Source organism: Epinephelus fuscoguttatus, linkage group LG13 (genome assembly GCF_011397635.1).
Source record: "Epinephelus fuscoguttatus linkage group LG13, E.fuscoguttatus.final_Chr_v1".
Lineage (NCBI taxonomy): Eukaryota > Metazoa > Chordata > Actinopteri > Perciformes > Serranidae > Epinephelus > Epinephelus fuscoguttatus.
The window spans coordinates 18,836,869-18,960,691 of NC_064764.1; the positions used below are offsets into that span (position 1 = coordinate 18,836,869).

Genomic DNA, 123,823 nt, shown 5'->3' on the forward strand with positions numbered 1-123,823 from the left:
GGATTTGGCATTAGAATCTTACGGACGCAAATACTGCACTCTTGGGTGAAAGTCGGTGTTTGTTGGACCCATTCACCAACAACCAACAACTTTCGTCCTTGTCCCGTAGCGTTTCTCCCTGACGCCACTGGGTGCCCTTAAACTATAATGGCAACAGGCCGCGTATCATGCCGACGTTAAAGGATGCCTTTTTTAGTTGGTTTCTGATGCTGTCAGTCACTGCCCAACGCCAGATTTTGACGACTTTGGAGTGAGACCGAACTCAGTATACTAACTTCTTTTTCTAGCTATTTACAGTATACCCTATCAGCCAAAAAGCCATTGGGATACAGTATACCCACTAACTCCTTGGTAACCCATCTATCAACTGGGACACCCTCATCACCCTATCATCTACCACTACACCACTGGTTATTGCTCCAGGCCAACAAACAGTCAAGCACATGATGCCCCCTCTTTTTACAATTAGACAAACTTGACTGGCATGTTAATTAGTGAACTTTAGAGGCATTTGGTAGGCGGATTTTCTTATCTTCACACAGAGCCAGGCTCTTTATTTCCCCCTTTCCAGTCTTTATGCTAAGCTAAGCTAACAAGGTGTTGGTGGTAGCTTGATACTGACAGACATGTGAATGGCTTGATCTAATCTGATCTAAATCAGCAAGAAAGAGACCGAGCTTATCTTTTTATTTTGAATATCAGACTATTCTGTTAAGAGTTGGTGGTTCGACCTCTGGCTTCTCCTGCCTGTTTATATTAAATTTTTGTGAACACGACACTGAACCAAACTGCCTCCTGTAAGCAGACTATCGTCACGCACAGCATCGGCTACAGTCAGCGAGTACTTTGTGTAATAGGGTCAATGATACAGCAGTAATATGTGTAACAAAGTCAAATGTACACTTGTAATGTTAAGTATTATACTTACACAACATTTGTTTCAGTTGTTATTACCTAACACACATAGGCCTCCATAGTTAATATGTGGAACGTTTAATACCCCTATGTTCACCTTTGGGGGTACCTCACCTATAAAGGGGTGTCTACCCTTTTGCTGTTGTTCTCCATGGGAGAGGTAAGCAACATTGCTCTCATAGTAATTTCCGTGTTTTAGCACTGTTTATAAGTCCATTTTTCAGCCTAAACTTACTGTATAATATGCTAACATATTCCTGTGTCACTGAATTATCTAGGGCCTCAAGTTATATGCTCGTAATTGATGGAGGATTTTGTTTTTATCTTTTGCTGTCAGGTGTGTTTTCTGTGTTTTATTGTACTGAAATGAATGTAACATATTTCCCGCCCTCTTGCTGTTGTACTCAATGGGAGAGGGGCTCGAGTTATGTGGTCGAAATTGATGGAGGATTTAGATTTTACCTCTTGCTGTCAGAGTTGTCAGGAATAAACGGAGATCATCACCAAAGATATCCACAGTCTGGGTGTCTGCATATCAACACAACGTAGACAACACTAGAGTCCACGCACCGCTTTCAGGTTAACAGAGCTGCGTAAGTGCATTTACCATTTTAACAGCTATACAGATGGCATTTCAGTTTAATGACACAACTGCAGAGCTGCTGTGTCCCTTCACATGTAGTACATGACTGCTGATAGTTTCACATGTGTGCAAAAGTTTGTCTGTGTGCAGCGTGAGGAGAAATCTATATGCAAATCTGTGTGTACCCACGTTTGCGCAAGCATATGTTTTCCTGTAACTATCAACATTTTGTGGCTGTGCGTGAGTGCGTGTGTGTCATCCTTCCTTTGAAGATCATAAATACGGGCGTGGCTCCAGGCAGGCCCGCTGCCTATTCAGCGTGGCTGTCGACAATGCTTCAGAAGTGGTCACATTCTCCCATCCATCCCTCCCTTCATCCATCCGTCTTTCAGTTCCTCTTTGCCTCAAGAAAGGACATCATGGCCTTTCAAACAGTCAACAGTCTGATCAGACCAAACCAGAGTGGAGCCTGACACCCCACATCCCACCAAAAATCTTCTTCCTCTGTTAGTATTCATCAACCTGTCAAGATCTGTCTTGCACTATTTCTCTTAGCCTATTTCACCACTGCTGCAATGTTTCACATACTGGTCCTGGTAAGGTATGAGCTCAAACACGCATGCACATACATGTGCAAGCCCACGAACACACGAGCAAAAACACACATATCCCAGCAGTGCACACTCACATGCTAACAGATACACACACATACACCAGGCCAGCCGACAAGCCAACCGAGCATCAGGCCCTCTCTCATTGATGTTTGTTACAGTTATTAATTTTCTCTGTGAAATAAGAGGCCACTGGTGGCAGGACAGAAGGAGATGGGTGCCAGCCCCGGAATCTCTCTCTGCTTTCATCTCCTGGCACTGGGGCTCTATGAGTCCACAGCTAAGGGCCTTTACATGGGCACCAGGGTTACCCACGCATACCCGGGGCCCTAACCAACAAAGGCTCTGAGTGGGGCAAAAGGAGGAAGACACAGATGAAAGGAAATGCTAAGAAGTAGATGAAGAGAAAGAGATGGGGAGCATGAGAAAAAGGATGATACAGACAGACAGAGAGATAATGAGAGAGGGTGGGAGATTTGTACAAAGGGGTTGAAGAGAACATATGGGGAAATGAGGGCGCAAGATGTGATTTAGGGAGTTGATAAAAGAAATATGGGAAAGGGGGTTGAATGAGTAAGAGAGAGTGAATACATAGCACATTAGCTGGTAAACAAGTGAGTTTTGGTTGTTTTGCAGTCAGTGGAAGCTAGCGTGTTTGTGGCTTGCGGTGATTCGCTGTAATGGGGGTTAAAGGACGTTATGCTCAAGGTAACAACAGCTGGTGGCTAAAACCACCATCCCTCTTCCTCCTTCTCCTCCTCCTTCTGTCCCTCCACACACTCCAGCATCCAACCCCAGACCACAATAAACACCTAACACTCCATTTTTTTTTTATACACCAGCCTTCTAAGCATCAGAGTGGTTGTGTCTCAAACCTTGTAAGCCTTAATCTTCCAAGACAAGGAGATAAAACTTCCTGGATGTGCTTCACTTAACTGTAGCCTTCACACATTTCGACATACATTTTTGGCAGGGAGTGCCACTTGGCCAGTGTGAGCAGTTTAGCAGCTAACACGGCAGCAAGCGAAAACCACAATGACCAAAACTGTCTATCAATGGTTGAGAGTGGCACCGGTACTAGTCTTGCTAAAGGCCAGCTCAGTGCAGCGTGTTTGGTCAGAGAGCAGACAGAAGGAAAATAAAAGCAGGGTGATATAAAAGTGGAGCACAGGCTAAATGTGTCTTGGAGTTAGCGGGCTAGGCTAGCCACCGCATGGCTAAAGCAAACAAAGAGCTGCCCAGGGGACTCAAGTACACTGTGCTCTGACACTAAACACATATGCACTGAGACGGAAGCACACACGCACGCACATACACGTAAAAATGCACAAGCACGCAGGTAGCCGCAGCCACAGGTTCTCAAACACAAACAGAAATGCAGCGTACAGTAACGCTTGCAGTATTTCATTGTAAAAATGCTTTACTATAACCACGCACACTTAAATGTGCACGGACATACACTGCTTCTCAGAATATTTTTGTTCATCATTGAATAGAAAAGAACAGAATACAACAGCTATAGCTTTAAATAATGTAGTTGTTTTCCTAACATGGCCATTTTGAAACAATTTGGGCATTCAGCAGTGACAAAAAAACTGAGAAGAGGAAGTCGTTTTTCTAACCATAATTGAGTAGTGACACCAATGTAAGAGACTAAATGCATTTGCGACTGAGAAATCAAATTTCTATTCCAGAGAGTCATTGAATTTCCTCATAATTGCACTTCTTGGCATATTTATTAATTACATGTGGATCGTTTTTCCTTTCAAAGATGAGTCTTAAAATACAACTTGAGGGCTGAGTGAGACTCAGAAGATTGGAGACTTGCTTGAAGATTGTTGACGAAGACTTGAGTCAAATTTGTACGGAGTATCCTAATAACAAGTCCAGTAGCTGGGTAATGCCAACAATAATGCAGTCAGTGCTCCTGCTGTACTCTCTCCATGTCAAATGAGGGATTTTTTTCTCCTCCCTCTCTCCATCCCTCTCCTTCTCTCTCTCTCTCTCTCTCTCTCTCTCCTGAGTGTGTGCCACATCTGTGGGCTCTGTGGTGATGTTTCTCTGCTCAGAATGGATTCACCAGCTCAAAAACGTCCTTATTATATTTATATTTTACTACACCACTAGAAAACCATGCCAGCTGGGCTGCAGAACTTTGGGCAGAAAGAGGGAGAGAAAGCGAAAGGGGAGGAGGGCAAGTGAGAAAGAGAGAGGGAGGAATGAGAGATGGAGAGAAATGGAGAGAGGCAAACAACAAGCAGAGAGGAAAAGAGGATAGAAAAAGACAGGCAGGTAAATTCAGAAAGGGGAGAAGAAAGTAAAGTGGAGTCGTGAGTAAAAGAGCGGGGTGGAAAAGCACAAGTGAGGCAGAGAAGTGGAACCACAGAGGTTGAGTGGACACCCTGAAATAGGCTGTGACAATATGATTACCCAGGGTGCTCAAAGGTAAACAAGGAAATGGGCTAACGAAGAGGTGGAAGGATATGAAAACAATGTTGAGTCAATTTACTTTTACACACTGACATGCACACGCACACACACTCACATACACACAGGGATTACATACAGACATGCTAACCGGAATCAGAGGAAAACAACAGTGACCTCTGATGAGTGGAGCTGGAGGAAGGACAGAGGGACGTGGCTTTGAAAGAACACAGGGAGGGACGTAGAGAGGGAGAGTTGACGAGAGGGAGAGAGTCCACGGATGAGGGGAGAGGAGGTCAGGGGAGGGTAAGTGGGATGACAGGAAGAGTCGGTTGAGTGGAGCGGGAGGATGTAAACACAGCGGGAAGGTGTGAGGAAAGTGAGGGAGAACAGAAAGTTAGGAGGGAAAATGAGAGAGGAGCAGAAAGTCACATTTTACAGTACATGAAGATGTGTAAATAATCAGAAAACTCCTTTACCGTCTCCTCCCTAATTGCCCCCCTTTATTTATAATGTAGTCAAAGCAAAATCTCTATGCGCCACTATTATGTTTCCATTACATTTCATTCATTAATTTGACAGGAGCTTTTGTCCAAAGCAACTTACAAGAATTGGACTCAGCCTCAACCAAGACTGTGCTTAGAGTTTTACTTTATTTTGTAAGAAACAAGGCAATAAGTGTCCTGACTACAGTGGGTCACTCTGGGGCCTGTACAAAGAAGAACCTTGATTAAGATGAACACTTTAGGATCCTCCGTGGACATCTTAGATCCTGGAGACCTGGCCCCAGGGACCATGTCAGCCCAAACCTTGAGTATTTTTCAAGCCATTTGAGATAATAGAATGCCTAAAAATCTGTAAAGAGTACATACTATTTTGTATCTAATATTCCTCGAACTGTCTTCATTATTCTGAAACCATTACACAACAAATGCTGAGAATGACTAATGTTCAGTTTTCCTGTTGCTATGTTTAAGTTGCATAACATATGAAGGGCACAAATTTGGCGCAAACAGCATTATTCATCTTGAAACCTACTTTTGTTATGCTAGGCTGGATTAGAGTTCACTATCTGACAAAATGTCTCCATTTAAATCCATGGTATAATAATTTGGGCTGCTTTGATTGCAAATCAAGGATCCCCAACAAGTAAATTTGATCTTAAATACTCTGGATTGAATATATAGGGGCCAACAGAAGGACATTTATAGTAGAATAAACAGTATGGGCATTAGCTAAGTGACACAAAGTTGATGACTTGGTGCTTTTGAGAAAACACTTGTGGTCGGAGCCCCAGAAGCTTCCCCCATCTATGCTTGGCCCTCATAATGTGACTGTCATGGACAGGTCTTGATGTTCCATTCCCTTGAACATATACTCAGTCTAAAAAGGGTTGCAAGGCAAGCGTTAATGCATGGCTCCACCAGGTTATCAGATGGTAGAATGATAGGAATAGCTGGGTGTCATCAGCATAGCAGTGGTTAGAGAAACCATGTAAGTGCATGGCAGAACTAATTGTTCTAGTGTACAGGGAGAAGATTGGGGGCCCAGGCTGCATGTTTCAGACACTATTGCTCTTTGTGTCACCTGGCAGGAGCAGCTTATCAGAGGCTGAGACACCTCACCTTTCGAGAGTGGAGGATCATAATCATAATCAGGTTATTAACCATATCACTAACACAGCAGACAGACCCAGGAGTATGAGGACAGAGGAGAATGAGTTTGCTCTGGTAGTGTGCAGCACCACTGACACCACAGAGAAGGTTATCTCAGGTAGGTGACCCGCTTTAAATCCAGACTGTCCAGGGTGTAGAAGATACCACACCTCTCATCTACATTAGCACCAGAAATAAACAGCAAACCAACAGACAGTTTAACCCCTTTTAAACTGCCTCTTTCAGGGGGGAATTTCATGCTGTTATTTTGTCTCGCTGTTCTGTATTAAGGGTAAGGTCAAGGAAGAAGGGACAGAGTTGTCTCACCTTTAAGCTGGCAGCAGAGGTAGTAACAGCACTGAAATGTTGTCTGTATAAACGGGACAGCGGGCAGGATGGGATCATGGGCCACAGGGGTGTAATGCTTGGATGCTGTTTTATGCCTGCAACCCACTGCCTAGAGATTTTAAAAGGAGCGGTTAGCAGCTAACTCAAGGGAGGAGGACAGTGGCAAAAAATGTCCCTAAATTAGGAAAACAATGTGATCCAGGGGCTCCTTACCCTCTGAGCAGAGGACAAGATCAGCTGCCAAATAACAGAGACGATAAAGACTATTATTGTCATGTTAATGCCATTGTTATTGCTTATAAAGCACTGCTGAAGTGTATGGTATATGTCACACTAGAGGCAGATGCTGTATTGTTACGTCATGCCCGTTCCGCCTCTTATGCTTCCGTGATGCCAGCATGCTGTCTAAAATCATACCATGGAGTTAAATGACGCCGCCAATGTTTAGTTCTATGTAAAAATGCAAAGGCTACATAAAGAGGGCACATGGTAGCGACTCTATAGTGCAATCTCTGTTGCAAAAGGGCTTATGGGGCTGATGTCATGCCTTGTTAAATATTTTGGTGAGGGGTGCCATCTCTTGAGGTATGCGCCATATTAATTGTGCCTGCTACAGTGGTCAAGCAAAGGTATTTGGAAATACTAAACATAATGAACAACATAGATCCATATGACCTGACAACCCAGGGCCGGTTTACCTACGCTAATGCACTACCTCCACTCACGCACATTAAATTATCTCAGGTTTTGGATTGAGTGCATTCACTCTGGTAACAGAAGCAACAGATTATGAACCTCATAAAATGTCGGCCCCGTCCCACACAGCATGGCACACCTTCACAATCTTTATTAACTCCTGACAATGGGCACTTAGGCACAGAAATGCAAGGGGCCCACTACCTCTCCTAAATAGGAGCAAGACACACAAATTTGTTGGTGGTTTGCGTCTCTTTGTAGTCGTTATTCATCTTTTTGTGGTTGTTTTGTTTCTTTTGTAGCTGCCTGGGTCTCTTTGAGGTAATTTTGTGCCTCTTTGAAGTAATTTCGTGCTTGTGAGGTAATACTGTGTCTATTTGTAGTTGTTTAGGTCTATTTGAAGTAATTCTGTGTCTCACTGAAGGAATTTTGTGTCTTTTTTGGTCGTTTTATGTCGCTTTTTAAACCATTTTTTGTGTCCCCCTGTGGTTGTTTTGTATTTCTGTGTGGTTGTTTTGTGTCTCTTTGTTCTGGATTTGTCTGTTTTATAGTTATTATGTTTCTCTTTGCAGTTCCCTTTGCATATCTTTCTGGTTGTTTGTGTCTCTTTGTGGTCATTTCCTGGTTGGTACCTGTTAATTTGAACGACATTTAACAGGTGCAGGCCAATTTCTGGGATCCTAAGCTTATGCCCTTTAGGCCCATTCATTATTTCATTCATGTCTGTGGCACACAGCCTTCAGCTGCTGATGCTAATGCCAAAACCACCTGCATCAAGAACCCTAAATCACAGTGATAATGGTCAGGAGAACCATGTGGTGTACACTTACATCCAACCTATATACACTTGAAAATTCAACAGAAGCTCTTTTTATCTGCGAGTGCATCTTTGCAGATTCAAATGTCATGGCCAGTGCCATTCAATGGATAACAATCCCACAAAGTCTCTGGATAGAATATTTCAACATCTGTTGCCATCAACATGTTATTCTGGGGAGAAAACACATCTGCCGTGGTTTCCTTTGAAGCAACATTAAAGTTTTGTTCTGTTTGCAACTCTTAATGCCCTGTCTGCAACTAAAAAAGATATTGCAAAAACTCATCTACTTATGTGTAATTGTAGGATAGATTAGTCTAATACAAATGTAATCGATCCTGTTTAATCGTTTTCTATTCAAACTATGGCTCTTTTGCTAATTTTGAACTAAAACAAAATCTTTTCACAGCACTTGTTACACAGAAAGGTATTTATAGAATTCACTTTCCCATGAGGCAAATGGTTACCAGAGTGGAACAGCTACTACTGAGGAAGGAAATTGGGACATTGGAACAATTTTATTGAACAAACAACAGCGTTAATCGAGATCCTTATCCAAAGGAAGTGATACTGGCTACTCCCAATAAAACCAAGACCACAATAGCCACAGTGTCTAGTGTGAGAGCAGGTTTTGTTCAGGAGCACATTGTTACACATTCAAAGAAGTGCATCCACATCTGTACAACACAAAAAACATGCTCATCAGTTTTAATTTAGAGATTAGTTTTAATGACTAAACAGTTTGCAGTAGTGTCAGTACATCAGCATAATGAGCCTTCTCAGCAACCGTTCAATAATAACTCCACTCTTAAATCTGTGATGTGAGTTTATCTGGTTGGTAGATTCATTTGAACTGCATGCTATCACTGTCAAGTAAGATTGATATTTCTCATGCAATTATGAAGAAGGTTTTCAGAATCAGTTAGCTGATGTCCACACGTCTTGAATCACTTGTTGCTTGCTTAGCAGAAATCCTGTTTATTACAAGTCTGGGTGGAGCTGTGGGGAAAATATGCTCAAGAGATGATTTCCTCTCATTTTGCACATATTTTCACATCCCCATTCATAAATCACACACAGGCTTGTGTGCAACTATCAATTATAGAATTTCAGCTTGAGGAAGTGTGAAGGACAAAGACTGATTTAGGGGTAAAGACAGAGAGAGGCCATCACTGAGAGAAAAATTAAGTGAGATAGACGGAAGTAGAAAATGAGTGTATGGCTGAATGAAAGGAATTGAAAGTAAAAAGGATGGAGAAAGAGGGAGGAAAAAAGACACATGAAGAATCAGAATTGATAGCAGTGGGAAAGAAACAAGAAAGAAAGAAGAGAGATAAAGAAAGAAAGTAAGAAAGCGAAAAACGAGAAAGGGCGAGAAAGAGCAAAACAGGGAGATGGATGGCTATGAAGACTGGTACTGATCAGTAGCTCTTTCTGTGATGCGGCTTCCAGCTTCCAGCCCACCGATTGGTCAGCTGCCTAACTCGGAACATGCGTTCCCACAATCCCTCAGCACCACTTCAATCCCACCACACTGGTTCACCACTCTGCGGCTCAAAACAGTGCCTGCTGGCATGGGCAACATATCAATAAATTCATTACACATTTATACTTAAATATTTATACTGCAGCAGTGTGTTTTGCACAGAGATGGTATTTATAGTGTGTGTGTGTGCATGTGTGTGTATGTGTTTGTGTGTCTATGTGTGCTCATATTTATAGCACGGTGTCACATCGTAGCTCTGTGCTGCGGTGAGACAGCTGTCTGGGGTGGGGGTGGGGGGCGTTGGCCTTTGGGCAGGGTGGGGGGGGGGGGGGGGGTTTATGCAGAGAAACAGAGAACAAGTGGAAAGATTGAGGGACAGGCGTTTAACAGAGACGTATAGTGGATGAAGGAAGAGGAAATCCAGTTGATGCACTGAGAGAAAGATGAGAAACAAATGGTCGGGAGCAGAAAGGGGTGGCACACTCTACATAAATGGGAATGTAAGAATTAGTAAAAGATTTCAATGAAAATGGAACAAAAAAAATAATTATATAGCCGATAATAATCCATGCAGCTACAAAACAGTACAAAGAAAAGCTTAAAATGAATAAAGACAAATGAAAAAATTAAATATTCTTTTATTGGCACTCCCACCCATTGGCTAACTTGTGCAAAGACAGAGAAATATTTATTCTGTGGAAAACAGAAACTAGGGAAATTACATGGTGTTTTATTGTTCAGCTGTTTATTGAATGAAGACATTCCCATTCAGAGGCCCTTTTAGATACTTTGCTATTGTTTTCACGGTTACAATGGTTTTCATAAAGTCCATTCAAAACAGTTGCAAGAGACTACGTGCCACTTAGAACATGGCAGTGAGGGTGAAAAGGCCACAGCGGCATTAGCAAGACCTCCTAACATGGAACTGAAAAAAATAGCTAATGAAGAGCTGGTGTTGGAGGCATTTGTCAAAGAGGAGCTCTATGTAATGTATAAAAATCCTCCATTTGCTGCTCAAAACTACCTTGAATGCATCTACTCTGAATTTGGTTGCTCCCTAAACCATGAAATATATTGTATATATTCCATAACCACAGTGCCCTGACAGTCATTGCTATGCATGCGAGCGACAAGTGGTGACGATATGATAATGATGGTCAACCAGTGTTAATGTTGACAGCTATTTTAGATTTAATTGGAGTTGAGACGAAAATGCTTATTAGTTTTAGACAGATTTTAGTCATTTTTATCCTTCATAGTTTAAGTCTAGTTGTAGTCGACAAAAATTTAAAACATTTTAGTCAACTTTTAGTCATTATGTTTTCTGTATGTTTTTTTTTTAATCTTTAAACTAATCCAGTTAGGCTAATTCATGTATCAGAAATTAGAATCGAGGTGACAGGTTGTAGAAAAGATATCATTTAGACATTTTTTTTACAACTACAAATAATTTCTGCACACTTACAAACTCGCCAGCAGTGTTTGACAGGTTTAAGGGGTGATTTATAAGAACACACTTACTGATTTGATCATCATTTGAAAAGCTTAATATGTCTCTATTTACGCTCTCAAAACTTTGACACCACAAATAACAAAATCTGACAGGACTAGGATTTGGTTTATTGTAAACTCTGACTTAGTGATCTCATTGTTAAGAAGCAGAAAAATAACTTAATTAAAGTCTAAATTCTTTCGTAATCTGCAATGTTTGTCTGGAGGTTTAAACTCATGTCCTCTCACAGAGTTGGTGATTAAAACAAAACTTTCAGCTCTAGGAAAACTCAGCTGACATGAGACTGTTTACTCAAAGCACAGCTACACTAACAGATAACCATGCCTCCTACCTGTCCTACCTACCTGTCAGACAACATCAACCCATAAACCTTCTCGAGTCCGGACTGAGTGGAGTCTATGGGGATCAGCCGTGAAGTCTGGCAGCCAGCTGCCGCTTGCTTCGCTACCATCCAGCAGCTAACGAGCTGAGCTAACTGCTAACAGCCACTGCAGTTTACCAGCCTGACCATCGTGCAGCATTTGAAGATAATTGCAAGCACAGCTGTTCTCGGCTTTCAATGTCTAATAGTCCACCGCCAACATTTTCATCACGTCTCGTCTTGTCTCGTCTCTTCTTGTATCGTCAACGAAAATGAATCATAGATTTTGCATTAGTTTTTGTCATCAAGATCATTTTTTAGCTTGTCATCGTCTCATTTTTGTCATGGGATGAAGGCGGATGACAAAAAAGTTTCGTCATAATTTTTGTCAACAAAATGAACACTGTGTTCATTGTATTAATCTGTTTTTCATTTCTTTTTTTTCTTTTTTTGTAAGAAATTTAAAAGCACAACTGAAAGAAGTATCATGACACAAAGATCCCGGAGGAAAGCACTTAAAAGCATCACTAAAACCATTTATTTCCAAAGAAGTCCTCGATGGACGCAACAAGCACAATACATGGAAACATACAAATGGATGGAAACAAACAAATTACAGTATAACCCACTGGTCCCACTTGCAACTCCACATCGATGGTTTAATCTCCCTCCCTTAAAAGAAAACCATCAACACAGGTCAGGTATTGGAACGCACTGATTATTTGCCTCCTCCCTGGTGGCATGATTATATGATATGAAGCCCACTGTATGAAGTTTAGTGAATGTTCTGTTACATTAATTTTTTGGTATGTCTTTGTCCATGTATACATGCTGTACCTAAATCTTCTCAGTCAATGGATTTGTTTTATAATAAAAACATATATTCAAGTAAGGACTCAGGCTCGTAAAGTTTGTTTTATTATTAATGAAAAGTGAAGTTTTCCACATCACTACTATATAAAAAAATGTTCTTTTGAGCTTTATCTTTGATCAAACTGCATGCATTTTGATAAAAGGAGGTAAATGAAGCAAGAAGGATACAACTTGAATGAGAAGTTTCCTTGATCCAAGGAAAACTTACTATGTAGAATTAATATGGAAGCTGTAACATACCATTTTTCACCATGACTTGTTACTACATTAAACCAGGGCCCTTTCTTAAAGGTGCCACTTTAACCAAACTCTTTATTCGTGTTACATTGGAAGCTGTAGCTGAACTATGAATGAATTTACTGATGGGAGATTGTTGGGGTTAGCTGGATGTGTTGACTTGTTAACTGTGTGTATGCTGCATGTTTACTCAGTGAGCCAGCCGTAAAGGAGAGGAACATACATGACCTGCCTGTGTGTGTATTTGCAAGTGTGTGTGTAGAGGTGCTGAAAACATCTGATGGATTTCCCTCGTATATGAATGTTTATGTGTGGAATACAGAAACCAGTGTTATCCTCCGTTTTCCCATAGGTTTAAAGGGAAACTTGTGTATTTTTCAACCTGGATCCTATTTTCCCATGTTTTTGTGTCTAAGTTCAGCCGGCAGCCACGAAACACGCTGCTATGTATTCTTCAAGGCATTAGCATTTTTGCCACTGACAGGCTCAGATTATTATTCTAAGTGTCTGAAAATGTCTTATTTTATAGTCTTGTGAGTTGAGTTGTTGCAGGAAGACAACAACAAACAGACCTGGTCAAGCAAACGGTAAAGAAAAAACATTTTATTTAAAGGTCCAGTGTGTATGTTATGAGGGGATGTATTGGCGAAAACTGAATATATTACAATGAGTATGCTCTCCCTAGTGTATAATTGCCTGTAAATGAGAATTGTCATGTTTTCATTATCTTAGAATGAGTCTTTTATATCTACATAGAGAGCGGGTCCTCGTCTGTGGAGATTGTCATGTTGCACTGCTATGTTTCTACAGTAGCCCAGAGTGGACAAACCAAATACTTGCCCCAGTAATGGCCATTAACATGTTCAGCCACCATATTTAGCCACCCCCTGCAAGGAGAGTGTTGGGGTATTATTCAGTGTTTTTACAGGCTTAAATAACCAGGTCCATTTGTTTTGGAGAGGAGGAATCCACTGAGGCTTTCTATTTTCACTCTGGTTAAAAAACACAGTTTCACAGAGAGATCATTTAGAACACATGATGATAGTTTTATCTGCATTTTAATTGTGCATCATTTATGTTATCCCCAAAGTGAAAGCTGACACTGTGACTGGTTTTACACTCTTACAATAACATGCAACACCTGTATGATGAAGTGGAAATTGTGTTTTATTAGAAAAATAATCCACACATTTTTAAATGGCTCCTGTGAAAATAAATGCAACATTTCAGTCAGAGAGACCGTATCTGTGATTAATGTGTTGCATTAGTTTAGAGTATTTCTATGTGACATATTCAGAGTAGTTTCTTCATCATCCAACCAATTACCGAAACATACTCACTCTATACTTCACACATATTCAGTGATACCTAAACTTATATTAAGCCTGGCTTACTTTAAATATTTGGAAATTATTTTTAATCTTCTCTGTTGTGAGAATAAAGGCTATTGTTTACATTTCACTTCGATGAATATGAATTTTTGTTGTCTCTAATAGAGGACATTCCCGCAGATAATTATTATCACCGTTTTATCTCATATAATATGAAGTAGGCTACTTAGGCCTAATTAATGTGCTCTGATGATGTTGCTCGTAATTAGCAACTCCACCTCTTTCACATGAACGCACTCATGAAATGAAAATTAAGCTAATGAAAAGATTTCCTGGGTAGGTGCAACCAGCTTCATAGTAAAGGCCTCTGGTCTGTTTGTTCTGGAGAGGAAGAAACCTCTGTTCAGCTCCCAGTAAAAAAAAACAAAAACCTGAATAATGAATATTGAAGGAATTCTAACCAGAAGACATGTCAGCTGATTGCAATCCACAATCTTATGATCTTACACACAGGACCTTTAAGATGTTGTTTACCGGGGTGTTATTTTCAATGAGGCCTCTGTATGTGTGTGACACACAGGCATGTTACTTAACAGAAGCAGGGGGAGTGGTACATGTATGAACTCTACACCGACACACACATCTCACACATTGATTTATATGAATGCACATGCATACTGATACAGATGATGATGAGTGTCAAGTGTAAAATGTTTCAAATTCAGAACTCATGAGGTGTCCTTGTTTAAAGGGAAACTTCAGTATTTTTCCACCTGGACCCTGTTTTCCCTTGTTTTTGTGTCTAATGGGTACAACTATTTTTGAAAGTGGTGCGGTATTGAGTGAGACCACTGTGGCGAGCAGCCACAAACTGGGCTTCAATGTAATTTTTAATGGCAATATCACCTTGCGTCTACTAAAAGTGATTGTTTTTACCACTGACAGGCTCAGATTGTTAAAAGTGTGTTTTCCCTCAAGCAAAGACACCTCATGAACTTAAAATATATCACCCAGGTCATTCATCTTCTGTCTTAGTGTGCATGTGCCTCATACAAATGCTTACATGCATATATAATATGTGTGTGTGTCAGTGTAGAGTTCCATGTATCACTCCCCCTGCTTCTGTTTAAAAACATGCCTGTTGCACACACACAGAGGCCTCACTGAAAATAACACCCCAGTCAACAACATCTTCATTTGACTTCATTCACCATCAACAGCCTCATTTTACCTTACCATAATTATACCTCAACCAGCCTCCGTTCCCCAGCAACAACATCTGCACTTCATTTTCATCAAGCAGGTCTGCGTTATGATTACATTGTCAATGAAAAAAATATCCATCCTCCAACTGATTAACACATCTCCATCATGTTAGATTTTTACCACGCTGACACCTGGGAATGATAGATTCCCTTGTGTTTTAGTGTTCCTTTAAATAGCAAACAAAATGGAGTTTATTGCTGCATAAATATAGCATAGCTCTTGGAAACCTTGGGAACTCTACTTTTGGTCCAATTTTTGTCTGATCAGACAAAGTACAGTCACAGCAGTATAATGTGCACAGCCAAACACGCCAAAGAAATTAGCATAGCTGCTGCAGTGAACCGAAAAGCCTCATGGTTCATGGTCAGCAACATAAAGTTGTAACATTTCAATTCAAAGACGGATGTCTTCATGATGGAGGCTGCAGAAATAATAATTTGGATTAACTTAGTCATGTTTTGAATCAAGATTGTGTCATTACAACTGCTTCAAAAATGTCAGGAAACAAGAGAGTGTTTACTTTCCAAGGCTGTAAATCAATCATGAATACACACTGACTGAGGAGAAGAGCTAATAATTACAGTCTTCATCTTCAAACTTAGGAGAGTTGAAAGAAAAAGGAAAACAGAACAGAAAGCCGCCCCTTTTAAGGATGGAAATTGAGTTTGTAGTACACACAAATCATGCAATAATTTAGTGCATAGTTACACGTAATACACATTTCAGATTTGTGAATGCCTCATTTTTGGCTCAGGTCAGCACACTGACCTGGATGAGAGGGCAGCAGTTTTTAGATGTGTGAGAGAGTGAGCAGAGTGAGATGATGTGAGAGTAAAAGAGGTTAAAAGAGAGACAGAAACAGGGAGACAGCGACGGACAGACCGAGAAATTAGGGGCTCTACTGACCAGAAACTGCTCTGACTCAGACAAAGTCAACATCTTTGCTGACATCACTGACCATCAGCTCCATCATTTCAACTTTAAATGCTTTGATGGCCCAAACAACCTTCATTTGTCTAAACCCACAAGGTTTTTACTACTGCCAGTGAGACAGGGGTAGCCGTGTAGCCCGGTACAGAAAAAAAATGCCACAGCAGGTTTATGCTTGATTCAAACACATTAAAGGTTTGTAAGTTGAATGAATTGACTGCACTGCAAAATTCTAGTTTTGGTATGTAAACACTAACTCAAATGAGGAGTTTAGTATCTCTAAAAGATAAAAAAAAAAAATTGCCAAGTGTGTGATTTCTTTTTGCAGTGACTGCCGAGTGGGAAAGTGGTGTTCTGAATAAGAGGACTGTAGTGTGAGATGAGAGAGGTAGACAACTGACCACAGGCGTCCTGCAGGCACCAGTCAAATATAAACTGACTTAATTAACACTTGTGGAAACCCTTAACAAGGCTAACAATGTAATCAATGATAGGTTTCCCATATAAGATAGCACCACATGGACGCAAGGACGCCTGAGTCTGTGGATGCAGATACGACGAGTAAAACAGGCAACTAAATCGGATTGTGATGATGAGCCACAAAAAGTGAATATAGAGTAGACTATTACATTAAAATTAAAGGAAAAATAAGTTAACAAGAAACAGTTTAAATCATGGAGGCTGATCTCTCAGTACAGTGCAACTATTTGTACCTATAGGACTAAAATTCAGCTCTATAACTCCAACACATGTGATACAGTGACAAGGGGTATGAAGGAGTTGAGGAATTAAGGTTGTGGTTGTCTGTTTTTTGGGGGGGACAGGCAGGCTAGGGGAAAAGTGGGGAGGTAGGGGGGGTCGGGGTTTCAAACCGGCAGCTTCTAATCCTGACACGCTGCCTCTGCCAATTATAAGGGCTTTAAACACGGCCGGTGGGAGGAAAAAACATGACCAGGGAGACCAGACTAGCGCCGGGGCGTATTTAGCAACATACAGGCAGACTGTAATTACATATATGGCCAACAGAGAGATTTAATGACTTTTTCCTCCTTCAACTGATTGACAAGGCAGAAGGGTGGAGGAAGGTGGGGGGGGTGGGGCAATAACAGAGAGAGCGCACGAGCGTCACTGTTTCATTTCAGCTGAAAACCTCTGGATTTTTGTTAAATGGGGTTCATTAACTTTGACATAAATGCATTTACTGTAATATGTGATCGATCAGTCTGCCAGAGAGGATTAAATTATTATTTTTTCAAGTTTCACACAGCCACATATTAAAGTGCAATGCACAGGAACTGGGAGCGGAATGGTTGTGCTGTTTTTGTTGTGCCTCTGTATTCTAATACACTGGAATTGAAATGAAACAATCATAAATTATTGAATGGCTCAAGCATTACGGTTTATCCTTGACCTTAACAGCATGTGTGATCTTAACAAAAAAGGTCAACTAACTAGCTTTGTTCTGAGCTTTGAACCATTTCTCCCAGTCTTCATCATCTAAGCATGCTCCATCAAGAAATTGAGCTGGGTCAGGTGTTATCATCATGTGACCTATGGTACATGCAGATCACTGATGGTGTGATAGCAAGTGGTGATGGCTAGATATTAAGAGGAAATTATACCAATTTTGAAAACTTACACATGTTATTCCTATGGCTCAAGACAGTCCAAAAAACATGAGTAAACATGAACAACTCTCTCCATAATAAAGAAAAAAGTATTAAAACTCAGAGTTGTGATGTCATCAAGTATAAAGTCTGGAGCTGCTCTATAGATTGTGAATGAACACAGACATAGATACTTCCTGCTGCTATTGTAAACATGATATAGCAACTATTTTTCATCTTTGTGTGAATGTGAAATATCCAGAAGATTTTGGACCGATTTGGAATCCACTGTTTGAAACCTCTAATTCAGTTCACTTTCTTAACCTGAGAGATATTTTACCTTATTATGATTATCCAGATGAGAGGCTCTTGAATATTTAATGTGTTGTTGAATGTGTTTTTCTAAATATCTACGTTTTTTTGATTCACAAACAAAACTTCTCTATTTTCTCCTAGAAGTTAAGACTTGTTGTTGTTGTTGTTGTTGTTGTTGTTGTTGTTGTTGTTGTTGTTGCTGTTGTTTGTTTGTTTCATTTTGTATGTTTATTGTTATGTAATTGTCTTGAAATACTGTTACTTCAGAAATACTCATTTGGTTTCATATTTTTTACATGGAATTAACTAATTTCATGTTCATTAATTACTTACCTGATGTTGTGTACATGTTCTTTTTCTCAAAATAAAATAAAATAAAATAATCAAATTAAATTAAATTAAATTAAATTAAATTAAATTAAAAATCCATAGACAATGAATTAAAGATGTTATGCATGACACTGAGAGCACCCAGGGGAATGTTCTGGGTGTCTCGGTACATTTTCTGTTTCAGAACTGAGAACACTACAACAGAGTAAAACTCATTTGGGTTTAAAAAAGAAAACAAACATTATGTAGGTCCACAAAATCAGTCTCCCGTTCATTCTCTATGGAGCAGCTCCAGACTTTATACTTGATGACATCACAAGTTTGAGATTTACTTCTCTGGTTTCTGGCTTTTTATGAGAGAGTGGCTCATGTTCATAAATATTAACTGAACTTTCATAGGCCATGGAAATAATATATTGGACTTCTTGGTTTTGGTGGTTTTCCCCTTTAATCCTTGCCTTGATTCAAAGATGATAGTATTGCAGTATTGCAGTGTGTGGGGGAACAACCTCTAAATACTACTATTTACTCAGATGTGATGCATGTTCCACACACAGGTCACCTGATGACAACATGAATCTCATAAAAAAATCAACCAATCAGCTTTTGACATCATTTGGCAGTTGGCATTGTAAATTACTATCTTCAGACATCAGCACAAACGTGGTGATGCTCTGTCAGGTCTAGACAGTGGCAAACAGATTGTCAGGTACAATAATATAACCCATTTAAACAGGAATTAGAATGTACAACCATTCTAGCAGCTTTGTGAAGAATGTTTGTGAGCCATAGATGTTTGTAGAACCTTTGTCCATCTAGTATTAAAATAGTTCACAGGATAAGCGAAAACTTTGACCTGCTAATGGCAATCAGTGAAAAGACAGAGGATCATTGAAGAAAGTCAGGAGACTTCATCCTCTGGAGACTACGAATGTTTATAAAAAAGTGCCACGGCAATACATAGTTGAAGAGATTTTTCAGTCTGGACCAAAGTGGTGGACCAACCAGCATTGCATACCGTAGTGCCACACCACTAGCATGACTAAAACAAGAACAGCTTTACACCGGAACATTACTAGTGTTCTAAACATTAGTTGGTGAAGTGATGTGCCATAAAAGAGCAATGTTTCACCCAAAGTGGAGAAGAAGAATGCAGATTTCAAGATATTTTATAATTTTTTAGGATATAAAATGCATTCAATATATTTAGGGCCTACAGATTCACACTGAAAATTGAAATAAAACTCAGGATAAAAACTATTTTGTCTTTAAATTATAAATACCCTGAAGATGAGACACTGAATGTGTCTGGATGTATAAAGAGAACTGGATACAGCGTTGAAGGTGGGCCCTGTTCATTTCTATGAAAGTTGCTTGGTGAAGCCAAAAAAGTTAAACTTCTCAGGTGCAAAATTACCTGGATCTTCGACATCATTGGGCTCTTAGAGCAAGTGCACTACAGTCTTTTGCCGGCCGAGCTACTAACTTCTGACTTGAATGGGGATAAAATGATTTAACTGTTTAAGATTTGAGCTCTTCTAGTCTTTCGAAATGTATTGGACCAAATGGATATAATCTCAATCATTTTGTGGGGGTTGTTACGCTCAAAAGAATGTATCCACTGATTTACAGCTGTTTCTTTCACAATGTCAGATGCCATGTTTGGATCCAATGGCATCATGTGGCAGATCCAGAAGTTGTACTTCCACAGTTTGGCCACTGTGTCATAGTGTCTTCAAAGTCCGACACACTGCCTGGGGGCCTGGTCTATATGAATTAGGCTTGAAAGACAATACCCGGTTTGTGCCTTTCATGTTTTACCTGAAAGGTTGTAGTCATAACCATCCCTCTTTAAAGACAGATAATTACCTGTCAGTCTTTTAAAAAGCTGAATGGTTGTTTAAAAACAGTTACAGCTGTTCTGAAGGTATTTCTAGAATCCCCAAAGACTTTTCTGACCATCTGGATGAAAAAAGGGCACAATAAAGATAATTCTTAACTCAGTTTCCTGTCCAGGTATCCAATTGGCTGCCATGTTTTTTTGGATTAGGAAACAGTTGAAACTTTGGAAACAAGTCTAGAACAAATGGTTACTTAAGTCTTCAGTAAAATTCCTACAGCATATCAACTATATGTGTTTCTCACAATTATCTGGCCAAAAAAACTTGGAATTAATTAAGTCCCCCAAATACCTAAAATCCCGAAGTAAATAGAATATATCATTATTCTTTGTGGATCAAAGGGGATCTGAAATCTACATTTTGTCATCATCTGAGACCCACAGAAACATGATGTTTTCATATGTTGTTTGTAGATAGCGTGCTGCTCTTGTTTACTCCCTTGCGAGCATCTTACATCATTACAACCGCAGCAACATAATAATAGCGTGCACTGCAGACACACACACAAACAGACATATACACACACATACACACACCTCATCCCATCCTTTCATCGCAAACCACATTCACACTTCCCGTAAAACCCTGGCTTCTTAAACGATGGATCGGAACCCAAGATGGGTCGCAGCCCTACTTCCGGTGGGTTGCCACATGATAAAGAGCCCTCATATTGTTTAATGAGGCTGCATCCCAGGCTATATTTCTCCTTTTGGTTTTAAAGGCAGAGGATGTGAAAGAAACTGCCATAAACATCCCCTTTTCTTGGTGATAGATTTCCTTTGCTCTATCCATCAAAAAGTTCTAGTCTCCAGCTTTAATTTCTTCCTTTGAATCTCTTTAATCTGTCTCTCCCAACATGTGACCACAGCCCGTTACCATGGAGATGACTGCATTATTGTTCATTACACCTGGTAGGGTGTTACTGTACCAAACACAGTATAATTACCATACAGGGCACTCCACAGTTTCTCCGTTTTTCTGGGTTTAGTTCGTCATCAGACATTTATAATATCTCAGCTGGTAACGTTTTCAATCAAAGAAGCACGGTTTCTGAATCACTGGTGGAGGTTGACTCAGGCCATGACAGACACCACTTGATAAGTGGATGAAAGAGATCTCGAGACAGCAGCAAACCAACAATACAATCAAACAGAACAAAAAGTGAATAGAATATGTGTGACCATTCAAGCTTTTTATGTTTATATTTGTAAATATTTAAACTAGTTTGGGAATATAGGGAAAAAAATTATAGTTTAAGGTAAGTTTTAAGGAAGCAAATGCATATGTGATAAGAAAAGGGCTTGAAAATGGTTTGATCTTTTATAAAGGTGCAGAGTTACTGAACAAGATAAACCTCAAAACTAATCATTTAAACTTGTGACCATAGAAATTACTGTAATACTATTTCTATGTGTCTGACAATGACCTTTTCACAGGTAGACACTTGAAGGTAATGAATAGGAAGAGGGGAACTAAAGCTTTTCCACACAGAAATACATTTCACTGTAAAGAATTCTTTACTACACCTGTCAACATGTCCTTTTCTTTCCAAATAGATGTTTTTGTCCATACAAACCTGTCAAAATTACTCAACCGGAATTTTACCCAGGCCAGAAAAAAGGTCTTTGTTCCTGGTTTGAAGCAGATCAGTAATTTCATCATGATAAGGTCACAGATTAAAGTGTCTTAAAAGGCAAGTGAAATGGAATATCATGTGTTAGTGATGGATTAGATTAAAATCACATCCTTGTTTCAATGTATAATATCCAATCACACTTTACCAAATACTCAACAAAGTGCTCCTGCCAATAACAGTCAAACCAGTCATATTCTACTGGCTCCGCGCACATGTCACTCTGAGGTTCCAAAGCTCTCTAAACAGATAAAGCTGTCCCATCTCTTTTTATCTGTAAGTCTCCTTTTTTCCCAGCCCCCCTCAAATACCCACCATATGTTCTGTGCTAATTCAAAACATGGATGCAACATTTAAAGGTCCAGTGTGTAGGATTTAGTGGCATCTAAGGGTGAGGTTGCAGAACTAAAACTTCTCCCATGTGCTAAGCATGTAGGACTGACGTGTCCAAACTTTTTTGAATGGGAGGCCAGTTTAGATAATGCAAAAATACCTGGGGGCCAGCTGCTTCTTGCATTATATGGGTTATTTAATTTTTTTAAAAAAAAAAAGCCACACAAATGAGACAAACTCATCCGTTTCATGTTTTTCGTGAAAAAGTATTCAACTTTCCACCACTCCTAAAGCATCGGCCCCTGCTGTCGACTTTACTCTTCTTTGCTGTGGCCATGTTGACTACCTACTGTAGTAGGTAACGCCTGCTCTTAGGTAGCCATTCCTTTTCTTGTTTACGAAAACACATTGGTCCAACCTGTGGATTTCCTACTTGCTGCATGTCTACAATTGAAAGATAGTCCTACTATTGTGAGGTAAACAGAAAAAGTGCAAAGTGATCTTGCTTGATTAACCAATAATGTTTGGTGGGCCAAATATTGTATATTTTGAAAAACAAACCAAAGGCTGTTAAAAATCACTCTGTGGGCCACAACTGGCCCCTGGGCCAGACTTTGGACATGCTGCCCACGGCTACCAAGAAAACTTGAAAATCTGAATGGTTCTATCCAGAGTAAGTCTTTTGTTTGTTCATTCTGGGCTACTGTAGAACAACATGGCAGACTCCATTGGCGAGTACTAGGTGCCCAGAAAAGAAGCTCAGCCTTGCTTTCAATTTCCCCCAGTGGCCACTTGCAATATTGCAGCAAAAAAAATCCCTGGTGCCGAAGAAGGGTTTTCCCCATAGGTCACAACTGTGAGAGATGTCTGTAAAACCTTGAACTGCAAACAAGGTCCAGGATGATTCTTTCTATTATGATTTTTTTCATCTATGGGGGTTTTAAAACTTTCATAGAGCTGAGAAAAGCAATTTAACAATCTATAACGTCATCACAATGTAAAGTCAATGAGTTGAGCAAGAACTCTCAGGTGAGGTCAGCGGGAGAAAACTGCTGTGCATATTCAGTGGGCTGCATACCACAGAAGTAAACCTGTAAGCTAGAGACTATTGTTGGTGTTTGCACCAGGCACTCAGTGCCATTGGACTGAGTAGGCTCCATCTATGGGTCTGATATCTAGTTATTATCATACATGAAGATGACAGATGATGAAGATGACACAGAAATAAATGGCTCAATGTAAGGTAATGAAAACACACACTTGTTTTCAGGTGATAACAAACTAATGAAAACACATTTATGAATGCAATATACAATTTCTGCCAAAAGATGCCCCCTCAGTCGTACACACTGGACCATTAAGAGATAAAGGAGGCTTTGTTTTCTGGGCAGGTATGCTTAATGTAGCTAATGTTAGGCACATAAGCTAGTTATCTAGTGTTTGTTAATTACACATCACCAAAGTCAGCTTGCCACGTGAGCAAATTCTTAACATTTAATATGACAGGACACACATTGCATTATATCTTGTCAGCTGTATATCTACTGCAGGAATAACTAAGCTAATTGCAGCTTTTACTGTTCGCTCAAACAGTAGGGTTACCTCACCTTATCAGAATGCTAATCACTGAAGATGTGAACACTTATCATCCATTTTTGTTATGTGAGATAGGAACAGCATATCAGCCTGAAAACTCAACTTTTAACTCGCTTGAAAGATATTCTGGAAAGTGCAAACTTTACATTGTATCTTTAAAATTGTCTTTCACAACTACAACACAATGCTTGAACATTTTTCTCACCATCTCCTATTTTGCTATCACTCAAACAGATCAGTAAACTTAAACAAGATGCCAGGATAGTGTCCCTGCATGCACATACTCAAACACACACACACACACACTTACATACATCTTGCTCCCAGCAGATGTTTCGTCCACCGCTGCCTTCCCAGAAACCCACAAGTGAGCGTATTTTCCCGCCGCAGGGTCGGGGAGCAAAACCACTGAAGAAGACCGCTGCACCCCAACATAAAACAAAACACCAGAGGGAAAAAAATGTACAGAAAACCTTTCAAAAAGGAAAGGAAGGGAAAAAAGCAAAGGATTTTCTAATCCATCCTTTATTGAGGTGGCTGGTTTTCGGCAGCGCAACCTTTTTTATGTGTGAGAAGCCTGGCCTGTAATTTGGGTAGCCACGGCGACCAGAGGGACTTGTAATAAAACGAGACTCTATTCTGGGATGCTCTGTAATAATGGACGCCACCATCCACTCCTCTTGTTAGAGATGGAAGGATGGATGGAGGGATGGAGATGGATGGATGGACAGATGGATGGCAGCATCACATAAGGACAGACCGAAAGACAGATGGACAGTCGATGGACGTGAGCGCTTTGTGAGGAATGAAGTTGGACTGACACAGGGATAGGTCAAACAAAAGGCAAAAACCTGAATTAACAGACAGATAGATTCTTGATAGACACATGATTAGATTGAATGGATGGACACATGAATGGACATCTGGATACCCAGCTCAGTGGGTGAACATATTAACGCACACACTCAAATTCCCACTAATGAACTCGTTGACTCTCAGGCGCCCTCTCAAACATGTTAAGTTACCTGTTGTGATCGATACTTGGCAGGACTTTTGAGTGACCATTCCACACTGTAACAAGTCCCTGTGGTTGCATTTCTGCATTCAGACACCTCTCTATAATCTCCACGCCATGTTAACAGTCACCCATTATGCCAAGGCCATAATTAGGAAATCACATTGGCATATACATCCTGTCATTAGAAGTGTCTATTGCTATTGCATTGTAATTACATTTTAGTAGGTTGTTATTACACCATTTAGAAGCTGTCCGTCTTACCTCAATCTCCTCCTTAATTGGTCATGTTGGTCTGTCCCGCCCCCTCGGTTCCACCCACCTCTTTGACGGAACATTCCAGTGGTCTAAGCATTTTAAGCTGGAGAGTATTACAACTGAGTCTAATACGCCACAGAATGAAAGAAATGAAGAAGGAAGAAAAAAAAAGTGGGCAGAGAAAGAGAGAGAGAATTTGGTGAAAGACAGAACTTGGGAAGAGGGGTGAAGAAAAAAGGGATTGAGGAGAAATGAAAGAGGGAAAAAAGGGTGAAAAACACAGTTTTCTTGTTGCATGACAGATTCCCTCCCAGCCAACCAAGGCTTGTCCTTTAATACCCAGAAGCCTTCATGTGGCTTCTCAACGATTGCACATGGGGCAAAGCTGACCACATCGCTGCCACGCTGCTTATTATACTGCATTGCTCACACTCTGCATGTGTGTTTGCGTGTGTGTGTGTGTGTGTGTGTGTGTGTGTGTGTGTATGTGTGTGTGTGTGTGTGTGCGAGACTAAGTGCCCATATACAGTAAATGAGTACACATGCAAGTGTGCATGTGTGAGCTTGTTGGAGAGCAGCATCAGTCATGCAGAGAAGCGTTCAATGAGACTTGCACGTCTTAATTTGTCAACACTCTGGTGATGGATGGGAGAGGGAAACCAGAGGAAATTTTTAAAATGTGTGGAAGAAATGGGAAAGAAGAAAATAATTTTCACAGCAATGTTGATTTGGTGCAAGTATTATAAGTATTTAAACAGGGGTAAATCTGATCTGCCTTTGAGTTTGTTATGGGTATCTATGAGCATTGTGTTGACTTAGTCTTCAGATTTTCATATCACAAATGTGCAATACTGCTATCAGATATTAATGTTACATATCATTTGTTAATTGATCTGAATGTTGGTCAAGGTTTGATGAGGCAAGTTTGTGTACAACTAAATTAAAATTGTGAAGCTTGATAAGGGTCACTTATATGATTAAAACATTAAGAACTGTTAAAATAGACATTATTTGAACATCATTGAGAAAACAACATAAAAATACATTAAAAAATCCCATGTGCAGGAGGTCTACAGAAAGCCTGGGAAAAGGTAAAAATAAGCAACATAATACAGCACCGACGAGGCTTCACTTCATTATGACATTTCATACACTCTGTATACTATACAGGCTCACCCACACAAATACAGCCCCACTGGACACGCTACAGTTTTCCACCACGGTCAAAGGCAAGAATAGATGGATGAAGGAGAGGAAAATGAAGGACGCAGACTATGACATGAAGCAAAACATGTGTTCCTTTCTACTGACCGCAAGGACTTCCTCTTTATGACCTTCGTGACCAGCCTTGTGTACAGCACGCACACACGCACGTAAAGTGCAACTTTCTAGAAAAGTTCCTATGATTAAAAAAAAAAAAAAAAAATATTTGAATGGATCTGCAGCAATGATGAAATTACTTAAAATGATACAAAACATTTAGATGTAAAGACGTAAAAAACAACACAAATAACTTCACATTGCAGGAGGGGGAGAAGGCATGAATAAAGTTGTCTAGTTTTGATAATGGCTCCTGAAAACTGACATCTGAAACATGCAGTGACAAAAAGGTACCAATCAACAGTAATGAGACCCCAACTCAGTAAAGATAAACGTGTTATGTAGTTTTCTTTGTTAAAAATTTAATGTTAAATGACTTGGAGTAAACAAATACACACCCCAAATATAGTATACTTGGTTGTATAATGGTTGTTATACTCACTAATACTCACTAATTGCTGTCCTTGTACATATCCACTAAGAATTGGATAAGAGAGGTGAAACCAGCCATAGTATATGTGGAGTATATGTATACACTATATTCATATTGACACACAGTAATGTAATTTTATGCATGAATTCCTCTGATGAACAGGAATGTTAATAGTGTGATACTTTGACAACCTATTCAATATTACAATGGCTCATATTTCTCAATTGTGCCAAACACGTAACAATATATAGGCCTAACAAATCACAGAAGACATTTTGACATGTCACAGTATGAAAAACACAACTGTAAATCACAAAATTAATGATGGCTGAATTCCATGTGTCAGGGTCTTGGTATTGTAAATGCTGGCTTTGTGTAGCACTGTTCTGGCTTCCCGGGACACTTGGATAGACAGGAGCCATTGTTCATGTTATTAGTAACACCTGTGTGTTTCAAAATGTCTGCTGTGAAAGAGACCTATTATGGTCATTCATTCTCATATCACACAGTATGCCAAAACTTATCATGTAGTGCGGTGCATGCTGATTCTGAATTTCATGCTGGTGTGCCACAGGTTGCTGTTCAGCAATATTGGATTTTTGCTGCCCTCTTCTGTTCAGCAGTCAAAATTCAACAGACTGATTAATCATTTTCTGAACGTACAAAGGAAAGAGGGGATATAGTTCAGTGACAGATGATAGTCAAATAAACCACAAAGATTTTTCAAGCTGCAAAAACATACATTAAAAAGCACCATTATATGTTTTAAAATCATTTGTAATAGTAATATATCAGCTGTTTTTAAATTTGCCTTTTGGTATATAGGCTCAAATATTCAGACTATAAGTATTTATTATTCTTATTTGTCTCCAGGCAGTATGACATAAATGTCATGAATCAGTGTATAATGCACACCTACCCATCTAAATTATAGTCAGCAGCTTTAGGCCAGAGCTGCCAAATATAGACAAGACAGGAAGAAACACACACACACACACACCATTCATAGCTTAGTGTTCAAGAACGTTAGTCAGAGGTTTCAAAAAGTTGTCATAACGGCCGATTATAGTCAGCCAAATAGGGCCAGAGGTGTGTGTCTATATGTGTGTGCGTGCGTGCCCGTGTGTGCGGACAGGAAGTGGTGGTGGCTGGTTTGAGGTCAGTGGCAGGAAAGAATGGTAACTATGCTGTTGCTGTGACTACGGCTGGTCACATCGCAGAGCTTTGGGTTTCCTGACACGCTGCAGCCTGAAACCGCATCCCACCATCACTCCATCCATCCACCCATACCTGCTGCTTCTGTGTCATTGATCATTTCACAATTAGATTATTATGTTAATTAATTTCACCTTTATTTTCTCTTTATTTTTTTCTATTACTTTCTCGTATGTATTTCTTTGCCTCTCTCTCTCTCTTTGTATCTGTTTTTCGTCCTCCCACTACTCCAGCACCCCACTGCATGCCCAGTGGCATCTATATAAAATGCTTCCTTACTAAATGCTGCTCCACCCTTCTCTTTAAACATTAAACGCTGCACAACAGCGTGGCCACAGGAACTAAAAGGCCGTGTTTCTGTGCTGTTTACTAGCCTGAGGCATACCGCATCTCTCTCATTCACATCTGGGCCCACAACCATCTACAACCAATGAGAGAAGGGCCAAATGATATCACCGCAGTGAGGAAATCACTTATGGCACCTTTTTCAGAACTCTGTTTTCAAACATCATGAAAGGAATGATTAAATGTCAGAGAAAATAGAGTTTGTGTGACACCTATCATTTTTTGATATGACAAAATCACCATCTTGATTTGAAGGGTATCTGACAGCATAGTAAAACATCAATCTAGGATCACTGCTTAGGTTGGGTAGCTGTCAACACGCAAGTATCACACATTTACCTTTGAGATTCTGAAAACTGAATCATTTGGTAATGGGCATTTCTCAAATATTTAAGGGTCATTAATTTTTCCAAAGTTGCCAAAAATAAGAAACCAAACAAAATAAGGGTTCTGGGTTCCTAATGGAAATAAACAAATCCAAAACCAAAATCCCACCAGTAGATGTCAGTCTTGGCAAAGGAAGGCGTCAAAGGAAGCTGCAAATGATGCCAAAGAAGGGTATTGGGTTCAGCAATTCAACACAGCTGCATGGAAACTTTCAGAAATCATCAGCTGATCTGCTTCAAATGTGCACCAGTTTCAACCATAATCGTGTTGGCTAACCCAACTCATTTTGTAATGCTTGCACATAAGCACATGGATGTTACCGTTTAGTTGTGCTGAAGTGAAAAGTTACAGGCTCACTTGCAATGATGGAGCAATTTCAGAACATATTCAAGGTCTGATTACTTGCACTTAGTTGATCTCATCTCTCTGCATTGTTGCATTTTACATTATATCATGGTATTTTATAAAATTAGACTATAATTGCTAGAAATGATGCTGATATTACCTTTTTTTTACACTTGTGGATAGCATATATTAATTATCTATTATTCTAATTCATTTTATTATATTAATATTATTAAAATGTTTTCGCTTGTTTAAGCTGTTTATAATGGAATGGACACTGATATTTTAATACCATTAATTTAGTTGTATCAAAAATTATAGTAAGATCACTGATCACTGTCCTCAGTCTGCAACGCGCATGCGCACAGCAGAGTAACCACTCTGCCAGCTCAGCTGACAACAGCAGCACCTCGGCAGCCAGACGATGATGGCAGACTCTGGAAGTACCGAAGAAGTGGCTGTGATCGGTAACACCGACATCACTTCGGCAGAATCCGAGAACAACATCATAAACACGGTGGTACTTTTTCCAACCTTCTTCTTTAACATTTTGGGAGTTTTAAAGCCAGGTTTTACCGGTGAAAACTTTTCCAAACAGGCCTAGCTTCATGCTAGCTAGGTGGAGTTAGTGACATCAGACAACACAGACTTTTCCATTCACCTCCTCAAAAAGCCTTTGCAGTGTTTAGAAGTACCTTCAAAGCTAAATTAGCTACAAGCTCTAGAAGCTAACGTTAGAGAGAGAAAGTAAGCTAAAGTTGCTTATGCTAACAGTGTCCGAAGCTACTTTGTAAACTTTTGCTACTGCTGTTAGCTTGCTAGCTAGCAAGTCTGAAAGCTAAACCTAAAGTTTAGTTTAATGTTAGTTTAAGTTAGCCAGGGTCGTATTTGTGTCCTGCAACTCGAGTCCTTCTAACCGTGTTTGCTGGTGAGGAAGGAGAGTTTCTTGCTATATAAGCAACTTTTGTAGTGTTTCGTGGTGGTAGTGTTGTCATACCTTGTCTTGTGACCTGCACACGCCTGTCATAACCCTCTGCAGAGCAGTGTCAACGTTGCAGTAAGTTGTCTTCAATTGCACAGCAGCGGCCCACTCCTCTGTGTCCACCTGGTTTCATGCTTGTCAGTTTGTTTAGAAAATACTAGAATACAACTTTATTAAATTGTCTTTTTTTGTTGTTCTTATTCCCCTGAAAACCAATATTCATACCTTGCACATACCTGTCTGTTTACCTGCTGTTATGTTTCTGTTTCTACCTTATATGTTTGTCTTTTATCATTTATGTTTTACTTTCTCATTCTCTTTTACTCATGCTCACACATTATTTTGTCTTGTCTCTGTAGATGGTTGAAAAAGGGACAGCTCTGTTGAGAAAAATGGAGATAAACGTGGCAGAGTCAGAGAAGAGAACGGGGAAGAACACGGTTAATATGCAGGAAACCTACACAGTCTACCTCATAGAGACACGGTAGGTCATCAACTGAAGCATCCGGGTTTCGTTGTGTTACCTACACCTACTTTGTGCAATACATAACAACTTTTGAGTTTCATCACCCCAGTTGTGGCATAGGTGTTGCAGCATATGCAAACAGATTAATACAGTGGTGCAGAAACACAAACAGCAGTGACAAGTAGAGTGGAGTGGGACCACTTACTCCTACACTTCAGCAATATTAAAACCACACAGGGCATGTTTTCTTTTAACAGCACAATTCTTAATGTCCTTAGAGTAATTAAGTCAAATGCTTCCCTGAAGGGATGTAGTTTGGCTGCCTCTAACAGGTCTGGTATTCTCTGGGTATCTTATTATTTGATTATATTTTAATGCTGCTGTTGCTGTGATTTGATTATTTACAGCTTATACAAGCTGGCTAAATGAAACAAGATCAAGGCACAGAGTAGCTTGCACTGATTACTTCACTACCTTGTCAGACCCCCTACTCTTTGAATATAATATGTATTCATTTCTTGACTATTCAGCTGGCACTTAGCTCTCTGAATTCCAAAGGTGCTGAATACTCACAATGCCTCTGACAAGGTTATTTCTCCCCTTCTCTACACACAAAAGGCCACTGTCAAGTTGATGTTAGATGTGATATGTTGTTAATTCTGTGTCTCAGTTTGCTTTCAATAAGAACAATGGCTCAAATGTCTTACCATTTTTGTGATGACATGTTAACAATACTGTTTGTTCCCATTCCTCCCTCTGCAGACCAGCCGAAACTGTTCTAGAGGGGGGTACGCCTGCCACGCCTGACACTTTGTGGAGACGCTACAGTGAGTTTGAGTTGCTCAGAACATACCTCTTGGTCACCTACCCCTACATTATCATCCCTCCACTACCGGAGAAAAGGGTGAGTGACACATACGTATAATAGTTCTTTAAAGTATTATGAAATGTATTAAATGTAATGAATTTACTGGTTATAACTAAGGACTTTTTGTTATACAGCCACTTTCTCAGTGGTTGGTTAGAGACATTTATTTAGTCTTTCTTTCATATGTCCCTTTTACACCAAATTTATTACAGGCATGCAGGTTTTTTGAACATGGGTAAACCTCCTAAAAATAGACTTTAGACTCCAATCCCATTGTCAGCAGATGAGAGGGGCTCTGGAGCATACCAGCATGCCTTTCTGTGTGTGTGTGTGTGTGTGTGTGTGTGTGTGTGTGTGTTTTTTTTGTTTTTTTTTTCGATGTGTCACATTGGACATTACAGACAGGCCAGGGAACAGGTAAACACTAGAGAAGAGCATAGAGGCCTATGTTAACTCTATGAATGTTACCTCTTTTTATATATCTCTTAGTATCCAGTCTCTCTTTCAAACATGGTGCAGACTAATTTGATTGATGTTTGAGTGTTGCTTGGGCGGAGACGGACTGTATTTTGTGACAGCCTGTTATTACATCTCGCCAATTAAGGAGGTGAAATCAGCGCATTCACCTGGGTGTTGTGTTCCCATCTAGGGATGCACCGAATATTCGCTAACCAAATATATTCGGCCGAATATTGCAAAAAAAATACACATTCGGTGTTTGGTGGAATAAGTTAAAAGCAAGGCCGAATAATAGCGGCGTGTTTTGATAACGCAATCAAACAGTGTGCTGTGACGGGCGGAGTAAAATGTCGGCAGTGTGGAGATCTGTCCGTCACAGCACTCGCATTTGCGACTAAAAATGGTTTTGAGCGAGCAAAATAGGCTTAAATCATTCAGCACGCTGTGCGAGCAGCCTACAGATTTCAACCAGCAGCAGAAACGAAAGGCCCACCAATCCCACCAATTGTGGGTTGAACGGGGGTCACAGACACAGACAGTAATGTATTCCTGCCAAATACGGCGGCCATCGGTTTACTGCGACGGAGAAGTCAGCTCCAATAATATTCGCTTCTTGGCGTCATGACTGCCCAGACGTACCTGAACAGCCAAGCCAGCCGAACACAGGTATGTGACGTGTCAGAGGAGAAACGAGCCGTTCACATTTCTCCCTCTGTGGCAGGTAACGGCCGACAAACCTCACCGCACTTTAGGGACTGTTCTCTACTTATGAAGGGACTGTCAGGGGAGGAGGGTGGTTGGTTGATTCTTATTTTATTTATTTATTTTATTTTGATCCCCCCTATGTTAATCACTTATTGATGCTGTTTTTGAAGTATGAATAAGTCAATAAGTAATTTATTCCATTATTATAGAAAAGTGATTTATCTTTTTACAAATGACAAAAGGCAAATCTGCCTCATTTTCGCTGTGGTATCGTGATACTACTCAGAACCATGATATTTTCATTGGTATCGTACAGTGGGTCCCAATTTTGGTACCATGACAACACTAATCTGGAGGGGGTTCATCTGCAAAAACTAATGAAAAACTAAACAACGGTATTCGGTATTCGGTACTCGTAATTTGGCCAAGCGTTTAATATTATTCAGCTTCAGCTTTGGCCACAAATTTTCATTTCAGTGCATCCCTATTCCCATCAAATGCTGACCGGAGCCGGAGGCGATGAATACCTGTGTCTACTGCAGAGTAATTTCACCAGGTGTGAATGCTGATTAAAACCTTTCCTGCAGTGTTAAAAAGCCAGTTATTAGCGGGTGTTAATGGGATTTTTGTGCAGTGGAAAAGAAGCTATTGTTTGCTCTCAGTTTCTTCATGGTTGTAGCTTGAATACACTCTTGTCTTTTGAGATGGTATTAATTTTTTTACCCATTGGATTGTGACTCTTGCAGGCAGAGTTTGTGTGGCATAAGCTGTCAGCAGACAACCTCGACCCAGACTTTGTCGAGCGACGGAGAGTCGGCCTGGAAAACTTCCTGCTGCGTGTTGCATCACATCCTGTCCTCTCCAATGACAAAATCTTCTTCCTCTTTCTGACAGAGGTTAGCAAATTAACTATTACTCATTATGTTGAAAATACTGTCCCAATGCATTATTCCACCATACATATGCAGACATGCACTCTCTCACACACTCACAGTCTTACAGGGATTTCAAACTGACAATAGCATTGTGGCAATATGATGCACGAGGCTGCACTGGTGGAACTTTACAGACAGAAGAAGTATAAAAGGGCAGTTCCAGTCAGAAGGGATATCATGCTGCAGTGGAAAAAAATGGAGGCTGAACCCAAACAGTGATCTCATTGGCATAAATGAGAAAGCCTTTAATTTCTGCCACAGAGTTATTGCTTCCATACCAGGAAGATACCTCCTAGCACATCATTTTAATCTGCTGCCCTGGTTAACTTTCCCAAGTTATAAAAGCCTGCTGTGCAGAGCGTTACTGTTTGATCCACCTTTGATTTGTACTTAATCTTCTCCCTGTAACCGTTGGCAGCGTGCTCAGACCAGTGCAGCCTCTTGTGGTGTTTTGTTGTAGTGCAGTTGTAGGCTGAAAAGCCCCGCTCTTCCACAGTTTGGTTGATAATCCTGTCTGTCATGTGTCTGTTATCTGTCCTCAGGAGAAAGGATGGAGGGAGGCAGTTTTGGAGACAGGCTTCCAAGACAAGGTATACAGTTGGTTTTACTTTACCTCCTTCGTGTTTTAGTTGGATAGTAGTTCATTGTCTAACTGGTTTACAAACATCCACCAAGTTCCTCTTTTCCTGAACTGCTGACTGAGAGTTTGTTGTTAACTGACACTGTCAGTGTTTCAGTCACTTGGCTTGTTTTATGATAGGCAAATTAGATTTTATCAGCAGCATCCTGTCATCTTGCCAAATGCAAATTAAAACCCTGGAGATGAGTGTGTAATTCTGTTCCCTACCAGGTTGACTCCAGACTGAAGTCTCTGAGTGCCATGTTCAGAGTCAAGAACCCTGACAAGTAGGTGTAAAGCAGCTTTTTCCAGGTGTATTTGTTTGTCAATAATACATTTTACCATGATTTACACAAAGCAGGAGATTGTCAGATCACTGAATTATCACAAAATTGTTTCTGAAGAGATGTAAGTAAGTAGACTTGATTAAAAATAAATATATATATATATATATTGATTCCAGTGGCTAAACAAGTAGTAAGAAGCATAATAATTAGAGTTTCTTTTTATACAACCATCACACATCAAAGCAATACAAACTGAAACACAAAGAAATGCTCAGATTCAGTGAAACGCTTATGAGGTTATGATCCATTTCTTCTACAGGCGATTCACAGCACTGAAACACTACAGTGATGAACTGAACACTGTCATCTCTCAGTTACTGAGGGTGCGGGCGGTAAGTTTTGGCACATGCAAACACTCACAGACACACACACCCAAACGTATTTTCAACTGTCTGCTTAGGTTTGGCCAGTGGTTTGTATCTTTTGCATACTGTGTTGTGCAACATGTTCATCCAGATTTCCCTGACATTTAATCTGCCAACTCCTGAGAGAAATTGCTGGGTATTAGCTCGCTAGATGTTTGGCTGTCTTCATCAATAACTTCAACTCTATCTCTATAATGTAATAACAATTGATTTGATTGTCTTTCCTCTAGAAAGTAGCAGACAGGCTGTATGGAGTTTACAAGGTCCATGGTAACTACGGCAGAGTCTTTAGGTGAGCAACACCTTTTCTGTTGTTTCTGCATTTCTACATTAATAAAATCATAGTTTTAGCGCTAAAGAGAGCACCACATTTAAACAAAATAAAGCATATTTCGCTGTGTCTTTATGGACTTTCCATTTTTTTGGCATAAGGAAACTTCTACATGTACAATACTTACTGATGAATTAGCATTAAAGGAGGCAGCAGGGCCATTCCTTTAGGCCCTGATCACACAGAAAACACCACACTGCCTTTAAAAAAAAAAAAAAATTAAATGCCACTTGTGAAAATAACCGCTCGCTGCTCCTTTTAATCGTTACCAGGCAACCACAGACTCACCTTATTCTAACCTTCCTGTGTAATCAATCTGCTGTTAATTTATTTATTTCACAGTAATTCCTGGCTAGTTCCTAAAATGTTCAGGCAGAGGGTACTTGCTCTAGCCCTGGTTAAGGGTGAGAGGCTGTCAGCAAATTGTTTTTTGGGCACAGGGAAACGGAGATCTGTGTGGGTACATGAGACCCTAAAAAAGAGGGTGGGTCACAGGGAGTACCACCACTTGGTCCAGGAGCTTCTCCTCAGTGATGGCTGTTTCCAGGCATATTTTAGGATGACTCGAGGACAGTTTGACAACCTGCTGTCCTCATCGGGCCATAAAGCTCTGGGTATCCAGCAACCGGTACCAACAGCCTCTCCTCCGTTGCTTACCAACTGTAAACTCTTCTCAGATCATCTGATTGGACAGTGGGGAAAAAAGATGACGAAAAAAGAGATGATGAGCATTTTTCTGCTCTGAGTTGAAGTGTTTTCAACTCGAGGAGTTCAGAGCACTCGGAAATGCAAGGCGCGTAGCAACGCAAAAACTGCGGGCAAAAAGCTTCATTCTCATTAAAAACAATTACAATAAGGAGCCTCCAGCTGCTAAAATGCGTTCTGTGTGATCAGGGCCTTAGTCATGGAGATGTTTCTTCTTCACCATTTTGTTTTGTTTAAGTATTGTTTTCACCAGAAATTGTATGTTTGAGATGCTTTGCTAAAAACCTTGGAAGCTTCATGAAGACACAATATACATGTATGAGCAAATAGTAGCACACAAAGCGCCGTTTTGTCTTGTTACTACTCATAAAAGGCTTTATGGACTGAACAGAGAGAGTTGTAGTATTCAAGATAAGTACACCTGAATTGTTGTGTCTCCAGTGAGTGGAGTGCCATTGAGAAAGAGATGGGAGACGGACTACAGAGTGCTGGCCACCACATGGACACGTAAGTAGACTAAAGACACTCTTCAACTGGTGTAACCCTCTCACACACTCAAATTGTAGCCTACACCTAAATGTGCTTACTAAAGCAGTTTTAGACCAGTCGTTAAACTGCTAACTTCAACATGTTCTCACACATAATGTTTTGTTTGCATTTGTTGCAATTTGTGCACAGGTATGCTGCATCAATAGATGACATTCTGGAGGAAGAAGAGCACTATGCAGACCAGCTGAAAGAATACCTTTTCTACACTGATGCTGTTAGGTAAGTGTTTGTGTATTATTAAAAGAGAGGGAGGCATATCCAAGGCCAAACAGTTTAGTTGATGCCCTTATTGCTGTTGACAAGCTGTCAGAATAGATTGCAAGTCAGCACACTTTATTACCATTTGTAATATCATCATACTGTATGAGCTGAAGTGACATTGACATTAAAGCATCATACAGAAGTATATTAATCCTGCTTGAGTTTTCTTGACTGTTTGTTATGTAGCTCACTCTGACCTTTGAGGCTTGACTCAAATTACATCAGGCTCAGGAGGAGGTGATCCTTAAAGGGATAGTTAAGTTTTTTTGGGTTGAATAAGGTGCTTATCCATAGTTAGTGTATTACCTGCAGTAGATGTTAGCCGGCACGTCCTCAGTGTGGAGAAGCAGACAGGAGCACTAGTGAATCGAAGGAATCCATCTATACAAAAAATACAAACATTTGATGGTTTCAGTAAACATTTTTCACCGTTTTTGGTGTTTTATACTGGAAACAATCAATTGATATTCACAAAAATGATCTGCAGAATAATTGACAAAAAAAAAAATCATTATTAGAGCCCTAGTTTCATGGACAAATGAAGGACGTGTCTCCTCCTGGTTAAGGGTATTGATCGTTGTTGATGTCTGGCAGAGCATTACTCACTGTGCCACGCTCCATTTTGCTCATATTTTTATGTTTAGTTAAAGCTTTTCTTCGTCAGGTTTAGAGCTGTCTGTAGTAAAGGCACAATAGACTTGTGTACTTCCGCCTCACGCTGCCATTTTCCTCTATCGTTATATTCAGAACAAAGCAACATGCTGCTGTGCTAATGCAAATGCTTTAAGGCATATGTAAACCATCTGTTAGCAGGGCATGTAACGCAGACATGTTGTCAAGAGCACTAATGTTAAGGCTCCGTGATTGGATGGAGACTAGCTATGTCTCAATTTATTACTAGTGGCAGTGGAAGCGTCATTTCTGTTTGACTGCTTATTGTAATATTAGAAACAGAATGCAACAATGGAAAAAGGACCTTACATTTTGAGGTTTAAAATTTAATAAACTTTTTAATCATGTGTCCATTTCTGTGTGTGTGTGTGTGTGTGTTTAAGATCAGTATGCAGGAAACACGAGTTGATCCAGTATGAACTGGAGATGGCAGCTCAGGACCTCGTCCATAAGAAACAACAGAAAGAAGAGCTGGTCACTGGGGTAATACTCACACACTCATTTATCTCTCACTTTCTCACAAAGTACACAAGTGGTATACACACACAATCAGTCTGTCAACTCCGTTGTGATAATTGCATTTGATTACGCACAAGTGATATAGATTACCGGAATTGGGCATGTATTTAATAACATATTTGTCATTTCATTTGATGAAAACATCAGTGAATCAATTAATTTATTTGTGTGTGTGTGTGTGTGTGTGTGTGTGTGTGTGTGTGTGTGTGTAGACAGTACGTGTCTTCTCTCTGAAGGGAATGACCAGTAAATTGTTTGGCCAAGAGAGCCAGGAGCAGAGGGAGAGCAGGTTGGCAGCTCTGGAGCAGAGTATCCAGGAGGGAGAGGAAATGGTCAAGGAGAAGAACACAGAGTGCCAGTAAGCTCAACACCAATTATTCAGTCCTCTGCCTTTTCTAAATGATTCCACTCTTTGTCTTGGATGTCTCTTCCTCTATCTCTTTTTCTCTGTTGGAAATATAGTATATGGTTTAATTTTTAGGCACACAATTTGCCCTTAATTTGTATATTTAATCGTTTTACCCCTTAAAGAGAAGGAACATGGCTGGTTGCAAATGTTGAGATGGGATTATCAACAACAGGAGAACAGATATCTGATTGCTTTTTCCAAGCACAAGTGGTGGTGAGGTTACTCCCATGAAACTCTGAATCTTAGGTCAGGTGGCCCAGAGTCAAATTCAGGTATTGTATATGATTTAAAAGACATCAGTAATACTACTGAACTATTTTGAAAACAAAAACCACCTGTATTAACCGCCTTCGCCCATCCCTCACACCACACAGTACTGCTGTTCTTGTTCTTCCAGAACTCTGCTGCCCACATCATCACCAGAAACCCCTCCATCAATGACAACACTCATGTCCTTCAGCAGCTTCACTTGCTCCCTGTTAAATACCACATTGACTTCAACACCATACTCCTCACCTTTAAGGCCATCCACAACCAAGCCCCCCTGTACCTCTCCCAACTCTTGCACACCCACACCCCTACTGGCACTCTCAGGTCTTCCTCTTCCATCTTCCATCTCACTGTCCCGCCACCCCTCCCGACCACTATTGGGTCTAGAGCCTGCAGCCGCTCTGCCACTTGCCTCTGGATCTCACTTCCACCAGACATTTGTAGCATCAACTCTCTCAACTTTCAAATCCTGCCTCAAAACCCACCTCTTTCAACCAGCCTATTCAGTTTGACTTCATCCGTCTAGCCACACACATCCTTACCTTATTGCTTACCTTGTTGACTTTTTAATCTGCTGTCATTTTCTCTATCTTTGCATATAAGGTGACCTTGAGTGACGTGAAAGGCGCTTATAAATAAAATGTGTTATTGTTATTATTATTATGAAAGGAATAACAAGCCAGTTACCACAGATTGTCCTTTTTCCTCTACTTTGTCTTCTGTGTACCTTCCCCCATACCTACTGTTCCACACAACATGACTGACAATAGCGTGTGTCTTTGTTTGTGATTGTGTCTTCAGAGAGTTTGTGCGAACCGCCTGGGAAGACATTGAACATTTTAAGGAGCAGAAGGACAAAGATTTGCGTGAAGCACTAATCAGCTATGCCATTATGCAGATCAGCATGTGTAAGAAGGTATGGGGCTCTTACCCACAGTGTGTGTTGTCGTATAATTGCCTACTTAAAAATGCCAGGCGTTTTGTGATGGTGATATTTTCAGCAGTTCAGCTCCCCGTCTGTTTCTCTAAACTAATGTTTTGTTTTCACTTTCTCTCTGTTTCAAAACTGCTCCTGCTCTCTGTCACTCACTCTGTTCCAGGGAATCCAGGTGTGGTCCAACGCCAAGGACTGTTTCAACAAAATGTGAGCCACTTTCCCTCCGATCACTCTCCTGCACCAAAACCATAGTGAATCAGATCGTCCACAGTGGGACCATCAGCTAATTGCCACACTGCAGTCTTATGGAGCTGGACCACGGGAGCCCAAATACTGCCCTCACTTTGTTTGCCATGCTGAATGATTCTCTTTTCTCTCTTGCACACACACACATTTATTTAGAAAGAGTTTCCAAGTCAGAGTCATTTGGTGGATCCATGCCTTTTAAATCCAGATGTCTTAACAGTACTATTCTCTTTGCTCTCTGCAGATGATCCAAAGTTTCTGTACTTTTTTTTCCTGTGTTGCACAACTGACAGCATGTCCAAGAGAAAAATCCTGCACTAATAATGCGTAATAGTTGCACAGTGGAAACGGCTGTACAGTGTATTTCGGTACTTGTTGACACGTCTCTTGACTTATCTCTCACCCTGACAGTAATCAGGAGCTGCGCATTTCAGACAGTGGTTCATTTGACTCTTTGTAGAGTTACCTGCCTACTTGTGCCTTTTCATATTTTACTTTTAGACATGATGCTCTCTCTGAAGACAATATTTTGAAAGGAAGCAAAGACTGAAAAAATCCAACAACATTCATCCTTGATTTTGACACTTTCAAACACATTCAATTTCACACTAAAGGATTTAACTGTTACTTTGATTAGCCTGTCACCTATGCTGATGTCTGCAAAAATTCCAATGGTCTTTCTGCAAGAGCATCTATAAACTGTGCCCCCAGGCCTCCCAAATGTAGCATATCTGTGCACTGAAATAAAATGGCAGACGTTGGGGAATCAGTCTGGGATTAGTTGCCAGGAATCATTTCCACAAGAATACTTTTACCACTTCTTCCCAGCCTTAAATAAGAAGTGTAATCTTTTGAAATTCTACTCAATAAGAATGTCAGCTAAGGGAACATGAACCACACTTGAGGAAGTCACGACACGTTCACTTCCTTTTCCTCTTTCTCCCGAAATATGTTTCCTATACTTCATGCTGAAGTCAGTCATGCTGTTATTAACCGATAGCCGACCAAAGTGCTTATGACCAAGTACTAGTCTGTATAGTATGGATCAGGGGTGGGAAGCTTGGGGTAGGTTTGGTTATTGATACTATTTTATGTTTTTTGCTTTGTGCCAAAAACAAAGAGCGATGAGTCAGATGCAGTCATGAAGGCATCAGCAGCAGTTTGGTTGCCTTCTTGAACCACTTAATTGAGGCTTTTTGTGAGACTGAAACATGATGGCGCCCCTACAAACTACCTGATCTACCAAGTGCAACTGTAATTTTAGTTAAAAGCAGCACACAGAACATACAGATGAGGAGTTTGGCCTTTTCTTTGCTGTCAAGCTTTGTAGCTTTTATACCAGCATTGGTTTTTGTACACCAGGGGAGGGACAAAAAAGTAGCTCTGCCCGATGTCAATGTCTTTTTCTGATGTTAAGTTACTGCACTAAATAATAGACCTGAGTTCCAAGCATGCCTCAGGTCAGTGTTTATAAAAAAAAAAATGCTGACCAAATAGTGGAAACTTGTAACTACATACATGTCTGATCGTCTGAATCTGGCTCAATGCATAAGATATCCACACACAGTGAATTTTGACTTTGCTTCCTTAATGATATCCAGCTGAGGAGGAAAGATTGGTGCAAAACGGACATTTAAAAAGATGTGCAGGGATTATTTTCTTTCAGCTAACCCCACCCTTTCAGAATAAACAATCAATTTACTGAAATAATCCCAAATTGAGACTTTATGTATGTTTTTATAATAAATGTGTTTAATGGGAGATTGTTTTTATGTTTATGTAATCAATGAGCTAAGACACTAATAAACATTTCTTTTTTTAAAAAACATTTTCATTACATTTCTTATGATATGATGAGTCAAAGACGATACTGACAGTTATGAGGATAAGTGGCACCGCTGGTTTCACACCGTGTTTACAGATTACAGAGCCAGGATGCTTGATGACTTTCCATGTACGAAACTCGATCACATGACATTTTGTTTGTCTTTGTGGCTAAAAGATGAAAGAAACAGGCGTTTAATGAGCTCGTCCTAAAGGTCGGACTGTTGATTCACCTGTGTGAAAGTCAAAGTAACACACTGCCTTACCCGTATGCAACGGTTGTCCTGTTTTTTTTTTCCATGACACCTGAGTTGATGGTGAATGAATCAGAGGGGTGTGTCTCTGTATGTTTACAGTCATGTGACAGTGTTTCATTGATCCCTGTCAAGTCCCAGCATGCATGAAATATCAAATCCCACAGGAATGGGTATTTATTTTGTGTAGTTTCTTTTAAAGGTAATATTATTAAGCTACTTTTTCTTAAGTGGACGTGTGCATCAGCTGTTAAATATGATTTTTTTTTTAACTTTTTTTTTTTTTTTTTTAAACTTTTTTTCTCACTACTAAGGTAGTGAGAAAAAAAATATTTATTTTTTCCCAAAACAATTTAAGTTAAGTGTTGTTTTGGGAGAAAAGGGTCCTTTGATGTACAACCTTTGTTGACATGTTTTTTGTTTTATTTTTTTCAGCAATGTGAGACAAAAAAATCATTGTTTTTAAAGGAATTCTTGAAGGAAGTATTTCATGCAACCTAGCTAACCGTGCTTTTGTAAAATTATTTTACAAATATACCTCTCCCTTCACCACTTCGACTGTACAATATCTTCCTGAGAGTCTCACATTTGTGTTTACTGCACCTTACACGTCATTCTGCCTAACGTAGACCCGTTGTCCTCGTTCGTGGACACTTATTTGTGCCATCTAGTGGTAGTTAGAGCACATTACACTAATCCATTGTTAAGAACAAGATGGTAGCCATCTGCAACGTCAGTCTACAGCCGTTCCCGACACAAAAGAGGACAAAACTGATCACATTTTAACATCGAAACTTGTTTATTTATGATTAATAATGTTTGTAGTTTAACATGGCAAGAAAAAAAAAACATTTTAGCAATAGTAGCAAGCTAAGACGGTTCAATAGGAAGTTCTAGTATGAAGATGTTGGGGCTGTATTATCGTCTCGTTTGAGGACACTATGACTTTATTATTGTTGACAGTGTGTAGATTTTTTATACTCATCAGGTCCTACTGATCCCAAATAGCTAGGAGAAATTGGAAATGCAAACCAAGCAAAAGTTCAGGTCTCAGGAGTATATGAACAGCTGAGATACCAAGATACCTAAGGAAATTTGCCCTGTGATGGTTTATTATTGACTTGTTAAACGTGACTTTTAAATATGTGTACACTGCAGCTGGGAAGGGTCAGACAAATCCTTGAACCTATTGGGATTTTAACCTCTCATATAGAAAAGACTGGTCAAAGGTGTGAATTATGAAATGATGCATGATTGGCGCCACCTGCCGATGATAACCAGCAACAACACTTCAATTTGGCAGGGGAGCAGCTTAACAAAGTGGTAATGAAAAGGAGAGGAGTCCGAGGAAAGGAAAGCAACATGCTCTCTTTTCAGATCCACCTACTGGTTGGTTTGCATGAGGTCATGTGTGGTTTCTTTCTCAAATAGAAACCTAGCATTAATTTAACATTAAAAACAGACCAAAGCCCTAAATTTCCAAATCCAGTAATTCAGTGTTCCCTTCAGAAACCTGATATTTTAATAAATCCAAGTAAATCATAGACTCATGAGGCTGTGAGACAGTAACACGGACGCCCTAAATCATAGCAAACTTTATATGAGAATGTTTTATAAGGACAGAAATGCTGATTGGGGAGAATATTTTTTAAAAGTGCCATTAAACCTATTCCAGTGTATTAACATTTAGGAAGGATGGATCATATCAGCACTGGACTGCTTATTAAAATAAAAGGGACACAGTTATTAATACTAGAGTTTATTCATGCAAAAGATGGACACATTATTATTATTGCTTTATCTCACTGTAAGGGAACAACCACTGTTGCTCGACGACTTGAATGAAAGAATATGCTTCATAAGGAGTTTCTGGATAATTAGGCTTTTGCTCGCACCAATCGGAGTTTAAAAAGACAGCTATACACCCAAATTGTTGGTCGCAGTCATTGCACAGGAATGGTAAAGCGCTACTGATTGCTGTGGAAGCAATGCCTTCACAGCCCTTCTGTCCGCCTTGCCTGTATTCGGGAGAAGAGACCCGCCCACCTTAATAAAGACTGGACCTTCTCTCTTCCAATCCAGACAAAAGGAGAAGACGACAGATCCGCGGCGACGCGCACTGAGCCGAGCATCCGAGCACCTTGGAGACGCCACGGGTTTGATTCGACGCGCAAGAACGCACACCGGCACACACGCCCTCCAGGTCCACCTGAGCCCCCCAGGCCGGTTAATTGTCCAGTTTGAAGGCCGTGGAAAGGGAATCTGAGCCCCGGTTCAATCGCAGCCAGAACACCGTGTTCCCATGATGTCATACCTGTGGATTCTGCTATTAGGAAGCCTGCTGGCTGCAGGCGCCAAGGCACAAGGTAATGATTTATTTTCCAATTAATTCAACCCAGCCTTCAGCTGTATGTGTGCAGATGTTTTGCTCGCACGCTCATAGGACATCTGTCTATCTATCTATCTATCTATCTATCTATCTATCTATCTATCTATGTCTATATAATATGCATTTACATAAATGTCTGGATTTCTGTCTGTGTGTTGGTCGCCTTCATCTCACTGTCTCATTTTGCCCCTCATTCATCTCCTGGCTCTCACCTATCTTTCTCTCCCTCTGCCTTTTCTCTCCTCTTCCTCTGCCAGTCTGCCTCATTACTCATCCATACGTGTCTGTGTCTGTGAGTGCAATTGCCAGTGTCTTCTGCCAGCCTGTCTGCCTCCCTGTCGGCATGTCAATTCATTTCACCTTTTGCTGTAATCTGCTTGTTTTAATCTGTTGTAGCTGAATGAATAAAAGCAGCTCTGCTCCTCTTCCTCGGCACTGTGATTGTTCATGGCTCTGCCACCCCAGACGTTGTCAATGACATAGGTGTGTCATGTAATGTGGCCATATCTTTTTTGGACATGAGTTTTGGCCCACAGGGGTGTGGTGGGCCCATTGTCCTTACATAAGTATTTCCCTCCCTTTTTCCCTCTCTTTCATCCCTCTTTCCCTCTTTTTTTTATTTGTCTATTTGATCCCCCTATGTCTACCATCTTCGTTTTTCTTCTCTGTATCTTCATTATTCATTTTTTTTTTGCTCTCTTTTCCCTCTTCCTTCTTCCTCAGCTGGCCCATGGGCCCCTGCCCTTCCCCGCGGCGCATGCAATGATTTCAGATTGTTCAAACGAGCAATAAAACTCAGAGGGAGAGAAAGGGAGCATTGAGAAAAACAGACGCTGGGAAAGATGGGTGGAAAGTAGGGATGTTGGAGGAAGATAAAAGAAAAATGTTACGGCCAATGTGGAGGGAAAACAAAGAGATATACAAGGAAGGAAAGAGTGAGAAAGATCAACAGCGAGTGTGATCATCGTTATGCAAACAAAATTTCAGTTGAACGTTGGTACGTTTGGATGTGATCTGTGGTAATCTCACTCTACCGGTTCACTTCTTATTGGGAGACAAACCACCAGAGAGGAACCACCCTTACCCACACACACACTTTATCTTTCCCACACACACTTTTTCTCATATTGCTGAACTGTAACCTCACTGTAAACCCAATGGATGCTGGTGTACTGTAAAGCAGGAAATCTCCACGGGTGTGTGTGTGTTTGCTGGCTTGCATGCGAGTGGTTCATAGTTCTGCCAAAAAAAGACGGGTCGATCGGTCAGTCGCATGTGTGCACATCATGCACGGTGTGTCCAAGCTATAGAAGTGAAGGATATAGGGAGTGTCTCCGTAACTAGATCCAGTTCCAGCTGTAGACAACACCCAACAACACAACTAGTTTCAGCGCCTTCTTCTCCCCCAGGGCCTTCAAGCATCTGTGTGTGTGTGTGTGTGTGTGTGTGTGTGTGGGTGGGTGTGACTTTAATGTATAGAACATGTGGGATATAGGAGTGCTTCATCAGTGTGTGCGTATGTATGAGGCAGTTGAAGAGCATGTGTGCGTCTTAGAGGCAGATGAAAGCAAAAGGAGCCGTGTGAAGTGTGGCAGGTGTGTATGTACAGTGTGTGTGCGCAGACTTGTCTGTGTTTACACCTTCAACCAACAACACATAAATCACTCTTTTGGTGGATAAGTGAAAGACATACACACACACACACACACACACACACACACACACACGTGCACACACACTCTCTTCATCTTCCTGCTCCCATGGGGGCAGTTTCAAGGTGTGCATGATTGGGGTAAACACAGCACTTTCTGTCCTACAAACACACAATGGAACCATACCTGGCAGAACAATGCTCTGTGGAGGTGCCGTTGTATCACCTGACACACACGCACACACAGTTTCTGGTGTGCTGTTACGGGGCAAGGCTTGGTTATTGGTGTACGTAATGTTAGTCATTCAACCACACACAGGCGATCTCACACAATCTCACGGCAGGAACCAAAAGATTCAGAAAATGAAGTTCCAGCTTCCTCTCTCATGGGTACAAATAACGTATCTCAGACTCTAATTTATGTAATGTGGAATGTACCATGCTGTGTGTTGCATAAGGCTAGATAACAGTACTTTTATGGTATCGACCGAAATAACCTAGTGCTAAATAGTATTGAAACTTCTCCAGTCAAACCTGCATTTGCAAAGACTATTTGTTTGGCTTTGTACTCAGCCAATACCCACAAGCGTTCTTCGATCTATGCATTTAACCTGTGATTGGCCCACTACGATCCCTACAGTCTGTAGTATGCTTAAGTAGGGCGCGGAGTATTTGAAGGAGCTTGCAGTTGAGCGTGTCAAGATGCCATCAGAATGTTTGAAAGTATGACGCACATGTAGCGTCCGGTGGCATTTTATGGAAATTACAATTTACATGAATGGTCAAAAATGAAGTAGAAAAAAAGGTACCAAATGAAGTGCTCTGTTGATATCGGTATTGCTTTAAGGGTATGAGCATTGGCACTGGTATTGTACTTTTTAAAAGACACCCAGCCCTATTGTTATATAACTAAACATGTAGTGTTCTAGAGGAAGAGGATTTACTTCTTTGTTCTTTTTGATATCCCACACAAAAGATGAACATGACGGCCATGAAAAGACTTCCAGTTTTTTATTACCAAGCTTACTAAGAGTCATGAGGTGCCAGGGTAAACAGTTTCATCACCCCTTTGGATAACAAAACAGCAGCACCTGCATCGAGCTTCGTTACAGCTCTAAAACTTCCATGAAGTGTGTGAAACATGATATGAGTAACACGCTAAGTGCAGTCTTCATGCTGTAGTGGCTGTTGTCATAGTAGCTCACCGACATGATGTAACTTGCTGAAAGTGCTCGCTGTTTTCACTACGAACATGTCTTTCCTTTCAATCACGATTGGTGCCACATTGTCTATGAACCCTGTTGTTTGTTTACGTGTTGCCAGGAACAACTTTTACAAAAGCCGATGCACACATCAGTTGAGTATTGCAAGTGAGATCAAAAAGTCCTGCTTCCTGAAACACGAAGAACAAGGAAATGGAAGTTGATGTTCATTTTGATGTTACCTTATACTGTAACGGGTGTGTGGCGACTACCATTAATAAAAAACACTAAGAGGCTGAGCAGGCTCGTGACTGTGAGTCGTTCAAAGAAATCCATGATGAAGTCCAGAGATGCGTTTTATGGTATTTATTTAACTGAGATAACTAAGGCAAAACGAGATGAAATGATGCATTACGTTACATGATATTACGGACAACAGAAAATATCAGAGACAACAACTCACCCTCTTTGCCTACCTGCCGCCACGCCGGTGAATGAACAGGTAAAATGATATGAAACCAAGCCACTATGCCATTACAACCACAGGACATGACCAAAAGAACGCATGCAGCCAAAACAAATAATAAACAACAGAGGTTAAATACACATTCTGGCTCCTACAGGATGTTTTCAGTGTTTTAGCAAAGACATTTTTTTCTCAATTACAGAAACATTTTTCTGTTAAAGATTAAAGCTCCATAGGGCCCATGTGAGCAGTAAATGGGCAAAAAAATGGGCCTTACATTGGATAGTACACAGGTTCCATATTGGCCCCATGGGCAGGTTTACCCAGATGGACCCCAGAAAAGAGGCCCATTTTGGACCCATACCCACGTGGTACCCAGGTAGCCCTAGCATAACCAATATGGGGCCCATTTGGGTAAACCCACTCATGGCCTATTGGCATGGGTCAAATGTGGAACCTGTGGACAGTCCTATAGGGCCCATTTTTCAGCCCATTTTCTACCCACAGGGGCCCCACATACAAATGTTAACTGGGTTGATAGCTGCAGCATATTCGATGGGGGGAGAACAACATTCTTTACACTTTGAACCTTGCTTTTTGTCATACACATGTATCGACTGTTAAGATACTTCCTGTTAGAATTCACCATGTTTTATCAAGCTCAGTAAGTCAAATTTTGGGTTTTAGAATATGCTTGTCTTACTATATCCACTGTTTTCTGCCTACACATACATACAACAAGTAGACTGGTAAAGTTCAGCTATAAATATATAGTTTGGCATTTTTTGAAATATACTTATTGTCTTATTTTCTGAGAGTTAGATGAGAAGATGGACACCACTCTAATGTATTCACTGTAAATATGAAGCTGTCACCAACAACCGGCTAACCTAGCTTAGCGCAAAGACTGAAAACAGAGGGAAACTGCTAGCCCGGCTCTGTCTAAGGGAAACAAAATCCACCCAATGGCACCTCTAAAGCTCATGAGTTATATCTCAGTTGTTTAAATTGCACAAAAAAACATGTAAAAGTGACAACTTGTGGTTTTACGGAGAGTAATGTGCTGGACTATTTCTTGGCAGGAACCAGTAACTTCCAGTAATAAACAGTGACGACAAGCCTACAGGAAGTTACCGTGCCAGGCCAAGAAAGAGTCTGGCACATAACCCCTCAAGCTCAACATTTTAAGTAGTATGCTTTGGAGGTGCTGGCAGGCAGATTTTGTTACCTTTGGAAAGAGGTACGCTATCTGTTTCCCATTGTTTTCAGTCTGTATGCTAAGCTAAGCTAACCAGCTGCTGGCTTTCACTCCATATTTCCTGTGGCGTAAATCCTCTCGCATGTTTGATACATAGTCGATGTTCAATGTGGTAAATGTCAACGTCCAGTTCCTATTAAAGACAAAAACACATCTTCACTCAGTGGCCACTTTATTAAGAACATCTGTAAAATCTAATGTGGTCCAAAATAACAGCTCAGCCGAAAGTTTAACTTTTATTCAACTGTCAGAGAGGTGTACATTTAACTATATGTTTGATATAGAGTATGTGTTGGAGCTGTTGTACTGGATTGCTTTGATTGTACGAATATAAGTGTAATGAAGTGGCCATGGAGTGTATTTATCAATCTATCAAGCCACTTGTTTTCTAAAAGAACACAGCAGAACTGTCAGTATGATGTTTTCCCACATGCGTAACCTGGTTTAACTTAAGAGTCTTCCTCTGGGGACCTTTTTGCCGTTTAACACTGCACATGCTGTACGGTCTCATACAATAGCGTGCGGCCATGTCAGAGACACACAGATGACTCATCAGCCTCAAGGGAACGCAGTGGCAGAGAAACAAAGGGAGTTAAGAGTTTGGGAGAGAGAAAGAGAAAGGAAAGGGGGTAGACAGTCCTAAAGACAAAAAGGAAAACAAAGAGAAGGAGGGAGAGAGGTTTGGATGTGCAACAATTTGTTTAACTGCTGCACTAACACAAAACAGGACACAGCTCAGTGTGAGAGTGAAGTGAACTTGCCTTTATATGTGTGTGAACATGTGGTTGTTTGTATGTTTGGACTAAGAGGGGTGGTGGAGGTGTTTTATGGGTTTGTATGCACGCACGTATGTTTGCGCAGGCGTGTGTGGGTGTGTGTGTTAGTGGGGGGCGTGTATGGGAGTGTTTGCAGCGGAGGTAGTTAGAGGAGGAAGTGGCAAACTGATAGATGGGAACAGAATGTTCTATGGAGTGGCAAGAGAAAGAGAGAGACAGTTTGTATGGGGGGGCAGTCACACACACGCACACACACATTACATGTTACATGAGAACCACATACCTTACACACACATGCATGTACAGTAAGCACAATGCCATGAAAAAAGTGTGCTCGCTCATTTCTAAATTTACTGTCAGTTAAAACAGAAATGCAAACACGCACACACACACACACACACACACGTGAACAGAAACTCAACAAAGATCTGACAAATTAATAATAAAATGAAAGCCAAAAGTTAGCGTGCGCTGTTGCAGAAGTTCTTTGTGTCTTATCGTGAACCTCCTGTTCACTGGTAAGACACATCGAGCGGCATCTAATCTTCATCAAGTTGAATGAAGTTCCACAGTACACCTGATGAAGACAGTGATTTCTACTGAAACTGTAAATAAGTGAATCAGAAACACACACCACACTTGCACATGCTTCCATACGCAGCCCTGTTGATTTAGTTCTGAATGCTGTTTGACTCTTAATAAACCATCGAGGGTGATGATTGTTGTTTATCTTGGATGCTAAGCTTATATGGCGACATGTGCCGGAGAAACACAGATTGAGAGGAAACAAAGAGAGCCTGTATTTTATTGCTCAGTAACCATGCATCTGTGCATGTCTCACATTCATGTTTCTACGCATGTGGTGTATGTTTAGCCATGCCTGTGTGCAGTTCTCTGCGTGTCTGTGTGTGGATTTGTGTTTCTCGAGGAGAGCCAGGGTGTCACCAGCACTGCGCGCCTCATGAGAATTTACAGTTGATGGAATACTTTAGATCTGTTCGTGCCGTTCTCCCTCAAGGCTTCACTGACTGATACGATCTCACTTGGCAAGCACAGTGATCCTTATTGGAAACTCACTTGGCAATGAGCAACTGTTAAAAAAGATTAGATTATTTTCTGTGAGCATATTAAAAAAGAGGGAATTAAAATCCGGATGACTGTTATTACTCTATGCTTTGTCTTCATTTTTCAATGGCTAGTTTTCTAGGAGTGTTTTGGCACCTGTTCTGCCATCCTGTACATTTCTTTTCACTTTTTCAATCCAATCTAAATACAGCTCTGCCAGCAGTAAGCACAGCATCACTCACACCGTCATCTCGAAATGGTTATATATTTTACTTAATAGTTGGTGCTTGTGTTTGGAAAAACCTGCTGCCTCAATGAACCAGCATCAGGGTCCTGCTAGATCAGCAGAGCAAAGAATGCTCAAGTCAGAGCGCCGTTTTGCTGTTTCAGCTTCTCACATGCAACAGGGGAATCTCACAGCGCTGGTTAAAACACACGCAAACACCATGCGCAGCTCACACACAGAATGACAAAGACATGCGCTTTGCATTTTCTCATTAGTACCAAGCTGCAATGCCAGTGCTGAGGTTGAAGCTTCATATGATGTCGAGGCAGGTGAGATGTGATCGATGCGTCTGTCATCCAGTTGTGGCTGGAGCGTTCACATCAGGGATCAGTCAGACCAGGGTGTGGCTCTGTGCATGTGTGTGTGTGTGTGTGTGTGTTAGAGAATGTGTTGAATCCACAACATCTTAACGACCATTCAGACAGATGATTTTTAATGCTTTTAAATGATAACAGATGGATTGAAGCATGCAGTTTTTAATTACCGATGGTTACACTAATCACTACCAGTTTTATGCTCTATCTATTCTATCTTAGATTAGACTTACAACATTTCCGCTCATGTATGTGTGAACAGTAAAGGGCACAACATGTTGGTAAATACAGTAAATTTTATAGATGTTATGTTGACAAGTTACAAGCCTTCAAAGGCAGATGAGACTCCCTTTGAGACACTGAGACAGAGTTTGGGCTGCCACTTCTGCCTCCTTTCTTCTTTTCAAAAAGAAGTCAGTTGTGTGATGTTCATTGAAGCACCAGGGTTTCGGCACAGGCTTTTGTGTGTTTTTTTCCCTCAACTTTTTGAAATTGATATGTCCAAGTCGTCTGTACTTCAGTGGCTGTGTGCTCTTTATTCATTATTTTATCACTTTCTTTCCTCACACATCTCTGAATAGATGATGCAACCCCAAAAGAGGAGACAGAAGCTCCTGCAACCCCGACTCCTGAAGTAGAAGCAGTGCCAGAGGACAAGGAAGAACCTGCAGCTGACGAGGAAGCTGAGCATAATCATGAGGTACAGGATAAAAGTAGTCAGTCTTTTATATTATTAGAGAATCACAGACCTTTCCCCCATCATTTGGAGTTCATCATGGACCCTAGATGTACTAACTAATGTGCAGGTTCTGATAATGTGTGAATAATGTAAAGGCAGATATAGTTTAAAAAGGTTATTTTCAAAGTTTGGGTTACCGTGACATTACAAACCTTTTTGTCTTTAGACTCCGTCCTCATTCCAAACTCTGACAAAATCTTTGTTTGCATCGCCAGAAGCACAACTCGAACGGTTATGCCCTCTGAAAACAGCAGTGCTGGCACAATAAATACATATGAATAAGCCTGGCAGCTTCCAGAGCCCCTGTCCAGCTCTGCAGCTGAATTATTCACTGTTTCTGGGTGACAATCTGTGCAGCTATACTCAAGCTCACTGAGGTCTAGAGAAAATCTATTTCCAAATCCTCAGGCCGTTATTTGATAAGCGAAGACATATCACATGTCTGAAAAATGCGGCGTGTTAGTTCTTGGTTGGGTATTAAATAGGAAGTCATATGCGACATACTTTTATTGCCATGAAATGTAATGGTGCCTCTGTGTCTCTGCGCTTTGCAGACTGACTTCTGTGTGTTGTGTTTCAGTAAAGCTCCACTTTGCAAATCAGTTTTGCTTAGATGGTTAACCACAAACAAATAAGCTGAAGTGATCTTAAAGCCTGCAACCACCTTAGGGCCCTCTTAACTATAAATGTTTAGAGATTCATTACGCGAACATAATTTAAAGAGATGCGTATCTTGTGCTGAATACAGGAAATAACACCAACGGCAAGTGAGCCGGAGCCTGCTGCTGACAATAAGGCCGATGAAGCAGTCACTCCTGCTGTTGAACAGGCAGAACCATTGACTCCCACACAGGAGGATGCAAAACCAGACGAGGATGCAAAACCGGATGAGGATGCAAACCCGACGACTCCTGCGCAGGAGGACATACAGCCGACGACTCCTGCACACGAGGATGCGGACCCAGCAGCTCCTGCTGATGAAGATGCACAAACAGTGACACCTGTTGCAGCAGACACAGAGGAGGAGGCACCTGCAGCAACACCAGGTGGTTAACAGGAGTTCAAATATGCGCAGTGAAAATGAAATACATAAACATTTTGTGTGCTTATTTCAGATAATAACTCTAACACAAGTTAAATACCACACAGTTCCTATTTTACATTGTAGAATCCACATGCTGTTCTTTGTTTCCAAAATAATTTTTCATTCACTGCTGCTGCTGTGTGCGGGTATCTACTGCTTTCCCTTCACTTTAATGCTACTCTCCGATACCATCAGTGGTAATACTGAGTAATAAGAACAAGGATATTAAGAACAAATGTAGTGTGTTGAATCCATTTGTGTTAAAACACAGGAAAGACCCTCTAAGTTCTGCATTTGTTGCTTGAAATTCCCCCTTCCACGTATTACCTACTCCTCCCATTCTCCTTGTCAGTGTGCAAATGTGTGTGGCAAAATACTGACTGGTTTTGCTTTCAAAATACATCAAACATTGCAGTTAAACACAGCCACACAGCCAATGCCATAACTCTTTGGGTAAATTGGTAGTAATAGCATCAGTAATCTAATACTTGACCTTCCCTCTGTTTCACTTTCCTGTCCAGAGCCTGCAGCTGATGTAGAAGATAAGGACGCAAAGGCTGAGGAACCGACAGCTGATGGAGAAGAGGAAGCTACCTCAAGCGCTGGTGCAACACCAGCCAAGGAGGAGGAGGTCAGTAGCAGAGATAGAAGGTCAAACCTACTAAACCGACTAATATACCGTCATCTAACAAACATCCACATTGCTTTTATGTATAATTGCTCATGTGCTGTGCATGACAGTTATTATCCAGGAGCTGCTGTGCTAATGAGCAGTTAATGTGCCCTTCCTACATGTTTATGTGCCATATAATTGGTTTGTTATAGAGTGGACCAGAGGCTACACCGGCAGCAGATCCAGCTGTATCACATGATGAGGAAAAACCAACTGAAGCACCTGCTGCTGCAGACCCAACAGTACCACCTGTCAGTATAGATGTGGAGCACATTGTCCCAGGTAAGAATATGGATGTTGTGGTGCATATTGTGCACGTATGGAAAAGACGGCAAATTAGATCACGTTGGTGGCAAGAATTCCCTTGTTTCCAAGCATTTTCCTGAATTATGTTGGTATAGAATAACGACCTGAGAGAGTGGGTAAGAACTTGCTACATGCTGAAGCATTTCGGACAGTCTGTAAGGTAAAGGTGTGCATAAATATATATAGATGAGCTGCAGAGAAAGCTGAACGCATGTATTCTGTAGATGAGCTCACCTCTTTAGTGTGTGTGTCCATTGCTTGGGGATACTGTACAAACTTGTCTGTTAACTGTTATGTTCTGAAGCTTTGTTCTGGTGCATTCTTTCTAATTAACATGTCATATGTCATGGTGGCAACAGAAGTCTTTGAAGTCATGATAAATCACCTATATTCAAAGCTTAATGTATGTATATGATGCAGTGTAAAGTAGAGGAATTATCCATAATGCCGTTTCTGCCTTTGTCATTTTATCAGATATCAAAGTAACAGATCAGGATAATGGTGTCACTTGTCTTTCTGTGTGGATCTTAGATGTGCGCAAGAAACCATGATTCTATCCTTTGTGTTTCCCAACAGATAAAGAGGCTCCTGAAGTGGATACAGGTAAAGGATTTTTTTTCTTTCTTTCTCATTTCACTCTTCTCTTCTCTCATTTGAACAATTTCCAAAGCCACATTATATAAACCTCAACCTTTCTGGAGCCAAGTCTCACAGCTAAACAAATCACTAAGGCACACCATAAATAATTGCTTATGAGTATGACTCAGACGCCCTTTTCATCATACAAGAGCACTCCGGGAGAGCATAATTAAAACCAGTTTATTTCAGTAACTACAGTAACAGTGGGTCCAAATAGAAGCCGACCTGTTTAATTGACACAATTGACATGTGGAAACGTTGAAATCCTACAAAGCAGGATTACATGAAATTACTCTGAGTGGGAATTAATTAAGAATTACTGAACAATATTAGGAGATGTGTTTGGAGCTCCACTCTGTGTGGCTTGAGTACTTGTGTTGTGTTTTCCTTGAACTCTGAACCCACTACGATTTGTCAAACATATTAGTTTCCTCTGTGTCATCATATGACCGCAGGGATACCCATGATATTATCCAGTTATAATAATTTTGTGTCATCAGTCATTTAAAAAAACATTTAAAAAACGTACATGTCCTGCTTTCATGAGATATCGTGTATCATTTTGCCTCAGCTCCCCATTTTGTGAACAAATAAATGGAAAACAGATGTGCTCTTCCACCAAAAAGCACAAATCACTTCGGAAGGTTACGAGGTGGGATTTTGGCCCGCACAGTTTTACCTCCTAAATTAAGGGTGGTATGGTTTGAGTGAGGAAACCTCGAGGTGTGACCATCTATTATGTAACCTTGCCTTATATAGCAATCGCTTTTCAATTCTCTCTCCCCATTTCAGCATTTCCTGTCCCAGGCAGTCTTGTTGTTTGTCCTTACCTGCTCTGTAGCATCCTCCTTTCCCTCACTCAAGGATAGTCATTTTATGTTCAGGCTGGTCATTAGCTCCTCTCATGCTGACAACTAAGGAAGGGTTGTGCCACCGAGTGTTAAGGAGATTGTTGCTATGGAAGGTTTGTTCCATGTGATATCTGGCAGGGGAGCGTTCTTGCACGGTGGTGAGGGAAGGAAAAGAGTTGAGAAATGGACAGGAGGATAAGGAAAGGAGAACAGGGAGACAGGGAAGTGGCAAAGGCAAAGAGAGGTGTAAAAACAAAAGGAAAGAGATAAAGAGGGGAGAGGAGAAGGTGGTTAGGTTAATGGAAAGGCCAGAGAATATAAAAGAAGAAAGGAGGCTCAGCAGATAGACATGAACACAGGAGAGAGAGCGTATCGGAGTGAAACTTGGCTCAAAATGACCTTAACATTCACGTGTGCTTTACAATGTGAGCACAGTTCTTACTCACTATGATTTAATGTCCAGAATCTGTGGAGGTGAAAGAATAGATCACCGGATAATTACGCCCCTGAGGTTTTATCTGAAATAATTCACCAATCCTACCTCGCCCTGCCCAGACTTTTGTACACTGAGTCACACATGTTGTTGTTTAAGTTGCTCGGGTTTTCCCCCAATGAATTTAGAGTCAGGGTAAGGTATTGTTCCTGACAGATAATATCCTTTAATCTAAGTCAACACTAGTTCACAGGATCACCGTCACACCCTTGGAGCAGGTAGTGTTACAGAGTCCCTATCGAGGACACCTCTACAGGGCATTCACTATAGGGGCCACGAGGGAGTGAAGTGAGGAGTTCTTCCATGATGGCTGATATTATCATTAAATAATTCATCATGCTGCAGTGTCGTATGGAGTGTTAAAGAGATTACATGTTTTTGGTGAACATCTGGAAGATATCCCTTTTGGGCGGGACGATGAAAAGTGAATTTCCCTACAGGAACTGATATTACATTTCTGTCACCAATGATATCTTTGTTGTTGTTTTTTTTTTTTAAATTTAGGATTAAACATGGAAGACTCTTCGAAAGGTGGGATTGAGAACAATCTAGTGCAGATTCACAATGAAGCTGATGGTGAGTATCTACTTATAACAATTACTGTTGATATTATCGCCAAAAAATATGCAAGGACGCACACAAGAATCTTTGGCGTTAGAGTTAGAAATACAAAGAGGCACTGATGAAGAGATAGTTTAGTTTTGGCCGAACTGTGCTTTTATTCCCAGTTATCACAATCTCGTGGATGCCTTTTTTATCACTCTGCATGCTGTTTGAAATTATGTGGAACAGTAAGATTAACCTCACAGTAACTGGATGTCTATGGGATCAGCCCGATCTACTTTCTAAGGAACATTAAACCTTCTCTAACACGGACGGTTTGTGCTCTTAGCCTAAACTTTCTACACATGTAAACAGGAAGTGGATGGGACGTTTCTTTGTAAATGCTGAAACTCCAAAATCAAAAATGCATATTTTTCCTCTTACCTGTAGTGCTATTTATTCTAGTCTAAATTGTTTTGGTGTGAGGTGCAGAGATGTCTGCTTTCTCTCAGAAATAATAGAACTAAATGGCACTCAGCTTGTGGAGCTCAAAGCAGCAAAAAAAAAAAAAACACATTTGAAAAACAAAAATCAACAGCAATGTCTCTTTCCAGAAATCATGACCCAAGATACTCAAGATAATCCACAGACCTTGTCGTGAGCAGTTTCACGTAGGAACTATTTTCTTTCTCCCAAACTACACTCACCAGCTGCATCACCATACAGAAGGAAACGTGCATCACTCATCGACAAGAGAGTAATAGTTAGATACTGATAGCTCACCTGAGCTCGCTTATGTTACTGTTCAGTTGATTGGGCTATTAATGTTTACAGTAATTAGCTAGAGCCTCTCATCCATGAGTAGATACATGAGTTTTTCAAATGTATTTTTCGCTGCTTCGAGCAGCACGACCCGAGTGCCATCTAGTTGCATTATAGTGGAGAGAAGGCAGACATCTCTACAGCCGTTATCTCCAACACTCAGTAACTCACACCAAAACAACCTAGACTGATAAATACCACTACAGGTAAGAGGAAAAATATGTATTTTATATATTTTGGGGTGAACTGTCCCTTTAAATCTGTACTTCCTGTGCTACTTTAATGGATAATAGGCTAATCTCTCCATTCAGCATTTTGTCATTGCCCTCTCTGACGTAACTGGCATCAAGTCTTATGGCACTGCATTATGAACAATATCATTAAATCATGAGGTGTTCTGGCTGTAGTCTGGCATCAAAAATACAAAGTTACACCTCGACCAAATGGTCCTTAGCACAAGACCAAGTCACGACAGAGCCTCATAAACAGTCCTCTTAGACATTCTACTTGGGGCTCTACATGCTGCAAGAATGTCGTTCTAATTTTATGAGCTTTGTACCTATGACAAGACATTGAATCGACTCGTTTTACCTCCTGGGTTGAGAAAGTTTAATCACCAGCAGCCTCAGAGCAATTTAACAGCAACACTTAAACGCTGATTTTCACCCTTTATTCTCCATCTGAAAGCTGATTCATCTTGGTCGTTATAATCATTATAATCTGGTGAGTAGCGCTCTCCTTTAGTGCTCTGTTATTACCGGCTTTGTCAAGTTGAAGCAGGTAGAGGGCAGCCATGATGTCACAGGCGTATACAGACAGGCAGCGCAGAAGGAAATAACTGGGTTGTTTTGCATATGGAACTAATCAAAGATCAGAGAGAGAGAGAGACATAGAGTGTCTGTGTTTCCTTCAGATATTTTATCTCTTTGATATTATAACTGCATCTCTATGAGTGTACAGAAGGGACATTTCATGCAGAGTTGTGTGTGTGTTTGTGTGTGTGTGTTCCCAGACCGGTTAGGACAGAAACTCTAGACCTTTTAATGCCTCTGAGGTGTAAACTACCACAAAGAGAACAGCCATGCTCCTCCCTTCTTCTTCTAATGCCATCTGTGCTTTACATGCATCATTAACACATTTAAACTTGAAATCATAATGCCTTTCTCTCCTTTAATCACTTGTTTGTCTTTCTTCTCTCTTTAGCACGTGCTTCTGGTGCCAAAGCAGATGGTAAGGCCTTTTTGAGTTCATGGTCAAACTATACATGATAACGAAAATAAACACATCACGCCATCTTCAGTCCAAATCGCACAAATCCCCAGTCAGATACGTAGCTATGCAGCCACACGGCAGTCGTAGGGGTTTGTGACTACATCTGGAAACTGGTGAAACACACAGGATATTGCTGGCATGCCTCTGACAATACAAACAGGATACAAGATTCAGCAGAAAATGCCTCTCCCCTATTGTTGTAGTTCAAACGATGTTTGAACCTGCCCTTCTCTAAGAGTATTTTACCTTGAATTCTCTTAGTCACGCTACATCTGTTAGAAGTGCTGCCTCTGAAAAAAACTCAGTTCCTTACTCTCAAACGGATACAGTAGAATGACAGGTGCGTGTTTGTGCCTGTTTAAATAAACCGTCCGTGATGTTACATTATGTATGCGATTCCCATAGTGTTAAACCAGTTTGTAAATTGTGCCATTTCATGTCACTGACTTTATTTGCATTCTCTCTTTCTAAATTGCAGACAAACCTGAAGCCCAAGGTGAGTTATCCTTCTTCTCTTCCTCTCTTTTCTTTTTTATTGTTTTGAACACATTTACCCACCCACCCATCACTGCCGCAAACATATCTGCACCGTAAGCATTCCCTTATTGTGTCTTGTGTCATGCAAAGAGCCCCGAGGAGGTGTGTTGTTGCTGCAGCTGCTGCATGACATTTTCCCCTTTTTTGTACTTGAACTTTACTTTGAACATCAGTCACTATCTTTGTATATTTAACGAAAGACAAGTCCAGGCAAAGGAAGCAAATGGGGCGGTTGTGACTTCACCTGTCAAAATTAACCAAGTGACTAAAAGGTCACTAGGGTTGAAATGTGTATTATAGGATGGGCTTTTAGGGCTTGGAGATATGGAAAAATGAGTTTTATTGTAGTCAGAACACCTCTGTCCAATTTTGATTGTTATCAATGCATCTGTTTAAAGGGACAGTTCAAACCAAAATCAAAAATACATATTTTTCCACTTACCTTTAGGGCTGTTTATCAAACTAGATTGTTTTGGTGTGAGTTGCTGAGTGTTGAGGATATCAGCTGTAGAGATGTCTGCCTTCTCATCAGTATAATGAAACTAGATGGCACTCAGCTTGTGGTGCTCAAAACACCAATAAATAACGCAACTGAAAATCTTAACAGCCATTAAATGATTAACCACTTACTCAAGATAATCCACAGACCTTGTTGTGAGCAGGTTCATGTAGGAACTATTTTCTTTCTAACAAACTACACCCGCCAGTCTATCACTACACAGAAGGAAGCATGCATCTACTAGTGGTGTTAGCAGCTAGCTCACTTGAGCTAGCTAACATTACAGCACAGCCAAGAGGATGCCATACATGTTTATATCTCACGCTGTCACAAGCACAAGCCTCTTGTCCATGAGTAGATGTACACTTCCTTCTGCGTAGTGATACGGTTGGCAGGTTTAGTTCAGTAGAAAGAAAATAGTTCCTACTGTACATGAAACTGTTGACAACAAAGTCTGTGGATTATCTTGAGTAACTGGGTCACGATCTCTGGAAAGTGACATTGCTGCTGAGTTTTTCAAAGGTATTTTTTTGCCGCTTTGAGCACCACAAGCTGAGTGCCATCTAGTTCCATTATTTCTGAGAGAAGGCAGACATCTCTACGGCCGATATCTCCAACACTCGGCAACTCACACCAAGACAATCTAGACTGATAAACAGAGTCAGAGGGGGAAAGACATATTTTTGATTTTGGAGTGAACTGTCCTTTTAAGTATTAAAAGTCCTAAATGAGTTTGTGTAGTTCATCACATTGTAAAAGTGTGATTTTTAGATGTTTGAAAGTTCTATTGTAGATTTCCTTCTGACCTCTGACCTTAGCCTTTAGCATACAGCATATGATATGGGTTGTGGCTGCTGACCACATACGGTTCCCATAGGTTTGTGTTTCCATCAGCATGTGTGTAAGTACACTGTGTGTGTGTGTGTGTGTGTGTGTGTGTGTGTGTGAGAGAGAGAGAGAGAGAGAGAGAGAGAGAGAGTGTCTTCATGCAGCCTTTTTACACCGGAGAAACTGGTGTATCCATGTTGAGTGTTTTGCATACATGCATGTTCATACATGTCCTTATCTACCCACCTGTGCTTCCTTGATATGACTCATTAGCTTCTCCTGTTTTATAAGAGTTGACTCATTCCCTCTTCCTTTTAAGTTTATTTTGAGTCACGCACGATCTCTGACTCATGCCACTCACATGTTCCCACCGTTTAAATTTGTTTATCACTGGATTTAATGAACCCTTTGATTCTTTCTTTTGTGTTAAGTTGCTGACTCATGCATCACACCCCAACATCCTTTCACCCCTCCATCTCTCCGTCAAATGCCACTTTAGCATATACTGCCTCTGTTATTGTGTGTTGGCTGTAACCACTGTAAGAACAATTTTAGAAGAGATGCAATGAGGAAAAACAATCATATAGAACAATTTTATAGTGTAAAATTCACTCTGACAGATTTGTTTGTATGATTTTAGTTAAAAATTGCAACATAAAAATACAGATTTAATTTAGCTGGCAAATTTTGCACTGCCTTATCATTAAGTCTGTAATCTTAATTTCTGTCTAACTAATTTATAGTAAATTCAGAGAGCTTTGGCAGCATGATATAACCATTAAATATTAGCCTTAATTTACTTAATGAAGGTAAATGCAGTACTATGAGTAATATATTTTTAATGTACTAGGATTCATCAGTGAAAAAAAACATGGTCATCATGGCATCGTAGGTTTTATGCATGCATTCATTTGTCTGCCTTTAACAGACTCTGAGAGGTATTTGCTGAATGCTGTGACACATCATGAAAACTATTCAGATGGGTGTTGTCATAGTAACTGGGGTTACAGGTGGAGACAGATTCATGCTGTCAATGTGAATGCTTTTAGGTGTCTAAATTGCTGGGTAGGCAAGTGAAATGGGATCAGAGAATACTGCGACAAGATGAGGCGTCTCTCTCTCACACACGCACATTATGTCATGTCATTGAACCTCGCTGCTGCTGGATTGCCATTCATTACTTAACTGGAAAGTGACACCCGGTGTTGACACTGAACGTCACAATCTCTCTAAATAGATGTTATGCTGACACATTTGTATCATATACGTTTTGCGTTCATATCACATTTCAAATTAATACCAAAAGCTGACTATACATCTGCAGCTGTGTAACTGGTGTAAATGTTTGGGTTTCTTTTTTCTGTTTGTTTCCTACAGAGGGCAGCTCCAGCTCCATAGCAGGCATCCTGTGTGCAATTGCCGTGGCTGTAGTGGGAGCAATCGTTGGATACTTCACCTATCAGAAGAAGAAACTGTGCTTCAAAAATAGACAAGGTGATTATCTTGTGCAACCAACTGAGCCCTCCCCTGTGTGCCTAGCGTGTAGAAGAACTATAAAGGTCTTTGGAAAATGCAAATGGCCCTGTCTAGAGCCAGTGTTTGCTCTGTCCGTTCTGGGCTACTGTAGAAACAACATGGCGGACTTAATGAAAGAGGAAGTGCTCTGTATGTAGATATAACTGGCTCATTCTAAGGTAACAAAAACAGGATTCTTATTCTGAGTTGATTATAAACGAATATTAACATAGGTATATTCACTTTTTGCCAATATACCCCCCTAAATCCTACACACTGGACCTTTATCTAACTAAATAATAAACAATAACAGGATAACAAGAGATTCTTTCAGTGACCTGCAAGCCAAAGTTTTGTTGTTTTTCTATTGCCATTTGGTGCAGGAGAGTACTGCATATGGCTCACTCGGACCATAGCAGAACCCAGTCCTTTAATTAAGCTACCAGCATTTAGCAACACTTCCTTTAGCCCAGCTCAAGAGCGAGATGGGTGGTGTGTGTGTGTGTGTGTGTGTGTGTGTGTGTGTGTGACTTTTAGTATGATTATCACATGTTCTGGAGGTCAGCAGTCTCTCTTTGAGACATAGCAGACTCAGCTTTATCCCTTAGCGAGTGTTGTCAATTACAGTCAACTCACACACATCCTGCATACCAATACTACCAAATCAGCAGAGTTTTAATTTACAGTCAACACGAGCAATAGGCCATTCAGCTTAAGCGATGTAGGGTAAAAGTCAGATTCGGAAAAAGGGTTATATTGTCACTATTAATAGCTGGTATTTATCAAATGTTGGAAATTCTAATACAAAAATCACTTTTGTATATATTTAGCGTTCATGAATATGAATGATTCTCCCTCAGCGGCAGAGAATGGAGATTGTAAATGGCAATGTAATCAGCAGGTAGAGCGCTGAGGCTGCGCCACTGACAATAAACGGGAATGCTTGGCTGCACAGAAACGAGTAGTTTTGAGCTTTAACACCAGAAGAAATGAAAGTAATTTTCACGGTGGCGATAATGAGCAATTAGAGCCGAGAAATATTAACATCCTCAGAAATCCCCCCCCTCCCCTGGGTGCTTTCACTGTCACCCTTAATTTATGGTCAGTTAACTAAATGCCTGTGAAATCCTAACTGACATGTGATAACTAACTTGTCTTTCATTTTTTTTTCTTCTCACGTTTTTGCATCTATGTGACTTTGTCCATCTGTCTGATTAGAAGCAGATCCAGAAGCTGCACGCAAAGCTGATGCAGCAGAGGCCCAGTCGGATCCCCAGGGTAGGACGCAGACACACGTGAACACACGTTATAAAGAAGACTCAAACACACATGTCAGGCACATACAGTACTCTGAAATGTTCTTACCTTTTTTCCCTCTCTTTTCGCAGTCCTTAGCAACCTGCTGAACTCCTCCTAGACCAGCAATGATCACGTGACTGCCTGGACCAACTACCGGCAAGCAAAGTGGCAATCTCACTGTTAGGCTCAATCTTCTGTAGAGCTAAATTACTGTGAGGCCCCAGAGTAGGGCTGTGTGTGTTTCTGTCTGGTTGATTGCGTGCGTGCATGCATGTGTTGATGTGTGCGTGTGTGTGTCTGTGTGTGTGTGTGTGTGTGTGTGTGAGTGTGCATATGTGTGTTCACTCTCGTGTGTGTGCATATATGTGGGGAGTAAATATATGTGAACCTTAGGGGGTTTATGATTGTTACAACTTAAGAATTTATTGAAATGATTGGACAAACTCTCTACTTTAAACCAAATCCAACATTATTTTTAAGTAGTGGACATTAAAGAGATTAAATCTCAAATTTACCATGAAATGGCTAAATTATAGAACAACCTTTTTTTTTTTTTGTATGGCTACTATCCAGTTCTAGTAATTCAGTGTGAATATAAAGCAGTGACAGTTATTGATGTTGTAGACGTTTAACTTTGTACTGAATTCTTAAAAGTGGAATCTGTTGTCATTGTTTGAGCCGCCCATCTGATTTTGCTAATCCACTGGAAACAGTCACTCAAGTACAACATATTTTTCTTTTTGTTAGTGTCTGCAGTACAAATGCAGGATAGATGGATAACAGGGGGCTTCAATAACTACCACTGTATTTCCTGGATTCTGACGAGGAGACATAGTACAGGGTTATGATCCTAGGATTCTGGGGATGCTGTTACATGGTCCAATGTGTGTTCAGGGGCCACTGATGTCACTGTATGTGTGTGTCTGTGTGTCAATTTTTTGGTTGGTGAAGGGGCTTTAGTTTTAAATCCTATCGGGTGACTACCACTTCTCCTCAGTCAGTTCAATCCATCAGAGTGAAATTTGCAATTTAACACAAAAAAAAGTGTAGTCCAACCCTGTTTCAGTCAATGGATGAATGTTCACTTTGACACTTGACATTGACAAATTCAAAAGAGGTCATGTAGTAATGTATTAGACATTGTTCTGATGTAGTATGTGTCAGTCTAGTCGTGATGCAGTAATTTCTCCTCTATAGTGCCTTTCACTGACACAGCCTGGCTTGACCAATCTACAGACACACAGGGAAGAGACCTGGGACAATAACAGTGAAAACGGGCAAAATAAATAGTTGAATGTATCAAAACACGTTAGACAATTGAGGAATGTATGATCCTAATGAATTCATAGTCATCTAGGTGGTTGTAAAGCCTCACCGTGAACTGCTTGTGTATGTGAAACTGTTACGTGTCTGTAACAGCTGCTCTATATCCGTTCGCAGCGGGCTGTTTGCTGTTTTATTTCCAGTGCTTTTTTTAAAAAACCAATATTGCATTCCAAGCCTCACATTTCAGGGTTTGACATCTCCTCATTGTGTGTCTCTTCGTTTGAGCAAGCCAGTCGCTGTCACGGTGTTTTTGTATCATTCATATTTCCACGTTACGAACACCATTCACCTGTGATTTTTTTATATGAATTTTACTTTTAGCGGTGGTGCCTCAGAGCTGACACAGATTGTCCCTAGTCGACTTGTTCGCTGTGGTATTTTGTGATTATCATTGTGAAATGCCTCAGAAGCAGCGCTACTGCTTTTAAAATAAAAATCAAAAAGCCCTTTTTTTTTTTTTTTTCACGGCTGTAGCACAAAAAATATTAACTTCTGAATGTCTTTTCGTTGCCTTGCAGTTTTGTACTTGCTCTGCTCCCTTTAAACTTTGAAACTGGGTTATAGAGGTTGCATAGTGCCGCAATTCATGTAATGTGTGTTACTTGTAAAGCACCATATAGCTGCAATACAGGACAGAGACTGTTGCTAACAGCCTAGCCTCAAGTTGAGAAATATTAATAGTCTGTGATGTCACATATCGCTTAATCCTACTGTGTAAAACTGTGGGCTGGACGCTGGGTCAAAGCTCTGTTTGAAATGCCTTCTTATCTTGTAATCTGTGATAGACTGAGTTTCTCTTCACACATTGGAACCAAGCAGATGTCTGAAATCTCCTGCTGCATCTGCTACAATGGCATGGAGTGAAAATGCACAAAATACCCACTAACTAACAGTACAAGCTTTCACATACAGCCACTGATGCCTTCAAAACGAAAACCTTTTAATGCAGTAATTGCCCCCGCTGTGCGCTCCAATAAGTGCAATCAACAAAAGCACCCTGCTGTCCTGCTGTGCACATTCAGAAACCTTAGTGGGACTGATTTAATGTAAAGGAGACCAAAACAACAATAAATCCCTAAAAATGGCACAAGGAATGTTTGCGTTTTTGAGCATTATGGTCTACTCTACATTTAGTCCCAAGCAGTCACATTCCTTGTAAACACAAACTATTGGAGCGTAGCATCCAAACCAGAATGTAAAACCAAGGAGATTGTAGACTTGCCGGGTCCTGAAGTGCACTTCCCAGATATCGCTGAGGCATCAGTCGTGGCGCTGACCAGTCCTGCCTTAAACCGCCTCTTGAATACAAAGCTCAATGTCATCATCAGAAAGCAAACGGTGAAACAAGCAGAGATGTTTTGCAGGTGATTTTAATAACACAATCTCTATGGGAGAAGCACTTTCCTATCCTGTATACATCTTGATTCATTAAACATATTTAGACAATTCATCACGTTTGATTCAGACTAGTGACTCTTCCTTTTTATTTAAATATGCTATGTTTTTATTTTGTGTAGGAACTGTCTTCTTCAATTTTTTTTGTCATCTGGCACTTGTGTTGTTCCTCTGGAATTGTGTAAATAATGTTTGAGGAGTCAATTAAACAGTTTTCGTGGGAGTTGGTGTTTTATTTCCCTGACGTCTGGTGTGTGTGCATGGGACACAGTGAGGCCTGCTTATGCGTCACTGATCTTACAGAATGATAATCAAATACTGGTATTTTTAAAGTTAAGATATATATATATATATGATACGTACATAATCTATAGCTTTTTACATAGATCAAAAAATAACTAAAGTTTGTACAGCTGCATCTCTCTCCCTCCGTTTGTGACTTTCCTTAGTGCCTGTAAGCTGTTTGAAAGTTAAGAAAGCACAGCGAGAACAATAAACAAACAGACATCACGAGACATGACCTGAAATGCTTGATATGTCAGGTATTTATAGAAGGTAACTCATACTCACTGTTTTGAGCTCCGTGAATGATTTATGGTGACAGGTCCATAAAGTACACACCTGAGGCCCTCAGAAGTAAAATGTGGGAACCTTTGTCGGGTTTTCTTGCCAAACACATACACACACAATTCCTGTATGTGCGCATTCATTTACACCCACCAGCCATTACACCCACACCCACCGAAACCATCTAATTAAACCCACCACCGCGAGCAGCCTTGATGACTTGATACTGACTCAGTAATAGAGTTGATCTGAGTCCAAGTTATTTAGATTAAATTATCTTTCATGGCTGAAACAATAAAACTCGGCTGTGTTAGTGTCTGTGAGGATAATATGCTCATAAAAATACCAGAGTTCAAAGATGCATTCAGGTCATTTACTCATGTTAAACTACCTATATCGCAGTGTATTGTAATTCCATTACAAGTAAAAGTAGTATAATTATAATGAAAGGTTCCTGAGTGTCATATTATTGATTTACTGTAATGTGACAGCAGAAGTTTAATATTGTATAGGAAGCCCCACAGTGTCACAAGATAGTCCTGGGGCCGTATTCACAAACACTATGAGAATAGCCTCCTAACTTAGCCTAAAAAAAAAATCAGTAAGGAGTCCAAGCTGAGGAGCAATTTAGGAAAATTCTCAGAGCAACTCTGAGCAAGGAAGGAACAGAAACTTTTACCTTAGTGAGGAGGTGTGGTCTACCCGTTGCTAGGTATGATGCAATCTTTCAACAGAAGTGATTGGTTGTCACAGACACGCCCCTTTGTGAGCCTGCAGCGTGTGGACACCCAGTGGAAATGAAATGGACTACATTGCAATATGAAACTGTGAGAGTGTTGTAATTGTTAGCGTGATCACTCTGCTGATGGAGACAGACCCAAGTCAGCACTGCTGCACTGTTGCCTTCTTCCAGTTTTCCAAATATCTGAGTGCTGTGATGATTTTGTTTGTGGCATTATAGTGTTATTGTGTTGGAGAATACCGCTTTTGCCTCTGTGTTTCCACCATTTTCTCTTCTGCTGAAGAAACTCTTAAACCCCTTAAAAGTCCTCCTCCTTGTTCCTCACAAATTGTCACCTTAGAGGCTCTTCTAAGGGCTATGATGCTTTGTAAATAACTTTTAACTTTACCAAGAACTCAACTTTTAGGGGTAATGTCATAATTCTAAGAATTTTCTTAGAATTACATCACTAGGAGCAACTTTTTGGACCAGGAGGCTTTGTGAATACGGCCCCTGAAGACATAAGATGAAGAAAGACAAGAAAGTAAAAGACAAAATTTAGTTTAGATTTGTGTTTTTCTGGCTCTTCTTGGTTAAACTGCTCACAGACAACATATGATGAGAGGTCATGGGTATTGCTGCTCAAAAAATGAAGGGAACACTTAATAATCACAGTTCCTTTAATTCACATTGCAAATAAATACAACAAAATCCAATGCACAGAATAAAATGGAACTCATCATAACACCAAGTGAGTTAAACTTCAGGGATATTAATTTGTCCATTAAGGAAGCACAAGTGATTGTGAATCAGTTTCACCTGCTTTGGTGCAAATAAAAGTGACAACAGGTGCAGTGGAGAGGCAAAAGCAAGACAACCCCCACAAAGGTTACTGCCTTGTCACTACTGGTAGCATGAGGTGGTAAATGCAGCCCAATTAGGATGCACAGGTAGTCTAGCTCCTCCAGGACGGCACATCCATATGTGTGGTCACAAGAAGGCTTGCTGTGCATGTTTCTGCTCAACTTGCATTCGCCAGAGAACACCAGAATCGGCAGGTCCTTCATTGGTGCCTGTTCTCTTCACAGATGAGAGCAGGTTCACACTGAGCACATGTGACAGGTGTGAAAGCGTCTGGAAACGCCGAGGTGAATGTCATGCTGCCTGTAACATCATCCAGCATGACCAGTTTGGTCTGGGGAGGCATATCCTTGGAGGGTCACACAGACCTCCATGTCATAGCCAACAGTACCCCGACTGCTGTTAGGTACTGGGATGAAATCCTCAGAGTGACTGTCAGACCTTACGCTGGTGCAGTGGGCCCTGAGTTCCTCCTGGTGCAGGACAATGCCCGGCCTCATGTGACCAAAATGTGTAGGCAGTTCGTGGATGATGAAGGTATTGATGCTGTTGACTGGCCCTCTCGTTCCCCTGACCTAGATCCAGTTCAGCACCTATGGGACATTATGGATCAACACCAAGTATCGGTCTGGGAGGAGATCCCCCAGGACACCATCCGCTGACTCATCAGGAGCACGCCCAGACATTGTCGGGAGTGCAAACAGGCATGCGGGGGCCATACACACTACTGAGTCACATTATGAGTTGCTGTGATAAAACTCACGCGAGTTGGATCAGCCTGTGATTTAAATTTTTTCTACTTTCATTTTTGGTGTGATTTTGAATACAGTCCTCAGTGGGTTGATGATTTTGGTTTACACTGACCGTTGTTACGTCAATTTGTTATTAACAAACTATACAATGTACATCAGTAAAGATTTTCAACTTCAGTAACTTGTTCATCAAAATCTGTTGTGTGATTTAAGTGTTACCCTTTTTTGAGCAATATAGATTTATAGATACATAATAGATAGATAGATAGATAGATAGATAGATAGAGGCTACCGGTATGTACCCTGTAAATAATTATAAAAATACATTCACGGCCACATTATTAGGTACACCTGATTAACTGCTCATTAATGCAAATAGCTCACTAGCCAATCATGTGGCAGCAACTCAATGCATTTAGACATGTAGACGTGGTCAAGACGACCTGCTGAAGTTCAAACCAAGCATCAGAATGGGTAACGAAGGTGATTTAAGTGACTTTGAACGTGGCATGGTTGTTGGTGCCAGACAGGCTGGTCTGAGTATTTCAGAAACTGCTGATCTACTGGGATTTTCACACACAACCATCTCTAGGGTTTACAGAGGATGGTCCCAAAAAGAGAAAATATCCAGTGAGCAGCAGTTCTCTGGGTCAAAATGTCTTGCTGATACCAGAGGTCAGAGGAGAATGGCCAGACTGGTTCAAGATGATAGAAAGACAAAACTGACTCATATAACCACTGGTTACAACCAAGGTATGCAGAAGCCTTGGAGCAGATGGGCTACAGCAACAGAAGACCACACCGGGTGCCACTCCTGTCAGCTAACAGCAGGCAACTGAGGCTACGATTTGCACGGGCTCACCAAGGTCAGACAATAAAAGATTGGAAAAACATTGCCGGGTCTGATGAGTCTTGATTTCTGCTGTGACATTCAGATGGTAGGGTCAGAGTCTGGTGTAAACAACATGAAAGCATGGATCCATCCTGCCTTGTATCAACGGTTCAGGCTGCTGGTGGTGGTATAATGGTGTGGGGGATATTTTCTTGGCACACTTTGGGCCCCTTAGTACCAACTGAGAATGGTTTAAACACCACAGCCTACCTGATTATTGTTGCTGACCGTGTCCATCCCTTTATGACCACAGTGTACCCATCTTCTGATGGCTACTTCCAGCAGGATAACGCACCATGTCACAAAGCTCAAATCATCTCAAACTGGTTTCTTGAACATGACGATGAGTTCACTGTACTCCAGTGGCCTCCGCAGTCACCAGATCTCAATCCAATAGAGCACCTCTGGGATGTGGTGGAACAGGAGATGCACATCATGGATGTGCAGCTGACAAATCTGCAGCAACTGTGTGATACTATCATGTCAATATGGACCAACATCTCTGAGGAATGTTTCCAGCACCGTGATGAATCTATGATACTTAGAATTACGGCAGTTCTGAAGGCAAAAGTGGTCCAAGTGGCCGGTGAGTGTATAACTCTTGTGCGCGTTTATTCCATACATTAAGGCATTAAGTGTGGTGGTGCGCTTATTTGCCCGTCAGTACTGTAAAGTCAGGAAGGCGCGTCATGCAGCCTCCGGAGCAGAGAGGGAAATGTTTTTATATCTCCCTGAATCAGTGCATTGTGCAGGAATGAGGTGAGTCCACATGGCAGGTTTACCTTCGCCTCTTTATAACAACAACAGGCGCAGTGTCTTTTCACCGAACTACCGTAAAACCAGCTGAATGAACTAAAAATGAGTCCGTCTGATGTCGACGGTTTCTCTTGAGGGCATTGAGGATTGTGTTCACACTTGGCATCTTCGCAGTAGTTAGGCTAAAACGATTTAAGTTTTAAAAGTGCAAATGTTTATGTTTTTATTGATTTAAACACTGCAACGTGTTGCTCACTGTATCCACCGCTGCCACATCAGCTGGCACAAGTCAGGACAGAGTTTGTGGGAGATCAATCACTAGTGCTGTGAAAGGCAAAAGTCCATGTTGTGAGGTTAATGTGTCCACAGCAGGAGTGTTGCTTTTTGAGACTCTTACACAAATGTTGGCATTGTGCCATTATGATAAGTAAGGGGAACCAGTTCATACTTTTGTTTTCCCTGCCAGTCAAACCACAGGAAACACTTAAGGAAACAAGTGATGATGTCATTGCTAAGGGTCAGCTTTAATGGGAGTAGGACACAACTGTCACTTGCTTTCATCACTGAGTATGCTCTACATTTGTATATGCATCTGACAGCTTTAGTTACTAATTACTTAGCAGATGCAGATCAAGAATACATACTATAGTCAGCAAATCAATTATGATATTAGTATATCAATAAGGCTTTAGCTGTCACCTGGGGGAAATACACAAGTTACCCAGCTCTATGTAAATTAATATACAAAGAATTCAAAGTTAGCTCCACATTCATAAGCTGCAGCACATAAATGCATTAATGAATATAATCTATTAATATGATATCCTCCTGAGACCCTGTGTCCTCATATGTGGACATCACTATTGTGGTTTTACTTGACCTTATACTTAATTCTACTTAAATTAGACCTGTTCTCATCTGTGGACACTTTTTTGTGCCATCTTGTACAAACAAGATGGCGGCCATGTCTGCCAAGTCAGTCTGCCGCCATTCCCGACACAGAAGTGGACAAGGTACAGGACCTGATCACATTTGATGTTTGAAATTTGTTAAGTTATGATTAATAATGTTTGTTGTTTGATATGGCAACAAGTTTAACCAATTTTAGCAACAGTAACAAGATAAGACACTGCTAATTATGATTGTCTCATTTGAAGACATTAGGACTCAATTTTTCGTTGACGGTGTTTAGTTTTTTTTATACTTGTCTGGTCCTACCGATCCCAAATAGCTTGGAGAAATTAAAAATGCATACCACGCAAAAGTTCAGGTCTCAGGAGGATGTAGCCTATATGATTCTGAAATGGGCTCTACAATACAATCACTACTTTGACTTTAGTCCTTTAAGTATATTTCGGTGGTAATGCTCTTGTACTTTAACTTTTTCAATGCATGACTTTTACTTGTAACAGAGTATTTATACAGTGTGGTACACTACTTAAATACTAGTACTTCTTCCACCACTGTGATCTACCGGAGTCCAAAGTGAAAAGTTTTGTCTGATCAACAGTCCATAACCCAAATGTATTCAATTTAATATTTGAAACAGAGGAAATTAGCAGATAATAAAATTGCCCAAATCATTTTTAATCTTTCACCTTAAGGTCCCCCCTGCTGGCACATCTTCTTCTCGCCCTGCTCCTGGCAGCAGGGAGAGATGTCACAGGGGAGGAGCTGGACAGGAAGCCCAACTTTGTTCTGATGATGGTGGACGACCTGGGCATCGGTGATATAGGATGCTACGGTAATGACACCATCAGGTCAGTTCTCTTAACGAATGTGTTTCTGTGTACATCTTCCGTTTATGTTTCTATTTTCTCGATTTTATGACTTTTCATTATCAGTAACGTTTTTTGTCATCATCATCATCATCATCATCATCATCGCAGCCTTTATATTACATCATGTCTCTGTTTCTTGTCTCACTCTGATGTGCTGCCTGGAATTGAATGTGTTTTTATTTTATATCTATATGCCTCTCTTTTACCTTATTATACCTATTTACACCTGTTCTGTCCCTATAGGACTCCCAACATAGACAGACTTGCTTCTGAAGGGGTTAAGTTGACTCAGCACATTGCAGCTGCTCCTCTCTGCACCCCAAGCCGTGCTGCTTTTATGACAGGTCGCTACGCGTTCCGCTCAGGTAAGAAGACTGTTACACTTATTTGCCAGTGCAAATAGGAGCATCCTGGTCATATTTGTACAGCGATTTTTGACAGTATGTTCCATGTTTGTTTGTTTGTTTTATTTTTGCCCGTGTGTGTGTCTTTTGACTAGGATTGGGTAGCTTTGGCCGTGTGCAGGTGCTGCTGTTTCTTGCGGGTTCAGGGGGGCTGCCACCCAGTGAGACCACCTTTGCTAAGAGGCTGCAGCAACAAGGATACACCACAGGCCTAGTGGGTGAGAGAAGCTAATGTGATCATTTCTTCTGTGGTCCTGTGGGGAAATTTCATCATGTAGGTGCTTGACGCTGGGTCAGCTATACAGAAGGGCAGAAGGGCACCTGCATGTTTACACACAGCTCTGTACTTGTACTTTTACATTTACACACCAAGCCCTACATGATTTTGCATATGGCGTACACACGGTTTTGTGCAAAGTAAAGAAAAAAATCCTGAATGTATGTAGGATGTTGAAATGAAGCAATTTTACAAGTGCATTGCTGCCATGTATTCACATTCCTGCCATCTATCTCTCTATCTTTTTCTCTCTGTGTGTCTCTGCAGGTAAGTGGCACCTGGGTGTGAACTGTGAACACAGAGGGGACCACTGCCACCATCCGAACCAGCATGGCTTCAGCTACTACTACGGCTTACCGTTCACCCTGTTCAACAACTGTGTGCCTGGAGAGGGAAATGATGTCCTGGCAGACTTCGAGCGTACACTCCGATATCTGACCATGATGCTTGGGGTGGGACTTTTCACACTGGTGGGTGATTTTCTCAGTTGGCCTGTTTAGATTTTTCCCCTTAGAAATGATCCCACTAAGATACTTATGATTATGATGTCAGTTGTGCCCCCGCGCCACTCTGATACAATTGCTGGGGGGTTGAATAATGGTCCAAAGTTAGCAAAATTATGGCAAGGGAACAACTGCCGTGCCCACTTTCAAAGAGTCTCACCTCCAGATATCTGAATGAAAATGTGTTCTACCCACGAGTCTCCCTTAAACTTGAGAAGGCTTGTTCCCAGTACATGTTTTGTTCTTGATAATCAAAGTACTTCTTCAAATAAAAGCTGTATATTTGTCTTTTAATAGGGATTCACCAGTTTGAAAATTCCGGGCCATTAAAGATACCGATGTTTAAAATAACAATTTGGCAGATAGCTGATACCAATGTTTTTATAATCTTTATTCTTTTGTTTTTGTTGATATTTATTCCCCCTTTTGTAACAGGGACACAAAGAAATCTACACTATAAAAATATCTAAATAGTAATTAAAGGACAACTTTGGTATTTTTCAACCTGGGCTCTATTTCCCCATGTGTATGTGTACGTATGATTCATGGGTACCACTCGTTCCAAAATTGGTTCAGTACTGAGGCGCGAAACGAGCTAAAACGGTAATGGGGGCAAATGCGTCCCGTATAAAAGTGCTTTTTTTCGCCACTGACCGGTTCAGATCGCCAGTGCTATCTCTATAGATAGCATATTGTAGCGGCCCTGGGGCAGTGGTGAGTGTGAATGAGTGGAGTCAGCTGTCAGTCAGTGTTGGAGCAGAGAGGGGGAGGGTGGCCCCGCTGGGTACTGTAAATGAGTATGTGTGTATGAAGTGTGTGTTTTTCCCCACTGACCAGTTCAGATCAGCAGTGCTATCTTTATAAATAGCATACTAGCCTTTCCCTTACCTCTGGGCTGTGTGATGTCACGAGCTTTGCTCCACTGGTCTGTAGCTCTCGCTACTCGTGGAACAGCCGTTTTCTTGAGGAAGAGGTGTTTCGGGATTGGATGTCTTCTCTTCTTCGGCTGGCAGTAGTCATCTTGGGAGAAGTGAGCACTGCAGACCCGATGGTCCGCAAGGCGCAGTGTCTGGACAGGAGTGTTAGCATCCATTTGTAGCACAACTAGCCACAACTTCAGCATCTCGCCGTCCAACAAAGGCAGCCTGTGAAAGCTGTACGGGGTGTTGCGCGACATCCTGTTCTTGCGTTCTGGAAAAAGGCCCGTTTATTTGAGCATACCAAAAACACTGGTAACACTCCAGGGGGTAGCACGTAAAAGACTCCATTCCAAACTCTTCTAGCGTAACACACACTTCATACACACATACTCACTTACAGTACCCAGCGGGGCTACCCTCCCCCTCTCTGCTCCAACACTGACTGACAGCTGACTCCACTCATTCACACTCACCACTGCCCCAGGGCCGCTACACATTTGCCCCCATTACGGTTTTAGCTCGTTTCGCAGCTCAATACTGAACCAATTTTGGAATGAGTGGTACCCATGAATCATACGCACACATACACATGGGGAAATAGAGCCCAGGTTGAAAAATACCGAAGTTGTCCTGCAGTCACTGCCTGCTTAGAGCAGAGGTTCATTAGCTCTCCTGCTGATTTTAACACAGATTTGTTGTTCACAATGTGGCATTGTCAGAGAATGTTGAAGGTCCAATTGTGTGGCAGATTCAGATGAGGTTTATTAACTGTGCAGTGGAGACAGATGTTCGCAACAAAGGCATATAATTCACTCTGAAGATCAACATTCAGAACAAGGTTTGTGTAGTGCTTACATCAAAGCCTAGGCTGAAACAATGGGTTGTGGACTGGATGACTCTTTTAATCAGTGTTAAATAGTCTGTGGCACAGAACAGCAGGAACTTAATCAGTGGTCACAAATCACAGTCAATCACTATAAGGCAAAAAGTAGTAGGTAATACATTTCCTTCTACAATTACCTCATTTGTCCTTTATAGGACAACACTGAACATACAAATGTAGCAAGAAAAATAACAGGACATCAATTTAACTTAATTCATCTAAGGCTTCATATGAAAGTTCTTCAGGTTAGTGAGGAGTTGGACCTCACTAACCTGAACTCGCATAGGAGAGGAACGTGATAGGAGCTGTCTTGGTTTGTCCGTTATATTCTTGTGAGGTGCAGACAGAAACATCTCATGTGGTACTGGATTTAAATGAATGTTTCTGACTGCAGTACATGCATGTGTAAAGAAAAAAAACAGCATCAGTAAAGAAATGTACATGAGTTACACAACGTCCAATTTTTTTGCAAAGCCTTTTACAGAAATTTGTCACCAAAGAATCAAATAGGTTAGACAACAGATCATTGGTGTAACATCTTAGTGGAAGAGATCCAACTCTCAAGAATGAAATCTACTGGGGACCTAAACCTCCAGCTTCAGTACACCTTATTACACGGCTTCACAGTATACAGTCATTACTGTGGTATAGAGGAAAACTCAAACATCACAAGGACTTGAGTAGAAAAAGATCCCCAACTTTATTATATGATCTTTGTACTACTTTATGGCTATGCAATTAGGCCATGATAAATTCATACACACTGATTACTGCCCACTTAATTATTGCACAGTCCAGGTAAAAGTCACAGACCGGTCACTGGCCCTTTAATTATTAAACAAACCTGCATACAAACTTTACCACATTGCATTGCGTTCCTAATAACTGGCTCCCATTTGTCAGTTGAAATTAAACTGCGTTACCTGGATCTATGGATGATCTGAGGCTAAGACAGAGTGATGTGAATATTAGCAATTTAAGGAATTTTAGAAGAGGCTTCATTTACCCTTTGCATTGGCACCAGTTGCTAATATTCAGAAGCGCCCCATTCAGTCATCAGATGTCCCTCAGCCCAAGTTTAGCGAGCTTTTGACAATGTTACATTGTTGAAGAAAAAAAATTCTGTCCGGTCCAATTCTGTGGCAGGTTCAGATTAGATTTATTCACTGCATAGTGGAGACAGATGTTCACAACAAGGGTGAAGAATTCACTCTGAAGATCGACATTCAGACCCAAGGTTTTTATACTAAAACAGTGGGTTGTGAGCTGAGCTACTTAAGAGGTCCAAGTGGCAAGAAAGATATATCAGGGGTCAGGAAACCCAGGACAGGCTTATTAACAATACACTCTCATTTAGTCTGCTGTAATCACTTCAGCCCTGAGACAAAGACTGTCTTCCCAGATGAGTTCAAGAAGTACACACAGAGATCTGTTAATCATTGTTAAGTAGTTTTGTCTCGGCACAGAACAGCAGGAACTTAATCAGTGAACAAGAATCATAATAATGCACCATAAGACTAAAATTAGTAAGTAATACATTTTCTCCTACAGGAAACAGAAGGGTGCATTCCCTGATGGAACGATCATGAGTTTGTTGTGTCCTTTAGTCCAGAAGGTGTCCTGGGGAAGATCTCTGTTCATCCTTGCACAACGGGACGCTGGCTGCTACCAGCCATCTTGTCACACAACAGTGAGATCGCAAACCCCATTTGGCAAACAGTCATTGTATTCTCCTTGTACCTGCTCATTAGTTAAAGCTTGTGGCCGTAGTCTCGAGCCCAGCTTTTTAGCCTGCGCAAAATTAATGTGGCACATAGGCCTGGTTCTAGACTGCTTTAAAGGGGGGGCAGTAACAGATGTTGGTTGGTCACCAAAGTGTTGAGTGTTCTACAGGACTGTGAGTTATAAAGCACGCTGTTTTATATTTTTATCTAAAGCTAAAGGGGCATTTTTGGGGGTTTGAGCACATCCAAAACTCAGCCCAGACCTCTGCTGGGAAGATCCTCCCCCACAAATTTTTCTCTTGATAAACAAGCTCTATTTTTATGCTTTTCTTATGCACTCTGGCACCTTATTTACATGTCTTAATCGTTGAAAAATTAAAATGTGTGCCTTAAATTTTTTTATTTAGGATACTTTCCAGGTTAAGTGTGGTATTAAAAGCATTACTAGCTGTAAGTAATTAGCGTGAGTTTTGTAGATAGATAAAATGTAGATTTTCAACAGTTTGCACTAAACTGTCAAGATTTTGAGCAGGATCAGTCAGTAACACTACTATACAACCAGAAACAATGATTATCAGCTGAAAAAAAATGGTTTTAGGGTTTAGTTACTCTTTAAACATTAGCTCCACCTTAACCAGCAGCAACATTAAAGTGATGAGCATATTAATGCACCAAATGATTATAATACATACAATTTATTTTATTCTGAAATGGGCCATTCTGCTTATTTTTGGTAGGCCTACTTTATATTTGTGACACTAACAGACCTAGTTTTGTACTTTAACTTGAATGATATTTTGAATGCAGGACTTGCAACAGCATATTTCTACACTGTTGCTTCTTTTACATATGGAGGCTAAAAGATTTGAGTAGGCTACTCCTTTGTCCACTGTAGTGTACTCGAATATTTATGTTTTTTTTTCATTGACACCCACAATTTTCATGCGGTGTAGTGCGTGCACCGTTCACCTCTCTATCATCTGCAGCCGCCTTTGCTGCTTCTATAAGACGAAACTCTTTTCATGCACAGAGTTTTCACCTATAGTTAAATGAATGAGTCGTTTACCATTTAGTTAGTACTGGATAAGCACCGTAACATTATGCAATGTGACTTTTGACAGAGAACATAATTTGATTCACGTTCGAGCCACAATCTAAAGAGTCCACTAACTGCACACTCCTTTGTCGCCTGAGAAGAAAGTATCAAACTCCCAAATAAAACTTCCAGAGTTTTGTGAGTTGTTGATTAGAGGAAGCTTTACAAACACTCTGAAATGGTGTCTACGACAAATTCTTAATTATTTGTCCCCTCTTGTATATTTGGCAAATGTAACACATTTAGGTATTCCCTTCTTTGTATAAAAACAATCACCCTAACCACCCTCTCACTGGTCGCTTCTTGCCTCCATTCACTAAAGATACAAAATTACAACACTGCCCTTCGGTGGCAATCAACCTCTCAAAGTAGAGAATTATTCAGGGCTAAAGACATCTGTGTTTGGCTTTACTGGTGCAGGCAAAGCATTTTGAGGTGCATTGCCCCCTCTTGTTCATGCCTAGAACCAAAGTTTGTGACACAGCAGAAAAACATTGGCCACTGCCATCAGTGAATGCCATCTTATTTGCCAATAGGCCAGTGACCCTACTTTTTAAGGAAAAGAGCAACCTGCCTATTTGAAGAGTAATGAATTGTCTAACATGTATAGATACATATCACATTGAAACAGGACTGTTGTAGAATGCAAAATGTTAACTGTACTGGTATTAGTCCACGCACATCAAATAATTATTAGTATTAAAGGGATACTTTGCCAGTTTTTAGCCAGCTTTGTAGCTGATCTGTGGTAAACTTCCCTCCATCTAACCCACACCTAGATCCCCCTTCTCATCTCCCTGCTCAAACACATCATCTCATCCGGCAGATTGAACCAGGCAGTACTGATCAAATATAAACCAAGATTCTGTAACTTTGTCGCCTGTTACTTGCCTAAATCATTTCAGAAATTTGAGATTGTTTGTTGCCAGCCAGCCGTGATATTGTTTCTTGTATCATAACAGACAAGCTCGCATTACGTCATCCACCAGTGGGAACGGTATTGATCCAGTGTGGCACAGTGCGTTCTTGTTGGCTACAGGTTGGGCAAAAACAAATGCCACAGCTTTTTTTCCCTCAGTTTTCTCTGTTCATGTAGCACCAATGTGAAAAGTATTTGCATCTCATTACTGCAAAGCCAGCCTAGTTTTATGAAAAGACCAAATTTCCTGCAGCCAAATGCTTCTTTAATCGAAAAATAAGAAGCCAATCAAAACCAAACAAACCAATCCACGTTGGCTTAGTTTTCAAGTAGCCTGTATGCTTTAACAGCATCACAGAATTCTTGACATTAAGTTTGGCTCTTAATTTTAGTGTGCCATCCTAAGACTTTCAGTGGCCCCCATATGGCCACACCTATAAAATGGTTTCTGAGGGTGCCGCTGTATGATTTGTCTTCGAGTGAGGAAAAAGTGAGAAAAATAATATAATCATAAAAATGTGAGGAAGAAGACAGCTGAGCTAGCAGCCAAACTGATGAACAAAAACAAAGAAAACTGAGAGACTCGTGTGTTGCCAGATGAAGAGGAAGAAATTGAAAAACAAAGCCCTGCTGTGCCATTCACCCCAAAGCAATATAACCAATGCGTAATCACTGAGACATGAGCCACAGGGTTGGAAAAAAAAAAGATTGGGAACAAAAGCTGCAATTGTGAAATTCACAGTCACGACAGCCAGAAACCTGTTTAGAGGAAAGCAAAGTGATGTCGAAACTGAAACTCACTGAGGACTTGGCGATGGTAGACACCTGTAGGATGAATGGGAACCAGCTGTGCTACTGGTGGGGCACCAAAAACGCTTGAAAAGAGGAAAACTGAAGCAGCACAAAATAGAGAACAACCAGAAGTTGGAGTGCCCAGCAGGAAGACAGAAGTCTATAGAAGTAATTTAGATCTAAATTTAAATACTGTACAGTATGTATGAACAGAGAACACAATGTACTACTTGTCTCACTCGCAAAGAAGATGAACATATTTGGTAATGGTTTGCGATGTCATCTAGTGGCAAAATCATGGAATTGCATCACAATCCAAGTCCCAGATATTATACATACAATACAATACATTGATGAAGTGTCATGGTACCACCCACAGTATCACATGTGCAGTGCCATGTAGTGGAATGTCAAATATTGAAGCTTTATCAAGAGATGTTAATTCAACTGTTATTTATTTAGGCTTTAGTTTGTGGTAGTGATCAATTATGTTTGAATTTGTCCCTCTTTGTTCCCCTTTTTGTCACTATAATCGAGTCTAATATGTATTTCCTGACATGTTTTTACATGAATGATGTATTTTTGCCTCTGCCACGCCTAAGCCTGGAGGGGATCATGTGTCTGGTCATGTGCATGTGGGTGTGTGTGGGCGTAAGTGTGTGTATGTGTCCGTGTGCAGCTAATCTTGGATACTACTGGACTGATCAGTCTAATAGTTTGTGTGCACATTTATGACTGTGTGCTCAACGACCTCTGGTGGTTGCAGCGATTCACAATTGTTGAAAAACCATTTTAATTGACTGTTGTATACCGTTAGTGACTGCTGACTCCAACAACAAGTCTTACTGTCTGTTGCAAGCCACATTTTGGTCTTCATTGTGACTCAGAAACTGTAAATCATAGAAAAGTTTTGTCTTGTTTGAACCTGAGCATCTGCAGAATATTTCCATACCGGATATGTTATGATCCACTAAATTTAGGCACAATATGAGATGACTTGACCCCCTTTTTTGTTACCTTTGCGCTATCATGAGAGCTGGGAGGGAGAATTCAAGAGGGCACAGCTGTGCTGCGATCCAGCTGTCATAGCTGTGGCTCGAATTTGTTCCATCTGCCACATGGCATCATACCACACTGGGAGCGTTTCAGAAGCTGAGGGTTTTGTCTGCTTGATTTTGTAGACTTGCAGATTGCGCTGACTCGGCCATTTTTCTTTAATATTTGTGCTAGCAGGCTACGTACTGAAATGGTTTCTGGTCGTCTCATTTCTAAACATTGCGTACACCACTTCCCAAGCAAAGTTGTGATGTATAAAAACAGACTTGATAGGAGAAATTTTGACCCATGCTTACGAACATTTTGGAGATGGGAAATCGGCGATGGTGAGATAGAAGCCTGATTGTAGGAAGTGTCCAATATTTCTGGTGCACGCCACTTTTGCTTTTGTCCATGTGTTTTTAGTATGGATCTTACGCATTGTTTTATAAATGAGACTGCTGGGAGACTTCTTATTGTTTATTTAGGGTTTTAAGTACATTGATAACTTCCTTAAAGTGTCTGAACCCCGACAGTTTTATTCATACTGTTTCTGGCTGTGTACTGTATGGCACTAGTTACATTAAGTATGTGCACTTTGTTTCTAAACACACAATGATTGTATGTGTTCTCTGTGTTCAGGTGTGTGTCCGTGTGTGCGGCCTCCTTGAAGTCAGCCTGCGGCTCTTGGTAGCACTGTTCTTTCTCAGTTTCCTAGCAGTCGCTCTGTGGTATGCTCCCTTTATGCTCCTGCAGACCTGGAACTGCATCATCATGAGGAACCAAGAGGTGATCGAACAGCCAATGACAGTAGAGACATTGCCCGAGAGGCTGCTGGGAGAAGCACAAAACTTCATGAAGAGGTTTGTGGGTTTTTTTTTTTCTGGTCTTAAAAATGCCATCATCACCATAAATCTCTGAGTATTAACTGCACCAGGATAGTGTATGTAGGATTGACTCAAAATAAACTACAGTGCCCATGTTCGTCTTTATGAAGCAACAAGTCAATCCTTGGCTCACTGATGAGTTTGTTAGCTGATGCTGTTGTTTGTTTTTGGACATCAGTCGAGGTGTATGGCACCTAGGAATACAACACATCAGGAATCTATTACACAGGCAACACTGTTTATGGGATTTATTGACAGTAAAAGAAAATGTCGCCAATATCATCCTTTATCATACATGACATATACATTTCTCTCTTGTTCCCTGCAGGAATGTTGATCGTCCATTCCTCCTCTTTTTCTCATTGATCCATACCCACACACCACTCTTTACAACCCCCGCATTTGCTGGCAAAAGTCGCCATGGTCGCTATGGTGATAACCTAGAAGAAATGGACTGGATGATTGGTGAATATGTTGTCGCATGTTATTTAATATCTAGTTTTAGGGTGGTAAACCGGTTTGATTGACCGTCAACTGCCAAGTGCAACATTTCACAAAGGTGCAAACATTCCATCATTACTGGGTTTTATACGTATAGAACATATATTCTATAATATAAAATTAATACCTCATGCACACTGTGTCAAGTTATGCTAACCACTAGAAATTACTTGACTTGTAAAAATGAGACCCAACTGTCCTTTAATCATCAGGCTGGTCAGAGCAATCTTACTGTCTCTCTCTGTTAATGAAGTTTGAACCCTCTGTTCAACCATCTCTAATGCTGTATTAATACGTTTTCTAGGTAAAATTACAGAGACGGTGGACTCCCTCGGCCTAGCCAACAATACACTGATGTACTTTACATCAGACCATGGTGGACATCTAGAGATTTCTGATTCCAGAAGCGGCCAGAAAGGAGGCTGGAACGGCATCTATAAAGGTAGACATCATCTTGTCCTTTTTTAAATGAAGAGTTACTTCAACTGCAATCTTTAATGCAGACATCCACATAAGTCTTGAAACATCTATCAACATTATTTACAGTGTAGGAAGTTGTATTTTAAATGATTGATTTATACTGATTAAACATCACTGCGAAAGTCATCCACATGGGGTTAAAATAATCTCAAGCCACCAAAAACTACTATAGGTCATTGTAATAATTTTGAATATGAATCTATATCAGATTCTCAAAGTTTCGTGACTAAGTGCTACTTAAGGAAATCCAGCATATGGTTGACGGCTACACAAGAAATATCTTTGTCATCTCACTTCCACATTGTACTGCCAAAAATTGCCTACTTTAGCTAACAGTACTAGCATTCATGAGAGAACGTGATTCCAGTGGCACCTTGCGAGTGGTTGCAACATTCAACCATTAGCTTTCTTCAAGTTGTTATCTAACCCAATGGATGCTTGTTTGGGGGGCACAGTTTAACGCAGTTGCCTGGTGGTAGATGGTAAATGGACCTGCACTTGTATAGCGCCTTTCTAGTCTTCCGACCAATCAAAGTGCTTTTTACACGAGTCACATTCACCCATTCACACATACATTCACACACTGGTGGCCGAGGCAACCATACAAGGAGCCACCTGCTACTCAGTTTTTAACTCACTCACATTCCGCTAGAACAGTCATCTGGAGCAATTTGGGGTTCAGTGTCTTGCTCAAGGATACTTCGACACGTGGACTGGAGCCTTATCCTCCGATTAGTGGATGACCTGTGCTACCTTCTGAGCCACAGCCGCCCCCATGGACTGTGAATGATTAAAATGTAATAGATGCATTCAGAGGCCACTCAAAATGTTTCTGAGGGCTGTAATTGGCCCGTGGGCAGCACTTTAAGAAACTATGATCTATATCTTGGTCAAATTACCGTTACACAAAGTGTAGGCCCATATCTGTCAAAAATAAAAAATATCTGTGTTGTGCAATTTCTCTTACTTATTTATAGGTGGTAAATCTATGGGAGGCTGGGAGGGTGGGATCAGGGTGCCTGGTATTTTCCGCTGGCCTGGCAGACTAGCAGCTGGAAAAGTCGTGGACGAACCCACTAGCCTCATGGATCTGTATCCAACACTGAAATATTTGGCCAAGGACACACAACCAGACAGGTAAAGACTGACGGACAATGCGTGCTGTCTTTGTATGTTGTGCACTCTCATCCCCCGAGTCATTTAAAAGCTTCTGTATTTGTTGAATACAATAGTTTACCAAACTATTGTTTACAGTTACAAGACGAGGGGAGGAAAGACCATGCAATTACTGTAAACATGAGCATAATGATTCAGGTGCTTTAAGCCAGATGATTACAGCGCAGATCCAGAAGTACCTCATTATGTGTAAACAACTGCGGCTTTTGTTTTGTAGAAGGCTGCTGTGGGGACATTGGTTAAGCTCATTTTCCAAGCATTGTGTGTGTCATTTGTACTTTCTACTTTTTTTATTAGCACATATTGACTTATTATTCATCCTGACATAAGAAGCTTGTGTTCTTCTGTTCCTAAGATAATTACTTTTCTTAATACAGTAGCTATAATATTATGATTTCATTGTGAGATACTTTGTTATAGAACAAAAGGCAAAAAGTCTAGAATCTCTTTCTGCATGTAGTGTTGTTGTGACACGTTCTGCTTTGATTTTAACGCACTTTATTTCATGCCCCCTCCCGTCTTCCCTCTCTCCTAGACAATTGGATGGATATAACCTCATGCCAGTGTTGGAGGGGAAGGTAGAGCGATCAGAGCATGAATTCATGTTTCACTACTGTGGAATCTACCTCAATGCAGTACGCTGGCACCCACCTGGAAGTAAGTTCACACACATAGCACAAAGATGCATTCAATCAAATTGTATCATATCATGATACTCACAATATTTCGACTTGTTGACATATTGACATCATACTGTTACCCACGGCAACAACAAGCATGGCTAAAAGCGAAATTACTACCGACTCCACAGTGGTTCCAAAAAGAGGAGCAGCTTCAGTAGCATGGAATAAACTGTGGCGTCCTTAATGTTTTATGAACAGCCCCGGACTTCTCAGGCTCTTTTAACGAGTTACAGCGAGTTACCCTCTTTGCAGAGGGAACTCATTCAGTGGCCCCTCTGGCAGCAGCGTAGCATCTCTCTCTCCCTATCTTCTCTTGCTGTGCGCACATGGGAGTTGGTGTCGTCAAGTGATTAAACCTTTGGTAATGTAAACCTACATGCCGTTACGGCTCAACAAAAAACTACATATATATGAATGTGCAATAGTTATGGTAGCATAAAAGCCTGTCACAGGTTACAGCGTGATGATTAGAGGAGAAATGACACGTAGAAAAAAAGAGGTCATTAGTCATTTAGTCATTTAGAATTTTGCTATAAGAGAAAGAAATCACCTGTTGATATATATATATATATAAAGATCCCAGGGTACATTTTTTTGTATTTGGGAGCTGTTTAAATGTGTAATTTGTTGATCTATTAATATTAAAATATACAGAATCTGAATCTCACTCTGAGTTACTGTTGTTGTTAAAGGATAACTTTGGTATTTTTCAACCGGGGCCCTATTTCCCCATGTGTATGTGTGCGCATGATTCATAGGTACAACTCGTTTTAAAATTGGTTCAGTATTGAGGGAGGTGGGTGCAGCCGGGAGCCGCGAAACAAGCTAAAACGGTAACGGGGGCAAATGCGTCCCATATAAGTTTGCACATTAAAAGTGATTTTTTTTCGCCACTGACCGGTTCAGATCGCCAGTGCTGTCTCTGTAAATAGCATACTAAGCGTTTCCCTTACCTCTGGGCTCTGTGACGTCATCCCGTGAGATAATACATAATACATTTTATTGAGCTTTAACATGTGCATGCTCACATCTTCTCCTGGTGTGTTTCCATCCAGGTGACTCCATATTCAAGGTGCACTTTTTCACTCCCAACTTTTCTCCCCCGGGAGCCGGTGGATGCTACGACACAAAGGTTTGTCTGTGTCATGGAAAATTCGTGACGTATCACAACCCACCACTGCTGTACGACCTGTTCCACGATCCCTCAGAGTCCCGCCCACTGTCCCCTGATACTGAGCCACGATACGCTGAAGTTCTTGAGCAGATCGCCAAAGCTGTGGAGAGACATCAGACTACCATCCCAAACAAGCAGGTGTCTGATGATACTCCACAACCCAATGCAGATGAACCCAGCGTTGAAAGCCAGATGACATGGAACAAGATTCTGTGGAGACCCTGGCTTCAGCCCTGCTGTGGGACTTTTCCATTCTGCGGCTGTAAAGAGAACACAACGCATATTTAAGGGAAAAAAATCCGCCAGACAGTCTTAAATAATTGACAAAGAACAGCCTGGATTTGGTCAAGCTTGTGTTGTAGCTACAACAGGGTTTCACGTTTTCTCAAGAATTGTTCAGGGTGCATTCATGAGCTCTCACCATTCCAATACTCCAGAGTAATTCAGTGATGTGACTTGAAAATGTTTGGCTGCAGGCATGCAAAGTTGTCACCTTTTGGTAAAATTTGACATTTGAATCTAAAATAGGTCACCTACATTATTTGTGTAGATCCCCTGAGTTTTTGAAATTTGAGCCGGGGGGTCTGGATCTATGAGGATAGAGTGATGAGGAATTAAATGTGTTTCTGAGTTATGGAAAAAAAAAAAAAAAGAAATAAGCTTCTGGCACTTGAGCCGGCCTTAAGGTAATAACCTCTTACAGTAGCAAAACAGATGATAACCTTAGTTGGTTTGTATATGTCAAGCTTAGCCTGATTAGGTTGAGTTGTTCTGATTTAGAATTAGCCATCACAATTTGGATTTAACATTAGGCGATAGCCTTATCCTTATTCCCATTGAGTGTAAAGTTAGCTAGCTTGTTATACCAAATTCCACTCGTTCACCAACGTTACCATTTTGCAAACAAATACAACATAAGTTGAGCTCCTCAGCCAAAGTGCCAACTAACAATGCTAGTGTTAGCCCCTAATGGTTCCATTGTCTTTATGCTAAGATAATATTAGCAAGGCTAACACTGACATAACATGATGCAGTAGTGTAGATATTTAGCTAACATGCAATTACACAACCCCATCTAGGTTTACGCCTGGCAGAGACAAATATGCACATTCATTCATTCATTCATCTTCTAACCGCTTCATCCTCTTGAGGGTCGCGGGGGGGCTGGAGCCTATCCCAGCTGACATCGGGCAAGAGGCGGGGTACACCCTGGACAGGTCGCCAGACTATCACAGGGCTGACACATAGAGACAAACAACCATTCACGCTCACATTCACACCTACGGACAATTTAGAGTTATCAATTAACCTAGTTCCCAATCTGCATGTCTTTGGACTGTGGGAGGAAGCCGGAGTGCCCGGAGAGAACCCACGCTGACACGGGGAGAACATGCAAACTCCACACAGAAGGGCTCCCACGCCCGGGATCGAACCAGCAACCCTCTTGCTGTGAGGCGACAGTGCTAACCACCACACCACCATGCCGCCCCAAATATGCACAATTTATGTAAAAATATACTGTATACATTTGTATACATTTTACATGCTGTATCTATATATTCAGTGAGAAAAATATAGCAGTTGAATTAACAAATTGAGTGAAGATGTTCTGTTTATATAGCAAAACTATAATGACAAAATTGTGCGCGTAAATTCAAGATGGGTGGTAACATCTGTGATCACTTACTTAACTTGAACTACAGTATGTGAATTGAATGTTCATTATCTGGTTCCATTTCAGAGTGAGAGAATTCAGGGAGAAAGAATCTGCTTTCAAAGGAGATTGACGCAGGTGTGAGATTTTTTCGTACAAGCCCTGAACTGATGCCCCTTACTGTACTTTTATAGCAGTAAGATAACATTAATTCTAGGGTGAGTTTTCCCGATATCTACATGCTAAAATCAACTGTAAATCCGCATGTTAAAGGTGATATTTCAGAAAAATAATTTTGTCACATTTTCTCCCCTGACGAGTTTGCATGCCTGTTTGCCTACAGACAGTGTAAAATCTTGGATTTCCATCAAGTCATTACTTGCATTTAGAAGCTTTATTTAATCTGAAATTCAAGTTGATGGCACAATGCAATTAATTGTGTTTTGATTAAGATAGAAAGCTTAAAAAAGGTTATATCAATTAATCAAGCAATTGATCACTTACATGTCACATGAAGTCATACCAGGTCTAACTCCAGTGAAATGCAATCCAGTCAGCACTCTGAACTTGTATATTGCAGTTCAGTCCTTTGTTGCCTCTTCTTTCATCACTGGCAGCTGCTTTATAATTGTCCATGTTTTCAGACGAGCTGCTGTACGTGCGTTTATGGCATTCAGATTTGTTTTAGTAATCTATGGTTTCTAGTGGTGACATTTTTTCAACTGTAGTCTTGGGTACAGTTGCCTCTGTTGTTGTACAAATTAAATCCACAACAGACTCAGTGAATTCATTTATATCATCTGTGACGTTTACAGAGGTGTCCTGGAATGTGCTCCAGTATTTAAAATGAAGACACCTTCAAAACTGAAACAAAATATTTTTGAAACCGATCAAAATTACAGTGAAGATTAAACAATGCAATGACGACACTGTAACAGGGACAAGTGCATTATTACACTGTAAACTTGCAATAGAGCCAAAAAAAGATGCGTCTTTGCAAACATGAAGGGGAAGTCAGATGTTTACGAGTGTGTCATTCATCACGTGACGGATCTGTTCAGTTGGTGCTCCTATTTAGTGCAATAATAAAATCAGTGCTTTAAGGATGACACAATAAAATGTACATTCCAAAAAATCCTGCGTAGCTGTGTCATTGATTACATTATGTATTAATTATTGTTGTTGATTTATTTTTTATGTTTTTATTGAGTTTCACAATTTTGCACAGCTTTCTCTGCTCACGCAACCGTTACCCACTTCCAGCTGACCTCCACCCCATGGTGCAGTGATGCCCAAAATAAAAGAATAAAATAGAATTTAACAGTCATAAATAGGTTAAAGGGGGAGAGAGAGAGAAAAAGAAAAAAGTTTCAAGGAGTTACATGGCTTGATTGACAGTTTCGACAGTAGGGAAGTTGTGCCATATCACAATACAGATGAATGACTGCATAATTTAATCGTAGTTATTGTCCCCTGAATTCTATGAGGCCCCATGTTAATGTTTTAGTCAGCGTGTTCACATCCAGACTGATGGCTAGGTTATCTGACCTCGCCTTTCTTTTACAGATCTATCTCAGCAAGTCCAGCATTTCAGTTAAGCAGGACTGAAAACAGAGGTCGTATTTTTCAGGAAGGTAGTTTAGACCCTGTGCCATTAGAGGGCAGAGTCAGACTGTGTTTGGCTGGTAGTTCACTCTGCTCTGTGTGTGTATGTGTGTGTGTGTGTGTGTGTGTGTGTGTGTGTGAGAGAGAGAGAGAGAGAGAGACGACGGGTGTGAGGGTTAAGGGTGAGATTGCAGCTCAGTTCTGTCACTGCAAGCTCTTGTGCTGTGTGGTATGAATGCTGCAGTAGTATTAGGATTATATGTATTTTCAGTGCATAACAAATTAAGGAGTGCATAGGGGTAGGTATTATGAAGGGCACATGACATTGCATGTATTGCTGTAAGCATATAAGCGATTAGCTGAAGGCTTGAATTTGAATCCTCCTTTGTGCATTTTTGTGTTAAGCTTTAGTGAATGGAAAATACCTCAGTTATCATGTTTTAATGTATATTTTCTCTTGCCCTTTGTTATCCATTGATACTGCACCATTTTCCTCATTTTTCTATCCTTGTCTCGATTCTCCTCAAAATTCCTCCTTGTCACGTCTTCCTTCCCTTCCTCTTCACCCGAGTTGTTTTGATGATACTTTTTGATCTCAGAAAAAGGGAATTTTTCGTTTGACTCACTCCCCGTCAGGAATGTCAAAGCCCAAGGTCAGCCGCAGAACAGCATTGCTCAAAGACTCTGAGGCAGGGTGGGTGCTGTCCACCAGGGTGTCTTAGTTTGACCACAAGGACACCCTGTGGCACCACAGTTCTTCAGCAATAAAAGACTTTAACGACTGTGTGAAATTCTCCATCATCAGTGTCATCAGCGCTGATTAACATCATCATCAGCGCTTGAACTTGTCTCCCTCCAGCAGTGGCTGGCTGTCAAAACATCAAAGTTTTCCAGCCTACAATTCTTCTCCTTCCTCCCCGCCTCTCCGATTCCTCTTCCTCCATCTTCTCAAATTGTTTTCTTCATCTCCTCCTTGTTGTCCTCTCTTCTTCCTCCTCGTCTGCCTGCAGAAATGTCACTCGCATCTGCAAGTGAGGAGGGGAATTTCATCATCATCATCACCATCATCACTGTAATCGTTGCTATCACGGCCGTAGTATTTACTTCTCTCCCTCCAGCAGAGACCCGTACATCAAACACTCAGTTCATTACAGTAGCCACTCCATTATATCTCTAACAGTAAGTCATGCAGTCGACCATACATAATGACATTTGGCTGTATGTCAAAGTTAATGATGGTTGGTGGGATAGAATGTTGCTGGCTGTACATCATGTCACACAAACGCAACCATGTGCACACGTAACCTCACAGACACATGCATGTGTGCACAGGCGTAAACGCGCACATGAGTTCATGCACTCACATGCACACAGTATATCATGTTGTTTTGAACAGATCAGTGGTTTTCTGTAAAGGTCAGTGTTTGAGGAGATGCCATAAAGCATTTTTATGACCCTCTGTTTGACACTCATAAACACACATACAGCTTGAAAAGAAGTGAATATGGCATGGCAGCCTAAACACACTGGAAATAGCTCTCCTGTATTGAGCATGGTACACAACCAGCACCAGCTAAGAGGCTGTTGTTGCATTGTTTTTTCAATTTAGTTGTGGCTTTGTGCCTATAGTTTGGGTGATGCTAAAAATAGAGGTCATTATAGAGCAGAGAACGTTTTTAAAATGAACATCGTCAGTCAGCTGTGGCAGAATATCTTTGTTGTGGAAAATCTGTTTCTCATCTTGGCAATTAGTTTTCACTGCCATTTATATTTACTCACAATGCCAAGCCTGGAGCGGGTTTGTTGCGTTCAGTACTTGGAAGTTTTAAGGATAAAACACCTCCTGATTCTGGCTATTTAAATGTCACACACACCACAGTTGTTCTATCAGTCAAAGTGTGTACTATTTTTGAATGACAGCAAACAAGTATTGTAACCTTTCGCCACCTTCTCCCATCCTTCTCTCTGCTCTGATTACTTCCTCTGAACTGCTGCTTCATTGTTGTGCATTTATAATCATAAACCACTAAAAGAATAGTTCAGCATTTTGGGAAACGTTTTGTTTTTGAGAGTTAAATGAGAAGACTGATAACACTTTTATGAGTTAGCTTTATTGCTGCATTCATGTGCTCCTCAGATGGTCGGGTTTCCTGAGTTGGGGAGTTGTTCTTCTGACTTTAGTGTGTTCATAAGCTTTTAATTCAGGACACAGCATGGATGCCACAAAGACGATGTGCTGTATTTAAACATGTTGATAGCTGTTTTGCACTGGCACATTCTCTAAAACAATTACGATATTGCCTTATCTGGGTTGTTATTCAGGTTAATGCTAATAAATACATTTTCTAACTAGTCTAAATCACTCTGTGTGGACATGTAACAGTTACAACCTAATATCATACTACAAACTGGAGCCTATATGTGAGCAAACAATTGATGTGCAACATGTGAAATGAAAAAAAAAGTTACTTCTCCACCATGTGTCTGTGTGTAATGTCTCAAAGTTGGCAAGTCGTGTATCAAAACTTTTCTGGACTTTCCAAATGCCTCCAGCTTGATTGGGTGTTCATGGGAATGTACCCAGTGGGGGACTAACTTTTATTTTTATTGCAAAAATGCATCATAATTGTGAAAGCTGGAACTATGGCTGGGAAGCAATTAGCATAGCTTAGCTTATTGGTGGCAAGAGACAGCTAACCTGCCTGGCTCAGTCCAAAATTCAAAAATACAAACACTTTAACACTTTCAACACATTATATTGTTTTTTAGAGTCTTACATAAACACAAATGCAACAAAACACTTTGTTGGTTTTACTTATTCTTTGTTCATAACCAGTTGTCCTGTTAAGAGTCGAGGGTGTACTGTCCCAGCTGATTTGGGCGAGAGGTGGGGTACTCCCTGGACAGGTCCCCAACTTTCACAGGGCTAATACATAGAGACACCCACATTCACACCTACAGGCTTTTGAGTTCCAGATTAACCTAAATTAACCTGACCGAAATTAGTATAATCCAAAGGGGGGCTGGGTTCAGTCTAAGAGATAGAGTGAGGAGCTCAGGCATCTGGAGGGAGCTTGGAGTAGAGCCGCTGCTCCTTTGCGCCGAAAGGGGTCAGTTGAGTTGGTTTGGGCATCTGATCAGGATGCTTCCTGGGCGCCTCCCATTAGAAGTGTTTCGGGCACGGCCCACTGGTTGGAGGCTCCAGGGCAGATCCAGAACACACTGGAGGGATTACATATCTCGTCTGGCCTGGGAATGCCTTGGGGTCTCCCAGGAGGAGCTGGAAAGTGTTGCTGGGAAGAGGGACGTCTGGGGTGCTTTGCTTGGCATGGATGGATGGATGGAATTAACCTTACCCATAACTTTGCAAAAAAGTGTTGGGTGTGGTAACTTCCTGGACTCAGAGACAGAGATATAGACTATACGCTGTGCTGACCATACTTAGCAACCACACTATGCCTGGAAATGCTGCACAGACGTATTAGGCAGATGGATAAACTGTTCTTCAAGAAACAGTTGGCACGTAGAGTTTTAAAACAAAAATTTTCGGTTAACGGAAGACTAATCGTCTGCTGGGTTAAGCTCCATACATTATGTATGGAGCTTAACACATCTAACTCTGTAATAGAAAATGAAATGGTGAATTAGTCCCTTTAACTCACCTAGCAGCCTCTCCACCTCGAGAGCGCATGCTGTGCCTTTTTTACCCACGGCCGTGTCGCAGTGAGAAGATTCTCAAGATAATTGGAGACCTACAAACACAGTAGCTTTTTGTTGACTGTGGAAGTGTGGGGAGGAAGGAAAAAGAAATGCTATTTATATAGGTGCAAACGAGGGCAGAGTCTCTGTGGCCACTCGGTAGCCATTTTACTCTTCTGTTTGGCTGAGGTTTTCTTTAAACCACAACTGACCTCTGTGGTAAAACCATCACATACCATTACAATCTACAGCTCATGCCCAACACTGTGCGCACTCTTTGCCCTTTTATGCCATTTATAATTTCCTCAAAATTAAAGCTAACATTGTCTGCAGTGGGACGAAAGGCCCGGAGCCACATGACCAGGAAACTAAATGAGAAATACACATTACAGTGTTAAAAAAGCTGATGCATTCAGGAGGGGAAGATTTCACAGAGGTTTCTGCAGAATACAATATAATCAACTTACATCCATCCACTTTGTAACTCTCTAACTTCCCTTACTAACCTGTCCAAGACCGATATTACTCCATCAATCAATCTGTTTGCCCATATATCTGTTTCTCCTTCTGGTTAATACACTTGGCCTCACCTTCCACAACAAATTGCTGTGGCAAAGCACCATTACAACACTATTACATTAGGAAGCACGGGAAATGTGCGATGGAGAGAGAGAGTGTCAGGTTTGTCAATGAATGAGGCTTTTAGAGAACAGGACCGAGGTGTTTATGCTGCTATTAGTGCCAGTTGGATTTGTGTGTGTGTGTGTGTGTGTGTGTGTGTGTGTGCGCAGGATATGTCGTTATGTGTAAGGACACAGTACAGAGAGGAGAAAGTATTTGCATGCATAGCTGTACGCTTATTTATAACATGAATGTCAATGCAGTGGAGGCAGATTTTTGTGCGTGTACGTATTAGTTTGTGAGATTATATGTGTGTGTGTTTCCAGCAGCACTGGGCCAAATTGTTACAGTGTGAGATAGGCTCCAGGGGATGAAATGTTGTCTCTGCTGGGGAACTTTCACTGCGCACACGCACAGACACACACACACACACACACCAATACACTAACACTAACTGACTCTAAGCCTCTCTCAATCTCTGCATGTCTGTACTTTGCTTTTGTATCTAAATGTAACTCTGATCCCTAAGACCTGTGGGGGGGCTGTGCTGCACCAGACCGTGTTGTGTTTTTGTGCATTCGTGCATTTAGTGTGCCACAGTGTCTGTGGTGTAACTATTTGTCATGTTGTGTACCATATGGTCAAAATTACCCCTCACAGGGGACAGAGCTTCAGGCAGGGACTGGCAAGTCGGCACACACACACACACACACACACACACACACACACACACACACACACTCACGTACACTCCTGTGCACACAAAATCAAAATACAAAACCTGACAATATCCACATGCGCACCCTCCAAATACATTTGCTCACTAATGTAGATGTACCTGATAGTAACCAACAGAACACTTTTAGTCATTGCTATGCACACCGACACACAAATAAACTTGATCACATTGGTAGTCACAAGCTGACACACCACCCCCCACAAGCTTTAACATTCAGCCCCTCTTTGCTGACAGGAAGTGTTTAGTGAGGTGGGGTTTGATGAAGAACAGATAGCTAGATAACTAGGCTAATGGGACAATTGTAGCCTATTATACACACACACACACACACACACACACACAAAAAATCACACATACACATACAGGGACTTAATCTCTCTTCCTGTCCTCTTAAACTGACAGAATTTGGCTCAAACACTCTCATCTGTTTTTCAGTTTAGCCCTCGAGAGCAACAGCTTCCAGGCGTTTTGATGCCGAGGCACGCTTTGATTCAGGGGTGAAAAAAAAAAAGAACAACTGCAGCAAAATGCTAAATTACTCCCGGTTAGTGGGCCGCGTCGGAGCGGTGTGTGTAATTTCGGAGAATTACATATTTTCAAAGTGAGTTCCACTCCTACATCTGACACCTCGACCTACATACACACACACAAGCACACACACTCTTCGCATGAGTCTATTTCAACTCAGACTGCAGATGCCACAGTGATGTTAGTCACTGTGTGTGATAGGCCTTCTGAAAACTACACGTATGGCCTGCGTATGCTCACTCATCCCACTTTGTGGTTACAAAACCACTAAATAGGACGCAATAGTTTAAAGAGGTTTTCATTTTATCATCCTAGACTTCCTTTGTTGAGGCACCGGCTCGAATCTGACATAAATTAGGTCAAAAAATGCCACATGGTTGGTGGATCTCTCAGGATCACTGAGTGTGATCATGCTGCAATTTTAAGGCACTCTAGGCACAAGTTTGAAGATGAAAAGCAAAACAAAACATGAAAAGCCATAATCATCACTGCTCTTTATTGTTTAAAATGGATAAAAACAAAATCCATGTGGCTTTCCATGTTTTAACTCTGAAAATATGGCAGAGCAAGAATGAAATTATTGGCCAGCTATGCCACCTTGGGAATTCACCTCAGGAAATACATGTAGTAATACTCAGAAATGTGTGACACTTATTATCATTAAGGAAACACAAGCTCACCTAAGGGAGACAGAATAAATTTTAATTATAGAAATTAAACAAAGAGGAGGAACTGAAAGTAGCTGCAGGAGGAAAAGGCAAAACAGATTACAATTTTAGAGTAATCTAATCTGGGCATCTAATAGAGGTTGTACAGTGTAAACCTCACATCTGTCTGGCTCAATTTGATCCCTATAAGCGGATAATTATTATAACAAATGTATTTTCTCATAAGCAATCAAACAGACAGCTTCGTTATTTGCTAAATTTTATTGACTGTTTCAAAATACAGTACAGCTGTTTCATTACATGAACAAGCATTATTAATCCACTTGACAAAGGCGGCTTCAACCACAGGTGCTCTCCACGTGCACATTTGTTTTCTGTCTTCATCCCTAGTAGCCAGGACTGTTTCTCGTTGTTTGGGTAGACTACACAAGGTAGCCTGAGGAATACCAAGTTTCGCTGCTGCATCTCATTCGATCTTTTTTGGCAGTTTGTCATGAGCTTCGAGGAGACTCCCTTTTTTATTGAGAGAAGATGACTTTCTCTTTTCTGTCGTGATTGCTATGAGCACGCAGCACCAGCTTGAAGTAGCCAGCTGGAAGCAGATGGTTTACAACGAGACAATGGAGAAAAGTTAAAAAGTTCCCATAGTTTTAAAGTGTTTTCCACATGTTGTCATGTCTGAGAAGACCCACAATGAACATTGTAAGCAGACTACTTGATTACTATAAGCAATTATTTAAACAGCATTTGTATAGGAATGATTCTGTCCCAAGATTTTTGATTCATTTAAGCATTTGATACTATAAGCACCATAAGCGGATTCCCTGTATTTCAGATTAAAAGTGTCAGTAGTTAACTGTCAATCAGTTAACTGCTTAGAATATTTTTGACCAGTTAAGCCTACTCGTTCGAATCCCAACTCGTCACATACTGCTGCTTTATAAGTGGACCTATATGTCAAAATGTGACGCACTAGGTGGCCTCCTGCATCTGTTTTGGACATTCACGGACAGCATCTCAATTGACACCTTGTTACATGTATTGTGTCTTTTCAAAATATTTTTTGAATTTTAGTGGTAATGTATAGTTTCTGCTCATTACATGTATTTTTCACCTACAACATAGATAAAACTCATCCTTTTTAGGTTTATTTCCTTAGGTTTAGGCAACAAAAGTATATGGTGGCAAGGTAGTGGCCACCATGCTTCCATAGCAACGCCATTGGGTCAGGACGGTGTTACCAGTTGTAATTGGTGAATGAGCGCCACCGCTAGCTAGCTTCCACCCGATCCAGGTAGGGAACAGTGCAGAGCAGACTAGGCTAACATTAGCTAACCAGTAGAGACCAGAGGGTGGGCAGTAGGCACTGTGTTTCCACATGTTAAGCAGCCGTACACATGCCGCATGTTTTTTTAATGCCCTTAAATTCCTAGTTTTCAATGTAGACGCTCTGCAGGCACGCTCAAATGCGAGAGTGACATCTTAGCGGCACACACGTATTCCCAAATGTCTGTTTTTCAAGGCGCAACGGTTGCGCCCTGAGATAAACCAAAGTCAACTTTTGGAACTCAGCAGGGCAAGGAACAACCAATCACAGCTGACAGATATCTTGCCCTACTTCTGTAAATATCAGTCTGTGATAAATATGAGGGAGAAGGAGATCATTTTATTGCAAGGCTACCAAAGCTGTACATCTGTCCCACAGAAAATATTTCGGTCTAATACACACTTACACAACAACGCCTGGAAGAAGATCAGCTCTGCACTCAGGATTTCTGGTAAGCAGGCTATGATGCAGTGCTGGTTATGGTCACTTAGCAACCTAAGACGCAACCTGCCTCCTTGCCCTTGAAAGTTGGCACAGATTGGGCACAAGAGTAGCGCCCGAAGCCAGACCTCGCATATCCCAGGCGGTTAGAGATGCGGCATGTGTACAGCCCCTAACGCAGCTAGCTGGCTGTCTGACAGTAAAGCCAACATAAAATAAAATTTTAAAAAACCAAGACATTTACCTCACAAAACATTTAAATTTTACCATCTCTAATTGGACAGCATTTTGAAATGCAGTGCTAAATCTCACTGAGTCAGTAGAGTGCCAGACTAATAGAAAAGTGCCTCATATATTTCATGTTATTTTGCCTTTTTTTTTTTTTTTCAAATTAATCGGTTAGTTATCAGTTCATGGGTATCAGGCGATCGAAAGCAAAATTAACTGAAACGGACATCCCTTTTTAGGTGTAAGCAAATTCTTTACTGCAAAAATACATTTTAATGTTATCTTAAGAGGGGGAAGTTGCCTCCCAAACAGGCCAACAACTGAGTACAACAGAAAATGATATAAAAAACTACCAAAAAGCATATTGCTAAGAGCAAAATCACCCAATACCTGACAAATTGTTTTGTGCCAACAATATGTAAAATACAGCTGAAACCAGTTTAAGGCATTCACAACCATAGGACTAGATATTCCCTCTATAACTCATCATGACAGGGTCCAGGCTGGTGAGGAGCAGAGGGATAGGCCGCAGAGCAGAAATGAATAATGGAAACATGGTGCGATGGTCAGTGAAGGACGGAGGGGTAACGTGTGATGAACGAATAAAGTGGGAATGGAGGATGGAGAGTGGGGGCATAGCAATAGGAGAAGTGCTTGAGGTGTGACCAACATGATACAGACTGGCTGATGACAAATTGAACAAAAACTGTCTTTTTTCTCTGGTAGAGGAGTCGCAGGAGAGAGAGAGAGAGAGAGAACAGAAGGGAGGAAAGGATGGAGCAAAATTATTCTTGTCATACTGTTTCATACTGTATGAGAGGGATATTGACAGAGAGATGAACAGGTGGTGGAACTGAGAAAAACACTCATACTGTAATGATTGGGGAAGAAAATAGGAGGAGACAGGCTGAAGTATGAGTGAGTGAGAGAAAATAATTGCAAGACGCTGATCAGAACCTTAAGGGTCTGACTCAAGGGGTGGAGAAGAAAAGTCTGTATTAAAAAAAAAGTAGAATGGCAGCAGGGAGAAGACGATGCTTTTAGAGAGACAGGCAGAGAAAGTTTATCTCTCTAAAGGCACAAAGAAACTTTAGTGATCCTGTCCCATAAAAAAAGAACAGTGACAAGAGAATAGCATATAGAGAAGCAAGAAGTAGGTCTGAGGAAAAGAGAGGCAGAAGTCTCACAGCTACAATGAAAACAATACTAAGATTCACTATACACTATATGGACATGTTACTGAATTGGAGTAAATCTTTGCAATCAGGTCCCAAAAACGGAAAGCCCTCCCAGACAGCCTGGTCTCACTCTGAAGTTGTTAATATCCACGCTTGGGCTGTGACTCGCGGCGCCAGGAACCAACAAAAAAAAGCGTCCTTTAACGTCGGCATGACACGCAGCCGGTTGCTGTTATTGTTTAACGGCACCCAGCGGCATCAGGGGAAATGCATTGGGACAAAGACGACATTACAAAGATTCACTACACATGTCTAAAGTATATGGACACATGGCTGAATGAGACTAAATCTTTGCACCCAGGTCCCAAAAATGAAAAGCCTTCCCAGAGTGCCCTGTCTCACTCTGAAGTCGTCGAATTGGGCACTTGGGCAGTGACTTGCATTGTCAGAAGCCAATGGAAAAAGATTGTCCTTTAACATCAGCATGATACACTGCCGGTTGCTGTTACAACAGCCCCCGGCGGCGTCAGGGGAAAACGCAGCGGGACAAGGACGAAAGTTAAGGCGGCGAAAGTGTGACTGGGAGTGGTGGTGGATGGGTCCAACAAACAGCAACTTTCACCTGTGAGAGTGGTGTTTGTGTCCTGTATAATTATAAAGCCAAACCCTGTTCTTTTTTCCTAAACCCAACCACGCGCTTTTGTTTCCCAGACCCAACCATGTGTGTTAGTTGTTGAAAGAAAGAAAACACCAGTTTGCAGTTTTACTACGTAGTATGTTTATTCTGAAAGATGATGTAAACGTTAAACTTCCTGTAAAAAAGAAACTGTATTTTGAAAGAGGACAATGCATTTAACAGGCAGCACTTGACATGGCATCCTAGAACGTCAACAACCAACGCACCCAGGGTACCTTGCACGTCGTATCTTTACGTGGAAAGTCCATGACCAAACGTCAATATGTGACGAGGTTGGAGAGGGATGTGTTGTCCCAGTAGAGTGAAGGCTTTTGAAGCAGCACATTCTTGCCCATTGTTTTGGAATGAGCTGTTCAAGAAGCACATACTGTATGAGTGTAACACTTGGGTGCCCATTTACTTTTAGTCATGTAGTGTAGCTGTGTGGTTCATTCTGTATAGGGGTAATAAAAGGGCAGAGAGAAGGGATGGATGTTTGGAGAGGGACATCTCATCTTGAAGGAGAAAGAGAGATGACACAAAAGACTGAAGGAGCAAGAAGGGGAGGCAGCGCTCTTGAAAGATGGCCAAAGACTGATAGAAGTATTTGTCATCACTGGAGAGATGAGAAGACGAGAGTAAGATGAACCGAGAGATGAGAGAGAGAGGGGGAGAGTGAGCCAGAGAGGAGAAGGGGCATGAAGAGAGATGGAGAGGGGTTCAGGGGGCATAATAATGACAAAATGACAAGAGGATGATCGAAGCATGGGTCATGTTTACCCACAGGAGAGGGAGAGTGAGAGAGATGGCGAGGAGTCTGGAGGCGGAGAGGCGACAGCAGACTGAAGGGTCACTCTGTTTACGGGGAGAAGGAGAGATTGAGGGATATTGATGTGAGGAGGGAGGAGAGAGATGAAGAGAGACAGCTCGGGATGGAGAGAGGGCCTCTGGCTCTGAAAAGAGAAAGGGATGATGAAGCAAAGAAGGGACAGAAATGATGAGAGCCTGAGAGGGGGAAAACAGTCACAGAGGCAAGAGACGTTGAGGGGGAAAACAGAGAGAGAAGCTGAAATCCAGTGAGAAAATGGAGTCCACTGCACAGAGGCACTTCTTTGATGTTCTGGAAAGATGCAGGAGGCATGAGGGAATGAGGGATCCAGTCTGCAGCAAGCATACTGGTTTGTTTTTTTTTGTATCCAGATGTGGGAGTCTGCAGGGATTGAAAGAAGAGACTGAGAAACATGAGTGATTAATCTGAGTGTTGGAAGGGAGGGATACAGACAGAGAAAGAATGATGGTTGGAAAGTAGGAGAGGGCCCTGAAGTTGTGAAAGACAGAGATGAAGGCATCATCTGCAAATATTCTGTCAGATCTGGGCTTCTACTGCAAATAAGGAGAATATCAGGGACCTCCAGATAAAAATTAAATGTCAGGACCTGGATGTAGAGACAAAGCACCTCCTGCTACACTGTAGATTGTACAGAGTCATAAGAAGCAACTTAGTTAATAAAATAAAACTCAAATACCACAGTCAAGACGGAACAAAATGCAATAATTTGGTGAAAACTTGCACAGCCATAGAGGCAGCAAAATAAGTCATAGCATGTCGAAATACCACGCACAGTAATGCATGTAAAATTTGAGCTGTGCGCATAATTCTCAGCTCTGCTTTCACCGGTGCATGTAACTTGGTACAGCTGCCAACTCACACATTGGCCATAAACAGACTTACCCAATATTGTCACCTTTCACATGTACTCACGCCACAGTTTATGCGGGCAACATATCCATTTTTGGACATTGTGAAAAACACATTTATAGTTGACACTGACAGCATATGGACAGACGAGGCAGAGCAGCGCAGTGCAACAGATGCACTGATCACTGCGCTCAAGCCAGCCGTGGCTGCCGCACTGTGGTGATGTTAGTCTAAAGTTGGATATTCAACATTATTCACTTTGGACCCAGCAGTGCCTTTTTACTCAGGTTCACCTGATGTTGGCAGTAGGTGGAAGGTCAGCTCACCTCCCAGCCCTCCTTTTAATAGCTGGGGGCTGACTCAGGGATCATCAGTGTAATACTGTTTAAATAACATAAGACCAGTGTATTTCTCAATACCTTCATGCTGATTTGCCAGTATTATTGGAAATTATGATTAAAAAAGTAAACTATATTGGTCTCACATATGTACATGAGGGTGGCACGGTGGTGTGGTGGTTAGCACTGTCGCCTCACAGCAAGAGGCTTTCTGGTTCGATCCCGGGTGCAGGAGCCCATCTGTGTGGAGTCTGCATATTCTCCCCGTGTCAGCGTGGGTTTTCTCCGGGTACTCCGGCTTCCTCCCACAGTCCAAAGACATGCAGGTTAATTGGTGACTCTAAATTGTCCATAGGTGTGAATGTGAGTGTGAATGGTTGTCTGTCTCTATGTGTCAGCCCTGTGATAGTCTGGCGACCTGTCCAGGGTGTACCCTGCCTCTCGCCCAATGTCAGCTGGGATAGGCTCCAGCCCCCCTGCAACCCTCAAGCGGATATGCGGTTAGAAAATGGATGGATGGATGGATGGATGGATGGATGGATGTGTACATGAAAAAAAAGTTAAAAAATAGGGGGTTTTCTTCCAATAACTTCCACTGTCACATTTAATTTCATTCATATTCACAAACCGCAATAAAAGCTGTTGTAGACATGAGGAGTTGGTAATTGAAGTGTAAAGGGCAATATTCAGTCAGTGATATTTATTTATTGATTATATGAATAAATATTAATAGAAAATAGGAGACAAGAGGTCACCAAAGAAGCCCTAATGGGATTTTTTTTTTTTTTTAAAGTTGGTTCACTGTACACTACCTACTCTAATTTAGGTAGGATCTGGTCGCAGCTGTGGAGAGTAGTGCAGATGAAGAAGGACAAATACACCGAAAGTGGTGCGATGAAAACAAAACTGGTGCAGGTAAAAACATTTTGATGCATGTAATTTTAACATTTTCATGCACCAGTGTATGTACACAGATTCATCGGTTAGGACTTGGTGTTACAATCCTTGGAGTTTCAGCGCTCTTCATTCTAAAGCACAGGTGTTTCGGCCGTGACCACCCGGCAGAACCACCCCCCCGACACATCATCAGTTGTGAAACTCAACATCATCGGGTGTTTCGGCCTTTATCACGAGACCCTCCATTGAGGCAGGCCCACCACATGCTGATCAGGCCTGTGTGTGTCAGAGGGTTGGCTCCACCGTGGTTACCTTGTGGGCCATACAGTATGCTTTCTCTTCAGCCACAGCCAATGACTGCTTCTCTCAGCTTTATCAGCCAGATCCTTGACTACTTTCCTCTGGGCCTGCCCATTTATCCCGATTTCCTTGAGAAGCCTAGTTGTGGATCTAGTGACGAAGCCCCTGCAGCCCACCTCAATCGGTCGCACCTCAACTTTCCAGCCTCTAGTCACCGCTTCACTTACAAGGTCAGCATAGCGCAATCTCTTACGTTCAGACACCTCCTCCTTGGTGTTCTCCCAAGGGACAGTTAGTTCTATGAGGAACGTGCGTTGACAGGACTTTGACCAGAGGACCAGTACTGGACGTAAGTTGATTGCCGCTATCTTGGACGGAACTATAAGATGCTAGCCCAGTCCCTGGCTCCATGTAGCAGGCTTGAATTTGGAGACAAGAGGCTTGCTACTTGTTTTTCTCCCTCCTGGATGAACAATGCAGGCCTATGGAACTTATCCTGGGGTTTGAGTGCCATGGTGTTGGTAGTTACCCTTTTGGTCTCAAGCTCAAGTACCTGGTTGTGCTACCAGGTGTATCTTCCCTGTGTTAGGCTGGTCTTGAAAAGAGAAAGAAGTATTTCAAGACCTGCAGAGTCTGAGTGAAATTGTTAAACTAGATCCAATCGTATCATTAATATTCTTTCATGTCTTTTTTTCTTACATTGTTAGTTATCATGTCTAACACTGTAAACTTTGCCAAACATGCTTTAGCAATATTGTACTTAATTATGGTCACACCACAGACAATGTGTCAGAGGGGAGACTTCTCCGACGAGAGGGAAAGAGAGTGATGGCCTGAGTGAGAAACACATAAGTGAGGGAGACAACGGTGGAGAAAATGCTGAGTCACTCCGTTGGGAGGAAAATGGTGGTAATGAGCGAGGGCGAGGCAGCCAGGAGTGGGTGAGAAGAGATAAAGGGGATGAAGGGTGGAGCGGGGGAAAGGACGGAGCTAGTGAGAGAAAATGGGAATGGGAAAAAGAGAGAGGGACAATAGAGAGATGAAGGGAGTGGCGGGAGTGAGGTCATGCTTTTGCTATCATTAAACATATGTAGGTCAGCCCTTTTTTTTCTCTCTTGAGATTTAAGCTTTAAGCACACCTGTTTCTTACTGATAAAGACATGTTGGAATGTGCCTCCGGTGTGTGTGTGGTCGGCCAAACAACAAAATAGGCTGTGAGTAATTTTCCTGCAAAATTATACATAAAAACATTTTTGATCTCTTGCTCCTATCAACAAAAAAACATTGTTGTCCGTTACAAAACCCTTTCAAATGACCGGATACATTTTGGCACAAAAGCTCTGCGACTTCTCTGTCTCAGCCCCAAGTCTATTGATTCCCATTGAAGACATAAATCTTTAAAAACAAGATTGGAGATTCAATACTTTATTGTGGCATCAACAGGACTGGTTGGAATTTGTCTTGGTGAGCTCTTCTAAACAAGAACAGAGAAAAGCCAGTCGCTCATAAAGCCCATACTTCATTAAACAAAGTAAAACAACAACAAAAAAGCAGATAGGTAATACCGATCCCCATAAAATAATCATGAAAACATAAAACTAATGGGCAAAATAAATCCCAACACATAAGAGCACCACAGACAGAACACAAGCACCTGTTGGGAAATTAGCAGCAGCATCAAACAACCCACCAGATAAATGGCTTCAAGTGCATTAAAAACATCTGCCTATTGCGCAATTATTTAACCTGCCGAGTGGCCTGTCGTGCTGTGTTTGTAATGTGAAAGAGGCGAACAGCTTCGGGATATGTGCTGTTTTGGAACATGCATGCTCTGGTCTTAATGCTTCTTAATCTTTTTGCGAGAAGGAAGGAAATTTAAAAGGCTGTTAACCAGCTGAGAGGGGTCTTTTAAAACTTTTAGGCCCTTCTTTTGCATTCTAGTCTTATAGATTTCTGCTCAGGGTGTAAGATGACAGACAATAATTCTGGATGCGGTACACACCACTTTGTCCAGCTGTCTCCTGTCCTCAGCTGACATGTTGCCAAACCACACAGTCATGAATTTCATATTTTTTAAAGGCCCAGTAGTTTCCTGAAAACAGGTGGGCTCTGTATTTTTTAACAAATGTTTCTCCAGTAGGAGTCAATAATGGATATATTTTCAGTTGTGGATATTACATATTTCATAAGCTATAGTGAGTCTTTACAGCAGCAGGATGGGATACATGCAATCGTCTTCAGTGACTTCTAGCCCTTTCTCATTCTCAGGTCATCAAATGCAGATGTTTTGCTATGCTCCTGTGGCATAAGAGACAGACGCCAAAGGCACCCTTTAGCATCTTCATGGAACACATTAGGCTTTCAACTAACTCAAATGTAAACCCATTTGCAGCAATATTTGACGGTAACAGCAACTGATGTATCATTAGGAGTGATAAACTCCACCCAGGGTGGGAGATGGATAGGTCAAACAAACATAGACTTTCACCCTTTTGTGTCCCATGTGAAATCAAAAGTCAACAATGTTCTAACGTAACCTTATGCAACTTACATAGGTACATTTCATATAAAACCAAAAGTAAATTTTGCTTTAACAGAGCATTATGTTATTCATGATTTTTCTTTTTTTCTAAACCTAACCATGTGTTTTTGTTGCCTAAACCCAACCACATCCATTTTTTTGTTGAAGGGAAAAAAAATGTCAAAACATCAGTTTGCAGTGTTGTACCAATGTTGTGTGTTTATTTTGAAACAGACGGTATGTAAACAGTAAATTTCATGTGAAAATGGAAGTTCATTTTGAAAGAAGACAGTGCATGTAACAGGCAGAACTTGACATGGTGTCCCAGAACGTCAACCAACGCATCCAGGGTACCTTGCACATCATATCTGGACGTGGAAAGTCCATGACCAAACGTCAGTATGTGATGAGGTTGGAGTGAGTGGGTGGACTCATTTTAACCAAGACCATGATGTTTTTTCAAAACCTAACAAAGTAGTTTTGTTGCCTAAAGCTAACTGAGACCATTTGACAATGTTAACCATGTTTAACAATGTGCTTTACTCAGGAGACAGCTGTGCATCTCATACAGAGGCAATGATGCCCTGTGCATCAGTATGAGATGCCAAGGAGGCGTGACAAAGCTTTGGTATTTGAAGACTTGAGAACAGAGAGGGTGTGTACTGTAACTAAAAGAGAGAAGAATCTACTATGGCCTCAGTCTAGAGTTCCCTGCCAACTAACAGCAGTGAGCTTCACCAAATAGGTTCTCAGGTTTTATAATGCTGAATGATACTGTGTAGAGAAACAACTGATATACATGACTTTTCTTGGGCCTCACGCTTCAGGTGTCATTCAAGTATTTACTTCAGTGTGTCCCTGTCTGTACATATCCCTCTCCTGCCAATATGTACAAGTGATCTCTGCCCAGTCTAATTCAAATGCCTCCTCGTTAAATAAACAGATAAAATCGCAGCAGTGGGCTTAACTGACTTCATCCATGTTAAAGTTTCATCAGACTCTTGTATAGTTATGATGCACTTGGCGGCAGCATGGAGAAATTCAAAACCAGTGGTTGGGCACAAAAGGGTGGTGTCAGTGTGATCTGTCATCCTCATTCAAACCAGCTAAACTTCATCAGGGTGGAGTGTGGCAGTGGTGTTCACTCATCAAGCTGTTAGTCACAACATGAAAATTGATGCAGTGCACTGGAATTTTTTTCTTCTTTTTTTTTTATAAGAGTCTGGCAAGGAGAAATCAACAGTCAACCCCAAACATACCATAAAACACTTTAAAGCTGACATTTTCACAGTTAAATCTAAAGGTATTGCTTCTCCGGAAATCTATTATTCGGACACTTTCACCCTTGAAAGATGTCTGCCTCTGTGTTTTCCAATCCTCTGGAAAAAAAAACAGGGAAGGCACACAACCATTGTGATCATTTTCCCCCCCATTGTAAAATATTTCTCTCTCTGCTACAGCCAAAATGTCAAGTATTTTCAGTGCCTAAGCTAAAATGGTATCAGCTGTGGGTATGAATAAATATTTCACATATGTTTAACAACGCAAACATACACTAGGTGTTTTTATGTATTTTAAATGAGATTTATCATTGACTCACATTTGGCAGGAAGCATCCACTGCACTGCTGTCTGAAGGCTTAGACACCAGACCACAGACCACACCACCCCAGTGATGTCAACACAGGTGTTTTTACCATTCACAGCTGATTAAAAACACCTGCCTCATTGCATCACTTTGGGTGTGACCAGAGGAGTTTACATTTAATGCTGGGTTGCCATTCAAAGTTATGTACTGCAAAATCATTTAAATATACAGTAATCTGTATAGGTATAAACATACTAAAGATTATGCCCTGCGGAATTTTGCAGCACAGTCTTATTTACATGATGTCAGATAACAGTATCTTTGAGAGAAACTCTCAGAAACTCTTAACTTTCGTCTCTCTTGTAAACACATTGTGCAGTCAGTATACTTAGACTTGACTCTTATCTCTAAGCAATTGCTTAAAAAATACCATGGACAGAAGTTGAAGTGACAGACCTGAATAGTTTTCATTCACTAGACATTCCTTATTTCAATCAGACAAGCTGGTTTTGTCAGCCAGTCATGGTCCAACGCTGTCACAGTTTATAACAATGAGGATTTAGTTTTACAAAATATTTGATCACTACCTTTTAAACAGAGTTGTTTACTCAAAAAAATCAAGATGAAGGTGTTGGTGAAGATTCTCAATCATCCAGGTCATGGTCATTTTAAGTGCTGTATCATGGCAACTGGACTTGCTTGAGTTTCTTGAAGACGTTTCACCTCTCATCCAAGAGGCTTCTTCAGTTCTAATGGACTGGTGCAGAGACGCAGGCTTTAAACTCAAGGGTGAGAACCCTTACAGAGTTGCTCAGGTCACATGTGAGCTCTGAGTTTCAAGATGATATTTTCAGCTTATCTAGTTTTGACACAAAAGATCTTCTTAGACACTAAAATCTGGGAATTTTTTTAGTGATTTATTAAATCTGAGTTTAAGCATAACACACAAATCTTTCCTCAGTGCAAGGATGGAGCCATAGATATATATACTGTATGCATTATGTAGGCAGTAATTATTCAAAAGCTCAACCCCCTTATATATTGGTTAAAAAGGTTATATCATTGTTAGCTGTGATAGATTTGTAAAGTGTTATGTAAATGATAATTTTATGAATGGTTATCTTCTTACAATGTTATGCTGAAATCTGTCAGACGCTAGCCAGCATACATTGCATTTGTTAACTAACGAACAGCTTGTGCATTCAGAGAACATACCTCTCGCTAGCTTTTCATCTGTTAATGTTCCCGTCAGTTGATGGAAAACTAATTATTGAAACAGTGTTTCAATAATAACGCTTCACTTCAGTCAGAACATGCTTGAGAAGCTAATGTTACTATTATTAGCCTACATCATTTTGCGCTGGAACTGTAATTGTGGAAATAAATCTTATTTTGTTAAAAAAGTGTCAGTAATTGCATAGAGGGGAATATGGCTGATTGGCTGAGTGCTAACCAATCAAAAATGTAGAACGTCAGCTATCGTACTGAAATTACCTGCAGTTAATTAGCCACATATTCACCCAGCCACCAACAATAGTGCTCACAAGTATATTCAACCGTTAAAGCCCCTACAAGGAACTTTCATTTTGAGTTGATTTTGGCGACCCAGTGGACAAAAGCGGTAGTGTTTTGCCGGAATGAAGCCTACATTTCCCATGAGCTCTAGCGCGTATTGTCATAAAGACACTTACCTGGCTCGCGCAGGTGTTTGTTTTGGGGATGAATGAAACAACAACGGGAAAACTTTGCCCCTGCTCCTATCGGGGATCCCAGCTCACCTCTGCCGTGCCCCAGCTCCACCTCTCCGGGTGTAAGTGCCACCGCTGCCGGGGTAAACGCAGCGGTCGGTGGGTAAGGCTGAAGGCCTGTTTGGCGAGCACTTCCACGGCACTTGGACTGAGTATGGAGCGGTGCCTCGCCTCTTTATTTCTTGGCACTCACCGGACCCTGTCGACGCCTGGCTTGTACCTGTCATCAGCCTGGATGAGGTGTTCCAGCCCCGCGGCCCCTGCTCTCCTCGTCCCCACTGGCGCAGGGTGAATCTGCGCAACCTGCGGCCTCTGTGTGTGGATCCCCGGACTGCTAACGCCGTGGACCCGCCAGCTCCTGCCAGGATTGGGCTGGTAAATGCAAGATCGCTAGCGAACAAAACGTTTATCCTGAAGGATTTCCTGACTTCCCGAAGATTGGATTTTCTCTGTGTGACTGAGACGTGGCTGACTGTTGGTGAGTCCAGTGCTTTCACAGAACTTTTTACCCAATGATTGCTGCTATTTTAACTCCCCGCGGACGTCAAGGCCGAGGAGGAGGAATAGCGACTATTTATAAGAGTCACTATAAATGTAGGCAGCTAGGTAAGATGACGTGTGTTGTCTGAGTGCTGTAAATCGTTTCGTCCTGGAAGCGACCTGGGGCGGACCCAGAGACAGTTTCCTAAAGGTAAGGTAAGGTAAAGGTATGGATATATGCTATATAGAAATAGCTTACAGTGGTGGAAAAAAGTTTTCGGCCACCCCATGCATTTGTGAAATATTGCATTAAGAATCACTCTTAGGTCTTCAAGTGCAATTTCTTTTAGTACAGTCACAGCCAAAATACTAAATAAATCCTAAAAAAGCCATTAAAAACTTAAAATTGATTGGTTCCATAAAAATACATAAGAAATTTTGAGTATTGGGTCATTTTGGTACCAGTGATGAAGGTCGTTCTTTTTATTAAAAGACACAATTTTTGTTGCCAAGCTTCGTGTCTACATAAAGCCAGCACATTTGAAAGTCTTCAGACACAAAAATGGCTAAAACAAGGAACCTAACGCAGGAAACACGCCTGAAGATAAAGATTCTCAGCCAGGAAGGGTACAGCTGCCGCCGGATAGCCAGGAAGTGCAGATGCAGTCCTTCAGCAGTTGGATACACTCTGCAGAAATACAGACGAACCAACAGCTTGGAAGACAAACCAAGATCTGGGCATCCAAGGGCTTCTTCAGCAAGAAATGACCGCATCCTGATCCGCATGTGCAGGCAAAACCGCCGAATGACATCACAGGAGCTTCAGCAGCAGTGGTCAAACCAAACTGGTGTCCAATGTTCCACCTGCACTGTACGTGGCTGACTTTTAGATCATGGCTTAAGGTCCTACAAGGCTATCAAGAAGCCCCTGATCAATGAGAGACAGAGGTTAGCCCGGCGTCGTTGGGCCCAGGCACACAAGAACTGGACAGCCAGGAATTGGAAGAAGATTTTGTGGTCAGATGAGTCCAGTTTCCAGCTTTATCTTCCTCCTACTAATGTGAGAGTGCAGAAGGCCAGGCGAGCATTATCTCCAGCATGTACAGTACCTACTGTCAAGCATGGTGGAGGCAGTATCATGGTTTGGGGATGCATGAGTGCTGCTGGTGTTGGTCATCTCACTGTCTGTGATGGCACATTGAACTCTACCAAGTATTGTACCATTCTCAAAACCCACATGCTCCCTTCTGCGTGTGCACTGTTCCGTCGAGATAAAAACTGGATGTTTCAACAAGATAATGCCCCTTGCCACACATCCAAGGCCAGTAGAACTTGGCTGCAGGAGCACAGTATCCAGGTCTTAGAGTGACCAGCTCAATCCCTGGACATGAGCCCCATTGAAAATCTGTGGTGGATTATCAAAAGGTCTGTTTCAAAGCATAAACCAAAGAATTTAGAAGAATTAAAAGTAGTAATTCAAGAAGAATGGGACAAGATTACCCCTCAACAGTGTGAAAGGCTCGTGGGGAACATGCCAGCCAGGATTAGAGCTCTACTACGTGCCAATTGCAGGACTACTAAATATTAATTTGATGATGTGATGGTTTATTTATTTTTTTTCAGTTTTGAACACATTCTCTGTTATTTGTTGACTTTGATACCGACAATGTTGAGAACTGACATACTGAAACTGTCAGGAATTTAGTTTTGTTAGTTTTTCTTGTAAACAATAAACAAAAAAATATAATTTGTATTTGTTTGTATCTGTCTAATGCAGCCACACCTTTTGAAACACAAAAAAGATTTTTCCACAAATATTTCATGATAATATTTGAGATTGTGTAAAATTTTAAGGGTGTCCAAAAACTTTTTTCCACCACTGTATCTTCACACCGATGGTCTCATTTGCTGTTGTAGGTCATGCACAGACATCAGCAGAAACGAGAAACTTTTGCATATCCAGTTAAAAGTTCCTTGTAGCGGCTTTAATGTCTTTATTACATTATTTGTGAGATTGCTCCAAGTGGCAACCTTCAGGACTGAAAAATTGAGCCAACGCGAATGCGGAAATGCCAGACACTGCAGTCCCTTGAAAAGCCACTTGAGGCTGGCTCCAGAAGCCAGTCAGTCCCCAGAGACACCCATGTTAAAATGCCCAACTTTGCAGCAGAAATAAACTTACAGTCTGGTTACAGTTTTGGTCTCTGTAGCTAATTACGCTTTATGACAACTGTATGGCTCCAAAAAAACAAGATGGCGACAGCTGAAATACTGCACAAACCAATGAGGCCATGGTAGCTTCGTCCATTATTTCAACAGTTTATGGATAGCCCATGTGAAAAGTCGGAGTGAAGTGTAAGTCAATTAGTAGTAGTACATTACATTACATTACAGTAGTACATTTAATTTATGTCATATTTGTAGAGTATACTGTATAGCTGTACTTGCTTCTGATAAATGAAATTAGCAAATAAGTTTCCAAATTTTGAATTAATTCCACCTAATGTTGACTCCATGGCTACGGCCTTGTTGTTTATGAACCCCTTGTATGTAATAACTGTTAGTACATTTTATTTGAGTGGTCCAGGAAGAGATCGAGCAGTGATTGTATAGGGGGCCTTTCCACCACCTTTATTTTTGTTTTTTTACGTCTTATGAAATCCCAGTACCACTCAATAACGTAACACGGTAGTAAAATTTCTTTTTTATCACCTGAGCACACAATCGCATTCACGTTAGTGCGCAAAATAATGAGAATAAAGAAACTGCATGATTGGATTTCTTTTTATTTCAAGTTCCATTTTTCAGCTGAAAAGTCTATGCAGCGTGCCAGAAGACTGGAGAAAAGGGAAAGGCCTTTTTTTGCCATTGTTCAATTGTCACAACAACAGATTGCAGAAACAGCCTGGGGAATATTTTGAACAATAGAGCTTTTTGCAGCTGTGTTGCAACTAAGAGGTGTGACATAACTCAAAAAAGTCATCATGCTCTTTCTGTTTCTCACTGTAGGCGTAGTAGTATCTCATTATTACAATAGATGCATCAAAATATGCATCCCACATAAAGCCACACTGTTGGGATACTGGGGGTTTAATGTGGTTTATTTCAAGACCCACATTTCTACTAAAAATAAAACAGATGAAGTGAGAGTCGCTGTTGGGAACTATGGTCAAAGGTTGAAGGGTGGATTCTGTGCCGCAGTAGATCCTAAGGCAAGAATATACGTTTTGAATTTTCCCGACTTGAAATGTTTAGGAACGCTTGATCTGCGCAGCATATTTAAGTCGGCAGCAGCCAGTGAATCTGAATCAGTTTGGTAAGTAGAGTTGGCAGGCTGACACCACTGTTTGTCTGTCTTTCTAAATATGAGCCAAGTGCTTTGGGGAATATTTCCTCTTCTCTCCCCTCCTCTTGAAGCACTGCGCTGACCAGCTGTCTCCGGTGTTCACCAACATTTTCAACACCTCACAGGAGACATGCCACGTACCAGCCTGCTTCAAGACCCCCACCATTATCCCAATCCCCACAAAACAAGGACTACAGGGCTTAATGACTACAAACCCATTGCCCCGACCCATGGGGTTAGGAAGTCTTTCAAGGGTCTTGTTATTTCTCAACTCAAAACCCTCACTGACCCACTCTTACAGGTCTGTAGACGATGCAGTCAACATAGCTCTCCATTTCGGCACCTGGACTCCTCACCTACACTAGGATCCTGTTCATGGACTTCAGCTCTGCCCTCAGTACCATCATCCCATTTCTGCTACATGACAAGCTCTGCCAGCTGCAGACTCCAACTGCAGGTGGATCAAAGACTTCCTGTCAGACAGGAAACAGCACGTGAAGATCAGGAAACACGTCACTGTCTCTCGGCGATCAGCACCAGTTCCTCTCAAGGCTGTGTCTATTCCCCTCTGTTCCTCTCCCTCTACACCAACAGCTACACCTTGAGTCATCAGTCCAGCAGTCCTTTGAAGTTTGCAGATGACACTTCCCTTACAGGACTCATCTATGGTGGGAATGAGTCCAACTACAGGTGTGAGATTGGTGACCTGGTGCAGACAAAACTTAAAGATAAATGCTCTGAAGACAGGGGAGACTGTTGTAGATTTTAAGAAGAGCGCAGCCTTACAGGCCCCCATCACCTCGTGTGACTCCCCAGTCAACACTGTGGAATCCTGTTGCTTGCAGGGTTCCATCATCACTTAGGTTTCAAGTGGCAGTTGAAATGAGTCCATCCTCATTCCCTCCATCACCATCTGGTACGCTGTTGCCACAGTCAAGGACAAGGGCAGACTGCAGCGTATTATTTGCTCTGCAGGAAGGTGATTGGGTACAATCTGCTGTCCCTACAGGACCTGTACGCCTCCAGGACCCTGAGGCGGGTGGAAAGGATTGTAGCCACCTCCTTCCACCCTGGACACAAACTGTTTGAACTGCTCCCCTCTGGCAGGAGGCTGTGGTCCATCAAGACCAAATCCTTCAGCCACAAAAAAAATGCTTCTTCCCATCTGCAGCTGGCCTCATCAACAAGGCCAGGGACCCCCTCTGACATGAACTCATATCCCCTCTCATAGACACTAGAAGTTGCATTAATTTCACATCTGTCTACATGGGTTACATTTTTTTAGATTACGATCTCTGTTTAAATATTTTTAAAATATTTCCATTGTCATTTTTTTCTATTCTATATATATCTTTTGTATATGCACCAAAACACCAAAGAAAATTCATTGTGTGAAAACCTAGTTCTTTCTTCTTTGTCTTTTTGGGTCTCAGTGTCTTTACCCCCTCTTTCACCTCTTTTCCCTCTTTAGCAGTGTCTTTCCTGCTTTCTCTCTGCTGTGCATTTGTTAGTTTGTTCAGTGATCCTTTCATAAGTCGATTCTTCCTTTTGTTCCATAGCTTCTCTCTGTCTGCTTCTTTCTCATCTGTCCCCGATTTCTCTTGTCTATGCGTGTGATGCTCTAACAGAGGCTGTTTTACTCAACAAAAGGCACAACCTTTTTTTTTAATGTTAACCTGCAAGGGCATCTTCACATGACATGACAGTTGTATTTGCAACATAATACAAATTTCCTGTAGTTTAGGTTGGGATAAGTTATTTAGTTTGAATTTATGGAAGGGTTTAGCTCATGATTACAGTTTGGCAGCACATCATAATCATAAGCTGAACCTTTCTGGGGACATATGGTTCCTATCAGATTTGTATAAAATCATCTGAATTGAAGTTTTTATTTATGTAACTCAGATTAGGGTTAGGGCTTACAGTACACGGTGAGTCTGGAGTGAGAAAGATGAGAAACTCTGACATCATTTAACACATTGAGTTGCACACCATACTCATCAACATCGTCTTTTGCCCTTTCACGTATTCACATGTTGGACACAAACATGCGGCTCTTTCACACATGACATCACACCAATTGTACACACATGCATAAACATCACGCGCGCACACAAACACCACCCACCAGTCGTGCGTTGAGTCAGAACCCCTCAGGTTTGCTGACTCAAAAACCTCTCCTGTTAAATCTCTGATGGCATTGCCTGCACTCCTTAAGCCCGCCACACACACAGCACGGGGTCTGTGGCGAATGTAGATGTGCCCAGATTAATCTCCTTGTGCACACAATCACAGAGTGACGTGCACACACATAATAAAGCATGCTTGGATGCATCCTCACACACTGCCACACAAGCAAATTGATGCATAAACACAAATGCACGCACAACTACGTGCACAGTTACACTGATATGACCATATCTTTGACTTTCCCAGCTTAGAGGGCAAGATTTTCACACCAATGTGGATAAGAGTGTGTTTGGTTATCTCAGTTTGAGCTAGTGTTTTTTGTAATTTTCTTAATGATTTTAGACATGCAACAGTAGTGGTGTGGCTTTAGGGACGGCCATGTTAGTCTACGGGTCCATCGCTTCGGCCTAAACAGTATTTGATGCATAGTCAATGAATTTTGTACAGACGTTCATGAACCCCAGACGATCAATCCTTCTGACTTTGGTAATCCCTCCTGTGTTTCCCTAGTGACACCATTAGGAACATTTTTGGTTGGTAGCGAAATGTTTCTGGAATTGTCCGATGGATTGTCACGAAATTTGGATCAGCCATTTATGTTCCCCTCCGATGAATTGTATTAACTTTGATCACCCCTTACTTGTTATCTAGCTCCATTATCAGGTCAAAATATTAATTTGTCAGATACTTTGGTTTATGACCACATATGTGCAAAAGTAATTACATTTCCATTAGCTGCAGCTATGGGGTACCATGTGATTAATGTTAATTAGCAAATGCTAGCATGCTACATGAGGAAATCCATGGTCCCAGGGTCCTATGTTGCCCAAGTCAATATCTTCTTGCAGTAATATGTAATATTAAGGTGACCTTTCAAAGGGTTTTATGTTCTCAGCAATGTCTTTACCCATGGTTCAATGTTTCATTGGTCAGTGTGTTGAAATCACCCACCTAGCTCTTAGTCTACTGATGTTATACTCTGAAACTTCTGCCCTAAAACTTGCAGGCAGTTTTCTCGTGTGTAGATATTCTCCACAGTGGCTGAATGGATTTTTGCCATTCCTACTGAATCTGAAACAGACATCTTCCTTCATTTTTCTTTTCTTTTTTCTCTTTTTTGGCAAAGCAGGGCAAGGCAAGGCATTATAATTTCAAAACACATTACATACACAAAGGTAGATTTAAGGTGCTGTACGGAGAATTCAAAAACAACACAATAACACAACACAACAAAAACACAATTTTAAGTTAAAACAATACAGTTTAAATTAAAAAAAAGTTTGTATTTAAAAACTCCAATGACTGGGGCAATGTCAAGACCATCAAGCAATTGGTTTCATCACTGTGCTGCATAATGACTTAGATGTTGCCCTGGGCACTACCAGCAGTCCACTCCCCAGTGATCTGAGAGGTCTTGCAGGGTTATATTGCTTGACCATGTCAGTCAGTCATTAATGGCCAGCTCCATGTAGAGATTTATTAATAAGTAACAGGACTTAAAAATCAATTCTTTGGCTTATTGGCAACCGGTGTAGACCTTTAAGAACTGGGGTGAGGTGGTAGACCATCCTGATGACATGAACTCAACATTCTGTTTCACTCTCTGTATCAATCGAACACTTTTCAGAAATTAAAATCCAATCAGGGCTTATCAGGGATCTGCACCATAGTTGACAACGTTAGCAGGGACTGCATTGTAGTTTATGTAAAATGCAGGAGGCAGCTTGCACACAGCAATAAGTAAAGTTATTGCCAAGATAGAGTCAATAAAAACAATTAAACAAGAACAAGAGTATGCACTTGCAGAGTTTCTTGGACAAAAAGACATTTTTTGCCATTCTTCTGACTGGATTTGGCAAAAGCTGGATTTATCAACTAGCTTTGTCGGCGATGAAGATGTACCCCGGTGTTTTGTTACGTTGTTTGGCTGAAGGGGTCTGTCTGTCAAGGTGAGTACTCCCGCCCACTGAAAGTGTTTGGGGCGGCAGCGGTGCCAGGCTGATATAGAGAGTGAAACTGAACATTGAGTTCACTTCATCAGGGTGTTGTAACCAGGCTAGTGATGTGGGCTATCCTTCTGGTTTTGGTCAGACAGACTGGCAGAATTTTGAATAAGTTGCAGGTGCCTGATGGTCTTTTTAAGTCCTTCCAGAAGTCCATTGCAGTATTAAATTTTGCTTAGTTTAAAAGCAGTGTTTCCAAGTCTTGTTCTGTCATATGGTCCCAGTCCCTGTCTTTGGCTATGTTTTTAGGGTGATAAAATGCTGATTTTGTCATTGCTTTTACATAACTGTTCAAACTTAGGTTTGAGTCATTTAAAACACCAAGGTTTTTAACAGGCTCTCTTGTTTTCAGTCCCATATCCACAAGGTGAGAAGCAATCCAGAGCCTCTCATCCTTGTTGCCAAATCAAAATTACCTATTGCAGTTTGGACTGTGAAGATAGCCCTTACCAATCTGTTACAATGTTGGTTTATATCAAGAGACACACATGCTCATAACTCAGCAAAGGACTAGGCTAGGACCCTGGAACATAGGGATGATCCGAATGCTAACATGCCACACTAAGATGGTGAACATGGTGAGCAATATACCGGCAAAACATCAGCTTGTTAGCATTGTCACTGTAATGCTAATATTAACATTTAGCTGAAAGCACTGCTTTGACTTACACAATAGCCCCTTTAACACTGCCTCTTCAAGATGGGAATTTCAGGCTGCTATGCTGCCTCGCTTTTCTGTATAAAAGGTACAATCATGGACACGGGGGGGCAGAGGTAGGTTTCCTTTAAGCCAGGCGCAGAGGTGGTAACATTAGGCCCATTTCCACTGAAGAAGTTCCTGGTACTATTTGGAGGGCAGGAACTACTACAGGAACGTCCTTTCGCTCGGCCCTCTCAACCGCCCTGTCTCCACTGAGAGAGCGGAGTAGGAGGAAGATTCCTGTAAAATTACTGGGCTCTGGATGTGACGTAATCGTTGCTCGACCATTTTGACCGGGGCGACGTAGGGATGTAGTTAGCTGTTAGCCGTTAACGGTGTCTGTACTAACTCAATAACTCATAAACGGTCCGTGAAAGAAATATTTTTTCCAGCAGATGTCTTAGTTACAACATGATTGAGCAACGGGAGGCTTTTAACAGATGACGTCCTGATGTTAGCTTTGCTGCTGCTGTTAGCTGTCCCTGTCAGCTGCAGCCACCACTGATGCTTTCTAGACATCTTGATTTCCCAAAACTGAATTAATACCACACATAGCAACACAAAACTGCTTTGCTAGCTCGATCATGTTGTAACTAAGATATCCGCTGAAAAAAATATTTTTTTCACGGACCGTATATTGAGCTAATGAGTTAATACAGACACCGCTAACGGTTAGCCCAGCTAATCTACGATAACCATAGTAACGTCACATCTGGCCTTAAGTATATCCAATCAGCACCAAGTAATCCCCAAGTCTCAGCCAAGAGTCTCTCGGGGCCGTTCTGAGTACCTACTCCTAGACAGGGACTTGTTTAGCCCCTGTAAAAGTTCCAGAACTCTGTCCTTCGGGGGTGGTTCCTGCGATGGAGACACGGACCAACGGCCCCGGCCCTGTAAAATTACCCCAAAGTTCCTGCGGTGGAAACGGGCCTATTACTCCAGTTCTGAGGTCGTCACAGTGACTTCCGACCATCTGCTGCTACATTATGATTATCTGCAACATTATTATCATCCAGACCTCTCAGGGCTTCAGGGACAGGTCTGCTTAGACTGTGACGTTTTGACCATGTATCATGTGTGTGAACCACTGCAGGGAGATTTCATAAGGCAGTAGATAGCAGTTAGCAGCTAACTCAAAGAGGAAGACCAGCTGCCAAAACTGTCTGCAAATGGGAAACCAATGAGTTCAGAGACCTCCTTTCCTTCTGAGAGAGATCAACCGCCATATAGCAGAGATGGTAAATGATTATTATTGCCATGTTATGACATTGTTAATGTTTATAAAGCACTGCTGATGCATATGTTATTGGGCAGATCAACACTGTTTTGTTACATTTGTCAGGTCTTTTTCAATTCAGTTCAAATTCTTGTGCCAGAGAGTGCTTTAAATTACATTAACACTAAGTACAGTAACCACAATTTAACATTCACAACCAAAAACAACCAGTGGGTTCCCCGGGTCAGGGTCATTCACCTGTCCCAGATTTAGAAGAGTATTAGATATCTGTCACAGTGTATAAATATACAATTGTGTTTGCTTCTGCGATGTTGCCATCCTATCTAAAATTACACTCTGGAAGGGCATGATGCTGCCATTGTTTGGCTCTGTGTAAAAATGCAAAGGAGGCATAAAGAAGGGACTTGGTAGTGGCCTTATAGTGCAATCTCTGTGTAAAAAAGGTTAATGTCTACAAAGCCTGAGTAGTGAAAGCAGCATGGCAGCAGCACAGTAGCTCTTGTGCTTGGGTCTACACAGTATGTAGTCAGGCACAGTCTTAAGTTTTGAGTGACTTACAGAGCACACAATCACTGTAATTGTGTGCATAAAACAGAAGAAAAAAGATTTGAAGTGCAAAAATATTCCTCTGGTTTCAGTTACATATGTATAGCTTGAGGGCATTGCAAGCTGTTACATGGTCTATGAAGACCGATCTGTTGATTGAAATAGGAGCATTTGTTCCATTAGGCGCCTGTGAGACTTCAGTGTGTCTTCGTAAAGAGAAGGTCACGTGACTGGTCGGGCCTTGCTACAAGTGTATGCAGTCCATGAACTGAGCTTGAACGTGTTCTATTTTGATGGCAAGAGTGTTTTTGTGTCAGAGATTAAATTAATTCCTTTGCAAACAATCAGGAATGGATCCCATATGTACAGAATGTTGTTTTGGTTTTAGATCATTTAACAATATAGACATAGCACACTTGTTAAAATATACGTTGAAGAAACTCAGATAACCAAAGCAAACATCAGATTCAACACTGTGGGACATAGATATGCGAGGATCCTGCTCTTCATAACATTTTGTGCTCATACACAGATTCATACGCATGCATATGCCATATGCATGCTCATGCACAAACACAGTCACAAACACTTAATCTGCATTTTTTAATCAAGTCCAGAAAATGTTACTCACAAGAGTCCACTTTCAGTACGTGTTATTTCACCCTTCCTTATTTCAGACTAATTAAAATTTTTGGCAAAGACAGTATCATTTGTACTCAAGCTCCTTCAGCAATACACACACTGTGCAGATGGACGGTACACTGCAAATCATACTCTGGCTTCAGCTCCAAACAGTTACAAGCTGTCTTTACTATATTCTATGTGCCATAAGATACATAAGTCACTACTTTTCTGCAAGTCACTGCAGGAGAGACTATCAGCTCAGTGCCAATGATGTAAAAGTATTGTAACATTTAAGCTAGAACAGACACAAGGGGATGAGGGTATATTTAGTATATCTGATGCTCTCTATAAGTCATTGTGCGGAGAAGAGAATCGCTTCAGTGACTCTAATATAAATGTAGGCTGCGACAGGAACTAGGGAATAAGAAGACATCACCATAACTGGGGATTGATATTATCCTGCCTTTATTGTGAGTCTGAAATGGCAGTCCCTGTCTTTCCATTTCCTCTAGTCGATGTTCTTTCTCCTCTTTTTCTTAGTCCTTCCTTCTGTTTCTCTCCTTTTTATTGCCTCCCGCCCCCAAAGAAGATAAAATTGAGATTACATTAGCGAGACCTCCTTTCTTGTCTCTCAGAGGAGAATAGCATAATTACTGTGTCTGGGCCTTCGCCAGAGTCCCTCGGCCCTTATTGTGTTTTAAGGAACCTAATTTTCACAGCTGCACCGCCACGCTTTAGTTAAAAAATGAAAATGGTAAGGTTGTGTTTTCAGACAATCTTATACAGTTAATTTATAGAGGGGGATTATAGGGTAAGTGTTTGACACGTTAAAACATCACAGTTATAAAATGGGCTATCTTTAGAAAAGGTAGGGCTTTCTGAATGAGTGTCCTTAATAATTGGAACATGACGGACAAATGATGTCCTCAGAAAACCTTTGTTTTTCCTTACCCTTTTTGAAATTTTCTTTGATTTTGTGACACAGAATTTCCATTTTCAGCAGACTGGGAGGGAAAGTGCAAAAGACAAAACTGGAGACAGGAGATTTCTGTAGGGAAATGGGACAGTAAAACCACAAACACAGCCTCTGATACAAGCCTCCTGCCTCCCTGAGACTTTGTATTATTATGGCTTCCTGATACTAACCAGCTCTCACTGTGTCATGGTGTCTTTTATTGCTCCCACATCGCACTTTCCCTTTCATCTTTTATTATGGTTTCTTCTCCTCATAGATAGTCTTTTCTTAGTCTTTCTCTTATCTGTCTGTTTTTATCTCCGTCTCACTCTCTCTCACACACAAACACACACATGCACATAAAACAAATCGGGTGCAGAAATATCCTCCCTAATGAGATACAACAATATCTAAAACCAGCTCGCACACATGAGAACACACACATCCACAAACACCTACACTTACAGCACAGACACACCCATACACACACACACAATGAGAGAAAGAGTATGAGACATGCCCTCAGAGTTCTGCAGCTTATGATAATGTCTGTCTCCTCCAATTAGGCACTTCTATCTCTGTAATGTTTTCCACACTCCTTGCACTCTCTTTCCTCTCTAGTTGGTCCCTTTTTTCCCCCCTCTTGTCTCCCGCTACTCGGTCTCATTCATCCTTTCTCTCTCTAAGCCCCGCTATCAGCCTGTAACCCATCCCTGACACAAAACAGATGTCTCTCCATCCCCTCCTTCCTCTCTCTATCTCTTCCTGCTCCTCCGCCTCTCTGTGCTTTCATTTCATCTTCACCTACCCTCAGTTCTCAGCACTACATTTTCTGCCTCTGCCCTTTTCTTACTGCCTTCTTTTCTGTCCTTTGTGTCTGGCAGACTACATTCTCACATTTTTCTCTATCTCCGTCCGACGGGATAGCATCAGCACCGTAATGATTTCCAGAGGACCAAGTGCTCAGACGAGCATTGTTTGACTGTCTTTGTCAGCAACGTCACTCATGAACAAACAAACAGTCTCATAAATCAATAGTTAGTTTTGCCACTTAAAGTCGCTGTTGTGCTGTGGTTCCACACTAAGTCTTTTTTTCGTCTCGAGCCTACCCTCTTTACTGTTTTTTTTCCCCTTTCATACATTTATTGATCAGAGATCCACTTACATTATAGATATGTTAACCATCCTTTCTGTTTCTTTGCTTTAGAGAGACAAGCCCATAATTTCATCACAATATCTATCAATTTATCCATCCTTCCATATCCATCATCGCTCCATTCAGTTATTGTTTTCTGCTCAAGAATCATCCGACGACCCTCCTAAAAGTCTAATAAATCAGCCGTGTTTGTTATAGCAAACTTACATCTGCCTATTTATTGCTTTGTTAATCCTTCATACTTGTTTGTTTATTCATGCGTTCTTTTATTTCCCTTTTTTTTCCCAGACCCTGTTATCCTCCGCTAATCTTTTCCATCCCAGATCACCTAAGGCGAGCTCACCTGCTACATAGTGGAGAGCGTCTCATTATCTCTGCCACCTGATGAGTGTGTGTCAGCGTGCGTGAGCGGTTGTGTGTAGAAATCGGTTGTTATGGCTTTCGGGTTGGAACGGACATACGTGTAAAGTGCATTGTGTGTGTGTGTTAATGTGTGTTCCACTTGTCATCCCTAAAAAAGAGCGGCCGTCTCACAGCTGCTCTGCAATTTATGTCCATAATTACAGAGGACATGTGGAGGAAAATGTTGCACTAAACCATTGTTATCCATGTGTGTGTTTGTGTGTGCGTATGAATGTTTTTGCATCCCGGGGTGTTAGACACATTTTCAAAATATGACACTTTCAATTTCTAAATCAGCGGTTCTTTAGCAATGAATCAACCCAAGATTGTGTTGCAGGCGCCTTTCTGGGGGGTTCTACCACAACACAAGTACATTAGTTTGTTTTAATAGGCCCAGGTCCCAGTGTGACACTGAATTTATTCAATCTGGTGAAAGTTTAAGGGTTTCTCTTCTAAATCACTGACTTATAATGACAATGGAAACACTCCCTTCTGCAGCATTCCCAGGCACCCACCCCTCCATAAATCCAAGACTTCCTATCTGCCTTGTTCTATTGTTTATTGCAGAGGAACTTTGCTGAGGTCTTTCTCAGGGCTGGGATTTCCCAGATCCACCTCGACATGACTCATTGAGCAAAGTATCAACACTAACTTCCCTCACTGATTTACACCTGGTTACCACATTGTCTCATCATTATTTAACAGGAAGGTAGATGATAAATGGCCAAAAAATGCTCCTTGAGCTGAGCTTTCTGTGTTAAATTATTCAGACCCAAAGTCTTAGTTTTTAATGTGTTGATCTCACTGGATTTTGTTTTGGCCTAGTATGATGAATGCGATAGTTAACACATTCTCACGCCCAACTTGGTCAGTGGACTTTCAGGTCTACATATTACATGCTAGGTATCCTGGGTACATTTGTTGTTGATGCTCTGGGATGCCGTGTCAATTTCAAAATACACTTCCATTTTCACAGGAAATGTATGGTTTCTGCTCATTAGATGCATACAGTCAGTCTCAACAATGCCAGTGTTTAGGTTTAAGGAAACAAAAGCATGTTGTTAGGGTTTAGAAAAAACACCGTGGTCTAGCTCTATATTCATACAGGAAGCGAACACCAGCCTCCTTGGTGAAAGTCTGGTATATTTGGAACCATCCACCACCCCTCACACCCACTTTTTATGGACTTTCCAGGTCCTTAGATTATATTGTTGGCTAGTGGCATGTCAAACTGATGCAGTCCGGTGGCATTCTTAGCTGACACTACCCAACGGCGGTGTTGTCGTGGAAATCAGTGAGCAAGCGGCGGTATTTTACAACTACGGAATGAGAGCGGGTTTGAATATTACACAGCAAGTGGGTCGCATTGGTGTCTTGAATCATCCACAAGAGGTTCATTGTGTATGATCAGAAATGCGTCCATAGCAATGATCTGTTCTTCAGAAATAAGACTTTAAGACTTTAGTAATAATCAATAATAATACAACCCAGCATGTCACATCAAATATTGTTTAGAATTCAGCAAACACACCACATGTAGTATGTAACACTGCAATAGTTTTTTTCCACGCAGTTTGTTCTTGAACAGAAGAACACACAGTGGAGCTAAACCTCCAGCCATTACTTCCTACCAGTAACCGTGCATAACCCCAAAAATTAATGTCAACCAAAAGACAAATGTGCATATGGAGAATGGTGTGTTTTGTATTTCATGTTGTGTCCTGAGAGATCACTGTATGTTGTATTATCATACATTTTTAATCATAAATCTTGAATAGTGCAGCTTTAGGACTTCCCTGAGTATGTCTTGTTTCCTTTGGAGGAAAATACTTTGCATGTTTATTGTCTTTTTATTTTTGCACACTTTTAGCAGACTTCCAAGTTTGAAGACAATTAAATGATGCAGGTAATTC

General features: G+C 41.2%; 3 protein-coding genes across 4 annotated transcripts; all 3 read left to right on the forward strand.

Annotated features, from left to right (window-relative positions):
- The first annotated feature begins 29,458 nt into the window (after nucleotides 1-29,458).
- On the forward strand, nucleotides 29,459-41,553 carry LOC125899390 (sorting nexin-4-like). Of its 2 annotated transcripts, none has more exons than XM_049593664.1 (14): nucleotides 29,459-29,599; nucleotides 30,424-30,548; nucleotides 31,293-31,434; nucleotides 33,309-33,458; nucleotides 34,040-34,087; nucleotides 34,348-34,403; nucleotides 34,723-34,795; nucleotides 35,059-35,120; nucleotides 36,306-36,371; nucleotides 36,543-36,632; nucleotides 37,730-37,829; nucleotides 38,078-38,223; nucleotides 39,346-39,460; nucleotides 39,645-41,553. In XM_049593664.1, the coding sequence occupies exons 1-14, from the start codon at nucleotides 29,507-29,509 to the stop codon at nucleotides 39,690-39,692; spliced, it is 1,314 nt and encodes a 437-aa protein (XP_049449621.1). In that variant the 5' UTR covers nucleotides 29,459-29,506; the 3' UTR covers nucleotides 39,693-41,553. The 2 variants fall into 2 exon arrangements, with proteins under 2 accessions (XP_049449621.1, XP_049449620.1); XM_049593663.1 differs by having other exon boundaries at nucleotides 29,470-29,602.
- Nucleotides 41,554-43,871: 2,318 nt separating this feature from the next.
- Nucleotides 43,872-66,256, forward strand: si:ch211-39i22.1 (brain acid soluble protein 1). Its single transcript, XM_049593665.1, has 12 exons — nucleotides 43,872-44,171; nucleotides 51,794-51,912; nucleotides 52,700-52,997; nucleotides 53,557-53,666; nucleotides 53,861-53,990; nucleotides 54,591-54,617; nucleotides 56,502-56,573; nucleotides 58,566-58,592; nucleotides 59,113-59,130; nucleotides 61,876-61,992; nucleotides 63,232-63,291; nucleotides 63,402-66,256. Exons 1-12 carry the CDS (start codon nucleotides 44,108-44,110, stop codon nucleotides 63,428-63,430), a joined length of 1,071 nt encoding a protein of 356 aa, XP_049449622.1. The 5' UTR covers nucleotides 43,872-44,107; the 3' UTR covers nucleotides 63,431-66,256.
- A 4,249-nt stretch (nucleotides 66,257-70,505) lies between these two features.
- Nucleotides 70,506-88,618, forward strand: arsh (arylsulfatase H). The gene is made up of 11 exons (XM_049595161.1): nucleotides 70,506-70,585; nucleotides 72,187-72,342; nucleotides 72,607-72,728; nucleotides 72,863-72,985; nucleotides 73,312-73,514; nucleotides 81,559-81,779; nucleotides 82,132-82,268; nucleotides 82,609-82,746; nucleotides 83,762-83,921; nucleotides 84,496-84,617; nucleotides 85,699-88,618. Exons 1-11 carry the CDS (start codon nucleotides 70,542-70,544, stop codon nucleotides 86,103-86,105), a joined length of 1,833 nt encoding a protein of 610 aa, XP_049451118.1. The 5' UTR covers nucleotides 70,506-70,541; the 3' UTR covers nucleotides 86,106-88,618.
- The last annotated feature ends 35,205 nt before the right edge of the window (nucleotides 88,619-123,823 follow it).

Coding starts and splice junctions, on each gene's coding strand:
- si:ch211-39i22.1 (XM_049593665.1), top strand. CDS start 44,108: ATGATGTCATACCTGTGGATTCTGCTATTAGGAAGCCTGCTGGCTGCA. Junction 44,172..51,793: donor TGCAGGCGCCAAGGCACAAG/GTAATGATTTAT, acceptor ATCTCTGAATAG/ATGATGCAACCCCAAAAGAG. Junction 54,618..56,501: donor GGCTCCTGAAGTGGATACAG/GTAAAGGATTTT, acceptor TTTTAAATTTAG/GATTAAACATGGAAGACTCT.
- LOC125899390 (XM_049593663.1), top strand. CDS start 29,507: ATGATGGCAGACTCTGGAAGTACCGAAGAAGTGGCTGTGATCGGTAAC. Junction 30,549..31,292: donor GTCTACCTCATAGAGACACG/GTAGGTCATCAA, acceptor CTCCCTCTGCAG/ACCAGCCGAAACTGTTCTAG. Junction 34,796..35,058: donor AGTTACTGAGGGTGCGGGCG/GTAAGTTTTGGC, acceptor TCTTTCCTCTAG/AAAGTAGCAGACAGGCTGTA.
- arsh (XM_049595161.1), top strand. CDS start 70,542: ATGTTTTTATATCTCCCTGAATCAGTGCATTGTGCAGGAATGAG. Junction 72,986..73,311: donor ATACACCACAGGCCTAGTGG/GTGAGAGAAGCT, acceptor GTGTCTCTGCAG/GTAAGTGGCACCTGGGTGTG. Junction 82,269..82,608: donor AGAAATGGACTGGATGATTG/GTGAATATGTTG, acceptor TACGTTTTCTAG/GTAAAATTACAGAGACGGTG.